General features: G+C 42.2%; 1 protein-coding gene and 5 non-coding genes across 6 annotated transcripts; all 6 read left to right on the top strand.

Annotated features, from left to right (window-relative positions):
• Positions 1 to 430: 430 nt before the first annotated feature.
• On the top strand, positions 431 to 592 carry LOC129518224 (U1 spliceosomal RNA). The gene has a single exon (XR_008666149.1). It is a non-coding gene; the product is annotated as a U1 spliceosomal RNA (small nuclear RNA).
• A 5,262-nt stretch (positions 593 to 5,854) lies between these two features.
• LOC129518093 (U1 spliceosomal RNA) lies at positions 5,855 to 6,018 on the top strand. Its single transcript, XR_008666120.1, has one exon. It is a non-coding gene; the product is annotated as a U1 spliceosomal RNA (small nuclear RNA).
• An 8,989-nt stretch (positions 6,019 to 15,007) lies between these two features.
• On the top strand, positions 15,008 to 15,222 carry LOC129518549 (small nucleolar RNA U3). Its single transcript, XR_008666214.1, has one exon. It is a non-coding gene; the product is annotated as a small nucleolar RNA U3 (small nucleolar RNA).
• An 8,013-nt stretch (positions 15,223 to 23,235) lies between these two features.
• Positions 23,236 to 23,450, top strand: LOC129518544 (small nucleolar RNA U3). Its single transcript, XR_008666213.1, has one exon. It is a non-coding gene; the product is annotated as a small nucleolar RNA U3 (small nucleolar RNA).
• Positions 23,451 to 38,116: 14,666 nt separating this feature from the next.
• Positions 38,117 to 38,330, top strand: LOC129518538 (small nucleolar RNA U3). Its single transcript, XR_008666212.1, has one exon. It is a non-coding gene; the product is annotated as a small nucleolar RNA U3 (small nucleolar RNA).
• TEX14 (testis expressed 14, intercellular bridge forming factor) lies at positions 38,273 to 100,645 on the top strand. Its single transcript, XM_055332947.1, has 31 exons — positions 38,273 to 38,300; positions 38,633 to 38,747; positions 42,992 to 43,157; positions 44,641 to 44,777; positions 49,049 to 49,130; positions 50,182 to 50,312; positions 51,465 to 51,578; positions 52,613 to 52,736; positions 54,950 to 55,128; positions 60,377 to 60,528; positions 62,028 to 62,218; positions 62,816 to 62,966; positions 64,351 to 65,255; positions 68,074 to 68,180; positions 70,444 to 70,569; positions 70,746 to 70,834; positions 71,948 to 72,229; positions 73,061 to 73,161; positions 75,328 to 75,447; positions 77,075 to 77,141; positions 79,696 to 79,777; positions 84,406 to 84,468; positions 84,974 to 85,101; positions 85,705 to 85,910; positions 86,953 to 87,046; positions 88,470 to 88,544; positions 91,790 to 91,867; positions 92,604 to 92,703; positions 98,101 to 98,210; positions 99,789 to 99,840; positions 100,287 to 100,645. The coding sequence occupies exons 1-31, from the start codon at positions 38,273 to 38,275 to the stop codon at positions 100,321 to 100,323; spliced, it is 4,392 nt and encodes a 1,463-aa protein (XP_055188922.1). The 3' UTR covers positions 100,324 to 100,645.
• Positions 100,646 to 108,484: the final 7,839 nt, after the last annotated feature.

Here is a 108,484-nt window from a genome sequence, read left to right as displayed (position 1 = left end):
AAGCTATTCGTGTCCGTTTGCCAAAGAGTACTTCAGGCAGGGAGATCTGAAAACTTTCAGCTACGCCAAAAGTTGGGAGAGGGATGGATTTCCGTCAGGAAAATTAGGTTGGGGCAAAGGGAAGGAACTGGTCTGCGAAGGCAGCCTCAAAAGAGAGAGAGCAGCTGCCGGCTCTGCCAGGGTCGAGCGCACGTGATGTAATGCCGGGAGGTGGAGTATGCAGATTTAAGACAAGGAGCCTTTGGGGCCATGTTTACTGGAAAAATGTGTATGGTTATCTGCTGTTACCAATAGTAAGATATATAGCACAAAAATCTCGTTTTTCATGTCAGTACTTGTAGATAAAGGCCAATTAGAGTCGTTTCAGGAGTGACCCCAACCTTAGAGTGGTGTGCGCAGGAGCGGGTATTGCTGTGTTCTGTTACAGTTCATACTTACCTGGCAGGGGAGATACCATGATCACGAAGGTGGTTTTCCCAGGGCGAGGCTTATCCATTGCACTCTGGATGTGCTGACCTCTGCGATTTCCCCAAATGTGGGAAACTCGACTGCATAATTTGTGGTAGTGGGGACTGCGTTCGCGCTCTCCCCTGTATGAATTGTTGAACCAGTAGAAATTTGTTAACTTTTTTTTTCTGAATAGTTAAGGCAAACTATGGTGGTAAGGTCTTGTCTTGACTTTTGGGTGCAAGAGTTTTTTTAGGTATTTTACTTCAGAGGGGAAGAAAGAAGCAAACAGCAGGATTCGTTTATTTTTTTAACTTAAAGGTTTTATTTATTTATTCATAGAGGCAGAGGGAGAAGCAGGCTCCGTGCAGGGAGACCGGCATTGGGAATTCGATCCAAGGGTCTCCAAGATCAGGCTCTGGGCTGAAGGCAGCGCTAAGCTGCTGAGCTGAGCCTGCTGAGCTGAGCCACGTGGGCTGCCGGCAAGCAGGCTCTGACTCTCCCCCCTCCCCCCAGGTTATGATTTGTTAATACTTTGGTCGTTTGGGGAGAAGTAGATTTTTTTTTTTAAGATTTTATTTATGAGAGAGACAGAGAAGCAGGCTCACCATGGGGAGCCCGATGTGGGACTCCATCCTATCCAGGGGCTCCAGGATTATGCCCTCAGTCAAAGGAAGGCGCTCAACCACTGAGCCACCCAGGCTTCCTCATATTTTACATCTTTGTAGTCATTTTTAACATTCTATACTCGAATACGACATATTCAGCCCATTCTTTTGTAAGTCATTTGAACCTACTTTCCTTCCCTCCTTCCTTCCTTCTTTCCCTCTCTCCTTCCTTCCCTTTCTTTTCTTTTTTTTTTATTGGAGTTCAATTTGCCAACCCATATAGTATAACACCCAGTGCTCATCCCGTCAAGTGCCCCCCCCTCAGTGCCCATCACCCAGTCACCCCAACCCCTTGCCCACCTCCCCTTCCACCACTCCTTGTTTGTTTCCCAGTTAGGAGTCTCTTATGTTCTGTCACCCTCACTGATGTTTTCACTCATTTTCTCTCCTTTCCCCTTTATTCCCTTCCACTATTTTTTATATTCCCCAAATGAATGAGACCACATAGTGTTTGTCCTTCTCTGATTGACTTACTTCACTCAGCATAATATCCTCCAGTTCCGTCCACGTCAAAGCAAATGGTGGGTATTTGTCATTTCTAATGGCTGAGTAATATGCCATTGTATACATAGACCACATCTTCTTGGGATAAGTAGATCTTGTTACCAAAATTTGTATCTCATTTTGTCACTTTCTAACTTTATTCGCTTTATGTTTTTTATTTTTTTAAGTTTGTTTGTTTATTTATGAGCGAGAGTGAGAGAGAGAGGCAGAGACCCAGGCAGATGGAGAATCAGGCTCCATGCAGGGAGCCCGACGTGGGACTCCATCCTGGGACTCAAGCATCACGCCCTGGGCCGAAGGCAGGCACCAAAACCGCTGAGCCACCCAGGGATCCCGTTTTTTATTTTTTAAAGATTTTATTTATTCTTGAGAGACACAGAAAGAAAGATGCAGAGACATAGGCAGAGGAAGAAGCAAGCTTCCTGCAGGGAGCCCAGTGTGGGGACTTGATCCCAGGACCCTGGGATCATGCCCTGAGCTGAATGAAGGCAGAAGTCTGCTCAACCGCTGAGCCACCCAGTCACCTCTACCCAGGCGTCCATCGCTTTGATTTTTTGGAAAGCTTCTCTTGTTCTTTTTTTTCTTTTTTTTTTTTTTAAGATTTCATTTATTTATTCATGAGAGAGACAGAGAGAGAGAGGCAGAGACACAGGCAGAGGGAGAAGCAGGCTTCATCCGGAGAGCCCGACGTGGGACTCGATCCTGGGTCTCTCGGATCACGCCCTGGGCCGAAGGCAGTGCCAAACCGCTGAGCCACCCAGGCTGCCCAGCTTCTCCTGTTCTTTTAAGCTCCTCGAAGACCTTGCTGTGTTAACGTACATAAACTCACATGCTCATTCTTATGCAATGACTGCTTTTTCTTCACCGAGTTGAAGAGTGCATACTTCAACATTTAATTTTCTTTTGTGAAGCCACCTGGTGTTGCAAACTACCAGCGAATTCAGGATTGACTTAAACATGTAGGTACTGTAGGTAGGGTGCCTAAAGCATTTTTAAAATCAAAGAAAAAGTGAATTCTTAGGTAGAAGAATATGTCACTTAGGGGGTGCTTGGCTGGCTCAAAGTATATGCAGCTTTGGGTCTTGGGTTCAAGAGTTCAGAGCCCCATGTTGGGAGCAGAGTTTGCTTTTTATTTTTATTTATTTTTAAAGATTTTTATTTATTCATGAGAGACACAGCACGCGAAAGAGGCAGAGAGACACAGGCTGAAGGAGAAGCAGGCTCCCTGCAAGGAACCTGATGTGGGACTCCCATCGTGGATCCCGGGATCACACCCTGGGCCAAAGGCAGATGCTCAACTGCTGAGCCACCCAGACGTCCTAGAGTTTGCTTTAAAAAAAAAAGGAAATGTCATATAATAATATATTCATCTTATCAGTGTAGTCACGCAGTTTTTATTATTATTTTTTAAGATTTTATTTATTCATGAGAGACACATAGAGAGGCAGAGATATAGGCAGACGGAGAAGCAGGCTCCATGCAGGGAGCCTGATGCAGGCCTTGATCCTGGAACCCTGGAATCACACCCTAAGTCAAAGGCAGGCGCTCAACCACTGAGCCAACCAGGCGTCCCAGGAATAGTTTTAATCATACTATATATTCAGGTTTGTATGCTGCTTTTATGGCATGGTACATTATACAATTTAGGCTTCCCTCTCATTCTTAACAAACTTGAAGTTGTTTTTATAATTAACCCTAACCCTAAAATTAGAGATCTAGACATTGAAAGATAAATCAGGGAAAAATTGTTTTTAAATAATTTAAAAATATGTATCATATGTCACCTCTACTCTGACCCCACTCACACATAATAACTTAAAGCACTTCTTAAGATGATTGTAAAATTATAGGGAAAAAAATACTAGAAATTACCCAAGAGGGATGCCTAGCAGACTCAGTCATTAGAGCATGCAACTCTTGATCCTCGGGGTTGTGAGCTGGAGCTCCATATTGGTGTACAGTTTACTTAAAAACATTTTTTTAGGGATGCCTGGGTGGTTCAGCGGTTGAGCATCTGCCTTCAGCTCAGGGTCTGATCCCAGGGTTCCTGGATTAAGGCCCGCATCAGGCTCCCTGCATGGAGCCTGCTTCTCCCTCTGCCTGTGTCTCTGCCTCTCTCTCTGTGTCTCTCAGTAATAAATAAATAAAATCTTTAAAAATAAAACCACGTTTTTATTTAGGGATGCCTGGGTGGCTCAGTGGTTGAGTGTCTGCCTTCCATGATGCCACAGTCAGGATAGATTCTCTCATCGGACTCCCCACTGAAAACTGCTTCTCGCTCTGCCTGTGTCTGTGTCTCTGCCTCTCTTTCTCTATGTCTCTCATGAGTAAATAAATAAAATCTTTAGAAAACAAAACAAAACCCACACATTAAAAAAAATTAAATAAATAAAAATAACCCTAAGAAATCATCAGTTACTTACAAAGATAAATCAACAAGGTTGTTCATATATATGAACAGTGGCAATAAAATAGAAGCAATATAATATTGATTATAGTTATCTGTGATCCAATGTATATACCAAAAGGAATAGAAAACATAGTGTGAGGTTTAATCCTATTAAAATATATATTCATATTGAAATTACCATGTTGAATATCAAAGTGTTAACAGTGGTAATTTTGTAGAGGATTGTGGTTTAATGTTTTAAAAATATTTTTCTGTCTTTTCCAAATTATCTGCAAGGGACATTTATCACTATTGTAATATTGTAATATACAATATTAATATTGTAATTTAAAATATCCTCAAAAATTTAAATAAAGCAAAGTTTGTTTGTTTTTTTTAATCACATGTGCTGGGTACCTGGCTGGCTCAGTTGGTAGGTAGATCATGCAACTGTGGTTTTGAGGATGTGAGTTCAAGTCCCATGTTGTGCACAGAGATGACCTAAAGAAAAAAAAATCACGTATACTAATTACTGAGGGAAATACCAATGAAGGGTAGCAGAATATGCCACCCCAAAATAGGCCACTTTGACATAAGGATTCTTTTGAGCTAAAAGCACTTGAAAAACAGCAGATATAAGGGTAGGTTCTGACCTCCCCTCTTCCTGAGATTAAGAGATAAAACTCCCATGTAGAAGATGTCCTCCTTATAACAGGGAAAAAGAAATGTTCCCAGAGAAGGGGATTCAAACCTGAGAGAATTCTGTACATACCTTGTTAAAAAGAATTTATGTCTGTGTAAAGCCCCCCCATATATGTTACTTTTCCACAATTTCCTCAAAAAACAAAAAAGAAAACACGATTGCCTCTCTTTGTTCAACCTAATACAAAAGCTTTTCATAAGTTTTGCCATTTATTTAGGTCTTCATTTCAAGAGCTTCTGTGTTAGGTAAATTTCTGTTAAAAAAATTTGTTTTAATCCTTTTAGACTGCTACACAGTCGATGCCAAATTAATTCTTAGGTCCAGCCAGAGATGCTAACAGGGCCGAGGTAAAATTTTGCCTCTACACCATCAAAGCCTTTGATACTACAGTTGCTGCACACACGGTCGTTTTGCCTAACAGCACCTGGCCAGCAAGGAGCAGAAAGGAAAATAGTGTCCTCTGGTTTTGTTGTCCAAAAAAAAGGGAGGGGCACTCGGTTTGTAATCAAATCCAGGCCATTTCCCTTTGTGCCAAAAACTGCAGACTCACACCTGTCCTGGAGCGTGGCCGGGCTGTGAGTGGAGGGGCTTGAGCCTGCATTTCACCTGCATTCTCTTATTCCGTCCTCACAGAAGCCTTGTGAGGTAGGCAAACAGTATTTTCTTTACAATTTAGGGGAATGGAGGCTGTGTAGTCGTTCTCTGCCGGCCGCAGGCCACTGCCTCCCAGACTTGTATAATCCAAACTTGCCCACGCTGGGGTAAACAAAGAATTTAAAAAAACTCCCCAGCTACACTTGTTCGGCATCATCTTTTTTTTTTTTTCTTTCCCGGCATCATCTTTTGAATCGTTGCGAGGCATAGCTAGAACGAATTTATCCCTTTCTCCAACAAAGTGACGTCAAGAATGACGACGAGACAAGGGGCGGGCATATGGAGATGAAGGGCGTGGTGACTGCGTGTTCGAATTCATTTTCCATGAGGCAGAATTTCCTCTACATATCCGCTGGTGTGCCCTGGTCAGTGTCATCTGAGTAACCTTGCAGTTTGGAACTGAAGGCCTAAAGGACTCGGAATATAATTGACCGTTACTGTATAGTGTGTTGAGGATGAGGGTGAAGTACCAGGCATGTTCCTCACCTCATACTTACCTGGCAGGGGAGATACCATGATCACGAAGGTGGTTTTCCCAGGGCGAGGCTCATCCATTGCACTCCGGATGTGCTGACCCCTGCGATTTCCCCAAATGTGGGAAACTCGACTGCATAATTTGTGGTAGTGGGGGACTGCGTTCGCGCTTTCCCCTGGTAAGTGTTGTCAAAGATAGAACAGTCTCTTGATATTTCCTGTGCTGGTTTCCACGGTTTAATACATTCTGCTACATTTATCTCTATGAACTTGGTGTTAGGGGTCTCTGGGTGGCTTTGTTTATACCTATCAACTTGGTGTTACGGGTCCCTGGGTGGCTCAGTGATTCAGCATCTGTCTTTGACCCCAGGGTCCTGGGATTGTGTTCCATATTGGGCTCTCTACATGAGCCTGCTTCTTTCTTGCCTGCCTCTTTTTCTCTGTCTTTCGTGAATACAATAATTTTTTAAAAAGTAAAAATAATTGAGTGATAATTTAGCTTTTAGTTTTTGGGGCACTAGTTTTCTACTGAGGAGCGAAGAGCTGCATATGTTAGTGAAGTGTGTTTGTATTTAGAATTTTCCAGAGAGGCTGCAAAGTCAAAGATTTTTTTAACATTTTTTTTATGAGGGAGGGAGGGAGGGAGGGAAGAAGGTCAGGTGGGGTGCAGAGAGAGAGAAGCAGGCTCCATGCAGGGATCCAGATGTGGAACTCCTGGATCATGCCCTGGGCTGAAGGCAGGCACTAAACCGCTGAGCCACCCAGGGATCCTGCTCAAGGATTGTTATAAAAATTTTTACCTAAGGGCACCTGGGTGGCTCAGTAGTGTAGACTACTTTGGCTATGATCATAATCTCCTGGTCCTGGGATCTAGCTGCAATATCCAACCCCCCACCCCACCCCACCCCCATTCCTGGCTCACTGGAGTCCACTTGTCCTCCCTCTTCCTCTCCCCCTCCCCCTCCTTGTGCGCCCTCCTGTTCTCTCCTTCCCTCTCTCAAATAAATAAAATCTTAAAAACAAAACAAAACAAAAAACTGTTTTACCCTGCTCTGCAGTGTTGATTGTGAACCCTGGATAACATTTTGAGGCCCGCTACTCCTTAAAGATTAGTTTCTTAGAATTGGGGCACTGGGTGGCTTAGTCTGTTAAGCGATTATGTGTCTGCTTTCTGTTCAAGTCATGGTCTCCGGGTAGGGATGGAGCCCTTCATTGGGCTCCCTGCTCAGCAGGGGAATCTGTTTCTCCCTCTCCCTCTCCTGCTCATGCTCTGTTTCTCAAATGAATAAATAAAATCTTAAACAAACAAAAAGAATAAGTTCTGATGATTATTGGGGAAAAAGAAGGACAGCTAGAAATACTAAGGGAGTGAATGTTAGTGTGTAAATAATGAACACAAGCTATGCTTCAATCCTCAAGAGATGTGCGTATTCTGGAGCTTTAGGAAAAAGTAATCATGTAAACACTAAGTGGGTCTCAGGGTTTTATTGGCTTTATTTGAACTTTCTTTTTTTTTTTTTTAAAGATTTCATTCATTCATTCATTCATTTATGAGAGACACACCGAGAGAAGCAGAGACATAGGCAGAGGGAGAAGCACACTCCTGGCGGGGAGCCTGATTCAGGACTTGATCCCAGGACCCCAGGATCACGACCTGAGCAGAAGGCAGATGCTCAATCACTGAGCCACCCAGGTCTCCCTGTGTAAATACAATTAAGTAAAAATAAGGAGATCAAGAATCATTAAGAAGGCTATATTACTAGGGGAAAAAATAGGGGTACCTGGGTGGTGCAGTTGGTTGAGTGTCCACTCTTGGTTTCAGCTCAGGTCATGATCTCAGGTCGCAGGATCGAGCCTTGAGATTCTCTCTCTCTCTCCCTCTACCCCTCCCACTGGTTCTCTCTCTCTCTCTCTCAAACAAATCTTAAAAACAAAAAACAGGAAATAATGAGTGTTGGTGAGGATCTGGAAAAACTGGAACTTTTGTGTACTTGTGGTGGGAATGCAAAATGGTATAGCCAGTACAGAAAACAGTATGGCAATTCCTCAAAAAATTAAACATAGAATTATCATGTGAGGGGTGCCTGGGTAGTAGCTCAGTTGGTTAAGCACCCAAACCTTGGTTTCAGCTCAGGTCATGATCTCAGGGTTGTGAGATCAAGTCCTGCATCAGGCTCCACAAAGAGAGTGGAGCCTGCTTGGGATTCTCCCTCCCTCTCTCCCTCTGCCCTTCCCTGTCAAAAACAGAAAGAACAAATAATTACCATGTGATCCAGGAATCCTGCTTCTTGGGTATATAGCCAAAAGAATTGAAAGCAGGTATTTGAAGAGACTGTACACCAAAATGTCCATAGCAGCATCATTTACAACAGTCAAAGGTAGAATCCACCCAAGTGTCCATTGATGAATAGATAAGCAAAATGTATATACCTTAAATGAAATATTACTCATCCTTAAAAAGGAAAGAAATTCTGACATAAGCTTCCTGGCTGGTGAAGACCTACTAAATGTGTTAGCCTTCTTGGCTTTTTATTTTGCTTCACCCCTTTTCACACTCTTCTCTCCATGTAACACTTAGTTATGTCCCTGATCTGTATGTTTGTTGATTCATGTGGATGGGGCTTCCCTCTCTTATCACCTGTCTGTGGAGCACTGGCATGGTACCTCTTGTCTGTCCTGCTAGACCAACCATTGTGATGGCGAGGATCCAATTTTAGGTGTCTTAAACAATACCTGTCACATTTGAGGACACATGGTAGGTATACCACAAACACTTGACTTGACTGTGATGGTCATGTATGAATGCCACACATGAAAAGTTAAAATTTCTCTGCATGGATTTGATTGTGCATACTAACAGAGCTGGCTTGGTGCTGGGCACAGTTCTAAGCACTTTACACATACTACCTCATTCAAGCCTCTCATTATTGGTTATTGTTATCTCCATTTACAGATGAAGAAATTGAGGCCTATCAAGGTTAAAAAATTTCTCCAAGGTCACAGTTACAGAGGTGATAGGGCCAGGACCAGAGTTTATTGTTATCTCCATTTACAGATGAAGAAATTGAGGCCTATCAAGGTTAAAAAATTTCTCCAAGGTCACAGTTACAGAGGTGATAGGGCCAGGACCAGAGTCTAAACTGAACCTCACCCATTATGCTATACTGTCTATATCCCCATGTAGTAACTACATTTGTGTACTAACCTTTCAAAATTAATAGGTACCTAGTTATCCTAATGATACAACTAATATGTATATTTCTAATTTTACTTCCCAGGAGCCATCACTTTTTAGTCCTGAGAATTAATGCTATTGGTTTTTCAATTTCACCAGTAATATTAAACCAAAAATTAATCTTGTAGAGTTTCAGTAATTATTCCCCTAATCCTGTTCATTAGAAATAAAAGTGGACAGGTAGAGAAAGAAATATGAAAGAATCTAAGTTGCTTCATTGCATTTCTGATTGAGTTAAAATAAGAATGTTGCTTTCTTTTGAAACAGGATGTCTCGGGCTGTTCATCTTCCAGTCCCCTGTCCTGTTCAGCTTGGTTCCTTAAGAAATGACTCCTTGGAAGCTCAGCTTCATGAATATGTCAAACAAGGGAACTATGTGAAAGTGAAGAAGATTCTCAAGAAAGGTAAATACTTAAAAATTGCAGATGTGACTTGGTTTGCATTTCTGAATAGTGTTGGAAGGAAAATCAGGTACATCATAAAGGTATGAGTTCTTGGGGAAATTAAAAGTTAATTTAGAGATAAGATGTTCCCTACCAATGCAGTCATTGCTCAATAAAGGCCTTAAATTGTTGTTTGGAGACTGTTTTGTTTTGTGCTAGGGAACCATAAGGTCTTCCAACTGTTAGGCGCCTAAAATTTCTCCTCAGGCCCCAGCCACCCACTTAATTCTGCCTGATTCCTGTTTCTCCTTTAATCTACACCATCTGCTGAGTCTTCTGAAGCCTGTGGTGGATTGAGGAGACCAGCTTTCATGGCTTTCCCCTTTGCTCCTCCCAGGGACTTGGTGCTTTTGTTTCCAGGGTTTTTTTGCTGGATGTTACAGGCAGCTCAGCCTACAAGGCAGATGGAAATAGCAAATGTAGCTTAGGCAATCTTCAAAAGAACAAACACTAAACCATACATGGACAAAACCTCTGCTGGTATTTAGCCCTTGATGTGTAGACCCAGACCTGCTTTTTTTTTTTTTTTTTTTTTTTTTTTTTTTAGAATAACTGGAAGTCCTGCTGAATTTCCCCTCTCCCTTCTTAGTATAGAGGGAGAGGTTTATGAAGCTTTTCTCAGCTGTTTGTGAAACAGTCAGGGTGACCTAATTTATCTGCAGTGTTTCTCCATTTGCTTCAGAAAGGTAATTCCAATTTTTGCAGGATCCAACTATCCCACAAAATAATTCATTCAGAAAGTTCTCAAGTGTTTCCATGTACTACTCCTAGAGTCTATAGATGAAGTAGTTGACAGTGAGTTCAATAATTTATTTGAAAGATCCTGTTGGTTTTTTTCACCCTCAAAACTTTGCATTTTATTCCATAACACATTCATATGTGTGTTAACATAAAAATGGATGTTTACAGTAGGTATACTACAACTTCTAGTGTCTGTCTATTCAAACTCTCCAGTGTGAAAAGCAGAGTATTCAAATATTTATTATATCTTAGACATCTGAATGTTCTGCATCTTCAAATTCTTTCTACTAAGCTAGAGCAGGGAAGAGCTTGACAGGTATAACTAGATCTCAAAGCAGGATTTTGTCCGTGTCTGGGAATTTCATCAAAAGCCTCAGAGTGGAGAACAAGGGGTGACAAGTTTCCCCACAGTCTAAAGCAGGACTTAGTAGGAGATGCCTAAAATGGTCCTTGGACCTTCAAGTCCATCACCCACCTCAAGCCTATCTAGGAGAAGGCAGTGGAGTAGTGGTGAGGGTGTCAGTGGAAAGATTATTTTTTTAAAGATTTATTTATTTTAAAGATTTTATTTATTTATTCATGAGAGACATACAGAGACAGAGACACAGACAGAGGGAGAAGCAGGCTCCTCGCAGGGAGCCTGATGCAGGAATCAAACCCCAGACCTGAGGTCATGCTCTGAGCCAAAGGCAGACGCTTAACCACTGAGCCACCCAGACATCCCAAAGATTTATTTATTTGAGAGAGAGAGCGCACAGAGGGAGAGGGAGAAGCAGACTCCCTCCTGAGCAGGGAGCCTGATTCGGGACTTGATCCTCGGACCCTGGGATCACAACCTGAGCTGAGGGCACACTTAACCAACTGAGCCACCCAGGAGCCCTGGAAAAGATTCTTTAAAAGACATTCATAGGACATTCCCATCTTAAAGCCAAATAAGAGGTCCTTCAGGTGAACCCACGGAGATAATTGTAGCATTTGCAGTCAGGATAGTTGGGAGCCTATGTCTCAGTCTGCCAAATAGTAGAAATGTCAGCCTACACCAGCTGCCACTAGTGTGGTGTGAAGATAACCTGGCATGTTACCTGGAATTTAGAGGTTGGAAAGAGTGCTGTCTGCCTCCTTCCTAGAGCAGCTCTTGATGACTTGATAAATGTGAGAGACCAGCAGTTGGATTAGCTACACCCCCACCAGTTAGTGGGGTAGGTAGAGTGTGTAGAAGGTAGCTGAGCCATCTAAAGGATCTCACCTATGAAGGCAGGAAGAATCCCAACAGAGAGGCTAGAGATACAGCAAGAGGTCAGGAGAGGGCACTGGCCTGCGTTAGAGTGCTGTGAAATGGAGTGGAGATACCTGAAGGACCCACTAACCTCTCCTACAGAAGAGCCGACATTAGGAAGAGGCCAAAAGCTACAAAGAGGATCAGCTAAGTTTGAAGGCCTTGCCCCTTGTTTATCTCATTGGTCCTTCCCCTCCAGCTCTGGAGTTGTCAGAAACAACCTTGAAGTCAGGGAACTGGAAGAGCAGAGAAGAGGTTTTGATTTAACAGGACTGGACAATTTATTATCTGAAATGACTGTGCTTGAGGGCTTCAAAATGACTTAAATACTATGGAATCTGCCTGAGATGCCTCTCCAGGGAGGGAAAAGGTAAGGTAACCAAAAGAGTGTACTTGAGGGCAGTAAAAAGGGAAGAAATGTTTCCTGATTGTATCTACTTGGTTCAGCCCATTCAGAAGACCAGTTATATAAATTATATGAATTCTAAAACTAAAGGTGGGTTCCTGAGTTCCAGAACCTCAACCCAGACTTTATTCATTTTTTTATTACATATATATTAATTGAGTCTTGGGGTTAGGACACCAAGAACAAATGTGTCCCTGCCTTCCAGGAGTGTAATCCAGCAGAAGCAGCAGACATGAGTTAGTAATTAAAGTACTGAGAAGGGGGCAGCCCCGTGGTGCAGCGGTTTAGCGCTGCCTGCAGCCTGGGGTGTGATCCTGGGGACCTGGGATCGAGTCCCACATCAGGCTTCCTGCATGGAGCCTGCTTCTCCCTCCGCCTGTGTCTCTGCCTCTCTCTTTGCTCTCTCTGAATGAATGAATAAATAAATCTTAAAAAAATAATAAAAGTAATGAGAAGGGTGGGAGGCAAAGAAGTACAGCAGGTACATCTCAGCCACCTTGTCTGGGGAGTAATCAAGGGAAACCTGTTAGAGGAAGGTATATTTAGGTCAGGACCTTACAAAGAAAAAGTTGAGTTGGGGGCACCTGGCTGATTTACTTGGTGGAGCATGTGACTCTTGATCTCAGGGTTGTGAGTTTGAGCCCCACATTGGGTGTAGAGATTACTTAATAAAATATTGAAAAAACAAAAACAGGATGTGCTGGAGTGATAGAATTACATGCATTTGGAGAGTCTGTCTACATGCACAATATGGCATGGATATTGAGGAGTTCCTAGAAACCTAGAAACGTTGGAGGAATGGAGAATGGAAAAGTGTTAAGAGTCCAGACCACAGCCAGGCTCTTGGGTAAAAGTGATTGGAAGGCACTTTATTATTTTTTTTAATTTTTTAAAGATTTATTTATTTATTTATTCAGAGAGAGAGAGAGAGAGAGGCAGAGACACAGGCAGAGGGAGAAGCAGGCTCCATGCAGGGAGCCCAACGTTGGGACTCGATCCCGGGTCTCCAGGCGGCGCTAAACCACTGCGCCACCGGGGCTGCCCTGGAAGGCACTTTATAACTTCAAGATATTAGGAGCTGCTCTGACACCGGGGGATGTGTCTCAGACATGGGCAGATTGCCCAAACACTGTCTTTTTCTTTCTTCCTTTTTTTTTTCCTCTTAAGATTTTATTTGACAGGGATCCCTGGGTGGCGCAGCGGTTTGGCGCCTGCCTTTGGCCCGGGGCACGATCCTGGAGACCCGGGGTTGAATCCCACGTCGGGCTCCCTGCATGGAGCCTGCTTCTCCCTCTGCCTGTGTCTCTGCCTCTCTGTCTCTCTCTGTGTGACTATCATGAATAAATAAATAAAATCTTAAAAAAAAAAAGATTTTATTTGACAGAAAACACAAGGGGAGGGGGCAGCAGGAGAGGGAGAAGCAGGCTCCTCGCTGAGCGGGCAGCCTGATGCAGGGCTGGATCCCAGTACCCTGGGTTAATGACCTGACCTGAATCCTAGGACCCTGCATTAATGACATGAGCTGAAGGCAGATGCTTAACCAACTGAGCCACCAAAGCTCCCCAAACGCTGTCCCTTTCTGATGGAATTTAAGTACAGAACATTTGACTATCTCCTAGGAGATTGCATTAGAAGTGGTTAGATGAGGGGATCCCTGGGTGGCTCAGCGGTTTAGCGCCTGCCTTTGGCCCAGGGTGTGATCCTGGAGTCCCGGGATCGGGTTCCACAACGGGCTCCCTGCATGGAGCCTGCTTCTCCCTCTGCCAGTGTCTCTGCCTCTCTCTCCCCCTATGTCTATCATGAATAAATAAATAAATAAATAAATAAATAAATAAATAAATAAATAAATAAATAAATAAATAAATAATCTTAAAAAAATAGAAGTGGTTAGATGAGATGAACCTGATGGTTGTATTAGCACTGAAAAATGTGTTTGATTCAGAAAACCACATGCATGTTTCTTTAAGAAGAAACCGGGATTAACTTTGCTACAGGTAAATAAGTAGACTGCTTCTGAGATGTACAAGCCATGAAGGTGAAACATTCAGGACTGAACTTTGAGTGATGATATATTTAGTGCTTTATTAGAGAACTTAATTTGGAGACTAGACCTCCTGACACTTTGGTTTACCAAAAAGAATTTGGACTTGGGATGTCTGGGTGGCTCAGCAGTTGAGCATCTACCTTCTACTCAGGGCGTGATCCCAGGGCCTGGGGGGATTGAGTCCCACATTGGGCTCCCTGTTGGGAGCCTGCTTCTCCCTCTGCCTGTGTCTCTGCCTCTCTCTTTGTGTGTCTCTCATAAATAAATAAAAAAAATAAATAAATAAATAAATAAATAAATAAATAAATAAACAAACTTAAAAAAAAAAAAAAGAATCTGGACTTGATTTAGTACCAGGCATACCTAGGTTCCAACAGTGGTTTCCCCAGCTGTGTGATGTTATAGCCTGCATCTGTGAGAATGAGGAAGTAATGATACCCTTCTTCAGTTGCTTAGAGGATTAAATGAAACAGTAAAATGCCTGCCATCAAGTGCATATTCAATAAATCATCACGGCTATGATGATTGTTATGTGGTATTAGAAGAATACCACTTGTTGCCTGTCTCTTCTCTGCCTCCACCTCCCCCCTCTCTTTTAAGACAAAGGAAACTTGGTCTCTTCAAGTCAGCGGACTTCTGTAGCAAGCCAGAAGCAGTCCAGCGCTGACCAGTGGCGTGAACAGCGTTTTCTTAGCCTGTAGTGGGGCGGCGCAACCCCATCGGGACCCAGGTGTTGCCTGATGCGGTGGGCGGGGCAATACAGGTCCCTTCGGGTTGGAGTCAGGCATGCAGCGTGTGATTGGCTGCTAGGAAGCCGCATGTTAATAATGCTTGTTCATAATTTATGTATCGCTGGAAGAGTTACAGGCGAAAAATGATGTTTTGAATTTTGCCATTTGACCGAATTGTTGTGAAATAGAAAATAAAATGTATATGAATAGGCAGATGAATTGACAAAAATTTCGCCATGAGTACAAAGTATATGGCTGCCCTAGACCTTTCAGAGGTACCAAGAACAAAGTTAAGACTATACTTTCAGGGATCATTTCTATAGTTTGTTACTAGAGAAGTTTCTCTGAACGTGTAGGGTACCAGAAACCACGAGGAGGAGGTGTAGTGTCCTTTCCTGAGCGTGAAACTGGCTTTGGGCGCCACTTTGGTGTTGCCCTTTGTCCTTGATGATCGTTCTTCTTTCTCCTTCAGGAGGAACTAGAGGGAAGGGATGCCGTCTGAGTGGTTTCTTGAATGATCTGAGTTAAGATTAGACGTATTATTTAGGTTCGTTCGTTTTTTTTTTCTGGGGGAGGTAGTGTTTTTCCCTTGTACCTTTGTTTTTCGGAAGTTTTTCTAGTATCTTTCATTCGGCATGAGGTACTTGGTTGAGATCTCTGGGTGGCTAAGCGGTTTAACACCTGCTTTTGGCTTAGGGTGTGGAGTACTGGGATGGGTCTGTGTCGGGCTCCCAGATGTTGTCTGTTTCTTTTGTCTTTCTCTTTCTCCTATAGTGAATGAATAAATAAATCTTAAAAAAAAAAGTGCTCGCTTTCTTTTTGAATATGGTCAGTAACCAGCCATTGGGGTGTATTTTTGGAGGTGGAGCAATTCTTTTGGTGTGGCAACTCTGGTTTTTCACAGTATATTTTCTTGTTATTTTGGGGGAGGGTGACTCCCCGGGGAGCCTCTGCTCTCTAGCTGGGTGGAGGACTAGATCCCAGGACTCTGGGGTCCTGACCTCAGCTGAAGGCGATGTTTAACCAACTGAGCCTGCGGACACTCCAGGTTTCTTTTATTTTTTATTTTTTCTTGGAGAGAGCGAGCTAGGGCATGGAGAGAGTCTCACATCGATAGGATGGCCAGAGGGCAAAAATAAAGAGCCCAGTGCTTAACCGACTGAATTTTTGTTTTTTAAGATTTTTTTATTTCTTCATAATAGACACACACACAGAGAGAGAGAGAGAGGCAGAGGGAGAAGCAGGCTCCATCCCGGGAGCCCAACGCGGGACTGGAGTCCCGGGATCGCACCCTCGGGCCAAAGGCAGGCGCTAAACCGCTGAGCCACCCAGGGATCCCTAACTGACTGAATGTTAATTGTACTTTATAAATTGTTTCTCTCCACTTATGTTGCACTATCTATAACTTTAGTCAGATAAAGGACCTCCTAAATGAATCCTTGGAATTCTCTATTTTTAAAATTTCTCACCAGTTTGTATTACTCTCTGGGCTTTTTAATTGACTTTTACTGCAAAGTTTTCTATTAAACTTTAACTTTTTGTTATGAATATTTCAGTTTTCAGGAGTATTTTTAAAGATTTGCTGTAATTAAAAAAAGATTTGCTGTTATTGACATAACATTTCTGTACATGATTCCATATTTGTATATATTGCAAAATGATAACTACACAATATCTGGTTAACATGTCACCATACATAACAAAATTTTTTCTTGTGATGAGCACAGAGCACATTTTTTTAAAGAATTTCTTAAAGGGCAGCCCCGGTGTCGCAGCGGTTTAGCGCCGCCTGCAGCCCAGGGCGTGATCCTGGAGACCTAGGATCGAGTCCCACGTCGGGCTCTCTGCATGGAGCCTGCTTCTCCCTCTGCCTGTGTCTCTGCCTCTCTCTCTCTCATGAATAAATAAAAATTTTAGAAAAAATTTTTTTTAAAGATTTTATTTATTTATTCATAGGGACACAACTAGAGAGAGAGGCAGAGACACAGGCAGAGGGACACAGAGACACAGGCAGGCTCCATGCAGGGAGCCTGATGTGGGATTCGATCCTGAGTCTCCAGGATCAGGCCGCATAGAGCACATTTAAGATAAACTACTAGCAACTTTCAAATATTCAGTGCAGTATTAAATATATATACTATGCTGTACAGTACGTCTCTGTCACTTATTCTGACTCTTTTCACCCATTTTGCCCACCCTCCATACCCTGCCTGTGGCAACTAATCTATCCTTTGTATGAGCTTTGGTTTTTGTTTTTGATTCTAATTCTATTTTTTTTTATAATTCTATTTTTTAATGGGATTTTTAAAAGGATTTTTTAATTAAAGATTTTATTTATTTATGAGAGACACAGAGAGAGACAAAGACATAGAGGGAAAAGCAGACTCCCTGTGGGGAGCCCAATGTGAGTCTTGATCCCGGGACTCTGGGATCATGCCCTTAGCCTAAGGCAGACACTCAAGCACTGAGCCACCCAGGCACCCCTTTTTAAAAGATTTTATTTATTTATTTGAGAGAGAGACAGAGAGCAAGCACATAAGCCAGGGAAGAGGCAGAGGAAAAAGGAGAAGCAGACTCCCTGCGGGGCAGGGGAACCAGATACAATGGTGGGGTTTGATTCAGGACCCTGGGATCATGACCTGAACAGAAGGCAGATGCTTAACCAACTGAGCCACACAGGTGCCCCATCTCATTTTAATTTTAAGATCTTTCTTTCTTTCTTTCTTTCTTTCTTTCTTTCTTTCTTTCTTTCTTTCTTTCTTCTTTTCTTTTTTCTTTTCTTTTCTTTTCTTTTCTTTTCTTTTCTTTTTTAAGTAATCTCTACTCCCAAGAGTATTCTCATTAGAACAAAAGATGCTTCTATCACCCAGGAAATATGTCAGGAACCCGGATCAAAGACCAAACATTAAACAAAAGACTGCCTTTATTGCTTAGGGAATTACAGAAGTATTAGTAGCTCTCTGGTCAGGGGTCAAGATGAAAACCAAAATACAGGTTTCTTATTATATTACAGTATCACAAGTTAACCAGAGAAAGGGCAAGGAAGTGCATTTCTAGAAAAGGTAACAGGTGGGGAGGTCTTCTTTGGTAGGAGCATAATGAATATTGGAGACTTCAAGAAAGTAGGTGTGTGTGGGATAGTGAGAACTGAAGATGTGAGCTAAAGCACGAGATTGGAGAAACAAGAGAAGAGAGCTAAGACATATTATTTCTTAGAAGCCATTGTGAAGTGTTTCACCTTCATCCTGAGAGCAGTGAGATGCCACTGAAGTTATTTTCAGCAGGGTAGAAGTAAGTGTCTGAGGTAACTGTCAGGATCTGAGGTTCTACCATATTTGCTAAGTTTAATAGAAAACTGACCAGTGAAAGTCAATTAAAAAGCCCAGAGAGTAATATAAACTGGTGAGAAATTTTAAAAATAGAGAATTCCAAGGATTCATTTAGGAGATCCAATATCTGACTAAAGTTATAGATAGTGCAACACAAGTGGAGAGAAACAATTTATAAAGTACAATTAACATTCAGTCAGTTAGGGATCCCTGGGTGGCTCAGCGGTTTAGCGCCTGCCTTTGGCCCGAGGGTGCGATCCCGGGACTCTGATCCTGGAGTCCCGGGATCGAGTCCCACGTTGGGCTCCTGGCATGGAGCCTGCTTCTCCCTCTGCCTGTGTCTCTGCCTCTCTCTCTCTCTCTCATAAATAAATAAATAAATCTTTTTTAAAAAAAAAGTACAATTAACATTCAGTCGGTTAAGCACAGGACTCTTGATTTTTGCTGGGGTGTGAGACCAGAGTGCCATTGCTCCAGTCCTAAGCCAACTTAGCCTCTCACAGTTTTGTGGATGCTGGCACAAGATTATAGATTCCTGGGTCAGAGATAAAGGACAGTTTATTATTCCCAGCAATAGTAGTAGCTAAAGTATTGTAATTTTTGCACTGGAGCCCTAGTTCCCAGATGGTGATGCAAAGAAAGCCGAGTGATGCCTGCATACAAGAGTGCTGCGTGACAGAAGAGGAGCTTCAAAAACCCAAGTGCAGGGAAACTGTGTCTTTTTTAATGGGCATACACCTGCCTGACATTTTACCAAGAGGGAGACATATTCTTTAATTTTTTAAGTCCTTTTTTTTTTAAAGATTTTATTTATTTATTCATGAGAATACACAGAGAGAGAGAGAGAGGCAGAGACACAGGCAGAGGGAGAAGCAGGCTCCATGCAGGGAGCCTGATGTGGGACTCGATGCCAGGTCTCCAGGATCAGGCCCTGGGCTGAAGGCCGCGCTAAACCGCTGAGCCACCCGGGCTGCCCCAGACATATTCTTTATTATATTGAATAGAAAACAAACCTGCTCTTTGCTCTGGAGGGAGACACTGTCTCTAGCTCTCAAGTCTGTTTATGATACAAACATGCTTGAAAAGATGCTCCAGGCTGATGTGCAGAAATGTGAGATCCATGGAGAATTGCCTCTCAAAAATGACATGGATTTAATTATTTAAAGTTTGAAAGGGTGGGGGGTACCTGGCTGGCTCAGTCAGAAGAGCATATGACTTACGATCTCAGGGTCATGAGTTTGAGCCCCATGTTGGGTGTGGAAATTACTTTAAAAAAAATTACCAGGAAAGAACCCTTCCTGGGACACCTGGCTGGTCAGCTGGAGGAGTAGGCAACTCTTGATTGTGAGTTTGAGCCGCATGTGAGTATAGAGATTACTTTTTTTTTTTTGAGATTACTTAAATAAAATCTAAAAAAAAAAAAAGTTTGAGAGGGAACCTGGCCACTGCTTGGGAAATGAATTGTGGAAGGGCATTGGTGAGTGAAGGCTAAGTTCTGTCCAGCTGAAAGATGATCACTTGACCAGCCAGGAAGATAGTAGAGGTGAAGGTGGAGGAATTTGAGAGGTGTGTGGGAGATAAATCATCAGACTTATGACAGGCTGGTGTGAAGGAAGGTGTCAGAGATGACCCTTGTTTTCTGGTTTGTGCTCCTGGACAGGTGGACAGTGGTACCATCACTGAGGTAGGAAACCGGGAGAAGCCTAGTTTTAGGGAGCAGGCAAGAGTAGCTTGGACATGTTGAGTTAAAGTGGTTTTGAGATATTCAATTCAAGATACCAGTCAACTAGGGGCAGCCTGGGTGGCTCAGCGGTTTAGCACCGGCCTTTGGCCCGGGGCTTGATCCTGGAGACCCAGGATCGAGTCCCATGTCGGGCTCCCTGTATGGAGCCTGTTCCTCTCTCTGCCTATGTCTCTGCCTCTCTCTCTCTCATGAATAAATAAATCTTAAAAAAAAAAGAAGATACCAGTCAACTAGATGTAAGGTAGGCATATTTGTAGCTGAGGTCTGGCATCTGTTATGTGCTGCAAGCTAGCATCAGACATTGGATTGAAACCTGGTTTGGCATTGTCTGTGATCAAAGAAGTGTAAGTTCTCTATGCCTCCATTTCTTTGTAAAACAGGAATAATAATAACCTCCTTCATAGAAGTGTTATGAATATTGAATAAGGTCATTTGAGAATATCCAAACTAGAAGGGACTTTTTTTTAAAAAAATATTTTATTTATTTATTCATGAGAGACACAGAGATTGAGAGGCAGAGACACAGGCAGAGGGAGAAGCAGGCTCCATGCCAGGACCCAGATGTGGGATTCCATCCAGGACTCCAGGATCATGCCCTGGGCTGAAGGCAGATGCTTAACCGCTGAGCCACTCAGGCATCCCTAGAAGGGACTTTCAAAGCAGATTATTTAGTCCAATTCCTTATTTCAGTATTTTATAATTAAGGATCATGTTTCTCTCCCCTCCCCCTTACCCCATTCTCTTTTTGCTGCTCAGAAGTAGGGTTTTTCTATGTGTGTGTACATCACATGGGTGTGAGATATGCAGGGCTAAGTCTCAGGTTCCTTCAGGGAGGCCTAGCTTGTCACTTAATACCCAGTTGGTGACTTGCTCCTTTAGTAATCTTGAGGACAGGAGTTTTGATTTTCTTTTTGGTCTGCTGAATGCTGTTCATTGGGCAAATACATGGCTGCTGTCTGTCAAGAAATGGCCAGAGGGCTTTCCAGTCAGGATACAGGCTATATTCTTAGCCTTTTCCTCTTCATAGCACCTCTGATTGCTACGCCGACTCAAAAAAATAAGTAGTTCATCACCAGCCATCTTTTCTCAGGAATGGCAGCCCTATGATTTGATGCCTTAGCATTTGTAAGAAATGCCTAAGTGATGTCTCTTGGCTCCTCAGTCCATACACTTCAGATTCCCTTTTCTCCCTTTGCAACTTCTGCACCACTCTCCCTACCCCCCACCAGCCGCCACCAGTACATCTACTGCCTATTTCTTTCCTTATGGGTTTACTTTAGTCAGGTCAGTTTATTAAGTTTTACCTAGTTCTAGACTTAGGCAAAACACAAAGAGCCTTTTCTGTAGGTTACATGGAAGGAGATAAGGACTTAGAAGATACAGAAAGGTGGAATGTCAGTGCTCAAGATGGCAGGACACAGCCTTGTGGCCTTGTGGCCTTGTGGAGTGAGCCACTTAACATTAAGTTTCCATTTCCTTAAACTCTTAGGGTTAGTTAGTTCCAAGATTAAATGGGATGATCTATGTAAAGGGTTTAGTAGAAGGCCTGGAACATATTAAAGTACTGGAGAAATAATAGGGATTTTGGTTTTATTTCTGTTTTTTTGTTTTGTCTCTCTTTTAATGAACAAGAGAAATCACATTTAAGTCCCGAGTATTTTGGGGGGTTAGGGAGAAGTGTGTAGCTGGTCAGACTCACCTGGCAAATTATTTTTTTAAAAAATAATAAGACTTATTTAGATTGAATTTTATTTAATACAGAGTAGCACCGAGAAGAAAACTAAAAAAATCCTGATCTTTGTCTAGATAGGCCTGATGATATTTAAAATAAAGGTGAGGGCAGCCCCGGTGGCTCAGCAGTTTAGCGCCACCTTCAGTCCAGGGTGTGATCCTGGAGACCCGGGATCGAGTCCCAGGTCGGGCTCCCTGGCATGGAGCCTGCTCCTCCCTCTGCCTGTGTCTCTGCCTTTCTCTCTCTCTCTGTGTGTGTCTCTAATGAATAAATAAATAAAATCTTTAAAAAATAAAATATAATATAAAATAAAAAATAAAATAAATAAAGGTGATGGGCAGCCCCGGTGGTGCGGCGGTTTAGTGCCACCTGCAGCCCAGGATGTGATCCTGGAGACTTGGGATCGGGTCCCACATCCGGCTCCTTGCATGGAGCCTGCTTCTCCCTCTGCCTGTGTCTCTGCCTCTCTGTGTGTGTGTGTTTCTCATGAATAAATAAATCTTTAAAAAAATAATAAAGGTGATACAATTTAAGATTTAAAAATTACAAACAATAGAAAATATACATGATTACCTATTAAAGCAGACCCCCCCAACCCTACAGTTGTTACTTTTTCCAATTAAAAAGAGTAAGTGGGGGTGCCTCAGTAGTTAAGCATCTGCCTTCAGGGGGGGTCATGATCTAAGGGTCTTGGGGCTCCCTGCTCAATGGGGAGTCTCCTTTACCTCTCCCTCTGTTCCTCCCCCTGCTTGTGTGCACGCTTCAAATAAAATCCTTTTTAAAAAATGCAGGGGAAAATCGTTTTTTCTTTTTTTTTTTTTTTTAAAATCTTACTAATTTGGGAAAGCTGAGCATGAGTGGAGGACAGAGAGAAGCAGACGCTTGGCGGAGCAGGGAGCCAGATGTGGGACTGGATCCTGGAAGTGCAGGATCATGACCTAAGCCAAACACAGACCCCTAAACAACTGAGCCACCCAGGCGCCCCAAAAATCGTTTTTCAAAATAAAACGTCCACATTTCCCCATTTAAGACTGGCCTGGATGGGATTCCTGGGTGGCTCAGAGGTTGAGCATCTGCCTTTGGCTCAGGGCCCGATTGAGGTTCTGGTATCGAGTGCGGCATCGGGCTCCCTGCGAAGAGCCTGCTTCTCCTTCTGCCTGTCTCTCTGCCTCTCTGTGTCTCTCAGGAGTAAATAAATAAAATCTAAAAAAAGAAAAAAAAAAAAAAGGACTGGCCTGGATACATTGTTTTGAAAAGCCACCCAGGTGAATCCAATATGTGTCCCTTAGGTTCCCACACAAGTGAGTAACCAGCAGCCGGTCTCAAAGTAAAAGTGTTAAATTAGCTTTCAAAATTCAGAATCTTAGAGGTTAAAAAAAAATTCCACCCTTAGACGGGACGTATAATACAAGAGATGCGGGCACTAGTTGGCGCCCCTCTGCGCACCGTTACACCGTTACACTAGTCCGGAAGTGTTAGAACGACAAGAGCTTCTGATTGGGTGTCGGTCCTTAACAGGCTAATTAAGAACTAGAAGACTTAATTTCTAAAAGAAAAAGACTCATAATGTTTTAAAAGGTGGTGTATAAAATAGCACTTTGAAAATATGTTTATGTGACATTTCTGAAAGGGGAAGAACATGGAGGGGGGGATGTCGCCACTAGCAAAAAGTGTGTGGCTGCTATAGGCCTAACGGAGGCACGAAGGCTAAGGTTAAGACTATACTTTCAGGGATCATTTCTATAGTTTGTTACTAGAGAAGTTTCTCTGAATGTGTAGGGTACCAGAAACCACGAGGAGGAGATGCAGCGTCCTTTCCTGAGCGTGAAATTGGCTTTGGGTGTCACTTTGGTGTTGCCCTTTGTCCTTGATGATCGTTCTTTTTTCCCCTTTAGGGGGAACTAGAAGGAAGGGATGCCATCTGAGTGGCTTCTATATGTCTATGTTCCTAAAGGCAGATTCCTATGGGAATTATTACCGTGTTATGGGGTTTTTATTTACTGCGCTTTCTTATTTATTTGTAGAGACTTACAGGCAGAGAAAAGACCTGGCTCCATGCAGGGAACCTGACATAGGGATTCAATCCCGGGCTTCCAGGATCACATCCTGGGCCACATCCTGGGCTGCAGGCGGCACTAAACTGCTGCACCACAGAGCCTACCCTACTACACCTTTTTAAAAGAAGTTTTGGCTGCTATTTCAGTGTTCTTATTTTGTCGGGTCTTTGACGGTGTATAAAAGCAGATCTGTATCGGCGGTCTATTCATTTGGGTTGGGGAGAAAAATTTCAGTTCAGTGTGGAAGTGATTGGTCTGTTTGGGCACCTTTCAAGTTTTGTCATTTTTTCCCCCAATACACGTAAGCCACTTTATAGATTTTCTTCTCTGTATTTAACTCAGGGAAGGGAATATAGCACACTTTACATTTAGTTTTATAGAATGTTAAATAACTGGAAGTCATAACACTCGGATAGAGAACTGGAGATAGGTGTTGTGTTTTGTTTTTGTTATTCTAAAGCTAATTACTAAAAGAATGGCTTGATTTGCTCTGTGGTGGCAATTAGATTGGGTCATGGGTTGAAGTGTCAAAGTGTGAGGCCTGGTTAGGCACCAACTGCTTTAATCTAGGTGGGAGATAGGTGGTGGTGATGATGGAGAAAGAGAAGTTGATTAGATCTGAAAGATAATATTGGCAGGACTTGGGGGATTGATTCAATACAGGTATGAGTGAGAGCAGCTATCTGAAGGCTAATTGTCAGATTTTATGACTTGAGCAAATGGTTCCCTTTGTTAAAATGGGGAGAATGGAGGAGTTACTGAATTAGGTAGGGCAATAGGGTGGGAAGTGATGGTAGAGTTCAGTTTAGGGCAGATTTAGGAAAGATTTCAGAACTTTAATGGATGAATGGCAAAAGGAGTTGCAAATCCCAAAGCAGACTGAGAAGCAGCAGCCAGACAGGTACGAGAGGAATGTGCTTGATCAAAGCCAAGGAAGGAAAGTGGGACGGAGAGATGTATAAAAAGCATATGAGAGATTAAGATGCAGATAGGTATCCACAGCATTTAGTGATGACTTTATTGGTCTTTAAAAAATTTTTATTTTATTTATTTATTTGAGAGAGAACGAGTGAGCACAAGCAGGGGGAGTTGCAGAGGGACAAGGAGAATCAGGCTCCCCACCGAGCAGGGAGCCCAATGTGGGGCCTCATCCCAGGCCCCCGGGACCCTGGGACCACAACCCGAGCCAAAGGCAAACGCCCAACCGATGCAGACACCCAGGCGGCCCCAACTTTATTGGTCTTGTGGTAGAGACAAAAACTGGTTTGGGTTGGGCTGATCAATGAAGGGATATGAGGGCTTGCCACTGGGTGGAAAGAGCTCTCAGAAGATCAAGCTGTCATGGAGAATAGAGTCAGATATGCATTTGAGGGGTTTGGGGAGGGAATGAGGGTGTGGGATGTAGATAGGGAGATGGGAGAATTAAAGATAAGAGAACAAGTCTGAATGCAGATGGAAGGACTGGGTAGAGCAGAGGAAATTGGGATTTAGGAGAGAGCAGCACCAGGGGCAGGCCTTTGAGTCTGCCAGAGTTGATGTAGAGTGCAGATGCAGACAGTTCATCCATGTAATGAGACCATAGTGAGGGTTTTTCAACTGATAGCTTCTACTTCTGTGCCAAGTGTGAGGCAAAATCATTGCTGACGGAGGCTGGTGAGAAAAGGTAGGAGAGATGAGAATAAAGAAGGAAAGAGCGGTGCCACTGTGGCTAAGTTGGTAGAGCATACGTCCGTCAATCTCAAGGTTGTGAGTCTAGAGATTATTTAAAAATAATTTTAAAAAGGGTGCCTGGCTGGCTCAGTCGGAAAAGCATGTGGCTCTTGATCTTGGGATTGTGAGTTGAATGCCCACATTGGATGTAGAGATTGCTTAAATAAATAAAAGCTAAAAGAAAATAAATTGAGAAGGAAAGAAGAAAGTCACCTCTTGAAAGTGTGCCTCTTTTCCTTTCCTGCTGTTGAAGCCTTGAGATTACTTCCTGGTCTTGGAAGTACCTCCCCAGATCACAGTTAATTTCTCTTTCTTCTACTCTAGCTACCATGTACCATGTATTTCTTCCTTGATTTTCTCCTTTTGGATCTACAGTGCCCAGGTTTTCACTTTGAGACCTAAATTAGTTTTTGGTCATCTTTAAAGGTTGGGGGCTGTGAGAGAAGTGTATGCTCTGGAGTTGACTCATTGGTTTGCTATTTACTAGCTGTGGGTTCTGGGGACATTTCTTAACTAAGTCTGTCCCTCTAACATAGGTAGATGTAGTAAGAATAGCATCAACAGCGATCCCTCGGTGGCTCAGCGGTTTAGCACCTGCCTTTGGCCCAGGGCACGATCCTGGAGTCCCGGGATCAAGTCCCACATCAGGCTCCCGGCATGGAGCCTGCTTCTCCCTCCTCCTGTTTCTGCCCCCCCCCCCATGTCTATCATAAATAATAAATAAATCTTAAAAAAAAAGAATAGCATCAACACATGGGATTATTGCAAGGGTTAAATTAGATAAAACAAGAAGAGTGGTTGAATGCTCCCTTTCCCTATTCTGAAAAAGCCCTTCCCTTAGATGTGAAATCCCTGTCTCTTCTTCAGTCTTCTGTTAGCAGCACTGTCCACCGAGTTGTTCCAGGCACAAACCAACTTAACACCTTTGAAACCTCTTTCTGTCACCCACCCTCAGCAAGTCCATCAGTGTGACCTATTGACTCGACTTCCAGAATAACCCAATTTCTCCTTCTTCCTTGCTACATATACCCAATGCAAGCCACCATAATCTCTCCCACAGACACCTGAGGCAGTGGCCTCAAAACTGGTCTCCACAGCTTTAAACCTCTCAGTGGCTTCCCTTCACACTTAAAATCCAGACTCCTTTGCCCTCATCCTTGCTTAGAAAACTCGCAGATATCTGGCCCCTGTCTGTACCTCCCTTCTTCCTCAGACCCTTATACTCTCCAGCTGTCTCCAAGTTGCCAGAACATACTACTTTGTTCCCTTCTTTAAGTATTTGCATTATTATTATTATTATTATTATTATTATTTTAGATTTTTAATTTATTCATAGAGACAGAGAGGCAGAGACACAGGCAGAGGGAGTAGCAGGTTCCAAGCAGGGAGCCGGACGTGGGACTCAATCCCGAGTCTCCAGGATCACACCCCGGGGCTGCAGGCGGCGCTAAACCACTGCACCACCGGGGCTGCCTTTGCATTAGCTTTCTCTGTGTAAAATGTAATCTCAAAAGAGAGGCCTTCTTTGACCACCCAAATCTAAAGTAGCCATCAATCTCTCTGTTTCAACATGTCCTTGGCATGCCTCATTATCTAACATCCTCTTAAGTATTTGTTGCTGTCATATTTCTTCCTCACTAGAATGTAAGCTCAGTGTGAGAGTGGGGACCTTTACTCACCTCATACCTCTGTATGCCCAGTACCTAGTACTTAGCAAAGTGGGATAATAGCAAACATAGCAAAGTGGGATAAAGCGGGATAATGGTTAAGTAACCAACCAGCTCTGCTAACAGCTTTTTTTTTTTTTAAGATTTTATTTGTTTCTTCATGAGAGACACACACAGAGAGAGGCAGAGACATAGGCAGAGGGAGAAGCAAGCTCCATGCAGGAAGCCTGATGTGGGACTCGATCCCGGGACTCTGGGATCATGCCCTGAGCCAAAGGCAGATGCCCAACCACTGAGCCACCCAGGCATCCCAATCTAACAGCTTTATGACCTTTGGCAAGTTACCTAATCTTTCTGTCTCTTAGTTTCTCCATCCATAAAACTGGGATGATTAACAATTGCACTTATCTAATTTAGAATAACATTTAGAATAACACCTGGTACCTGGCAAGCCCTCAGTAAATAGTAAATATTGTTGAGTTGGCACTCAAGTTGTAGTCAGTATGCAGGGATATGAGGGGTGCAAGAACATCTGGTTGTGAGGGGTCCCAAACAGACCCCGGTTCAGCCACTTGTCACTGACAAAACCCAAAGGCAGAGAAACAAGTGGTAGTAGAACAAGAAAGGAATTTAAGTAAGGCCAACACTGGGAAGACAGCAAACTAGTGTCTAAGACTTGTCTAAGATCTCCAAAATGCCCCCAATACTTCCAGGTTTATATAAGGAAAATGGAGGGCAAAGGTGGGTGGGTACATGCAGGTAGGCCGTGAAGGTTAAATGGATTATTGTTGTGGAATCAATCCTGGGTGGGGTCTTACTGGCTCAGGGCAATCCTTGTTGCTTGAGGGAGTAGTTTTGATTCCCAACAGGTTATGTTTCTCTGCAGGGTCTTTTGCCTGAGTTAAGAGATAAACCGAAACAAAAAACTTAATTAAAAAGTTTGAGGTCGTGGTGCCTGGGTGGCTCAGTGGTTGAGCGTCTGCCTTTGGCTCTGGTTGTGATCCTGGGGTCCTGGGATCGAGTCTCGCCATCGGGCTCCTCACAGGGAGCCTGCTTTTTTCCCTTTGCCTGTGTCTCTGCCTCTCTCTCTCTGTCTCTCATGAATAAATAAATAAAAATCTACAAAAAAAAAAAAAAAACAACTTTGAGGTCATGGTTGCGTGGCTGGCTCAGTCAGAGCATGTGATTCTTGATCTCTAGGTTGTAAGTTTGAGCCTCATATTGGGTGGAGAGATTACTTAAAATCTTTAAAATCTTAGAAAAAAAAAGTTTGAGGTCAAAATGGAGGCAGGCAAAATCCTCTTTCAAAATAATGTCAACTTCACCAAACAACTAGTTTTATTTTAAAAACTTGAAAGGTGAGGTACCTGGCTGGCTCAGTCTGTAAAGCATGCAACTCTTAATCTCAGGGTTGCAAGTTTCAAGCCCCACATTGGCCATAGAGCTTTCAAAAATACACACACACACATACATACATACCTACTCAAAAAATGTGAACAGGTATTGCAAAAGTATGGTAAGAATCCCAAAGGCTTTGTTTTCAGGCATTGGTTCTCAGCCACCCCAGATCCTCTCCCTGCCACAGTCATGATGCCCTGTCCCTACCAGCATTTGAAAGCCAAACTCTTAGGACAGCCATTTCACACAACTGCTAATGTTTATTAATCACTTGAATCAGCTTGCTTCTCACTAGCAAAGGCCAAGGCCTGTCATTTCCTTTTGCTTTCAGGGGTGAGGCTGCTTTACTAGAACTGTGGAGGGAATGCCTCCTAGACTTTAAAGATGTAGGCTATGATTGGCTGTCATTCAGTATTATGTTAATTGAGCATGACTATAAATTTTTTTTAAATCTTGAATTTCCACTTAAAACACTATAATGTGTTTTTAAGTGATAGTATTTGAAAGATTGTATTATAAAACCTCTCTTTTTCCAATAGAATCAGAAATAGGGCAACTATCTTGCCATTCATTAGTAAAGACTCTGTGGCTGCCAACGGAAGCTGCAAGTTCAAGGTAGACTATACTTTCAGGGATCATGTCTATAGTTTATTTTTTTTAAAATTTTTATTTATTTATGATAGAGAGAGAGAGAGAGAGGCAGAGACACAGGCAGAGGGAGAGGGAGAAGCAGGCTCCATGCCGGGAGCCCGATGTGGGATTCGATCCCGGGTCTCCAGGATCGCGCCCTGGGCCAAAGGCAGGCGCCAAACCGCTGTGACACCCAGGGATCCCAATGTCTATAGTTTATTACTAGAGAAGTATCTGAATGTGTTGAGTACCCAAAACCATGAGGAAGAGAAGCTAGCTGCTCATTTCCCCTTGATGATAGTTCTTTTCCTCTTTGGGGGATTAAGAGACAAGAGACACACTGTCTGAGGGGCTTGTGTTTTCCCTTGGTTTAATTGAAGGCATTTTATTAACCTTACTCTGTAAGTAGCTCTGCTTGCCTCTCTCTCTGTGTGTCTCTCATGAATAAATAAAATCTTTTTAAAAATAGTTCTTCCTGGGTAGCCCCGGTGGCGCAGTGGTTTAGCGCTGCCTGTAGCCCAGGGCGTGATCCTGGAGACCCTGGCTCTAGTCCCACATCAGGCTCTCTGTATGATGCCTGCTTCTCCGTCTGTGTCTCTACCTCTCTCTCTCTCTCTTTGTTTCTATGAATAAATAGGAAATCTTTAAAAAAAATAGTTGTTCCTTTTGGCATGTGAGGCTTTTTCTTTTCTTTTTTCTTTTCTTTTTAAGATTTCATTTATTTATTCGTGAGACACACAGATAGAGAGAGGCGGAGACACAAGCAGGCTCCCTGTGGGGAGCTGGATGCCGGACACAAGGGGATCACAACCTGAGCCAAAGGTGGATGCTCAACCACTGAGCCACCCAGGGTGTCCCTCTTCTTTTCTTCAAGGAACTCCCTGTGTCTTGTTTGGGCCTTTTTTTTTTTTTTTTAAAGATTTTATTTATTTATTGGCACAGAGAGAGGGGCAGAGACACAGGCAGAGGGAAAAGCAAGCACCATGCAGAGAGCCTGATGTGGGACTCGATCCAGGGTCTCCAGGATCACACCCCAGGCTGCAGGCAGCACCAAACCGCTGCGCCACTGGGGCTGCCCTTGTTTGGGCCTTCTTCAGTTTATCTTGAGCAATGGGATATAATCTTGAGTTGCTTTTTTTTTTTTTTTTTTTTTTAAAGGAGAGTAGGGAGAGAATCTTAAGTGGACTCCACATGAGGGGCTCTATCTCAAGACCTGAGCTGAAATCAAGAGTTGGTTTGCTTAACCAACTGAGCCTCAGGCACCCCAGAGTTTTGTTTTGTTTTTATTCATTTGAGAGAGCACAAGCCAGGGGGAGAGACAGAGGGAGATGGAGAAGCAGGCTCCCTGCTAGGCTCGATCCCAGGACCTGGAGATCATCACCTGTGCAGAAGGCAGACCCTTAACCATATAAGCCACCCAGGTGCTCCCAGCATTGTTGTTTTTCTGTTATTGAATGAATGAAAGAAGGGAGGGATGAGAATTAAAGATGTTTTCCTCCTGACAGTATTTCCATTCCTTTTCCATCTTTATTTTTACACTCACAGAATGCCCAGATGAATCTGAGTATAATCACATACCTACTTAAGTAATTTGGTTATTTCCAGGTAAAATGATTTACAACCAATCTCAGCATTATTGCACTGGACTTTGTCCACAGATCCAGGGTTCTCATGCTTACAGACCCTATGGGAAAGAGCTGAAAGCTTTGGTGCAGCACCTCCACTGTTAACAGCTATGAAAGGACCCAGGAGTACCTACTGCCTTTAGAGATGAAAAAGGTATCCACAGTCTTGAGCCCTGGGAGCTCAAAGTCTTGGGCTCAAAGTCTGAAAAATCTCTCCTTTAAGAAACAGACTTCTGACAGGAGCTGCAACTAACTTTTGTTTTAGTTTCAGACTACCTGGAGTTAAAATGGACACCTTGGGCAGCCCAGGTGGCTCAGCGGTTTAGTGCCGCCTTCAGCCCAGGGTGTGATCCTGGAGACCTGGAATCGAGTCCCACGTGGGGCTTCCTGCATGGAGCCTGCTTCTCCCTCTGCCTATGTCTCTGTCTCTCTCTCTGTGTGTGTCTCTAACGAATAAATAAATAAAATCTTAAAATAAATAAAATATCTTAAAAAAATAAAATGGACACTTTTTTAGTTTTATGTAAATCAATGAACTCTTGCCATTCTAATAATTCTTTAGAACACTTTCATTTTTTTAGTATCAAATTTATAATCTCTTGGTTTTGATATTTTATTGAAGCCATTTCTCTACTCTTCTGCTCCAAGCTGAACCTCTCTCTCCAAAACAACTTGAGCTCATGATTTTCTCTTAGCCACCATTTTAGGAATTCCCTTAGCTTGGGTTGCAACTCGTCTTTTCTAGATTCCACTCCTCTATCTTAGTCCATTCTTACATTTTACTGAAACAAAGAAAAAGGGTGCACTGAAGGTAATTACTTTGAAATATGAAAAAAAATATGAAAATCTGAAGTGTTTTCCCCCCATCCTCATACCTGCTTGGTAATTTGGAAGGCACAAAATTCTAGGTTGAAATAAATTTCCCCCAGGATTTGAAGCTATCCTATCATTGTTGTATTTTAGCTTTAATCTTGTTATTGAGAACCCTGATGCTATTAGGATTGTTGATTTTTCTATGTGAAGTGGTCTTCTCACTCTGGAGTATTTAATGTTCTTTTCTTTATCCCTGGTCTTCTGAAATGTCATGGGATTACTTCAGCATAAATCTGTTTACCTCTGTTGTGATGTGTACTAGTGGGGTCTTTGAACTTGGACACTCATGTTGGTTTTTTTTAAGATTTTATTTATCTATTCATGAGAGACATAGAGAGAGGCAGAGACATAGGCAGAGAGAGAAGCAGGCTCCCTGTGGGGACCCTGATGCAGGACTCAGTCTCATGACCTGAGCCAAAACCAGAAGATGCTCAACCACTGAGCCACCCAGGCATACCAGGACACTCATGTTTCTAAGTCCTTGAAAATTTCATAAAATTTTTTTTATTGCCAAAACTTTAGGCAGTGTATTCTATAGTTTAACTGATCATTTTATTGCTTATTGCTTTGCACCACTCTTTGTTTCATGGGAAAAAAAATTCTCATGTTACTACCTTGTAAGCTTCCTCACTTTAAGCACTGAATTAGGATATCTTTTTAAAAGTATTTATTTTAATTCTAGTTAGCATACAGTGTTATATTAGTTTCAGTAGTACAGTACTGATAAGGAGAACTCCATACACTCTTGTGCTCATCACAAGTGCACTCTTTAATCCCCATCTCCTATTTCACCCATTCCCCCCCACCCCCCACCTCCCTTCTGGTGATCATCAGTGTGTTCTCTATAGTTAAGAGTCTGTTTCTTTGTCTCTCTTTTTTCCCCTTTGTAGTTTTTTTTATTTATTCATGAAAGAGAGAGGCAGAGACATAGAGGCAGAGGGAGAAGCAGGCTCCCTGTGGGGAACCTGATGCAGGACTCAATCCCAGGACCCCTGGATCACAACCTAAACTGAAGGCAGAGGCTCAACTACTGAGCCGCCCAGGGTCCCAACTTGTTTTGTTTCCTAGGACCTGCATGTGAGTGAAATCATACGGTATTAGTATTTTTCTGACTGGCTTATTTAGCTTAACATTATACTCCAAGTTGTTGTAAATGGCAAGATTTCCTTTTTTTTTAATTAAAGATTTTATTTACTTATTTGAGAGAGAGGTCACAACCAGGTGGGAGGGACAAAGGGAAAAGCAGACTCCCCACTGAGTAGGGAGCCTGATTTGGGACTTGATCCTAGGACCCTGGGATTATGACCGGAGCCAAAGGCAGACATTTAATCGACAGCCACAGGCACCCTAGATTTCATTCTTCTTTATGAATGAATAATATTTCATATATATACATATATATACACACACATACACACGCACACACACACCCCACAACTTTATCCATTCATCAATCATTGGATACCTGGGCTGCTTCCATGTCTTGGCTATTGTGACTAATGCTGCAATAAACAAGGGTGCATGTATCCCTTTGAATTAGTGTTTTTGTATTCTTTTTTTTTTTTAAGTATTTATTTATTCATTCATGAGCCACAGAGAGAGCGACAAGACACAGGCTGAGGGAGAAGCAGGCTCCATGCAGGGAGCCTGACATGGAACTCAATCCCCTGGGCTGAAGGCGGCGCTAAATCACTGAGCCACCCGGGCTGCCCATGTTTTTGTATTCTTTAGGTAGATACCCAGTTGTGGGATTGCTGGGTTGTAGAGTAGCTCCTTTATAAACTTTTTGAGGAACTTCCGTACTATTTTCCAGAGTGGCTGCACCAGTTTGCATTAACACCAACAGTGCAGAAGGGTTCCTTCTCCACATCCTTTGCCAACACCTGTTGTTTCTTGTGTTGATTTTAGCCATTCTGACAGATGTGGCTAGTTTCATTATTAGTGTATAATGCTGCTGCTTCATTATATTCTGTACATCAGTTCTGATGCCAGCGAGTAAAACCACTGTTTTCTCCTTTCAGTTTCACTTGTCAGTAGCCCAGCTCTGTTCTTAAAATTTGCATTATAACCCTTTTTTTCTTAAGATTTTATTTATTTGAGGGACACCTGGGTGGCTCAGCGGTTGAGCGTCTGCCTTTGGCTCAGGGTGTGATCCTGAAGTTCCGGGATCGAGTCTCACATCGGGCTCCCTGCATGGAGCCTGTTTCTCCCTCTGCCTGTGTCTCTGTCTCTCTGTCTCATGAATAAATAAAATCTTTAAAAATCTATTTTATTTATTTGAGAGGGAGAGCAAGAGCACAAAACAGGGGAAGGGGCAGAGGGAAAGGGACAGATTCCCCACTGAGCAGGGAGCCCAGCATAGAGCTCCATCCCAGGATCCTGGGATCATGACCTGAGCTGAAGCAGACACTTAGCTGAGCCATCCAGGTGCCCCGGATTATCACTTTTCTAGTCTCACTGTTCTACCTGAGTTCATGGCTTTTAGAAGACACTGGAAACTCCTTTTGTCTCAGGAAATGTGTAGAACATGCTTCGAGTGACCTTTAAAATATATTTTTTCCCTTAAAATTTTTTTATTTTTTAAATGTGTTTTTTAAAAAAATATTTATTTTTAGAGAAGGGGAGGGGCGGAGAGAGAATCTTAAGTAGATTCCCTGCTGATCTCATGACCCTGAGACCACGACTTGAGCCAAAACCAAGAGTCATTGCTTAGCTGACTGCATCCCTCACTTAAAAATGTTTCATTACAAAAGTAATATGAGGTTATTTTAACCAGAGGAATCAAAGATAAATAGATGGATAGATACAACTAATCTATCTTTACAAAATCTGCTTTACTATATACATTCTTACTTTTCCCTTTTAACAGTGCATCCTATTCATCTCTAGTCCAATTCCTGATGAACAGGGAGCCCCATGCCGAGCTCGATCCCAGGAACCTGAGATCATGACCTGAGCTAGAGACAGATGCTTAACCGACTGAGCCACCCAGGTGCCCCTACATAATGGGTTTTTAATATTCAAAGTGGGGTTTCTGGGTCCAGCTTTTCATAGATACTGCCATATTGCTTTCCAAAAGCATTATAACACTTCACAGTCCTAACTGCATTTAGGAAAGTGTCTGTTTTTCCACCTCTTCTCCAGCTGAGTGTTTTCTCATTTTTTATTGTTTTTCAAGCTTCAAAGCAAGTTTATGTTTTTTCACAATTTCAACTTAGGCACTATTTTATGTTGGTTTATTGAATATTGCAGAGTAGGGTGAAATACCCATCCTTCCTAAACACACATTATTTGTTTTACCCTCTCATTCCCTTTACATCCCATCATTCCACTTCCACAGCTATCTAGGTTTCCTGCTCTCAGAAATTAATACTTTATCTCCCCTTTGTGTTTAATGCTGTGGACAGCATTATTTAATTACTAAAGCCTTCTGCAATTAGTGAGCAGCAAGACTGAGGATTTAGTATTAGAGGGAGACAGTGACAGTGTGTGGTAGTGCAGGGACTCTGGAGCCAGATTGTTGGGTGATCTCTGGCAAATTGCTTATCCTCTCTACACCTTGGTTTTTCTATCCATAAAACAGTGATAATAGTATCTTCCTCCTATTGTACTATACTGTTGTGAAGATTAAGTTAGAACAGTGCCTGGCACACGTCATTATTGATATCAGGTCTTGCTTCCTAGGAGACCTAGAGATTAGGTGATTGACTCATCTGGAGGCTCCAGGCTATAAAGGGTTATTATTAGGACTTCCACACTTGAACCCTGATCTCTTTACTTTTTTTTTTTTTTAAGATTTTATTTATTCATGAGAGACAGAGAGGCAGAGACACAGGCAGAGGGAGAAGCAGGCTCCATGCAGGGAGCCCGATGTGAGACTCAATCCTGGGATTCCAGGACCACGCTCTACGTCAAAGTCAGGTGCTAAACTGCTGAGCCACCCAGGGATCCCCTCTTTATGTTTAAGTCAGTTTTTGTACTATGTCAAAGCTGCCTTTAGTCACTTCTTGGGGGACTTATATTGATAACCTTTATATCAGTCACAACATGATTACCATGGGCTGCCCTGAAATAAGTATTTTTTGAATGACTAAATTAATGAATAAATGTTTTCTACTAGGAAATCACCAAAAGGCTGTTATGTAAATTGTGGGAACAGGGTTTCTCAACCAATTTCTCTCTGCAGCCATCTGTATCTTCTAAATTATTGCTTATTGCCCCCCTAAGTGTTTCCTTAAGCCTTGGGAGGTCCTGGTTGACTTAATTTTTTACTTTGTGAGCCCCAGGGATTAACCAGTCAACTTCCCTAAATGGTGTTCATGTCAAGAATTAATAATCTGCGACTTTACAAATTAGCTTGCTTCAGGTGTATGGAGGCAGGCAGAAGACAGGAGATTCCTGGGTGATAGTTTATTACTCAAAGCAACAGCAGTAGCCAGACTTTTAGCTTTTTGGGTGATGGTTCTTTAAGCCCGAATTCCCACAGAGCCATGCAGAAGGCTATATAACATCGTGGGTTGCTTTACAGAAGCACCCTGAGCTTGGGGAGCCCAAATCTTCTATAACGGACAGTTATGTCCTTTGCTCCAGAAGAAGCGATTATCTTTATTATACTGGGCTTATTAAGTCAGCATTCCTGCACTTTGCTCTAAAGGAAGATACTCTGTCTTCCAAAGTTTGGTATATAAACATCTTCAAAAAGATAGTCTAGAACACAGAGTAGTTAGTGCCTCACTTTCCTGACATGTAGACACAGCCAACAATGGAGAATTGTCTTCCCACATTGTTCTTTGCTGCTATTCTCTGCTCTTAGGCTTGCTTGTGTTGGTCAAGTAAGTTTACCTGGCACTGAAGAGAGATAAATTTGGCAATTTCTGCCCTGAAGGTTAGGGGAGACAGTGTGGTAGGGAAGAAGACATGCCACAAATATTTGTAACACAGACCTGAGCTGTAAGAAATGTGAACCCCACTAGATGCATTGCTTTCATCAAGAACACTGATCCTAACTAGATTTCTCCAATCTGACGCTGTTGATTCATCTTCCTTTTTGAATTCTTACCTCCCTTGTCACCGTGACCCATTTGTTCCAGGTTTTTCTCTTTCCTCTTTTGGTTCTTTCTCTCCCTACATTTTGGATTTGTCCTTTCAGCTTGCCCTTTAAGATGTTAGTGGGCCTCAGGGCTCCATCCTCAGCTGTCTCTTTAGGTAGGATGTTTTGTGACTCATTTCTCCCAGTGGCTTTACAATGGTGGATTACAATGTTAATGACCCCTATCTTGCCCAGTTGTCTGCACTGGACACCTTTGCTTGGATTCATTCATTTAGTACCAGGTGTTTGGGATATTGTGGGTATACAAGGTCATTTCATAGTCTCTGCCCTTCCGAGATTTAGTCTCATGCAAAGAGCAGGCATTAATCAAATAATCACAGAGAAGAGTATCTGGTTAAGGTCAGAGAAGGGTTCTCTGAGAGACAATGACACTTCAACAAATGTCAAAATGATGAAGTGTAAGTTAAGTTGGATAAGGGATTGGGAGAGAATTCCTGGCCAAGGGAACAGCTTGTGCAAAGGCTCTGAGACAGAAGGGAATGTGGTGAGTAAAAGGGCTGGAAGTTCAGTATGGCTGAAGTGAGAGAGAATTTGGTGCAAAAGAAGGCTGGAGAGCTATCAGGTGTGTGGGTCACATCATGGACGTACCGGTAAGCTATGGGGAGTGTTAAGTTTTTTTTCCCAAATGAACGGTGGAGAGATGATAAAAACGGCAGAGCCAGGCAGTAGGCCCGAGAGTGCTTTAATGGGGAGCGCTCCCGGGACCAGGTTACGTGACACGGAGAGGTGGCCAAGACGATGGGGGTAGTTCCCGGCTGGAAAGTCCCAGATGGAAAGTTTCGGTTTCCCATCTAGGCTTCGATTTACTGGAGATGACGTGCTGGTCATGGCTGCTTTGGCGGGAAGATCTGCCATCTTGACCCAATTTGAGACGTCCGCCATTTTGGGTGCCCCTGTCTCTCAGCCAGCCCAACAGGGAGTTTTGTCTTTATCCCAAGAGCTGAGGGCTCCTGAAGCTTCAAGCAGAATTGTGTATTCTGCTTATTTAAACATACTTATTAAATCATTCTGATTTGTTAAAAAAAAATCCGAAAGAACATTTATGTGTCTGGTATTTAGATGACGGGATTAAGTTTAAAAACCAGGAGTGCTTTGTGAATCTAAGTCTTTGGCTTTGGGTCATCGGTTTCATCATCCACTTACGTTTCTTCCGCGAAAGGATTCCTCACTTTCACCGTCGGTCTAAACTGAGGCTTGTGCTGAAGTTCCGGCGCGCTGTGTAGTCGTCAGGGTCTACGTAAACCTGAGGAGGCGGAACTGCCCGGCAACAGGGTGGGAGGGGTGAGTGGGAAAATGCCCTGCGATTGGCGGCTTATCAGGTGTATGTTAATTAAAGTGATAACTTGAAATGTCTTTTGAAACGCAGCATATTAAAAAACGCTTTGTCTAACTTTGGTAACGGAACAATTTTTTTGGAAAACACTTGCTAATTTACATTTAGGGAAGTTAGTGATGTTAGGAAAAGTCACCATTAGTATAATGTGTGTGAGTTTCCTCCACTTCGGAAAGTTGGGGAGCGTGTGGTTAAGACTATACTTTCAGGGATCATTTCTATAGTTTGTTACTAGAGAAGTTTCTCTGAACGTGTAGGGTACCCGAAACCACGAGGAGGAGTCGCAGTGTTCTCTCCTGAGCGTGAAGCCTGCTTTTGGTGTTGCTTATGCAACTGCTGATTGCAATTGATGATCGTTCTTCTCTTCCGTTGGAGGAGTAAGAGGGAGAGAACGCAGTCTGAGTGGTTTCTTCTTTTTTTCGTTTCCAAGAACAGTTTTAAGGAGCTTAGAATTTCTGGTTATCCAAGACGTTGAGGTTGTGGGCGGGATAACGTACTAGTGTTTTAATATATTAAGGTTGGTTGTTGTCTCACTTTTCTGCCAGCTTTTTTGTGCTTTTGGGGTTAATAAAGGCCTTTTTTGGTCTTTAGGAGAAGCTTGTGGTACTAGCCACGTAGGAATTTTAGTTCGTGTTCTGATATGAACTTCTCTAGTTTTATTTCAGTAAGTCTTTTGATATTCGTGGTGATTTTTGCATTTGTTTTGCAGGAATTTATGTTGATGCGGTTAATTCCCTGGGCCAGACTGCACTTTTTGTTGCAGCATTATTAGGCCTTACGAAATTAGTTGATGTTCTGGTGGATTATGGATCAGATCCAAATCAGTAAGTATAATATCGGTATCTAGAAAACTATGCTTTTAAAATGAGTTGGGTCATTTGGAAAATAATTTGAGAAGATATTAAAAGAGCCTTTATTAACTTATTTTAATGAAATACTAGTTGCATAGCTATGTTGAAACGTACTTTTAACTGCTAATAAAAGTTTTCTGAGGAGTCTTACTAGGCCCAGTGGTAATAAGTGGAGCTTAATTAATTGGTTACTTTTTAAATAGTACAGTTTGCATATTTCCACGCCAAGTTATGATTTGCATGTTCACTTAAGCAGTTTAACATACCTACCAACCAAGTTCATTAATATACTGGGCATCACTTTTTCAGGATGACTTTCTTTGGGGTCTGTGTGTGGCTCAGTCCGTTAAATTAAGCCTTTGGCTCAGATCATAATCCTGAGATTGGGGGGACGGCTCCCTCCTCAGTAGGGAGCTTGCTTCTCCCCTCCCCCTGCCACTCCCCCTGATTGTGCCCTCTCATTCTCTGTCTCACTCTCAAATAAATAAATAAAATCTTTAAAAAAAAGAAAAAAAAAGGATGACTTGGCCTTGCTCTTGTAATTGTGGTCCAAAATCTGTTTAACAGTTGGCCCAACTTTTAGTATGGAACACTGTAACACTTTTGCTTTTCCTAGGGCTTTTCCAGGCACCAGCTCACTTGATCCTCAAAAGCACCTCCTGGAGAAGGAGGGGAGAGCAGATATTTTTACAGTTCCTATTGGACAGAGCCAGAAATAGGTTTTGAACATTTACATGATTCTAGCTGATTTTCACAGGAATTCCAGAATACAATCATAAAAGTCATAAAATAGTATTCTCATCTTACATGAGGAGGCCCTGTTAATGTACTTTAAACAGAAAAGGTATTGGGGTGCCTGGGTGGCTCAGTTGGCTAAGCATCTGCCTTCACAGGATCCTGGGATCCAGGGCTTTCTGCTCAGCAGGGAACCTACTTCTCCCTTTGCCTGCCACTCTGCTTACTTCTGTACTCTCTCTCTCCCTGTCAAATAAATAAAAATTAAAAAAGAAAATTAAAAAAGAAAAAGTATTAATGTCAGAAGATTTTGGAGGTTTTTTTTTTTAAGGTTGTTTGCTTAGTGGAAGAAACATTTGAGCTTGCAAAAGTATAAAGAAAAAACACCAAATGGTATTAGAATTCTGTAACCCAGACATAAATTAATGCAGTGAACATTTTGCTGTTTTATTCTAGACTCACACTCTCCTGTCCTGTATTAATGTTTAATTTCAAGGCTCAGAAAGAAAGGGTTGTCTCACCCTTGTTTGTAGGTAACAGTGTTGTAGGAGGCCACATTGGGAATCCCTGGAATTCTCAGCAAAGATACAGTATTTTCGGGCAGCCCTGGTGGCGCAGCGGTTTAGCGCCACCTGCAGCCCAGGGTTTGATCCTGGGGACTCTGGATGAGTCCCTGCGTGGAGCCTGCTTCTCCCTCTGCCTGTGCCTCTGCCCCCCACTCCTCTCTCTCTTTCTGTGTCTCTATGAATAAATAAAATCTTAAAAAAATATACAGTATTTTCTAATCATCTGCAATTAGGTCTATTTTGTGGAGGCTTAGAGCTGGATTCTTTAAAGGTCAAATCGTTCAAACATTTAATATTCCAGGTTAGGGAGCCGAGGCCCAGAATATTTAAATGACTGGTCTATAATGGTGTGTTACTGATTAGAGCTGAGACCAGGAGCCCAGGCCTTAAGAACTCAGTTTGATTTCCCTTTTTTAGAAGTCCTAATGATGCCAGGGGGTGGTATGAAAGGATATTGTCAAAGGGAGGAAGGCAAACCCCTTGGTTTTGTATTTTGTGAAATGACCATTTTCATGTGACTTAAAAAATATCTTCTGATCAAGATGAAGGGAAATTTCTGGGGGGAGGTTGTATTACTAAGTGCTCAGAGGAGATTCTGTGACAGCAGGGACCTGTTGAACTCACAAAGTCAGATGCCTGCAGGACCGAGTGGAGTCAATGGGCACAGGCTCTAAGAAGGGTTAGGCACATTTGTCGCTCTTGGGTAGGAAAGGGAGCCAGTAAGGCTAGGTCTTCTAAATTTCCAAGAGGCTGAAAATCCCAATTTTTTTTTTTTGAAAATCCCAATTTTTAATGTGAAACCTTCCAAATGTTAAATATTATCCATTATTAATTTATTGTTTGCTCATTTATTTTTAAGTAGGCTCCACATCTAGCATGGAACCCAACACAGGGCTTGAACTCACAACCCTGAGATCAAGATCTCAGCTGAGATCAAGAGTTGGACACTTAACCTATTGAGCCATGCAGGTGCCTCATGTCCATTATTTTAAATTCCTTTTTAAAACACTGTGTAGACCAAATGAAACATGTCTCTGGTTTGCCAAAGCACTCTGCAGGCCTCTAGTTTTAACTTCTAGGAGGATATTTTGGCTCATATAGTGCAGTGTGTGATAGGAGACTGACCTAGCAATAGGACAGAGCTCACAATGAGATGTCAAGAGGGTGTAGGCCAGCCTTGTTGGCATTACCTGGAGAACTTGTAAAAAGCACGCATTCCTGGGCCTCATGCTTGCAGATTCTGATTTAGTCTGGGGTATACTCTTACAGTCTGTATTTTTGACAAATATTCCAGTGGCTCATTAGCTAAATTATGGTACATACATTTGAATACTATACAGCTGTTAAAAACAATGGCGATGGCTTATATGTTGTCTTATGGAAATTTCTCCAAGATATACTAAGTGGAAAAATGTAAACACAGAAAAATTTATATAGCATATTCTCTCTTTTTTAAAGAAGATTTTTATTTATTTATTCATGAGAGATAGGATGTTGGGGCAGAGACATAGAGGGAGAAGCAGACTCCATGCAGGGAGCCTGATGTGGGACTCGATCCTGGGACTCTAGGATCACACCCTGAGCTGAAGGCAGACGCTCAACCGCTGAGCCACCCAGCTGTCCCTATATAGCATATTCTTATTCCTACACGTATACACAGAGAACATTTCTGAAAGCGTACAAAAATATGTAACAGTAGTTACCTTTGACCAAGAGAACTGGGGGTCTGGAACTGGGAGACTTTTTTTAATTAATTAATTAATTAATTAATTAATTAGAGACAGAGAGAGGCAGAGACATAGGCAGAGGGAGACACAGGCTTCATGCGGGGAGCCCGATGTATGGGACTCAATCCCAGGACTCCAGGATCACTCCCTGAGCCAAAGGCTCAACCACCGAGCCATCCAGGCATCCGTGGGAGACCTTTCTTAAAATATTTTATTTTTTAAGTAATCTCTACATTCAACTTGGGGCTCGGCTCACAACTTGGAGATCAAGAGTCACATGCTCTATTATCTGAGCCAGCCAGGCCTCCCTGAGTTGTAGATTCTTCTTTTTTCTCTTTTAAGATTTCATTTGTTTGTTTGTTTAAGAGTGAGAGAAAGAGAGAGAGTGAGTGAGCATGCATGAGCCGAGGAAGGGGCAGAGGGAGAACCTCTCGGCGGGGAGCCTGACTCAGGGCTCCATCTCAGGACCCTGGGATCATGACCTGAGCTGAAGGCAGCTGCTTAACTCTCTGAGCCCCTGACTTGTAGATGCTGATGCCAAGGTTTTGCAGGTCTCTATTGTAGGATTTGGGAGATAAAGATATTCTCACATGAAAGAGATGGTCTCTAGTTAGGCTGTGCTTCACCACCCTGACCCCAGGACACTACAGACATGAAGAAATTATTTTAAACAGCCAGTATCAGGGGACAATGGGAAAAGGAGCAGAGATTTGGAACTAGACTCATACCTGGCTCTGAATCTCAGCTTTGCCCTTTTGTTTCCTCATCAATAAATTGAACATGATACCATCTTGAAGGGTGGGAAGTACAGGTGGAAAAAGAGGATGTGTATAAAGCTTCTGTTGGGGGACACCTGGGTGGCTCAGCAGTTGAGTGTCTGCCTTCGGCTCAGGGTGTGAACCTGCCATCCTGGGACTGAGTCCCGCGTCAGGCTCCCTGTGAAGAGCCTGCTTCTCCCTCTGCCTATGTTTCTCCCTCTCTCTATGTGTCTCTCATGAATAAGTAGATAAAATCTTAAAAAAAAAAAAAAAAGCTTCTGTTGGCACAGCCTCACAAGTGGTATTATAATCCTCCTCTCAAAGGTTGCCTTGGTAGAAAGGGAGCCTTATGTCACCCGTTGAATCCCCCCACCCCACTCTGTGGAAGGGAAGAGTGTTATGGACACTGATACTAACACCTCCCCCTCCAGCCGCTGCTTTGATGGAAGCACTCCTGTTCATGCAGCAGCATTTTCAGGCAATCAGTGGATTCTCAGCAAACTGCTGGATGCAGGGGGTGACCTTCGACTGCATGACGAGAGGGGTCGAAACCCGCAGACCTGGGCCCTGACAGCAGGGAAGGAACGCAGCACTGCGGTAAGGTGGGCCCACTCTGTAGCCACAGCCAAAGCAAGAGCACTGAGCTGAAAGTCAGGAGCCCAGGGGGTAGGGGCTGATCCTGGGCACAGCACAGGGCTTGCAGTGGCCTTGACATTGGTCCTGGACATACAGGCCTGAGTTGAAGCAAGTTAACCAGCTATTAAACTTGAGGCAAGTTTGGTGAACCTTTCTGATCATCTATAAAGTGAGGAGGGAGAACAGTTGCCACTTTGACCATTAACTAGCACCTACTATGCATCAGATGTTCTGAATTAAATTCATTAAATGTTAAGTTATGTAATCTTCACAACTCTATCACATACGTACTGTTATTGTCCTCATTTTACAGATGCAGAAACTGAGGCCCATTGACATTTCATAACTTGCTGAGGCTGCACACTGGCAGATGTGACCTGTTTGAATGAGGTCTAAATAACATAACAAATATCATGCAGGCACAATACTGGGCACATGTAGGAAAAAGGGAAGTGGGCAGAGTGTTCCGTTCCCTCCCTCTGGTTCCCCAACTCTTTAGCTGTTGGCCTTGGACAAGTAATTTTGCTCCTTCTGCCTCAATTTCCTCATCTGCTGAAGGAGAGAGTTGGAGGAAATTTTTTTTCTTTTTAAAAAAATTATTTGAATTCAATTAACATATAGTGTATTATTAGTTTCAGGGGTACAATTTAGTGATTCATCAGTTGCGTCTAATAGTGCTCATTACATCACATGCCCTCCTTAATGCCCATTACCCAGTCACCTCATCCTGCTACCCCCTCCCTTTTAGCAATCTCCATTTGTATCCTGTGGTTATCCTATTGTCTCCCTCTCTGATTTTGTCTTGTTTTATTTTTCCCTCCCTTCCCCTATGATCCTTCTCTGTTTTGTTTCTTAAATTCCACATATGAGTGAAATCTTATGATAACTCTTTCTCTGATTGACTTATTTCGCTTAGCATAATACCCTCTAGTTCCATCTACATTGTTGCAAATGGCAAGATTACATTACTTTTGATGGCTGAGTAGTATTCCAGTGTGTGTGTGTGTGTGTGTGTGTGTGTGTGTGTGTGTGTATGTGTATACTGCATTTTCTTCATCCATTCATCTGTCAATGGACATCTGGACTCTTTCCATAGCTTGGCTATTGTGACATTGCTGCTATAAACATTGGGATGGAGGTGCCCCTTTGGATCACTACCTTTATGTCTTTGGGGTAAATACCCAGTAGTGCAATAGTTGGGTCATAGCTCTATTTTCAACTTTCTGAGGAACCAGGAAGTTGGAGGAAATTATTGCCAAATCATCTCCCTAGAAACATTCCATACCTGTAAAAAATCACCTGGGCCCTACCCTTTCCAGAGATTTCCCTGTCAGGGCTTCCTGGCTCCTCAGATCATTCGTGTCAAAACTGTTGCAGTTGGGCTGGAGGCCAGCATAGCCCTTAGTTCACCCCAGCACTGAACACTTCTTACCGTGTGTTGCAGATGGTGGAGTTCATGCAACGCTGTGCCTCACACATGCAGGCCATCATACAGGGTTTCTCATATGACCTCCTGAAGAAGATTGATTCCCCTCAGCGGCTCATCTGCAGCCTACCCCGGTTTGGTGGTCTCATACAGGGGTGAGTGCTGCCTTGGGTAGAATGTAATATTTGGTGTCACTCCAGCCTTCCTTGTATGAGCCCTACAGTGTGGTCCACCAAGGTTCCCTCCATATTGGTCCTGTCCAGCATCTGGCCTACTCTAAGTTGGTGAATGCTGACAGGATGTGACTGCTCCGGAAGTGGCCAGAGGAGCACCTTTGGCCACCCTGCATACAGGAACACACAAGAGAAATAAGTTCCGGGCTCTAGTGGGAACCACCCTGTGGTTGACAAAGAATGAACTTTTCAGGTCTGAGGAGCCCAGCCGAAAAGTCCTTCTTAGCAGAACAGCTAGCTGGCTTTTTTTTTTTTTTTTCATCTCCCAAACTATGGAAAGAATCTTTTATTCCTAGGATTGCAAAAGAACACAAATGCTTAAGTTAACTTTCTCAAGCTGTTTTAACCTAGTGTGAGAGGGATCCCTGGGTGGCGCAGCGGTTTGGCGCCTGCCTTTGGCCCAGGGCGCGATCCTGGAGACCCGGGATTGAATCCCACATCGGGCTTCCGGTGCATGGAGCCTGCTTCTCCCTCTGCCTGTGTCTCTGCCTCTCTCTCTCTCTGTGACTATCATAAATAAATAAAAATTAAAAAAAAAATTTAACCTAGTGTGAGAGATCTGCTGCTGGCTAGGTGGGCAGCCCCCCCAACCCCCACCTCCCGCAACCCCATCACAGCTGTGGGAGGTGGGCCTTAGGCTTATTTTCATGCTCAACTACCTAGCTCTTAGGGCTTTATTGACTTATTAGGGTTTGTATGCAGAGAATCCTTTCTGCTGATGGTGATGGTGTCACTTTCTGTAATCAGGGTTGATAGACTTGTCACACTCTCATAGGCTTCCTCTTCCAGTCCTTCCCTGAGCAAGTCCTGGTTCTCTTCTGATAAGCTGGATACTACTAGCTTCTCAGGAAAGATGAGTTAATTCCCTTGAAGACTAGTTACTCCTAACTGCCACCCCCACTGCTGCCACTCTTGCCAGTCAGCATCTAAAGCAACCTTTTATTTATTTTTTTAAAAGATTTTATATATTTATTTGACAGAGAGAGAAAGAGAGTGCACACAAGCAGGGAGAATATTAGGCAGAGGGAGGGGAAGAAGCAGGCTCCTCGCTGAGCAGGGAGCCATAGACTCAGGGCTCCATCCCAGGACCCTGAGCTCATGACCAGAGCGGAAGGCAGATGCTTAACCAACTGAGGGCTCTTAGAACAACCTTTTAGGGCAGCCCGGGTGGCTCAGTGGTTTAGCACCACCTTCAGCCCAGGGCCTGATCCTGGAGACCTGGGATCAAGTCCCACATCAGACTCCCTGCATGGGGCCTGCTTCTGCCTGTGTTTCTGTCTCTCTGTCTCTCTCATGAATAAATAAATAAAATATTAAAAAAAAACCCAACCATTTAAAAATGGAAATCAAGTTGTGCCACTCTCTGCTAAAAACCCTTTAGGGCATTTCCCATAGCTATCAGAACAAACTTCCAAATCCCTCATCTCATGTTGGAGGCCCTGCTGGGCTCAACTCTGCCACCTCCTTGCTTCCCCCTGCAGCTCCCCTTGTGTGGAGCTCCCTCATTCAGAGTTTGGAGAGACTTGCCCCAGTTTGTAGTGATTATATTTATATGTGTTCTTGCCTGTTTCTAATAAGACCAAACACTGCCAACTGAGAAAAGGAGGCAAAATTGAACAAGAGACAAAAAAGCCTTTTTTGGGGTCTCAGAATTGCAACTCAGAGAGCACAGAATCTGGTAGCAAGCAGAAAGGTGGAGAAAGTAAGCCTTTTTTTATGAGAAAGAAGGAGGAGGTAATTCTATAACTTAGATAAAAAAGAAAAGAGGAAAAAAAACCTCTGCTAACTGGTGCTAACTGCTTGAGTTGTTTTGGTTACTCTCTATTACATTGGTGCTATCAAATGAAACTATTCTTGGTAGGCATTAGTTAACTTTTCTGTCTTAACGTTCCTACCAAGTTTTATGCTGTGAATGCCATGTGTTCTGTTGAATTTTATGGGCAACTACATGGAAAACTGTTGCTGCTTCTGGCCCAGTTCAGGAGTTTATTAGTTAGAAAGGAAGATGGAGCTTCAAAATGGAATCTCTCACATCCAGAAATTTTTTTTAAAATTTTATTTATTCATGAGAGACACACACACAGAGAGAGGCAGAGACACAGGCAGAGGAAGAAGCAGGCTCCATGCAGGGAGCCCAACGTGGGACTCAATCCGGGGTCTCCAGGATCACACCCTGGGCTGAAGGCAGCTCCAAACCGCTGAGCCACCAGGGCTGCTCATGTCCAGAAATTTTATATAATTCCACAGTGCCAAGAGGGCAGGGCCTGTGACTGTCTCACTTATTGCCAGCCCTTCACAGTTTGTTTTGCAGTAGGGCTGAGTTCAAGGTGAGGAGCTACATGGGCCAGCCTCAAGGAAAATCAAAGTGAAGTGTTGAGAAACTTTAAAAAAGTCAGTTAATAATCTAGATGTAGCATTTATTTTATAGTTAGATGAAACATTATTTTTTTATGGGTTGGGCCACAGAGTGCTTAATGGAAAGTACAGTGGAAGTACACATATCACCCTTTTTTAATAGAAAGAAACCACATGAACCCTTGAGATAAGAATTGGCTTCTCAGATCTGTGAATGGGGCCATGTTCAGATAAGATTCCTCATAGATACATATTTACACAGATCCTGGTTGGGGGAAAGAAAATAAAAGCACTGAATTGAGAAGAACAGATGGCTTTATGGTTGTGGATAGCTGGAGTCCATTTTCTTCCTTCCACCCGGCTAAGTTTACTTACATAGACATGGCCTGAGAAATTGAGGTAAAAGAGCAAGAAGTGTTGGTCTTATTGCAATTGTTGCCCAGGTCCCTGCTGGAGAACTGCTAGTTCTGCTGCTGAAACAGTTCATATCCTCTGAAGAGCCACTCACACAGCCAGAAGGCCCCAGATGGGAAGGGGGAGCCTTATCAGTGGAGTCAGTGGGGAAGCCTGCCATTGCTGCCACTTCAAAATTTGTTCCCTTACCCAGGAAACAGTTGCTGTCCCTGTTTAAAGCTTAAAGGGAGGAAGGGACGGTCTGGTATGAGTTGCCAAGGAGATAGAGCCTAAAAGTACTTCCAGAAGCAGAAGTAAAGAATTTACCTCTGTTCATGAAAAGTGAGCATACAGAGACTCACAGAGCTGACATGAGGTGAGGATGAATACATGCTGACACCTGCCACTCCTTTGCCATTTGCTAAGGAAGGGAACAGGGCTCCAGCAGTAGCAGAATGTTTTGTCCTTCAATTTGAGCCTAAACTACTCAATCAGAAAGCATTAACCGAGTACCTCCTGTATGCATGGCACTGTGTCAGCCTCTGGGACCGAAAGAAATATAAACCACTCCTTTCAAGATACCTGCTGTTAATGAGGGTCTCAGTGTGCAGGTGGTGGTTTGGGTGGGTATGTAGGGAAAGCAGTGGTGGAATGAGCAGCATCAGGGTCAGGTCCCTCCTGCTGCTCTATGACCCTAGGCCAGCAGGTTTCTCGTCTCTGGGCTTCATTTGTCCCATCTATAAAAATAAAAGTTGAATAAGATATGTTTTGATTCTTTCCAACTTTGACCCATTTGAATTCATTATTTATTGCTGTGTAATGAATCCACTCCAACCCTCACCCCCCCCCAACCTTAGCAGTTTCAAATAGCAATAAACATTTGTTTCTCACACGATTTCTATGGGTCAAGACTCAGGGAAAGGCTTAGCTGTATGGACCTGGTTCAGGGTTTCTTATGAAGGTGTAGTCAAGATGTCAGGTGGGGCTTTATCATCTGAAGGTTTGACTGGGACTGGAGGATCCAGTTCCAAGATGGCATACTCACATCTTGGAACAAGGTATTAGGCCTCTCCGTAGGGCTACTAGAGTGTCCTCACAACATGGCAGCCGGCCTCCTTCAAAGCAAGTAATCAGAGCATTATCAGAACGGAAGCCCTGGTGGATCTAGCCTTGGAATTCAACCACTCCATTGCTTCAGTGTCCAGTTGGGCTAACAAGTCTGCCCTGTGACCTGTTAGGGGTTTCACAAAGGCAGGATTATTACCAGGAGGTAGAAATCATAGGGCCCTCTCATAGGCTGCCAATTATGTCATCTGTAGCTCTATGATAAGAAGTCAAGTAGTAAAGACAAAATGAACTACGCATTCTCATAGCTTGGCTCAGCATTGTTCCTTTGGATATGGGTGGTTAATTCTTACTTTTCTCCCTTTTAAAAATATTTCTAGAAACCCTAATGGCTCTCCTAACCGACTGCTTAAAGCTGGAGTCATTTCTGCACAAAATATCTACAGCTTTGGCTTTGGGAAGGTAAGAGGTTGTTGCTGACACCATGCATTTTCAGGGCCAACTGGAGAGCCACCTGGCCCTGACTCTGGCCTCCTACTCCCAACTTTATCCAATTCTTCCTTGTCGTCTCCAGAGAAGTAGTTCTCTTCTTTTACCACTTCTGCCAGACAGAGACCCCTCAGTGCTCCTGTCCTTACTGAAAAATGGATAAAGCCCTGGAAGTTTTCCTTGAATGACCTTGGGCTACGTTTGGGGAGTTTAGAAAATGATCCTTTAATTAATTCCCCGTGAGGGTCCCAGACTTGTCTCCTTGAAGAGAAGCAGAGCTACACTGACCCCTGGAGTCGTGTGTGTGTGTGTGTGTGTGTGTGTGTGTGTGTGTGTTTGAAGTTTATTTATGTATTTATTTAAGTAGTCTCTACACCCAGGGGCTTGAATTCAGGATCCTGACATGAAGAGTCACAGGCTCCTCTGACTGAGCCTTCCAGGCCGCCCACACTTCCTTGGGTCTTACTTGCGATTGACTTGCCCTCTATAAATTTTTGTTGAAATGCCTTTAAGGAATTGAGATTTTGAACTGAGAAACATTTTGAGGTAAAATAGTATCTTTCGGGTTCTTGGTTCTGCCCATCAAAGAGAGACATTTGGGAATGTAGCTGGGTGTCTGGGTGCTGCTTGCTGATAGTTTAGACTCCAGGCCTGCAGTATGTTGGTTGTGCTGAGGCAGCCTTGTGGGGGAGGGGTGGTCAGGAATGTCAGCTCTGGCCACATGTGGGTCTGGGTTCTGTGGGTGCCAGAAGAGGCCTCTGAGCCCCAGCCTGGTACTTCAGGCAGGCATCTGACCTCTTTTCATGAGCTTGGTTCCCTCTCTAGTGGAAGGGAAAGAGTATTACAACCTTGCAGGGTTTCTAGGCAGATTAAAAATCATACAAATTAAAGAAAAATGTCCAGGGCATAGGCAAGCTCAGCAAGTTAGTATAGCTATCGTTATTTTAGCTCGCTGACAGGATTCTTGGGGCATTTTACTTTTCCTCTTTTCTCCCCTTGATTTGAAGCTGTGCTCTCCTTTCAGTTTTATCTGACAGGGGGAGCGCAGCTGGCCTATCTAGGATCTCTCCCAGTAATTGGAGAAAAGGAAGTGATTCAAGCTGATGATGAGCCTACTTTCTCTTTCTTCAGTGGCCCCTACATGGTCATGACCAAGTAAGCAGAAGCTGGCCTGTGGGAGGTCTGATGTAGTCTTGCAGGAAGGGTGGGCTTCATGTGACTCCCTTATGTGTGGAGGCTTTCTCTTCAAACATAGGGAAACGCTGAAGAACATATGTCTAAATCAGTTTCTCAGCCTGGACACCATTGTTGATTTGGGCTGGTATCCTTTGTTGTTGGGGGCTGTCCTGTGTATTGTAGGATTTTAAGAACATTTCTGGTTACTACTCACTAGATTCCAGTGGAGTCTCTGTTCCCCTCCTTCCCCCACAGTTGTGACTGTGACAACCAGAGTGTCTACAGACATTGCCAGATTCCAGCCCCTCCTCCCCCACCCCATTGAGAACAACTCCTCTAAAAGATTACTCATGATGGTGTTCTAACTTCTCTGTTTTCTGGAGAGTTTGAGGCAACTTACTGTCTGGCTTCTGAGAGAGTCCAGAGGGTATTGACTGGGGCCTCAGTGGAAACCGGAACAAGTATCAGCTACAGCTCTCAGCAGGGGTGGCAGTAACAGGATTTGGCTATGACAGAAGTCCCTGGGGTGTTCTCAGTCCCCAGGGACCTGACCCCTGCAGGGTCCTGAGAATTGTCCTGGCCATGGTCTCTTACTCTTCTTGAACCTGAATGCTTCTTCCCTGCCTAGAAACACCCTTCCAAAAAGGCCTCTACCAGCCTCCTGAGGCCTTCTGTCCCCTACAGATATACCTCCGGTTTCCTGCCTATGCCACAGATTTGTGGTCTTTGTCCAAGTCATCAGTACCTTTCACCCAGCCTGGCCTCCTATCCGACCTCCCATTCTCTGACTATATTTTCTTGACACCCCTCCCTACCATTGCCCACACTACTGATGCTGTTGCCTTTCTAAAATGCAAACCTGATCGAGTCACTCCCTCCCTTGAATCCTTCAGTGACTTCTTGCCACTTATAATAAGTTCCCTAGGGGGAAAAAAAAGTTCCCTAGTGTGCTTTAGGATATGGGGATAGAGGGAAGAAGAGGAGGAAGGAGAAGGGAGGAAGAGGAAGAGGGAGGACTCAAGGGTGCAGGGTTGGGGGCTCTTTGTAGATTCTGTGTAACATTACTTCTCTAGTCTTTGGCTGGGAGAGCTGCTCATTCCCTGCTGCTGACACTTTTTCCTGCCCTTGTAGCCTGGTGTGGAACGGGAGCAGGGTCACAGTGAAGGAGCTGAATCTCCCCACCCACCCTCACTGCAGCAGGCTTAGGCTGGCTGATTTGTTAATTGCAGAGCAGGAGCACAGCAGGTGAGAAGGAAGTCCAGTGGCCTGGTATCTTATAGTCCAGATCTCTTTATAGACCCAGGTTCAGAGCTAAACAGTGCTGTCTCTGGGGTGTGGAGACAAGCTCCCCTCAGCCTCAGCATTTCCTGACTGTTGAAGTGGGTTCATTTGACTTCCAAGGGCTACCGAGAGAGAAGGGGGAATTAATGGATAGCCTGAGTGGTGGGAATGGTGGTGGTGAGGGGCTTAATTCTGTTAGCTGATTGACTTCCCATTACTCTTTTTTCTGGTGTTCCAGCCTCCAGTCCAGCCATTTTTCTGAAGCCTCCCCCTTTTTGGCCTTTTGCCCATCAGGACAGCCATGCATAGTCCTATCTTCATGGCTGTGCATGAGATTCACACAACTGAGGAGCTGAGTCTCTGTGAGGACATGCCCATGGGTGTACCTTAATACCTTAGGTTTTCAGGGTTAGTCCTTCACGTCTTGCTGAGACAGGATCTTAGTTCAGAATTTTACTCTAGGAGTGCTGAGTGAATGGATCAGGTTTCTACTCAGGCCACTCAACCCCTGCAAGAGTTGTGTCAGAGGCCAGACTCTTCCTTCTGGGGAAGTCAGCCTAAGGGGATCCAAGGAGGCTGGAAGGATGCATATACACAATGTGGACTTTGACATGAGACTGAGAGTGTGTGACCTTGGGCAGGTTCCTGACATCTCCCAGACCTTGGTTTCCTTATCTTGAAAATGAGTATAATGATATATATCTTATAAGTGGTTGTTAGGATGTAGATGACTTATACAAAATGTCTTTATCAGTAGCTCTTGGTGACATTGTAATTGTTGTTACTAATGACTCTAAGCTCTCAGGGTCTGATCAGTGAGAGGCTGTAGATTCCCATACTCCTATCTCTCCCACCTATACTGTTTTCTTAGAAAGACATTGTGTACAAATGGTATTTGTTTAGAGTATGTTCAAGGGGCCTAGAAGGAAGGAAAGCACCCAGTTTTTCCTCACGTCTTCCTTCCTTCTTCCTCATTTGAAGCTGCTTTTGTTTTGTAGCAAGCTGCGGCACCCTCACCTGCTGCAGCTGATGGCTGTGTGCCTATCCCAGGACCTAGAGAAGACCCGTCTTGTGTATGAGCGCATCACTGTTGGTACACTGTTCAGTGTCCTCCACGAACGGGTAAATGGCTGTTTCTGTGTATTTTTTCTTGCTGCCCTCTCCACTGCCCTCTTCTCCCTACCCCAGCAGTGAAGTTCTCATCTGTGTATGTGGGGAAGATAAACCTCCTAATTCTTTATTTTCTATAACTATATATGCACCATTTAAGGCTAATAACACACCTGATTGGAACTAGTGTGATTTTATTGCTGGTTGTCCTGTTTCTTCATCAGACCTCTAAGTTCAACAGACCCAGGAAACACACAGATGCATTTCTAGCTAACTGTAATCAAACAGCCCTTGGCTTTAATTACCTGTATTTTCACTTGTGCCTTTCAGGGCCTTTGCTGTAGAAAGAGGTTTGTTTACATACAGACCTGTATCACCACTCCCTCTCACTTTGCAAATTTCCTTGTGGGAACATCTTTCAGGGCCCACAGACTCCCTAGAAAGTGTGCTTTGTGCTAAGATGTGGCTTTAGAGAGGTCCTGAAGCATTTGCTTTTCTTTCTCCATGACTTTGTTCTAAAGACCCTGGGCAGGAATGAGAAGAGACCCTCCAGGAAGGGCCCTTCCCCAAAATGGCTAGCCATTCCTCCTGCCTGAGGACTTCCTATTAGTGTTATTTCTCTTCCCCCTCCCCTTTCCTCTTCTGTCATCTGATGAAGGCATTATCTTAAAATGCCATTTCTCTGGGGAACAGGATAGAGAGCCCAGAAATAAACCCACACTTATGTGGTTAGGTAACATGCAGCAAAGGAGGCAAGAACATATAATGGGGAAAAGACAATCTCTTTATCAAATGTTTTCAGGAAAACTGGGTAGCTACAAGCAGAATGAAACTGGACCACTTTGTTACACCATACACAAAAATAAAATGGATTACAGATCTAAATGTGAGCCCTCAAACAATCAAACTGCTGAAACAAATCATAGTAATCTCTTGGAAATGGACCTTAAAGACATACTTAAGAATATGTTTCCTCAGGCAAGGGAAACAAAAGCAAGAGTAAACAATTGGAACTACACCAAAATTAAAAGCTTTTGCACACACAGCAAAACCATCAACAAAACAAAAAGGCATTCGACTAAATGGAAGATGATATCCAAAATACATAAAGAAGTTATTCAACTGACTACAACCACACACACACACACACACACACACACACAAAGCCAAATAATCCCATTAAAATGGGCAGAGGACCTAGATAAACATTTTTCCAAAGAAGACCTGCAGATGGCAAACAGACACATGAGAAGATGTTCAGCATCACTCATCATCAGGGAATTGCAAATCAAAACACCAGTCAGAATGGCTAGACTTAGAAAGACAAGAAAAAACAAGTGTTGGCGAGATTGTGGAGAAGGAACCCTTGTGCATTGTTGATGAGCATATAAATTGGTGCATCCACTGCAGAAAATAGTAGAGAGGTTTCTTTTTTCTCTTTTTTTTAAAGATTTCATTTATTTATTCATGAGGTGTCTGCCTCTCTCTCTCTCTGCTTGTGTCTCTGCCTCTCTCTCTCCCCGTGTCTCTCATGAATAAATAAATAAAATCTTAAAAAAAAGAGTTATATTAAAAAAATAATACTGTAATAGAGTGTGGTGACAGGTGATGACTACACTTACCGTGGTATTGTGTAATGTATAGAATTACTGAATTTCTGTGTTGTATATCTGACATTAATACAACATTGTATGTCAATCATACTTCAATAATAAATTTTTTTTTTTTTTTTTTAAGAATGCCATTTCTCTGAGGAGAGACTTTAGTCGGCTAGGGACATTAGTGTGAATGAATTCCTTTCCTCTTAGGATCAGTCATCTAACTGGGCCAGGGGTGGGCCTGTCCTTTAAGCATCTGGGTTCTTCCAGCAATACAGGCTTAGGTGAGGGGATGCAGGACTGGCTCTGTTGGTAGTGGTGTGGTGGTGGTGAGCCCACCCTGAATACCAGGCTTTGAGAACATTTTGGTTTTTTTGTGGTGTGAAGCAGCTCCGTTTAGGGAAAAGAGTCAATCTTTGGAGCCAGGGGGATTGGAAGGGGGTACTAGGTCAGTGGGACTTTAGGCCAGTCACCTAATTTCCCTGAGCTTTAGGTTCCCCTTTTGTAAAATGGGGACTCTAGGTAGCTGTGAAGATCAATTGAAAAAACTTTAGAAACTGCAAAGCATTCTGCAGCATCTAGAGCCCAGTCCCTCTTGTTCCTGGCCATTTTATCCATTGATTCCAGCGGTCCCAGTTTCCCGTGCTGCACATGGAGGTGATTGTGCACCTGCTGCTCCAGATCTCTGATGCCCTGAGATACTTGCACTCCCGAGGCTTCATCCACCGCTCCCTCAGCTCCTACGCCATCCACATCGTCTCCACGGGGGAAGCAAGGCTAACCAACCTGGAGTACATGATGGAAAGGTGGGTGCTGTAGAGAAAGAGCCTGATCTGGGTGGGCCTCTTCCTCGTTGGTGGGCCAAACTGTTCATCATTGGGGAAAGCGGTTTCCTAAATACATTGCCCTGTCTGCCAAGGTTAGTGGGACTTGAGGTTACTTACTTCTGTTCAGGACATTCTCATTTTAATAAACATTTAACAAACAAGGGCCCATATTAGCCAATATGTGTAAATGCTCTAACTATCCACTTCGAAATTTTCGGTGGCTTAACACAATCGAGATGTGTACATTACAGCCTAGTAAGTATGTTGAAGGGGGAGCACCCACTGTGTTCCAAGTTCCTCCCATCTGTAGTTCTGCTGTCCCCAGGCCTCAATCTCCCACTTTGTTCTCTGCATTGCTGATCAGTGAAGAGAGGGCATAGAGGAGCAAATGGTATTTAGGGGGCAGCCTGAAGTGGCTGTGTCATTGCTTTCTGCTTCGTGGTTCCTTCCTTGCTGCAGGGAGGCTGGGAAGGGTCAGAGCTGTGCATCCTGGAAGGAGAGAGAAGGTGATGGGTGCTGATGAGCATCACAGTGGGTCACATGCCCTACTCCTGGGCCAGGTGCTTGGCTAGGTGGGCACTAAGGGCATTCCCTGCCTTTGAGGGGCTCAGTGAAGTGAGGGGACAGAGACAAAAACAACCTCCTCATTCAAGGGATGGTGGCTGTGCTTTATTTCCCATTTGGCAGGAGTCAAAGTCCTTCTGAGAGTTGAGGGACATGTGCCATCTCTTGTCCCTAGGCAGAGGATCCCTGCACTTCTTGCTGCCTTCCGTAGCTCTGAGCCTTCAGCCCATTGTTGGTTCTGCTCTGCTATGAAGCTTCAGCCTTGCTCAGTCCTGCCTACCTTGGTTAAATCTTTGTCCCCACCTACTGTCCGGTTACTGAGGCTTTGTTTCAGAGTCTCTCTGGTCATTGCTTCTCACATACTCTGTAACAGGTTTTTCTCATGATGTGAAAAGCTCTGTGAGGGCAGGGATTTCTCTTTTATCCACTGCTGTATCTCAAATGCCTAGAACAGGCCTTCAAATGGTAGGTACTCAGCATATGTTTTCAAATGAATGAAACAGAAAGACTTACTTCCCAGACCATGGGTGCCCCTAGCCTTTCTTCCTGCAGAGGAGAGTCAGGGGGCTTGGCTCATTTGGCTCCAAGGGCCTTCATGAAGAGTTTGAATTATTCTTATCCTAAGAACACCAGGGTGTAATGAAGGGCTTTTCTTTCTTTCTTTCTTTCTTTCTTTCTTTCTTTCTTTCTTTGTTTCTTTCTTTTCTTTTTTAATAAGCAAAATGGTGTTGTGGATGATTGGTAGGCTAAAAAGGTCACTCTGGCTTCTACACGTGAAGAAGGGGATGAGAGGGCAGAGGAGCAGTTAGGGTGTGACCGCAGCAGTTTTCCCTGTGAGTACTGGTAGAGGCCAGGCAACTGTCTCCAGGCAAGCTGTTCAGCCTGGGATCTGGTCCATTCTCAGTTCCAGTTTGAACCTTCCAGTGTCTCCCCAGTGCCTAGAAGACTTAAGTCCAGACACCTGGCAGGTTGTGGAAGCCTTTAAGGTGGGGCCCCACCTCCAGTGCCAGCCTCATTGTTTCCTGCTCCCTACCTGGCATCTGAAGCTGCTTTCAGTCTAAGCTGTTTCTGGGTGCTGCTCCCCATACCTAGAATAGTTGGTACTCATCTGTTTCTCCTCTTAAACTCAGGTACAATCCCACCACACTCGTGAAGCCTATAATGAAGCCCTGGTCCTTGAGCACTTTGTGTATTACATTCCTCCGCAGCCTAGTGTGTCTGCCCCCCCAGATGGTGGCCTCTGAGAGGGCAGGGTCCGTGCATGTTCATTTTCAGCTCAGGACCTGCCACATAGTAAGTGCTCGATTGAATGTGAGCAGATGAGGGAACAGAGTCTAGATGTTTGAATGTCGATTAAGTGAACAGACGAGTCCAGATGATGGGAAAACTTAAAATGGTTCAGAATGGGATTGACCACTTGGGCTGTGTGCAGAAGCAGGAGAAACTAAAGAATTTGGGCATTTTTGCCTTTGGTAACAGCAGACAGGCTTTTCAAGAAAACTGTGGCAGAGTCCAAGGTATTTGCTGGGTATAGAGTGCCATCTGTTGTTGACATGGAGGCATGACCGTTTCTTCTCTCTGAGCTATCCAAGAGAAATATGAATCCTAGAGTGAAGAACTTTGGAGATGGCTCAACCAAACCTTATCTTTTACAGATGAGGAAACAGGCCCAGAGCGGGGAAGAGATGGTCTCAAGTTACCTGGCTGTGGCTAGAACCAAGTGGTAGGAGAATGTTCCCTGGCTCTGGGAGCAGAATGGATTGGAGGTTGAAGATAGGAAGCCCAGGCAGGAGGCCACAGTGTGGGGCCTGATGGTGACTAAGGAATCAGAAAAGAAGTGAAAAATGTGAGATGCACTGAGGAACTGGGATCCACAGATTGGTCAAGTGAGGGACTGGGAGGTAACTGAGTAGGAAGGTAAGGTGGTGTGTGTTTTCTTTTGTGTTTGTTGACCTCAGAATGGAACTTCAGGCAGAAATGTCAGTCAGCAAGCAATTACAGCCACAACAGCATACCTTCTTTGTGTGTGTGTGTGTGTGTGTGTGTTTTAAAGGATTTTATTTATTTATTCATGAAAGACAGAGAGAGAGAGAGAGAGGCAGAGACACAGGCAGAGGGAGAAGCAGGCTCCATGCAGGGAGCCCGATGTAGGATTCGATTCCAGGTCTCCAGGATCACGCCCTGGGACAAAGGCAGACGCTAAACCACTGAGCCACCCTGGGATCCCCTAGCATACCTTCTTTGGAAACTGATAACATGAGCTGAGATCTAAGAATCCAGACTAACTTTCAATTCCACGTTTATTTTTGGTAACACCTTATTTGAGCTAGTTTGTTTGTTGAATGTTATTGTCAAGGGTAACACTCCCATCTCGTGGTATAAAAATGATATAGCCATTTTTCTTATTCTTCAAATCCTTCTTAATGGAATCTTTAGAACTGGAATTGACTTTGCAAGTGGTATCACATAGCTGTAGCCAAATGTAATTTTAATAATGTCAGAACTGAAGCCTAGAAAAATAACTGCCCCAGAATGACAGCCAGAAAAGAAACTTCCCACAACTAGTTTTAATAGAGAAGGAAGGGGGATTGTGAAAGAAGAAGGTGAGTGGAAGTAAAAGAGAAAGGATATAAATGCTGGTTTTAGGTGACCTGTCCCTTACCAGGGCCTTAGATAAGCCTGAGAGGCCTGAGAAGGTAGGTGAGTGTTTCCCTTGAAGAATCATCCCATAAAGTGAAGAGCCAAGCATGCTAGGTCCTCAGAGTATATCGCTGATGGTAAAACACTCCATTGCTTTTCCTGTGCTACTAATATGATTTTGGTATACCTCTATGCTGTTCATACTATACCAGACCACACCTAACTATTCAGCAATACAACCACAAAATCAATACTGACTTTTCTAACTTGATGGCTTCCTGAACTCATTGCCATCTTCCCAAAACTCTACTGGAAGAGGTATTATTTAGGGAAGTTTGCTCAAAGTCTGAAAAGCCCATCCCATCCTCAAATCTATGTTTTGCCAGATCAGCAAAGAATTTCTGGTTACTTGCTTTTTAAAAACTTAGTTATTGGGATCCCTGGGTGGCGCAGCGGTTTAGCGCCTGCCTTTGGCCCAGGGCGCGATCCTGAAGACCCAGGATCGAATCCCACGTCGGGCTCTCTCGGTGCATGGAGCCTGCTTCTCCCTCTGCCTGTGTCTCTGCCTCTCTCTCTCTCTCTCTCTCACTGTGTGCCTATCATAAATAAATAAAATTTAAAAAAAAACAAATAAAAACTTAGTTATTGGTGTGCCAGGGTGGCTCAGTCGGTTAAGTGTCTGATATATGATTTCAGCTCAAGTTATGATCTCATGGTCATGAGATCGCACCCCATGTCAGGCTCCACACTTAGCAGGGAGTCTGCTTGAGATTCTCTCTTCCTTTCCCTCTGTACCCACCCTTCCCCGCCATGCATGTGCTTTCTCTCTAAAATAAATCTTTAAAAAATTAAAATTAATTATCTACTAGCATTCAGTCTTTATCAAATGTCTAACATAACATTCATATTAATAAGTTACTTGTATAGTGGGTTATAGCTCAGAGTGTTACCACACGCAAGTTTTCACTAAATGCTCATGACAGCTGTAGACAAAAGTCAGTGCTGACCTCACCCTGAGGATTCTTGTTAACTCGAGACATTTAAGATGCTTTGACTTCGTTCTCAAAGAGTCTAGTTGGGAAGTTGAGTTTTTTAAGCCAGTGAACCTTTGAAGTGCTGAACTGAGAGGACTTGTTCCCAAGAGGCCAGAGTTCAGAAGAGAAGCAATCACAAGGAGTTGGAGGAGTACCACAAGGCTTTGATAAAGCAGATGGGGTTTGAGGGGGATCTTGAAGGAGTCTTATATTCATGTATTCAAAAGTAGGCTTTGAGGCCCTTGTGTAAATTTAGATATATATGCTATAAAAAATAGGTGTCTCTTCTCATGGAGCAGACTCTAGAAGAGGGGAGAAGATAATAAGCAGTAAATAAGTGCTCTGAAGCCAGTGAAAGAGGGCTGTGGGTGGTCAGGGAAAGCCTCTCTGAGGAGGTAATTTTTGAGCTAATACCTTTGTTACAAAAAGCATCCAGTCACATTGGGATCTCTGGGTAGAGCATAGCAGGCAGAAGAAGCCAGTTTGCATTACAAGGACCTGAAGAGGTGATGTATTGGAGAAACTCAAAGAGAGCTACCCATGACTTGAGTGAATGAATAAGAGAGAACAGTCAGATGCAGTAGGAGGGTGGGCAGGGCACACTCAGGTAGATGAGAACAGCAGGCAGAGAGGGTTAGCTCTCAGGATCTAGCTGGGTTTCTAGAAACTCAAGGAGTTGCCCATCTTTAGAGGTAGATGTTTCACAAATGTACCATATGACAGTCATGATGATCTTTTATTTTTTATTTTTAATTTTTTTTAGATTTTATTTATTTATTCATGAGATACACAGAGAGAGGGAGGTAGAGGCAGAGACACAGGCAGAGGGAGAAGCAGGCTACATACAGGGAACCTGACATGGGACTCGATCCCGGGACTCCAGGATCACGCCCTGGGCCAAAGGCAGGCGCTAAACCACTGAGCCACCCAGGGATCCCCTCATGATGATCTTTTAAGACATGAACCTGACCTTGTGTTTCCTTCTGTAGCCAGGATGGACGTATACACAGGGACCTGACTCGAGTGCCCCTCCCAATCCAGCTGTACAACTGGGCTGCCCCAGAGGTGATCTTACAGAAGGCAACCACAGCGAAGTCAGACATTTACAGCTTTTCTATGATCATACAGGAGATTTTAACAGGTAGATCTAAGAGCTCATTGTGACCAGAGTCTCTAATTGGATTTCTGCTCCCCCAGGAGTTGGTTTTATGAAAATGCAGGACATAGAAAAAGAAATTTCTTCAAGGAGACTTCTTTGTGCTTATGAAATATATGAAATGATTTCCCAGAAATCTTTCTCTTTTGACCTGTTCTTTGAGACTCAGCAAAGCCCACCTATCATCCTATTAGTGGTAATGCATTTAACCTAAGCAAAGTTTTTAAACTGAATATTGCTGTCAGTGCTTAGGGGTCTCTATGAGATGCCCCTTAAGAACTTGTAAATGAGGGGTGCTTGGGTGGCTCAGTTGGTTCAGCTTTGGTCATGATCCTGGAGTCCTGGGATCAAGCCCTATATCAACAGACTCCCTGTTCAGCAGGGCATCTGCTTCTCCCTTTCCCTCTCTCGCTGCCCCACCCCCTGCTTGTGTGTGTGTGTGCGCACTCAAATAAAATCTCAAGTTTTATAAAACTCACTCTCAAAATCTTCAAAAATTAAAAAAAAAAAGAACTTGTAAATGAGGGGAAAAGGCTGGCTTTGGAGAAGTAAACTATGAAATCAAACACACCTAGGGTTCAGTGAAAGACATGGAAGCTTTTCCAAACTTGCAAGACCCTAATGTGAAAGAAGTGACCACATATCTGAAGACACAGGAATCTTTCAGGAGAGGGGAACACACATACAGTAAAACCACATTCAGTGAAGGGGTAAGAGTCCCCTCCTATTTAGCAGTGTTTACCTTCTAAGAGGCAAAACCACACCTTCCATGAGAGGAATGCATTGGGCTACCCATCCTGATGCCATGAAACATTCCCTGTGGTGTCTAGGCCTGCCAGCAGGGAGCCCACATGCACATGATTCCATCACTACTTTTTTCTGTCTCTGTAGCAGGAATTTCTCTGGTAAATGGGTAAAGCAGTGTTTTGTTTATGATTGGTAGTTTTTTCTATAAAGATAAATTAATGTTTATTTTTAAAGATTTTATTTATTTATTCATGAGAGACACACAGAGAGAAGCAGGGACATAGGCAGAGGGAGACGCAGGCTTCTTGGGGGGGAGCCTGATTGGGACTCCATCCCAGAACCTTGAGATCATGACCTGAGCCAAAGGTAGACACTCAACCAACCACTGAACCACCCAAGCACCCCAGAAATGAATGTTTAAAGGGGATGAGTGACTTGACTAACATTACCCAATTTTACCTGATTTCTTTTTTTTAAGATTTTATTTATGTGTGTGAGAGAGAGAGAGAGAGAGAGAGAGCACACAAAGTAGGCAGAATGGTAGGCAGATGGAGATGGAGAAGTAGGCTCCCCGCTGAGCAGAGCCCAATGCAGAGCTTGATCCCAGAACCCCAGGATCACGACCTGAACAGAAGCCAGACTCTTAACTAACTGAGGCACCTAGGTGCCCCTCCTCTTTTTTTTTTTTTTTTAAACATGATTTTTAAATGCTACTCCTATGGCTTTTTCGTTAACAGATAACATACCCTGGAATGGCTTAGATGGCTCAGTTATTAAAGAAGCCATAGTCTTGGGAAAATATTTAGAAGCCGATGTCAGGCTTCCAAAACCTTACTATGATATCGTTAAGTCAGGCATCCAGGTCAAGCAGAAAGACCGAACTATGAACCTTCAAGATATCCGGTACATTCTGAAGAATGACTTAAAGGTAAGCTCCGAAGCTGTTAGTTTATTTCTGCTTACTAATTGCAGCGGTGTAGGGGGTTAGAGACCAGGAAGAAGCTAGAGATCAAGTTGTAAGAAGCTTTGGATCTCATCACACCTTTTCTGGGCTCCCAAGAAAAGGAACTACTGCTGCTTCACTTGGTGAGGGCAGCAGGGAATTGATGAGGGAGGCTGGGGAAGCTCGGCACATAATGTGATTCAGTGACTGGGAACTCTTGTTATTATTTGAAAAATACTAGTAATAACAATGAATTAGCTAATTTGGATTATAGTCTGACAGGAGGTAGGGGAGTTTTTTTTTTTTTTTTTTTTGAGGGAGTTTATTTGATACCTAGATCTGTTTCAAAACCACTAGTGAAGGAGAGGGAGTTTATTTGATACCTAGATCTGTTTCAAAACCACTAGTGAAGGAACGCCTGGCTGGCTCAGTTGGAAGAGTGTGAGGTTCTTGATCTCAGGATTGTGAGTTTGAGCACCACATTGAGTATAGAGATTACTTAAAGAAATAAAACTTAAAAAAAAAACCAGTGACATTGAGATGATTATAGATGTGTCCTTGATGATATTTCTCTTGTTATAGGATTTTCTTGGAACACAAAGAACTCAGCCAACTGAGAGCCCCAAAGTGCAGAGATACGAACTCCATCCTGATGTCAATGTCTATCTAGGACTGACATCAGAACATCTGAAAGAGACCCCTCACTTGGAAATAAAAGAGCTGAAGGAAATGGGTATGGCCTTAACCCACATAAGTATTATTTGATACGAATGTATTATGAGAGTTGCTGGCTACAACTAATCAACTCCTCCAAACTGTACACTGGGAAAAGTGATGCCTTAGGGAAAAATCAAGATGCTTGAAATTACTAAGCTAAATTTTTTTGGCTTCATAAACACTTTGGCTGGATCCAGCACTAAGCAGTAACAACCAGTTTATTTCTGGCATGATTATTCTTAGGAATTTATTTAATTCACAAATAAAAATGGTTTTTAAATTCAATACTATTATCTGTTCATTACAGAAAACTTGAAATCATACAGAGAAGAAAGTTACTTACCATTGTAATTCTGCTAATTAGAAATAATTTATTAATATTTTGATATTTCCCTCCATCCTTTTCCTATATCCTTATAGCTTTTTAGAAATCTTAGAATTCAGAGCTGAAAAGGACCTTGCAATCTATCCAGCTTAGTATCCTTATATTCCAGATGAAAAAACTAAGGGCTAGAGAAGTTGTGGCTTGCTTAGGACTCCAGGGCTTGTAATAGAGCTGGAATCCAGGCCAAATGACCATTATCTCTGCCTCTCTTTGGACAGGGTTGGAAGCCTCCAGAATGACCCCCAAGCTCATTACTTTAGCTCCTTCATCCTCTTCTCTGCAAGCTGTACACCATCAACCGGGGTGATGGGTGGTCAGTTCTGGTGTTATTTTTTGAATTGATCCTTCCCATGATGCAGGGTCTTCTCGGGCAGTGTTTTGGTACTTTTATCAGATGCTCACCAAGAGCATAACTTTAACCAACATGAATATTCAGACTCCTGTGTGTATAAGAAAAAGCTATGAATTTAGTCCTTACGATTCAGGGGTCTGTAATTTGCTAGTCCTGACAGTTATGTGTATTTTTTTTTTAGTTATGTGTATTTTATTTTTTTTTTAATTTTTATTTATTTATGATAGTCACAGAGAGAGAGAGAGGCAGAGACACAGGCAGAGGGAGAAGCAGGCTCCATGCACCGGGAGCCCGACGTGGGATTCGATCCCGGGTCTCCAGGATCGCGCCCTGGGCCAAAGGCAGGCGCCAAACCGCTGCGCCACCCAGGGATCCCAGTTATGTGTATTTTAAATACACTATGATGTAAGCTTAGAACATTTTCCCCAGGGTTTGATCTCTCCCCAATTTTCTACTCAACTCACATCTAAATGGAAATTTTCATTTGTTAGAAATACCCTCTCACCCTTTGTGAGGGTATCTGATAGTCTTCCACACCTGTGAAGGGAATGGGAAAACAAAAAGCTGCTTTCTCTCTTCTCACACCATTCGAGCTGCATGGCAAGGCCACTTAGCGGCATGTGATCACTTTAATTAGTTGCTTGTTGCCATTCTTTCCAACAGGCAGTCGGCTTCAGTCACCCAGGGGTCCCTCTTCTCCCACTGGGAAAGCAGCACCAGATCCTCGGGTCCTAGGTCCAAGTATGGTGGCTAACGAGACTCAGAACCAAGACACTGCTTCTCCTGCCTGCTCTGTGGTGGAAGAGGCTAGGAGCCCCAGCCCAGGGCAGACAAGCCTCTGTAGCTTCGAAATCAATGAAATCTACTCAGGCTGCCTGGACAGGGGGAATGACAAAGAGGAGGAACCCCCAGGAGCTGGTTCATCTTTTGAGGAGGCTGGACCAAGCCAGGCAGATGAACTGAAGTCCATGGAAGAAGAGTTGGAAAAGATGGAGAGAGAGGCATGCTGCTTCTGTGATGAGGATGAGAGCTCTTCAGAAGCTGGCACAGAGCTCTCCTTTGAGGACTGGGATTGGCAAAATGATTCCCTTAGTTCACCCAGCCTGCTTGAGGCAGCCACGGGCAGTGTGGGTAATAGGCGCTTGACTGAGGAGTACATCAGTAAGTGTGTGCTGAACCTAAAGATTTCACAAACAGTAATGCATCAGAATGCCCATTTGCTCAGGAATATCCAACAGAAAATTGATAAGCTTGAGATGATACAGAAGGAGCAGGAGGAGTGCAGGTCTTTGTGGGCTTCTTCAAGAGAATTTGCAAACATCTATGACTTTCCTTCAGCTGTGGGCCCCCCAGCGTCCAGCTATGTACCTCCTGTCATGCAGCTGTCAGGAGGCCAGTGGCTGGACACCAGTGGCAATTGCCTAACACTGACAAGACCTTCTATAGTGAGAGACTTCCAAGGGGGACATTTTGGCAAAAAGTCCAGGAAAAAAAGTGACTGTGGCTGGAAACCTGTCACCCAAGTCTCTGAAGAAAGCACTGGGGATCAGTCAGAGAAGAGCCATCAGGTACAGCTAAGAAGTGGGAGATAGGGCAGCATGTTCTATTGATCAAAATATTCAAGTATTGACAATTTTACATGATTGAGTTACTAAATATGGTATCTCGGGCGGGTATTAATCCCCATTCTAAATTGTTTATTCATTCACTCAGTAAACATTTATAGAGCTAGAGGCTATACATTAGACCCTGGGATATGATGATGATTGAACCACAGGCTCTACTAGGAGTAGTTCCAGTGTGGGACAGAGGGGCCTGGTCATCAAAGAAGACAGCTCAAAGGAGCTGAGAAGACACCATGGGGACTGGCCTAGGAGATGTATCTTGAGGCTTAGTGAGGTTGCCGAGTGGCTCCTCCATGAGCTCCTTAAGGGCAGAGCCTGGGTCTTACTCATTCTGTGCCCTAGCAAGGGTACTTGGCATGTAGAAGGTACTTGATAGATGGTCATTGAGGGAATGAATAAATGAATTAATTTCAATAAGTTCACACATAGAAAGCTGTCTGCCTCTTGAATCACAATTTTATTTTATTAATTTTTGAAATATTTTATTTATCTGATACACACAGAGAGAATGGCAAGCAAGCAGAATGGCAAAGGGAGAGGGAGAAGCAGGCTCCCTGCTGAGCAGGGAGCCTGCAAGCTTGATCCTAGGACCTGAAATCATGACCTGAGCCAAAGACAGATGCTTAATCAACTGAGCCACCCAGGCACGCCTGGAATCAGAATTTTAGAGATGGGTTAGCCTTATCATTTTACAGAGTGTGAAGCTCAAGATCAGTGACTTAAACTTCATAAAGTCCAGGTGTTACAGAGATGGTGTTGGGGTAGGAGAAGTCATCCCCATTGGAAGAAGGATTTTATTACTAAAGTTTTTTATAGTTGCTGGTCTATAGAGATAAAAGGCTGGTCAGCTTTTAGTGGGTTTTATTATACTTTAAAAATTCTCCACCTATAGTGCATCCCTTTATTCCCTGCACCAGGCAAATGGCCCCCACCCCCACCCCACCCTCCTTACTGCACCACTGCCAAGGCCCACAGCAGATTAGGGGCTGGTTTCTTTACTCCTAGCCTGGTGTTCTTTCACTGTACCCTGCTGAATTTCAGTGAGACTCCAGTCCTCACTTAAAACGTTTGGAAAAGCATTGGCATTTGTTTTTTGTATAAAGAGAAGGCAGAAAGAATTTACTTAGACTCTAATACTTCTATTTCTGTTGAAAATTCAGATTTGCTAGAAAACTGTTGGAAATAACTTTTCTTGTATATTATGTTTCGGTTATCTCTTGCTGTATAGTAACAACAAAAACAAAAAACGAAACTTAGTGGCTTAAAATAACAGTGATTTATTATTTTTCAGAATTCCATGTTGGGGCTAACCCAGGTGATTCTTTTACGCCATGTAGCTTGGGCTAGGATCACTCCCTTGACTGTATTCAGCTGGAGGCTGGGCTGGGCAAGAAGGTCCAAGGCCTCATTTATATGCCTAGTGTACTGGGCTCCTCCTAGTGGCATCTCTCTGCACTTGACTTTCTCATCATTCAGTAAATAGTCTCACCCCATCTTCTCTATAGCATGGCAGCTGTCTTCCCAAGTGAAAGCTTTCCCAAGTGAAAGCAGAAGCTGCCAAACCTCTTAAAAACTAGTCCCAGCCCTGGGACAATATCACTTCTGCTTTTTTCTGTAGGTCAAAGTCACAAAGCTAACTTAGATTCAAGGGGAGGGAAATCGATTCCAGCTATTTTGTGGCAGTGTGGACAAGAAGGGAAGGAATTGATGGCAGGTGTCATTGAAAACTATCTACTAGTACATCTGATTATGTATAAAACAATTATACCACATTGAGTTTTTCTTTAAAAAGTCTGCCCTGACTTTCTACTATAATCAAGGAATATGGCATTTCCAACTAAATGGATTTTTCAGATAATTGAAATTCATTCCTTTAATTTCTCAGTTATTAAATTTTTAATCATGCCAAATGAAACATTACAAACTTCCCGTTATCCTAAATCCTATTTTGAATACATTCTTAATATTTTCTAATCTTTCTTTGGTGACTGACATTTTTTAGGACATGTGTTATTTGATGCTCCATGATAAAGTTGTTGCCTTCAGCTTCTGCTAAGGAATCTTTGCCCCCATGCAAAATCCTCTGGAGCTCATACTTCAGGGAGCTTATGACCATTTTTATGCATCCTCTCACCTTTGGACATAATGCTGCTATCCCAGTGCACCACATTTGCTACCTTAACTTGTTTCAGGTTAGAAAATATGATGAACTAAGTTTGTGAAAATTGGAATAAGCAGATCCAGAATTTTCTCTTTGGGATAAAATATACAGGCTTTAATTTACTTCTATTTCCAAAGTATTGTAGCTTTTATTTTACTGTGTCCTATTTTCATAGCATCCCCAACTGGTGAATTCAGGTTACTATTTTCTGTATTATATTGATGACAAAGCTGAAGCAGAAGACTCTCTTAGATTATTCTGAGGAAGGGTTAGACTAGAACCCAGGACCCAAAGCTCCTGCCACAAAGCTTGCTGACTTAGTAATAGTATAAGGGAAAGTTACTCGATTTTTGAAGTCTGTTTTATCTGCTCATTCTTCACTTGCTCCCAGTCTGGACTGGCTTCCTGGGGGCCAGCATTTCTGTATAAAGACCTCCAGCCAAAAGATAAGTTACTAGATATGAAACATGCAAAGGGAAATAATCTTTGTAAGTCTGGTTATTTTTGTATATTTAGCAAGAATGACTTGAAAAATAGAATGTGAGAGTGAAGAGGAATTTCTTTTATCAAAGTACTGAAACACATTTACTACTTTTTAAGCTGCCAACTTTTTGTGGACCTGGAAAAGAGAGCCCTTGTGAACAATCACAGCCCACTCAAGGAGCCAAGCACAGTTTGGAAAGAAACAGGAGCCCAAATACCAGCAGGTGGGGTAACATTTTATTCTTTGTGTTATCATGCCTTTAGACACCCATGTGGTCCCAAAACCACTTAATGATCTTCATGTGTCTTGTGACAAAGAGATTGGGTGATGAAGAATACTAACAGAAATAGATCTTGACAGGTTTTCTATTTCAAGTGGGCAGGATGAGCCATATAATGGAAACCTGTAGGAGAAAACATCCAAGGTAAAGGAACTGGCAGGCTAATCAGGCAGAAATCATCATTTGTCAAAAAGCAAAGCACCTTTCCTTTCCAAAGATTCCCAGATTATTTTTCTTATTAAAAGAAATGCCAAATATTCCAGCTGTCAGTGCCCCAGAGACCAAACTATTTGGAAACTGAGGTTGTTCAAAATAAGCATCCCTGACTCCAGAGGAGGGGTTGACCAGTATAAATGTTACCATGCAGCCTTTGATTTTCAGCCAAATCAATGAAATCAATCAGCTTCAGTACAAATTCTAGGAAGGAGAGCATATGTGTACCCTGAGTTTTTCAGAATTTAGGTAAAACAAATTTTATTTTGCATAGGGGCAATTCTTAAAGGGCCAATAAATGTGTTTCAAGAAAGTATCAATTTTAGTTTTCCTTTTTCTGTTGTTAAATGGTAACTTTAATCCATGTCTTTGAAATCAGTTCTCCTGGAAAAAAAGTAACTTTTTGTTTCTCTCCCAGTGGTAACTGAGACGAATGACAAGAGTTTTCTGTTCTGTTTACATTGGTAAATGTGCTCACTAGGGGAGAATCAAGGAAAATGCCCAGAAATTTTAGTTCAATGTACTTTACCTTTACAAAGGGAATTACTGTAGAACCAACTAACTGGCCTCAAAGGGGTTAGAGCTCACATCATTGAGAGAAGCAGGTGTGGTGACAGTATGGCCATTAGATGACAAAGCAAAGCCATAGTTGTGGCCTCCCCTACCTCCATTCACCCTGTTCCCCCAAAAGAACAAAAAACAGACAAAAGAAAGTTTGACATTTTGCTACCAATTCACCTAGTTTTTTTGTATGCTTTTAAAAGTTTAAATTGTAATTATATACAGTTACATTTATTTATTTATTCACTCATTCATTCATTTTTAAGTAAGCTCCACACCCAGTGTGGAGCCCAATGCAGGGCTTGAACCACAACCCTGATATAAAGACCTGAGCTGAGATCAAGAGTCAGATGCTTAACCAATTGGGCCACCCAGATCCCCCCATATAGGTACTTTCATATCCTGATTTTTCATCTTAACATTAGAACATTAGAACAAGAGCATTATCCCACATTATTAAAAAACATGCTGGGGGTGCCTGACTGGCTCAGTTGGAAGAGTGCAACTCTTGATCTCTCTCTTATCAACCTAAATTCTGTGAATTTGAGCCCCATGTTGGATATAGGGTTTACTTAAATAAAGTTTAAAAAAAGAAAACATCCTATAAATTCAAACTTGTTGGATTTCCCCCCCCATTGTTGAATTTTAGCGTGTTTCATGCTTTTATCCATTTTGAATAGGACTGCAGTGACTTGTAGTGCAGCTTTTTCTACACTTTGGGTTATGTCCTTGATGGATTGATGGAAGTAGAGTTACTAGGTCAAAGGATTTAAACATTTTAAAGATTCTTGATAGCTGCTGCCAAATTGCTCTTTAAAGGAGCCAGCCAGTTCAGCAGTGTCTCTGTGTCTTCCCTGATCCAGCAGGGAAGTAGGGCATTCACAATAACAAGGAATTCATACATATGCCACAGGTCACATATTTTCAAGGAGTTACTTTGGTAGGCAATGAGATGTATATGTAATCATGGATATGTAGAGGAAGGAAGATTTCCTTAATTTTCAGATGAGGAAACCTTGGTCCTGAAAGGTTAAAGTATGCCACAGGCAGGCATCTGGTGAGTGGCAGGTAGTGTCTTGAACTTAGTGAGAGTAGGCTGAAGATCTCTGAATGTTCTTTAGACTCCTTGGTGCCTTGTGGCCATTTTTGCAAATGTTAATTATTGTGCTCTCACTGATATGCAGGTGGGCTTGTTACTGGAGATTCTGATGGAAGGGTAAGGAACAGTTAATTGTATCATCACCTGTGTTCTGTGGCATTGTTAGGGGGCTCTGCTAGGGCTCAGGAGTCTGTCTGGTGAAACTGGGTTTCAATTGTGGATTTCTTTTCCCTCTGAAAATTTCTCAGGAGTGCTTTTAGAATCATGAAATCTGAACTTGGAAACTGAAAAAAGTCTTCAGAGATCTTCTAACCTAGTCCTTTCATTTCTTAGCCATGGAAGGCCTAAAGAGTCCAGTGCCCGAACCAGGCTGACTCAGTTTAATAGCGCACTTGTCACTGTGTCAAGCCACCCCAAGGGACCTCTCCTGTTGGCTAGCCCTGACCAGGGCTCTATGAGGTAAGGAGTTTTGTGATCTGAACATTGAGTCTGGCGCTCTCTGGTGGTAGTCATTCAGCTTGAGGAATGGCTCTGAGAGTAGGGGGGACTGTCCTCTGGGTGAGCTTGTGGGTTCAGGGTTGTGTCAGAAACTTGAGCAAACTGGCATATTTGTGTCCACCCTTCCCCCAATTTAGGATGAGTCTGGAATCTATATCTTCTGAAATCTGTAATGTGAGGTTAAGAAATAATGAAGATGATGGAGATGTACACTTAAAATGGAAAAGTGAGTAAAAAGTCATAGATTTTGTTGGGCCAATGAAATTTAAAGTATATTTCTAACCTGGTTTTTATCTCTAAGTACACAGCTCGTATTGCACCAGCCTCCCACATTTCTTTTCTTCTATTGGATCATTTTAGTTTAAAAGCAAGGCCTTTTTGATTATAAATTGCAGAAAGGAAGTGCTTTTTTCTTCTTCTTCCTCCTCCTCCTCCTCCTCCTCCTCCTCCTCCTTTTTTGTTTACCACCTAGTCAGGAAAAATAAGCCTTTATTAAGATGAGTTTTTTAAACATTGTTTAAATGAATACGTTTTGTGTTATTAGTCTAAAGAAAAGAGATTGTCAAGCCCACCACTATGTATACTGTTCTGTTTAGTGATTTATTTTTCTGGGAAAAACTTTTTTCATTTTTGGACTTTATAGGAAACATTTCCATTATATATGTGTTGATGCATATTATATAACAAGCGTAGCAAAACAATACACAGTATAGAAATTTAATGTGTAACATTCATTATGAAAGTAGAGAGCATGCAGTGTCACTTTTGCATATCCTGTGGGCGTTTCCTTTTGTATCAGTTTTATAAGTTTAAAAGGATATGGTATCTGTGTTTTTTAATACTAATGTTAAATAACAATAACAAAAGTTTAGAACATTTGGAATGAAGATGTGCTCATGCAGACACACATTAAAAAAATACACACACACATATACACACATACACACACACACTCCCAAAATATGAGCTCTGTGTAGTCTAGAGAGGCTAGACAAACTCAGAGAGAATCCTTTCCACTAGTCTCTACAGACTGGGGGCTACAGATGTTATTTTATTATAAAATTTTCACAGCAAGAATGTCTATCTACAAGTTTTCTGCTACTTTCCATTACCAGAATTCAGAAATGAACTGAAATTCTTTCCTTCCCTCTGTTATCAATTCTCTTCTCCCTTCAAGCCAAGCAGGGCCAAGCTAAGGTTGATGCAATTATAAAAAGGCAATTCTTTTTACAATATGAGCTATAAAATATAAAAGTATAATGCAGCTCTTTAGGAAGCAAAAGCTTTTATTTCCAGTGCTCACAGTTCTATGTTAAATGCTGCTTTCTCTTCTCTCCAGTGGAGGTGAAAGAAATGGCAGAGAGAGCAGCTACTGGGCAGCTGATGGTACCACCGTGGCATCCTCAGAGTAGTATGACTCTAGAGGGTGAGGCTAAAAATGAGCCTGATTCCCTGCTACAGCTCCTGATGAGGGACCCTGAGAAATTGGGCTGGCAGTGCACTGTAGAGTATCCCAGGAAAAATGATGAGCCAGGAGGAAATTGCAAATGTGACAAAATGGACAACGGTGACTGTGACAGTGATCAGCATGGCAGAAAGCCTGGACCTCAAAGCTTCATCAGTAAGTTCAGTTGGAGGCATTGGGATAGGTGAACTCTATCAAGTTGTTAGTAAACCTCCTGGCATATTTCCTTTGCTTGGTCTTTTCTCCTTTTCTCTGGGAACCCTGAATTACCTGGGAAAGCAGCATACCCTTTTGATTCTACTGTCCTTCCGGAAGGTAAAGAAATCCAAAGATTTGTGAGTTTTTCTGTTACTGGAGCAGATCTGTATGCTCCAAGGAAGCGGAATAATCTCTATACAATGATCCTGTCCCTGGATCTAACCTGGCAGGGAAATGAATCTTTCTTACTTGAGTGCAGTGGTAGATAGATGGCCATTCCCTACTGCCCATTTCTTTGCATTGCATTTTAAGCCAGAAAAACTCCACTGGCTCCCAGAGATTCTATGCCAGAAGAACCTAGAGACAAATGGCATTGACTGTCATCACTTTATAGAATTTATAGGTTTAAACTGAAGGCCATGTGGTTCCACCTGTTTATTTGTTTGAAAGTAGGGCATGGAATATTATTTCATACTTGTTTACCAGTCAAAGAAAGATGCATCTAAAATTATCACTTAGGTAGACAATCTAGTGGCTTGGGCTCTTTTAGTATTTAGAATCTGTTCCTTATTAAGCATTGCTTTTGAATGTGTGGGCAAAAGGATTGATGATACAAGACTATGTATTGGGGCCAGGCCAAATCACTTTCTGGACTGAACTTGACAGATGGGACATGGCCACCCTTGGCAGAATATTCACACATCTCTTCTCTCACACCACTCTTCTCTCCTTTCATGACATCTAAATATCACTGAATGACTATGGCCCTGGTTGTGTTGAAATCATTAGGTAACAGGCACCTGTCTCTCAGAAAAAATGAGCAGCCAGAGCATAGTGAAGTCTTTCAAGCAAGTTCTGATGCGTCTGTGGTCATTGAGAAATCTTACAGCGTAAGTAATATGGCTTGCAGAGCCAGGTTGAATCTGACAAAGTAGAACTGAGTTGTTATATACTACGACAGTGAAATATTGTCTATAGTAGTTCTTTTTTGTTGGGAGTATGTGTTCTCACGTGTCTGACACAAATGAGGAAGTTTTTCTTCCCCGCCTAAATACTTTTTGAGTCAATTCAACTTAGAGCATTGTGTATCTTGGAGCTTGTGCAGAACACAGACAAGTGTCAGATTCAGGAAGCCCTTGAGCTTCCTGTCTGGTTGGATAGATGAGACCAACTCTGGAAGCCCAGTGTGAGGTCAAGTATCAAAGCTTATAGCCCAACAGTTGACTGAGGTCTGATTGGAGTAGGAAGAACAAGGCCAGGGTTGTGATGAGAGTGCCTTTGCCTAGAATGTCCTCTAAGACCCAAATTCAGCTCTCAGCAGAAAGAATGTGTTCATGCCTGATGACTGCACCTCAGCAGGATCAGTGTATTGAGGTTCTAACCCTGTTTTAGTTTTTTTTTTTTTTAAGATTTTATTTATTTATTCATGAGAGACACACAGAGAGAGGCAGAGACACAGGCAGAGAGAGAAGAAGGCTCCATGCAGGGAGCTCGACTCAGGACTCTATCCTGGGTCCCCAGGATCACACCCTGGGCCGAAGGCAGCGCTAAACCACTGGGCCACCGGGGCTGCCCTGTTTTAGGGTTTTTTTTCTTTCTTTCTTTTTTTAATTAATTTTATTTTTTATTTATTTATGATAGTCACAGAGAGAGAGAGAGAGAGAGGCAGAGACACAGGCAGAGGGAGAAGCAGGCTCCATGCACCGGGAGCCCGACGTGGGACTCGATCCCGGGTCTCCAGGATCGCGCACTGGGCCAAAGGCAGGCACCAAACCGCTGCGCCACCCAGGGATCCCTGTTTTAGGGGTTTAACACATCCTTAAAGCATGCAGTTGGGCTACAGTCCAGCCAGGCTGAGGGACCAGAATTTTTCAATATTATGATATGAGGACACAGTCACTTAAAGAATATAAACAGCAACTGAAAATGAAATAATATAAAAATACAATTGTAGTAACATTTTTCTTTTTCTCACACGAGACCTGGAAGGATAGGCCATGTTAAGTATACTGGCTTGACTGGAGAAGCAAGTCTGTCAGGAAAGTGGGGAGAGTATGTGAGGCCAGGCTTACCTGAGAAGTTTCAATTTGATATGAGAGGTAAAAGGGAGCAGCTGCCAAGTGCATAGGAAGAGGAGGCTTGTTGCAAAAGGAACATCCAAGGAAATAAATCACGAAACCAATATTTATCCAAGGAAATAAATCACGAAACCTCTGCAAAGAGATGACTGAAGGTGTAAAGAGGAGTTAGTTTCCTGCCCATGTGGTAATCAGTGCCTGCATGTGGAAAAATCAGCAGAAAAGGAAGAGGTGGAACAGAGATGTTGAAGAAATAATTGATATTTTGAATTTTCAAATTTTATTTTTATTATTGAGATTGCATTGTTATTTTTATTTTAAAGGTTTTTTTAAATTTACTTGAGAGAGAGGGAGAGAGAGAGTGCAGACATGAGCTGGGGGAGAGAAAGAGGGAGAAGGAGAGAGAGAATCCTTTAGCAGATACCCACACTGAGCTCAGATCCTGAAGAAGCAAGCTCCATCTCAGGGACTTGGGATCCTAACCCAAGCTGAAGGCAGATACCTAACTGACTGAGCCACCCAGGCGCCTTATGTTGCTATTTTTAACATCATGTTCCTTCGCTTGCTTTTAAACTGTAGCACCCAGGGGACTCTTCAGTTGCTAGAGATCTCAGCTTCCTCATCTGGAGGACAAAGCATCTGTGGGTGTTCAAGCTCCATCCCAGCTTGAGTTGTCTAGGGCCTTTCTTAGTATTTCAGAACAGAAATGTCACCCAGCTCCCTCCCCCTCCATTGTGCAGATGAAGATGATGAGTCCCAGGACTGTCATTTGCCTCACTTGCTGCAGAGGGTTCATAGCTCACTGGGGAAGGAAGTCAGAGGCAAATGTTTGAGCAGGCAAGAAGGGCCAGCTCAGAGAGTATCACTCTTACTACTGGGTAATTTTAGATAACCCCATTATTAACACTGTATCCAACTATAAAGGGATTTGTTTACAATGAACACCAACCTAAAAGTGACTTCCTGCATTGTTAATAGGATCAGTCCATGCGATCAACTTGTTCACCAGAGTCTTCTGAGGACATAACAGATGAATTTTTAACTCCAGAGCATGAATATTTTTATTCCTCGACTGCTCAAGAAAACTTAGCTCTAGAGGTAAAAACCACAGTTTAGGGTAAAGTATTTTTCAGCTTTCTCTATTGCCTTACTCCTTTTAAAATAGCTTAAGTGTATAATATTGACTTAGCAGTGTTTTCATGTGTTTTGAAAAGACATCTGAAAAATAAAGAGTTTTGAAAATGGAAGGTCATACGCAGTTTCTCCCAACACTGCGGTTCCTGCATTTGTACAGGACTTTGTACTGTTTTTCAAAACACTTTTCTTCATGCTACCTAATTCACATATCGTTCCTTTGGAGAAGAGAAGAAGGCCTGCTGTTATTCCTCTGTGTGAAGAAGTGGTAGGGAATTAGCCCTGGCCTGCCAAGCGTCAATAGCAGGAGAGCCAGGATCAGAGGCCAGGGCTCAGCATGATTGTGAGGTTGAGCAGTTCATGGGGCTTTCTCAGGAACCGGCCTAGCTTTGACAATCACCTATTTGTACAGAGTATTTTCAGTTATAAAATGAAGCTGCTTGGATTTCCTTATTTATAGAATTTCTACCTCACCTTCCTGCTAACCTGCCACCTTTTTTGGACCTTTTACCAATACGGAAGATGGGATGGAGGAAAGAGGAGGGTTGTATGTCTCAAACACAACATTTGACTGACAAGAATTCAGTGATACAGCAGAAGCATCATTTCCACTATTCTGCACTTCTGATAACTCAGAGCAGTTTTTCATTATTAATCTTTCAACTATTCTTGATTTTACTGTGAGCAGACTGGGATGTTAAGAAAATCTTTAATAAAAAGATAAAAGTATATATATATATATATATATATACACATACACACACATACTATGTACATATGTATATGTATATATACACATATATAAAGTGTAACATAGAGAAAAGTACACAGCTCTTAAGTGTGCAGCTCATGGACTTGCACAGATTGAACATGTTCATGCAACTAGCACCAAGATCAAGAAGCAGAATGTCATCTGTCCTCCAGAAGACCTCCTGGGCCTCCTCCTCCCAGTCACTGCACCCTCTCAAATGAACCAGTATTTTGAATTCTCACCCCAGAAAGTAACTTTGCAGTCTGGGCCATTTTTCCAAACTTCTTTGGCTTTTCTTTTTCTTTTTTTCCCCTTATTTTATTTATTTATTTAATGATTTTATTCATTTATTTGAGTGAGAGGAAGGGAGAGCACAGAGGGGGAGGGGCAAAGGGAGAGGGAGAAGCAGACTCACCGCTGAGTAGGGAGCTCCATGTGGGGCTGGATTCTAGGACACTGAGACCATGACCTGAGCTGAAGGCAGATGTAAACAACTGAGCCATCAAAGTGCCCCCCAACCTTTTTTTGCTTTTCTGATGAAGGTCCTAGGAATCAAAACATCTTTGTTGGAAGGTTGGAGAGGAGGGGATAATGAAATAAAGAAGGGAAAAGTCACATAGTTCCTCCTCACAGTGGGAGGCAGGAAGCCATGTTGAGGAGGAACATAAAGTACAAATGAGTACTTAGTGTCTTCGAAACAGGTTTATTCTTTTTCTATAAAAGATGCAAGAACCTTACAAGGATTTTCAAGGTTTAAGAACATCAAGAGATTCTCCTTCTACCTTATTATATGTCAGCCTCCAGTGACCCTGCTTTCTTTGCTCTTTTATTCTTATGTAGACCTCCAGTCCCATAGAAGAGGACTTTGAAGGAATACAAGATGTATTTGCCCAACCTCCAGGCTCTGGTAATAAGCTCTTTTTTTTTTTTTAAAGATAATTCAAGCTTTTTTCTTTTATTTATTCGTGAGAGACACAGAAAGAGAGGGGCAGAGACACAGGCAGAGGGAGAAGCAGGCTCCATGCACCGGGAGCCCGACGTGGGATTCGATCCCGGATCTCCAGGATCGCGCCCTGGGCCAAAGGCAGGCGCCAAACCGCTGCGCCACCCAGGGATCCTGGCAGATTCCTTTTTACTTGCCTTCACTTTCTATTGGATGACAGATCTTTAGAGCTGGAACAGTCCTTAGAGATAACCTCCTCCAGGGTTTTGATTTTTACAGATTAGGGCTTAGGGATTTCCCCTCATTAGAATGAATCTCCTGCCCCTCACCAGCCCCCTGACATCCGCATATCATGTTATCTGTACTTGCCTTGCATTCTTTTTTTTTTTTTTAAGATTTTATTTATTTATTCATGAGACACACACACACACACAGAGGCAGAGACACAGGCAGAGGGAGAAGCAGGCTCCTTGCAGGGAGCCCGATATGGGACTTGATCCCAGGTCTCCAGGATCAGGCCCTGGGCTGAAGGTGGTGCTGAACCTCTGAGCCACCCAGGCTGCCCTTCCCTCTAGTCTTTCATTAGATTTCTCACCCCTTTGTGGCACATAGCAGATGCTTGGTTATCTTCACTGAGCTGAATTGAAGGATTTGCTCAGGCCATACGACTGGTTATTGGCACAACAAAAACTGGAACTTGCTCTTCATGTCCTTTTCTACTCCAAAAGGCACTTTGCTTGCTTAGCATCTTGGCAAAGAGTTAATAACAGCCGATAGAGCATAGTCAACATAACATCCTTCCCTTGGGAGGCCTTGGGTTCTATATAACACAGCAGCTGCTTTCTGCTACATGAGAAATTAACTTTGGATCAACAGCCCGGGTGTGGCATAAGATAAGATAGAAGTGAACCACTGGTTCTGATATAGACATTTTAAAAATTGTACACTTTTACTCTTTTAAGGTATACAACCATCTATTTTAAAGCCAGAGTTACCCACTTATTGAGCCATGTAGCTGTCTGTTTTCATGTCTCAGCATTCTGAACCCAGGCATAGTGGGCTTGAGTTCTGAACTTTATTCCCTTCCTCCTGCTGGATGCTGTCTTCCACCTCTAACTTGATTCATGCCCCTGTCACAGTCAAGAGCATGTTAAGAAGCAATAAGCTTTTAGATGAACAGTTAAATTCTCAGGACAACATGTATTAAAAGTCCCCAGACCTGGGTCTTAGGTTATCCACTTCTTTCTGTGGAACCTCTGCCCATGATCATTTTCTGTGTGAACCTGGCCTATGTATAGCCATTTCACTTCTGTTTGGAAGAGGGTAGAGTAGGATAGAGAAGTTATGGGGCAGATAGGTAAAAAACCTAGGGCTAAGTTTGATACAGATATCCGAAATACATGAAGAAGCCTCTGATTTACTCACTTCCTGCTCTGAGCCTTTTTCTTTCCCACTTTTCCATTAGGACTCTAACATATACTCCTTCAATACCAGGTGTTGCCACAGGTACCAATTGGACCCATGCTGGGTTCAAACCCAGTTCTGCCACTGATTTCCCGCCCCTCCCTTGCATTACCTTGGGCAAGTCATTTCACCCCAGAGCCCTACTCTTCCTTTGTATAAAATAAAGGAGAGAGACTAAAATCTCTAAGTTTTCCTCCAGCTCTAATTGTGCTTATTAGGAATTCCTTTATGCTTTCTAGATATTTGAAAGAAAGTCATGAAAAGAAGAACCCCAATTTTTCTCTACTGTTGGGGTTTCAGATGTTCTTGGTACCTGCTAAAGATGACATTGCTTTGGTGGGCCTCCCCTTTGCCCACCAGACTATGTGTTCCTAAGGAATGGCAGAGGGATCATGTGCATTTGCCAAGAAGCCAGACTGCTCTATCTGTCCCCTTCTCTATAAACCAGAGCAGTATAGTGGTGGGAAGGAAAATGGATAGTGGCCCTTTCTGCCCGAAGATCTGCAAAGTATCTTACTGAGAACTGGTGGGGAGTATCTTCAGACACTTGATGTCAGGGGAAACAGAGCATAGTTGAAATAGCCACCCCCCCCCCCCCCCCGCCCTCCTTAAGTGGAGTCTGTTAGCCAAGAGGCACAGTTAACATCCTGGGAATGCCCAGCTAATGGTCTTTTCTATTTGGATCTTTAGTGAACAAACAGTTCTTGGTTTCAACGCCCCCTGGTGTCTGTTGACAGGAACCAGGTCAGTTTGCCTTCCTGAAAAGACAAAACAACATTTGTCTCTAGAAATAACCGAGTGGTTATGACTGAAAAGCCAGTAAATGGCTTGATTGTATTCTGAGAGTCAGAATATAGTTACCCCTTCTGAGCAAGGAAAATAAACTTTCAGAGCAATCTCCTTCAGCACTCAATCCAAACCTAATTAGGAAGTACTTTGTTTATCTAGATTATTTCTTATTCTGGACCAGACCAAGGGAAATTCTAGGAAATGAAAGTAATAATCTGGGTTGGCAAAAATTCAGTTAAAAAATGTATTTACTTTATTGTTTAAGGTGAAGAAAATTTCCAAATGAGAAAAAGCCTTGAAAGGAATGCTGAGATTTTGACTAGGTCTCAATTCCAACCTATACAAAGGTATGTGCTAGTATTTTATTTGTAGTTTCAGCCTCACAGAAGTAATGTTAAATGATGATAATATCCCATATTTATATATTGCTTGTCCTCAAATGTCTTAGCTACCATGTCATAAAAATGAGCTTTGGACAGCTTAGCTTTCTTAGGATTTGTTCAGCAAGATTGTGAAGGATTGTGAAAAGGAGTCATTATCTGTATTCAGATCCTGACTCTGCCTTTCCATCCCTGTAACCTTGGTCAGGTTTCTCAACCCCTCTCTTCTGTTTCTCCATTTGTAAGATTCCAGGAACAAGAATACTTACAGAGAGTGCTGACATAGAAATTGAAAGTAATAACATAACTCCTGGCATTTAATGCAGAGAAATGTTCATATAAACACACATATATAGGGGCACCTGGGTGGTGCAGTTGATTGAGCATCCGACTCTTGCTTTCTACTCGGGTTGTGAGGATCTTGAGATCGAGCCCCTGGTCAGGCTCCATGCTCACCTTGGAGTCTGCTGGGAATTCTCTCTCCCTGTCCCTTTGCCTCTCCTGCTTGTGCTCAAGCTTTCTCTCACTCTCTCTCAAATAAATAAATAAATAAATCTTTTAAAAAAAACCCAAATACATGAGTGTTTATAGCAACTTTATTTATTTATTTTAGTTTTGCAACTTTATTTGTAATAACCAGAAATTGGAAACCCAAATGTCATCAAACGAGTCAATAATTTAACAGACTGGTACATCCATACTGTGCAATACTCCTCAGCAATGAAAAAGAATGCACTATTATTGATACATGCAACAACCTGGATAAATCTCCAGAGAATTGTGCTGGGTGGAAAGAGCAATCCCCCAGTTATTTACTATATGATTTCATTTATATAACTTTCTTGAAATTATGAAATTATAGAAATTAAGAACAAATGAGTGATTTCCAGGGGATAAGGAAGAGGTACGCAGTAGGAGAGAAGTAGATATGCCTATAAAAGGGCAGCATGAGGGATCCCTGTGGTGGTGGAAATGTTTTGTATCTTGACTGTATCAATGTTGATATCTTGGTTGTGATATTGTTCTATAGATTTGCAAGATGAGGGACGCCTGGGTGATTTAGTGGTTGAGTGCCTGCCTTCAGCCCAGGGCGTGATCCTAGAGTCCCGGGATCGAGTCCCACATCAGGCTCCCCGCATGGAGCCTGCTTCTTTCTCTGCCTGTGTCTCTGCCTCTCTCTCTATCTCTCATGAATAAATAAATAAAATCTTTAAAAAAAAAGATTTGTAAGATGTTACCATTTAGAGAAACATGGGTAAAGTATGTTTCTTTAAACTTGATGTGAATATGCAGTGACTTCAAAATAAAAAGTCTGATTTAAAAAAACTAGTAGTAGGGGTGCCTGGGTGGCTCAGTTGGTTAAGAGTCTGCCTTCGGGTCAGGTCATGATCACAGGGTCCTGGAATTGAGCCCTGCTTCTTTGGGCCCCAAGGTCAGAGGGCAGTGTTTCTCCTTTTCCCTCTTCCTCTGTGTACTCGCTTGCACACTCTCTCCCTTTCTCTCAAATCAATCAATCAATCTTAAAAAAAAACCCTATAATAGATGTAAAGTGCCTGGTACAATAACATTCAATTTACTTTCCCTCTTTCTAGGCCTCAGCTTCTTTATCTATAATAATTATAGCTACTATTTCCTGAACAGCTACCATATACCAGGTACTCAGTTTTCTGAGATTTAATTCACGTAACAGTCCTCCGAGGTATATACTGTTATCTCCATCTTGTGAATAAGGCAAGTGAAGTTCAGACAGTTTAAGCATTTTTTTTAATAAATTTATTTTTTTATTGGTGTTCAATTTACCAACATACAGAATAACACCCAGTGCTCATCCCGTCAAGTGCCCCCCTCAGTACCCGTCACCCATTCACCCCCACCCCCCACCCTCCTCCCCTTCTACCACCCCTAGTTCATTTCCCAGAGTTAGGAGTCTTTATGTTCTGTCTCCCTTTCTGATATTTCCCACACATTCTTCTCCCTTCCCTTATATTCTCTTTCACTATTATTTATATTCCCCAAATGAATGAGAACATATAATGTTTGTCCTTCTCCGATTGACTTACTTCACTCAGCGTAATACCCTCTAGTTCCATCCACGTTGAAGCAAATGGTGGGTATTTGTCGTTTCTAATGGCTGAGTAATATTCCATTGTATACATAAACCACATCTTCTTTATCCATTCATCTTTCGATGGACACCGAGGCTCCTTCCACAGTTTGGCTATTGTGGACATTGCTGCTATAAACATTGGGGTGCAGTGTCCTGGCGTTTCATTGCCTCTGTATCTTTGGGGTAAATCCCCAACAGTGCATTTGCTGGGTTGTAGGGCAGGTCTATTTTTAACTCTTTGAAGAACCTCCACACAGTTTTCCAGAGTGGCTGCACCAGTTCACATTCCCACCAACAGTGTAAGAGGGTTCCCTTTTCTCTGCATCCTCTCCAACATTTGTGGTTTCCTGCCTTGTTAATTTTCCCCATTCTCACTGGTATGAGGTGGTATCTCATTGTGGTTTTGATTTGTATTTCTCTGATGGCAAGTGGTACAGAGCATTTTCTCATGTGCATGTTGGCCATGTCTAGGTCTTCCTCTGTGAGATTTCTCTTCATGTCTTTTGCCCATTTCATGATTGGATTGTTTGTTTCTTTGGTGTTGAGTTTAATAAGTTCTTTATAGATCTTGGAAACTAGCCCTTTATCTGATATGTTATTTGCAAATATCTTCTCCCATTCTGTAGGTTGTCTTTTAGTTTTGTTGACTGTATCCTTTGCTGTGCAAAAGCTTCTTATCTTGATGAAGTCCCAATAGTTCATTTTTGCTTTTGTTTCTTTTGCTTTCGTGGATGTATCTTGCAAGAAGTTACTGTGGCCGAGTTCAAAAAGGGTGTTGCCTGTGTTCTCCTCTAGGATTTTGATGGAATCTTGTCTCACATTTAGATCTTTCATCCATTTTGGTTTATCTTTGTGTATGGTGAAAGAGAATGGTCTAGTTTCATTCTTCTGCATGTGGATGTCCAATTTTCCCAGCACCATTTATTGAAGAGACTGTCTTTCTTCCAGGGGATAGTCTTTACTCCTTTATCGAATATTAGTTGACCACAAAGTTCAGGGTCCACTTCTGGGTTCTCTATTCTGTTCCATTGATCTATGTGTCTGTTTTTGTTAAGCACTTTTTTCTAAGGCTGCAGTTAGTAAGTGGCTGTGTCAGTCAGGATAGCCTAGGCTATGCTGTATAACAACTTCCAGATTTTAGTGGCTTAAAACAGCAAAAGTTAATTTTTTTTTGCTCAGACTCCATGTCCATCGTTGGTTCGCTAGAAGTGTTCTGTGCTATATTACCTTCTGTCCAAGAGCCAGGCTGAGGGAGACTCCATTCTTGTACTTGATTGCTGAGGCAGGAAAAAGGGAGCATGAATTGTGCACTGTCCTTAAGGTTTCTCCCCAAAAGTGACTCACATCACTTTCATTTATATTTCACTAGTTAAAACAAGTCATGCAACCATTTATATAAACCAGGAGAGCCAAAAAAAAAAAAAATGCTCTCCTACTGTATGCTTAGAAGAGAAACAAATACTCTAGTGAACAGAATTAATAAAGTCACAACTCCATCCAAAATCCATGCTCTTCCTTTTGTACTGTTGGTCTCATAGGATTGTTGCAAAGCTTAAAAACATGAAAACATATGAAGAATTTAGCATAGGATCTGGCTTGTAGTTTGTATTTAACAGATATTGAAATTGAATCCTAGATAGTGGTTAGAATATAAACAGGTCAAGTTTGTTTTCAGTATTCTTTTCTGCTCATTTTTTGGCATAAGTCTCTCTTGGCCTTGCCTGATGATCCATGCAGGAAGCTGTCTCACAGGTAGTAAAGCCCCATGGCTCTGCCCTTTGCCCCAGCCTCCATCTCCGGCAGATTTCCTGTGCTCTGTTGATTTCCTCAGGAACTTGCTCACTGTCATATAGTATCACCGGCTGATTTCCGATGGGCTGACCCTTAGAGGGTATTTATTCAATCTCTGGAAAAGAATCTGAGGCCCAGAGCCAGGCCCAGACATGCCTGAGAATATGTGGCTAGTCATTAGCAGAGCCAGGACCAGAACCTACTCTCCATTTTTTAAAAAAATTATTCATGAGAGGGCAGCCCTGGTGGCCTAGCGGTTTAGCGCTGCCTTCAGCCCAGGGCATGATCCTGGAGACCTGGGATCGAGTCCCACATCGGGCTCCCTGCATGGAGCCTGCTTCTCCCTCTGCCTGTGTCTCTGCCTCGCTCTCTGTGTCTCTCATGAATAAATAAAAATCTTAAAAAAATAAATTATTCATGAGAGACACAGAGAGCAAGGTAGAGACAGGCAGAGGGAGAAGCAGGCTCTCCGCAGGGAGCCCGATGTAGGACTGGATCCCAGGGATCATGATCTGAGCCAAAGGCAGATGCTTAACCACTGAGCCACCCAGGCATCCCCTTACTTTACATTTCTGAGCTTCAGGAAGTACCCTTCCTGCTGCCTCTCACACTGGGCTGATTACCTGGTTTCTTGTACTAGATTAGTGCACTATGCTAACAGGGGATTCATGTAATTTTCTCACTTTCTCTCTTACAGTACTGAAGGTGAACAAGAGGAGACATTAAAGGAATCACCAAAGGAGCTGAAAGACAAAGACATGTAGGGCCACCAAAGGGTTGCCTAAGGATGTTGTGTAAAGTCTTGGTTTTAGGGGAATAGTATTTCCTTATTTGTAAGAGAATACTTTCTTCCCATTTTTATGTATACATTTAAAGTGAGCCTGTTTCTTCTTTCACCAAAAAGCTGTTATGATGATGTGATCTAAATTAATAGCATCTTGTAATCAAGGAAATATAGTGGTAATGATGATGATATTAGTAAGTGTAAACTTGAGGTAGATGAGATCTGTTTTCCACATAAATATACTTTCATCCATGGAAATAGTTATTTTTAGCTGCTGTGTTTCAAGTTAGTATCTCTTTTTTTAGGATATTCTCTAATATTCTCTTTAAGATACATAAAATATTCTAAGATAGTCTTTAATTCTGGCCTACCTGCCAAATAAAGATCGTTGTCAAGAACATCCTTTAAAAGCACCCATCAGGAATATATTGTTTGATTTTTCTAGACATCTCCTAATTACTTTGTGTTTTTAATTTCTTAGATCACTGACAGACATTCAAGACCTGTCTAGTATCTCCTGTGAACAAGATAGTTCTTTTAAGAAAGTCTCATGTAAAACACCCAAAGTAAACCATGCACCTACCAGTGTCAGCACTCCGCTCAGCCCAGGTAATCACTACAGGGAGGATTGTTTGGAGAGAACAGTTCCTCTCCCATTGACTTTTGGGAAACCAGACCGTGAGAACAGACTGGCAGGTGTTTCCTCATAGTACAGAGTTGTCTCTTTAGCACCAGAGCTGATGAAGATAATCCCATGAGGGGCCAAGTAGGGGTTGTTGTTGGTGGTGGTTATTAAGCAGCTATAGGTAGATTTTTTAGTTTGGTGGTAGAGACACACAAATACAAACTACTTTGTACTCTAGCACTACTGAATTTAGCGCAAATATGTTGGATTTTCTAGTTTGTAACTTAAAACCTATTGTGCTTAAGGATACATAGTTTTCAGTCCTGCAACCCCAACAGCCAGCATCAAATAGCCTCTCTCTGGTGTCCTTAGTTCTAGTATATTTGTGGTTCAAATAATTTCCTTTTATTTTGATGGCCAAGTTTAGAGAATATCATTTTTTTATACTTTGAGGAGCTATGTCTCATATCAGCGGTTATTTTGGTTATTAACAATTTGGAGAATTCTTGGTATAGGCAGAGTTTTGTGTTTTTGTTTTTAAATAATGTAAAGAATTTGGACACTAATTGCCCTCTTTTCTGCAACAGGGTCAAGTTCTTCACCTGCCAGTGGGTATAAAGACTGCCTTGAAAATATCACATTTCAGATTAAAACAGGGTCTACCTCATGCTGGAACAGTCAGGAATCTGTTCAAACTTCGTCTGATAGATTTACAACTGTTCGAGAGAAAGCAAAGAGCCTAGACTCCTTTCTTACTTCCTCTGAAACTATCCCTTCAAAATTGACCAGTCTTGTAAGTATATCGACCCTGCTTTCCATACTGTTGGAGTCAGCCCCAAAGCCTTGGGGATCCCAAGTGCCAAGATTTCTCCAAATCCGTTTTATAAAGAAAGCAAAAAATAAGTTAGATCTTCCCTAGGCCTCCCTGGTGTGTCTCTATGAGTCTGTATATTGTAGGATAGATCTTGGGTTTTTATGCCTGCTCCCCCCACCCCCCACAATGTCTGGCAGTTTCTTTAAAGAGCCAAACTACCACAGCTTATAATGCTACCTTTGCCTGCACTATACTTTTAGTCTACCATAATCTGCTTATTTGAGGAGGCTTGAGTTCTGCTTCCTTTTTGATGCCTCCTCTGCTTCAATCCGTGAGAGTTTTGATGGATCTCCACCTTCTCTGAACTCCTGAACTAATAGTCTACAATAAAAACATATATTTGTATATTACCTTCTCCTCTCCTCTTTTTTCTCCCCCTGCTGTCCTCCTTTTTTTCTCTCCTCTCTCCCTCATATCTCATATGTATAGTCTCTTCAAGAAAACTACAAAGTGCTTACTTGACGCTCCTCATTAAAAATCTGTTGACCATTTTATAGGCAAATTGATTACTTGCTTTGGCCCTCACTTAAAAATCAACTGTCATCTTCCTTGGGCATATGACTTATAGAAGGTCTACTTGAAGTAGGGAGATAAAGAACTCTATGCTTTATTCAACCATCTGTTAATTGGGCAGCTTCTAAGTGCCAGGTAGCCTGCTAGGCCCTCTTCCAGGCATCCAAATAGGAATAACATAGACCTAGACCCTGCCCCAGAGGATCTACCCATCTAGTGAGAGAGGCTGGTGTGATCCAGCACAGAAGTAAGTACTGGGGACTGCAGAGGCAGAGGAGTGAGAAGGGATTGCAGAGGAGGGGACATTTGAATGAGTTTACCTCAATCAACAAAACAAATGGCCTCTTCCATAAGTGAAATACAGGCTTACTCTTGGAAATGATTGAACTGCATGGGCTTTTTGAGCTCAAAACATGTGTTAATTACCATGTTTATGTATTACTTGTAGAAAAGATTGTCTGCATTTACTGGGGCCAGTTCCTCCAGCGTTGCTAAGTTACCTGACTCATCATCCCATGCCACCCAGAGGAGCTTGCCCAAAGGTACTCTGTGTCTAATATCAAAATACAACCAAAATACAAAATAATAGTAAGCTGGAGTGCCTGGGTGGCTCAGTCGGTTAAGTGTCTGCCTTTGGCTCAGGTCATGATCTTGGTGGAGTCCGGGGTGGAGTTCTGCATAGAGTTTCCTGCTCAGCAGGTAATCTGGTTCTCTCTGTCTCTTCCTTTGCCCACCGCCCCCCCCACTCATTCTCTCAAGTAAATAAATAAAATCTTTAAAAAAAAAATAGCCAAGTTTGATGCTACATTAGATTCAAACAAAAATGCTGTTTTCCCTCTAATTATAAAAGTGAAACATACTCATTAAACTTGGAGAATTAAAAAGAGCTTTTAAAAAAACTACCCTTTAATTCCACCACCAGTTTTTAACTTCTTGTACTATTTTGGTATGTATCTTTTTCATTTTTTTAAAGTAAACTCTCCCCAATGTGGAGCTCAGACTCATGACCCTGAGATTAAGAGTTGCATGCTCTACTGACTAAACCAGCCAGGCACCCCTCTCTTTCATATTTCTAGAAATATACAAAAATGTATATATTTTTAACATAGTTGAGATCATAACTGTGTCAGCTCTGGCCTTTTTTTTTTCTTTGATGCTATATTTTGAGGATTTCTTCTTAGTGGAAGTTATTGTAAATAGATGTAATGGCTTCATAATACTCCATTCTACATATGTTGCTTAGGTTGAAAATTTATATTGTTTTCTAATTTTTGCTCTTGGTATAAGAATTTTTTTTTTTTTTTGGTATAAGAATCTTTATCTGTAGCTCTGATCCCTTTCTTAGGATAGATTCTTAGAGATGGTTTTCAAATCAAAGGGTGTGAGAATATTAACAGCTCTTGAGGCATATTGCCTTTGCTATATTAATCTTAATGCCTTATGTTTTGGTGCAGTACTTAGATTTTATGAATTATGCTGAGGGGTTTTAGTTGGTGTTATAACTGAGCACTTAGGGGAAGGTCCAAAGAATGGTTGCTTCTGGATTCCCCTGGCCTGAGAATCTATATAGAGAAAGACTTTCCACCTTATGGTTTGTTTGTTTGTTTTCATTTTGACTGATTCGGAGCTTCTGTATCCCTCCAGGAGCCCGGGTCCAGATTGGGCTCCCAGCCTCTTAGTAAGAATTTGTACCTCACCTACCCCAATCTTCTTGGGGAGGGAGGGACATGGATCAAGCAGCACTGGGGTAAGGGGCAAAGTAGCAAAGGGTTCAGAGTAAAAGGGGGTGTAAAACCATTCACATGTTAGGACGTCTCAACTAGGACTGCTAATGTGAGAAGCTGTCTCCTGCCTTAGTTTGTTTTATTGTTGAGAAGTCCCAAGTCAAATCCCATGTGGAAGCTGCAAAAATCCATTTCAGGGCCAGTAAGGTGTTAAGTCATTTCCCCCTTTATCTTTTTTAAGCACTAGTAGAAGCCATTTCACAGCGTCACATTGATGAGCTACCACCACCATCTCAGGAGCTGCTTGACGAGATTGGTAAGGGATTTTCAACACTGAATGCACTCCATGGCCTTGATAGTTATGGTTACTGACCACAGTATGGTTCTTTGTCTCAGGTGTAAGTGCTAGTACAGAAGGCCCTCAGAAGGTCTGATTGAATGTACATAATCAGGAAGGAGCAGCTTTCTAATAAAATGGGCCTCATGCTATTACTGAAACCTGGCCAGGATAATAAGCTTATGTCTGTTGTCCTTTTTTTTTTTTTTTTTAAGAATTTATTTATTTATGAGAGACACAGAGAGAGAGGCAGAGACACAGGCAGAGGGAGAAGCAGGCTCCATGCAGGGAGCCCGATGCGGGACTCAGTCCCGGGTCTCCAGGATCAGGCCCTGGGCTGAAGGCAGACACTCAACCGCTGAGCCACCCAGGCTGCCCTGTTGTCGTTTTGTTACTTAAAGGGTCTATGGTAATGATTCTAAGAGAAATAACATTTGAGTGGTTTATTATGATGAAATTTTTTTATTAAAGGAAAATTTCACTTTCTTTTTGAACCAAACCAGCCACACCTTGGGGGCCTGAAGTCTGGCTTCTGAGGTCAAGATATCCTGTACTTTCACTTTAGCCATTAGCAGGACGTATTAAAGGTGTTGGCGTCATGGATGAATCACTTTCCCAGAGGCAGAGATGTCAGTGGCACATGACCTAATGAGACCAGAATTTTCCATTTCAGGCAGAGACCCAGCTATACCAGCTCAGTTTTAGTTGTAGCTGCATTGGCTGGCCCTGCCCAGCTGAGCCAATGCTGGAAGTAAATGGAAGCATTGGGCCAGGTAGTTTCCCTTACCCAGGAAAGACCTGATTGTACTTCTTGTTCTCTTCTTCTCTGGCTGACCAGCCCCTTAACCTGAGAGGACGCATCTTATCAGATCATTCCATCAGTTCTTGGTATGGGCCTCTATTTCCTGAGACGCACCAACTGGTTTTCAGGGTCTCTGACGTTTTATGTCTCCTCAGGAAGAGGGAGGTAAATGAAGATTTATGTGATCTGACTCAATGGAGCTTTTACAACCCTGAGCCCCTGTCTGTTGGTCTGAAGGACTAGGGTGGAGCCAGTCAGAGCTGCCAGAACCTTCCGTAGTTTCTTTTTCTTTACTCATAGGTCCTTTTTACCTCATCACACCTCTCCCCCAATGCCACAGGGTTGTTGGTTTAAACTCTTAGGGCTCCCATCCTGAAACTGGCTCTCCTTCTCTAAAACTCCCCAGGGAGTCTTTACAAATTCCTCCTCTCCAGTTGCACTTCTTAGTATCAGCAAGAGAACTGCTGCTTATGAGAGTAGAGGTCACCCACACATATCCAGCTCAGGTAAATTCTTAAGGTCATTTGTTCCTTGGTCATGATGTAAGGCAGTATTTGTAGGCTCCTTTGAAGTTTGACCTTAGTGATACATTTCCTCCAGATCCTGCTGTCTTGTCTCTTTGTCACCATATGGATCCCCCATTTGTTAGCAGTCTTCCTCCTGGGCTCCAGCCTCCTGGCACAGCTGTACCCCAGCACACTGCAGAAATTGTCCCTCATTTTACTTATGGGAATTATCTGGACCAAGTTTCTAGGTGATGTCTGTACTTTGACATGGGTCAGTAGTTTCCTAGAAAGACAAAAGTGAAATGTCATTTGGGTAGTTTCTCCTAATAATGGGCACTGCCACATAATTCCTGTATGTTGTCATTCTGTTGTTCTACCTCAAGAGAGTTTTAGGAAGTGACCTGGTGCTGACACCTACTGTTTTGGAGGGCCCACATCCAAAGCTCTAGGCTTCTGAAAAGGGCCTAAAGGGAAAGATTCTTTAGAACTTTGAGATCAACAAGGGACTACTTTTTTTTTTTTTTTTTTTTTTTTTTTTTTTTTTTATGATAGTCAGAGAGAGAGAGAGAGAGAGAGAGGCAGAGACACAGGCAGAGGGAGAAGCAGGCTCCATGCACCGGAAGCCTGACATGGGATTCGATCCCGGGTCTCCAGGACCGCGCCCTGGGCCAAAGGCAGGCGCCAAACCACTGCGCCACCCAGGGATCCCAGGACTACTTTTAACAAGGATAAAAATGGATTTTTAAATTTCAAATTATTTGAAATATATAGGGCCTCATGATGCCCAGGAGCTACTAGGAAGGGCTTACTTCCTGGCCTGCAGGAGGAGGGAGCCCTGTGCCTGTGCACAGCAGGACTGCACCAAGGAACCCTGAGTCCCTGTGTGCGCTGCCTTCCAGCTATCTCCCTGCTATGCTGTGGGGAGCACTTGAAGCATACTGTGCAGCTAACAAATGCAAAGCAGTATGCGGGTTTTAGCAGATGCTTGTCTTAGTCTCTTGGTCAATTCTTTAAGACCTGGAAATTATAGATATTCTTTGGCTTCTGCCTTTTTATAAACTAGGTAAAAAAATACGACATGTGGACCACAGAGATGGGGAAAATTGGAGGTTGTTTTTTTTTAATTTTTTTTTAATATTTATTTATGATAGTCACAGAGAGAGAAAGAGAGAGAGGCAGAGACAAAGGCAGAGGGAGAAGCAGGCTCCATGCACCGGGAGCCCGATGTGGGATTCGATCCCGGGTCTCCAGGATCGCGCCCTGGGCCAAAGGCAGGCACCAAACCGCTGCGCCACCCAGGGATCCCTGGAGGTTGTTTTGATGTTATTCCACACTTTTTGAGAGAGTATAAAATAAAGAGGAAGAGCATAGATCTTAGAGCTGGACCACCCCGAGTTCAAATCCCAGTTCTGCATCTGACTCTGTGGGATTCCAGGCTAGGTCCTCAACCTTTCTTTACCTTCATTTCTTCATCTGCTAAACAGGAAAGGCAATCATATGATCAATCTTGTAAGGTTGTTGTGAAGATTGCAAACATGAATCTTGGATGAATGTGTGTAAGTTAAAAACAGTACCTGCCACTTAGGGCTCTGCAAATGTGACCTATCATTGTTATCATTTTTATTTTTATTTTTAGAGTTGGAGGGGATTGAATGCCATAGGACCAAGGGTTCTCAAACTTTAAGAGCTGTCAGAGTCACCTGGAGAGCTTGTAAAATATGAGTGCTGGGCCCTCCCCCCAGAGTTTCTGACTCACTAAGTCTGGGATGAGGCCTGAGAATTTGCATATCTGAGTATAACTGAGTATACTGAGGTTGCTGATCCAAGGGCTACTCTTTGAGAACCACTGCCCTAGAGAATGGTGTGACATGTAAAGGAAGAGTAAGTTGCCTTTTGCTTTTGTATTATTGTGACAGAGCACTTGAAGCAGCAGCAGGCCACATCCACAATGTTGGGGGAGAACACAGCAAGTCATCTGGGCATCACTGCAAATGGTAAGCCAACTACCCAGATCTTTTTCATCAGGTCCTTGCTGTAACACTGTCCTTGGCAGCACATTGGTATATTTAGGGGACTACGGACCTTAAAGTCAGGCCCAATTCCACCTCAGTTGCCACTTTTGTATTGTTTAATGTCTCTAAGCCTCAGTCATACTCATCTGTAAAATGGGGATAATTCCTAACTCCTGATGTATGCAGTAGCTCTGTGTACAGTGCCTGGTACATTGTAAGATATTGAATAGACCTTCCCTTCATAGGACTGCTGGCAGGATGAAATGAGATAGCATTATGAAATGCCTGGTATACATTAAAGGGTACTACCCTTCCCCACCCAAATTTCTTCCTTGGGGCTCCAACCTAGAAATATCTAACAAGTGAGAACAGGGTAATCCCCCAAAGTAAACCTGTACAATTTGTTTCCAGGGTCTCCTGCTTTCTCTTTTATGTGCCCTTTCTTTCCTTTGCTTCCTCTGTCTCTCTTGAGTCTTGGCACAGGTCAGGTTTCCTATCACCTGGCACCAGAGAGCTCCCAAGACCCCACAAGCACCTGCTGTGAATGCAAGAACCCTGAGACTGCCACCTGATCCCTGGCTCTCCTGGGAAGAAATAGTACAATGCATACTTCAGGGACTACTGATTAGTGTTAATTTTTTGCACTCCATTTTAAGGCAGGCTTTCTCAATTGTTTTGATGTTGTTCTAATAAAGTTAAGGCTTTCAACTGTTTTTAGATGAAAGGCATTTAGAAGACCAAGAAGCTAACAGTAAAAAAGAAGATAGTAGTATGCTTTGGACCAGAGAAACTCAGGATCTAGGAGAGGACACAGAAAGGTAACATAAAAAGCTAGACTTCTGGGATCCCTGGGTGGCGCAGCGGTTTGGCGCCTGCCTTTGGCCCAGGGCACGATCCTGGAGACCCGGGATCGAATCCCACGTCGGGCTCCCGGTGCATGGAGCCTGCTTCTCCCTCTGCCTGTGTCTCTGCCTCTCTCTCTCATTCTGTGTGACTATCATAAATAAATAAAAATTAAAAAAAAAAGCTAGACTTCTAAAAGTATTTAATATACTGTATTAGTTTGTATTAGTTTCTCTTCTGATGTTGACAAAATAGATGGAAAAAGGTCTCTCTTCATACTATCCTAACAGCCCCTATTCCTAAAAGATTTTTTTATTGTAATTGTGATAAGATACATAATGACATAAAATTTTCCAGTGTACAGTTCCGTAGTGTTAAGTATATTTCAATTATTGTACAACCAATCTCCTGACTTTTTCATCTTACAAAACTGAAGTTCTATACTCATTAAAAACCAACTGCCCATGGGCAGCCCAGGTGGCTCAGCGGTTTAGCGCCGCCTTCAGCCCAGGGCCTGATCCTGGAGACCCGAGATAAGAGTCCCACGTCGGGCTCCCTGCATGGAGCCTGCTTCTCCCTCTGCCACGCTCTCTCTCTCTCATTAATAAATAAATAAAATCTTTTAAAAAAATTAGAAAAACCCCAACTGCCCATTCCCCCCTTTCCTCAGTTCCTAGCAACCACTATTCTACTTTCTGTTTCTATGAGTTTGACTCCTCTTGTTACCTCATGTAAGTGAAGTCATACGGTATTTGTCTTTTTGTAATTGGTTTATTTCACTTAGCATAATATCCTCGAGGTTCATCCATGGAACATGTCAGAATTTCCTTCTTTTTTAAGACTGAATTCCAGCTCATGCCTGTGTGTGTGAAATTTTGTTTATCAATTCATTCATTTTTTGGTAGACACTAAGTTGACTCCACCTTTTTCCTATTGTGAATAATGCTTCTATAAACATGGGTGTACAAATATCTCTTCTGGACATCTTGCTTTCAATTATTTTGGATATGTACCCTGAAGTGGTATTGCTGGATCACATGGTAAATCTATTTTTAATTTTTTGAGGAAATACCATACTGTTTTCCACAGCAGCTGCACCATTTTACATTCCTACCAACAGTGCACACGGGCTCCAGTTTCTTCATATCCTTGCCAATACTTGGTATTTTCTGTTTTTTTTTTTATAGTAGCCACTCTAAAAGAATGAATATGAGGTAATATCTCATTGAGGTTTTAACTTGCATTTCCCCAGTGATAAGTGATGTTGAGCACCTTTTCATATGCTTGTATATTTTCTTTAGAGAAATAACTATTCAAGTCCTTTGCCATTTTTAACAGGATATTTTTCCTAAGTTTTTTGTTTTTGTTTGTTTTTACTTCATTTTGTGAGGCAAACATAGGTTTCAGCTTCTTTTAAAAATGTTTCCATTAAAGGCCTTGGAAGAGAATTTTTAGATATTTGTAGCCAAATTTAAAAAAATGGGGGCAATCATCCAGACAGTTGAGTCTAAAAATGCAAGTTTGCCTCAAGAAACCCAATTCTCTTCCTGACTCAGAGCTCTCCTTTGACTCGTGCTATAAGATAAACCACTTCAGCTCACCTCCTGTATCTTCTGACTTCTCTTGCCTTGTCCTAACTGTCATTCGGGGCCAGGACTGGTATGAGGTGAATGAGATGCACACACTCCTTGGGCACAAAATTGAAGGAGGCACCAAAAAACACAGGAGTCAAGATAAATTTTTTTGGTAAAGATTTTATTTATTTATTCATGAGAGAGACAGAGAGGCAGAGACATAGGCAGAGGGAGAGGCAGGCTTCATGCAGGAAGCCCGATGCAGGACTCGATCCCGGGACTCCGGGATCACACCCTAAGCCAAAGGCAGATGCTCAACCGCTGAGCCACTCAGGCATCCTAAGATAAATTATTTTAATGCAATATTTTAAAAAATGAAAATTGATGCCAAAAATCCACAATGAACAAAATCTCTAAATTTTGAGGAAAAAGAGGACCTGCATCTGCCCCTTGTACCACTTACTTTATCCTAATCCCAGTCCTGTGGATCCTTAGGGTAGCCTGCAGAATTCTTTCAGCTGCATAATGATAGAAAACTCCCCTATTGTACTTAGATGAATTTGTCTCACACATCAAGAGGCAGTCCCACTGGTTGGCAGGGCATGCCTGGTGTAGCAACTCAGTGATGCAACCAGGGACTTAGACTCTTTGGATATTCCTACTTTGCCACCTTAGTTAATATGTTGGCCTTTATTTTCAGAATTATCAGCTCCTGGTTGCAAGATGGCTTGCTATCCACACACCAGGCAGAAATAAAAGGGTGGGACAAAGGAGTATTCGGACTCTGCCCCTTTTTATCTGGAAAGCAGAAACTTTCCCAGAAATTTCCCCACCAATTCCCACTTATATCTCACTGGCCAAATGTGATGCATGACCACCCTCAGTTGCAAGGGAGACCAGAAGTTGAATTTGTAGGTTTTTAGCTGCTGTAGAAGAGGAGGGCAAGGGAGAAGAGTGCTATGCATAACTTTTAGGTAGTGAATCCACTTTCTGTCACACTCTTCAAGTGCTAAATTATTCTCTATGAAGAAGGAAAAGAAAGAGACCTGGAAAGGAAGGTTTGGGAAGGGGATGAGGAGACTGGGGCCCTGGGACCTGCAAGGAAGGTCCTGGGGAGACAGAAAAGACAAAGAGGCAAAGGGAGAGGAAGATAAATACTTTTTAAAGTTTTAGAAATCTTTTTTCTATAATGTATGATGTAACTCCAGCCCTTTCATTTCCCCAAAACACCTTCAGGAAAAATGTACACCATTATTCAAGCAAAAGAAGCTTAGCTCAAGGAGGCCAAGTTGAATTTGGTTGTATAAAGTACTTTGTTTGTGATCAAAAGTGAGCTATTATTACTGTTTTCCAAAAGGGCTGGCTGTGAGGGGCACAGATAGATGCCCACAATGAGACTTTTCAGGCTTTCTAAAAACATTCTCTGCATCCCTTAGCCTCAGAGGCAGTTCTTCATCCAAAAAAGTTGAAGGAATGAGTGTATAGTTCTAGCCTGAGTTGGAAATTGCCTTAATGACCTAGAATTGAGACGGAGTCTAGCATTGAATTTTGGGAGGTAGCTATTCTCATGGGTGCTGAGGCTTCTTGTTAAGGAACTAAAGAAAAGTTTTGATGTGCATTTAAATCAGATCTAGGTGACCTCTGCTACTCTAGATATGATCTCACCGAGCTCTCATTTTCTCATGTGTATAGTGAAAGCACGAGTTTGAAGGGCCTTTCTGACTCCAAATACTGTGCCTCCTTGTCATGGGACAAAAATTGTCTCAATTCTCTTTGCTTGCCCTTGGACAGAGCTCACTCTACTCTCGATGAGGACCTAGAAAGATGGCTACAGCCACCTGAGGACAGCAAGGAGCTACAAGATCTCCCCACAGGCTCTACAAGGTTATTGTTCTCCCATCGGGGGATCATTTTCTTCTCTTTCAGGAAGGAGGGCTAGATTTCAGATTTAAAAAAAAAAATTACCTCAACTCCTTGAAGAATAAGTGTCTGGTGATGTCATTTCATTGCTGTTGTTAAGCCAGCCTTAACTTCTGTCTGCCTCTCTTTTCCAACCACCAACAGTGGTCAAGATATTGATTAGCAGATTGATAACAGTAAACAGAGAGGCCTCTAAGATTGCTTGCTGTACCTTGGCCCTGTCACCTTCAACATTTTCATTAGCCATTAGAATTAAATCAGGAAAGGCATGCTTATAAAATTTTTAGATAACACAAATCTAAGAATGAATGCTAATGTGATAGGTGATAGACTGTGGGTTCAAATGGTCTTGACAGGTAGAAATGTTAGATTCCTCTAAAAGATGAAAGTAAACATTTAGATGTGTAGAATGGGAGGGATCTGACCTAATGGAGAATTTTTTATTGGAAGCTCCTCCTTACTGTAGTTTTGTTGAAGGGAGGAAGTATGTGTTATTCTTAGATGCTTAGCATTTAGTATGCATTTTGAGGCATGCTAAGAATTTAAGAAATTTTTCTTGAAGAGGGCATAAATAGCAACTCCATGAGGTCTCAGTCTGATGCAGTTGCTAATAAAAAGGTCAATGCAGCATTAATGCTGAACAGACAGAGACGTATTGTTCAGGGCAAGGTGAGTCTCACACTAGAGAGAGGACTCCTAAGACAGTGTGAGGTGTCTTAATGGGTGCCATATTTTTAAAGAGGTGTTGACAAATAGAAGAGGGTGGCCATAGAACAATCAGAGGTCTGGAAACCCTGTCTTATGAGAACAGCTGAAGGAGCTGGAGAGGCTCAGCCCAAAAAGCACAGATGGAGTGGAGAATTTGATAGCTGCATTCAAATACCTGATATGTTGTAAAGTGAAGAGAGTCTGCTTACTTTCTTCTGCCCCAAAGAACAAAGCGGGTAACTAGAAACCATAGAGCTAGGTATTTTTATTCTGTAAAGCACATGTTTTCTAAGAGCCATAGCTATCTGATAGAGAAAATATCTGTCTTTACGCTTACTTGACTAATAATTCCTCCCACTCAAGCACAGGCTAGACATCACTGGGCCTGGGCATTTGGTTGGAGGTGGAAGAGACCCTGAAGGCTTCCTTTAATTCTAGAGCCTATGATTCTATTAGTGATGAGAGGTTATGAGGAAAAAAGTTGTTTTTGCTCTAGCTGGCTTTATTTTCTCTCTCATTTTACATATTTTGTTTTGAATATTTAGCAAATGAAAACAAGAAAAATCTCTAAATAGTGTCAAATTGGTTGAGCCAGAATCTGTTGAGCGCTGACCATGAGCCAAGTGCTATGCTGGAAAAACAAGGGATAGGATGTTTCTGCCCTTCAGGAGCTTACAGTTTAGTGGGGGAGATGCTTTCTGCTTACCAGTTTGGCAAACATGGTCTTAAATCATTAGATACTTCAATTAGAGGTACTTCAGAGAGAGTTTCAGGAAATGAAGTAAGGTAATAAAATAAGTGGTGGTTATAAAAAGGACACCAATTAGAACATAAGTGAAATGCTTTGTTGGCAAGGGTGGATAATATAGCCTGAAGGTTGAGAGCAGAGTCTGAGACAGACTGCTTGGGTCAGATCCCAATTCTAGGACTTACAAGGCCTATAACTTAACCTCTCTGTGCTTCAGTTTCTTTACCACTTGCTGGGGATGGTAATGGTAAAGGTAACTATCTCATATGGTTGTAATAAGGATTAAATGAGTTAATGCATATTGTAGCACACAAGCCAATGCCTGGCTGTTAGTGCTACCTATTATGATTCTTTTGGAGCAGTCCTGTTCTCCTGACCATTGCGCATATGGTTTGATTTGCTCAAAATCATTTTCATTGAAGGGAGGCAAATATCAAGGATCAAGAAGCTGGTGAAAAGAAGAGAAAAGGGGAAGAAAAGATCAAATCAGAGAGAAGGAAGTCAGACAGCTTTTTAGGAACTTCTGAAGAAGGTATGAATGAAAGATGGTTTATAATGTAGCCTGGAGTCCTTAGACTGTGATGAGCATCAGAGTTATTTAGAATTATTTCCCAAATACTATACATAATCCTTCTATGCTTTTCTCCTGTACCTCAGTCCAGGTTTTCTGTTAATTGCCAATCATGTCTTCATCACAAAACTGTAAAAAGGGCAGCCTGGGTGGCTCAGCGGTTTAGCCCCTGCCTTTGGCCCAGGGCCTGATCCTGGAGACCTGGGATCGAGTCCCACGTCGGGCTCCCTGCATGGAGCCTGCTTCTCCCTCTGCCTGTGTCTCTGCTTCTCTCTCTCTCTCTCTCTCTTTCTCTCATGAATAAATAAATAAAATCTTTAAAAAAAAAAAAAAAAAGGGACGCCTGAGTGGCTCAGCGGTTTAGCGCTGCTTTCAGCCCGGGGCCTGATCCTGGAGACCCAGGATCGAGTCCCACGTTGGGCTCCCTACATGGAGCCTGCTTCTCCCTCTGCCTCTCTCTCTCTGTCTCTCCTGAATAAATAAAATCTTAAAAAAAAAACTGTAAAAACATCCAGTTCTATTTGCAAAGCAAGCCTTTGGCCAGCTTCATCATCTTGCACACTGTCTGGAAAGATATTTTGCTTCTAATTGTCTAGCGTCTTCAAAAGAGTTCCAAATTTAGCTCACACAGAGGCTGTAGAATCTGATAAGAAATCATAAACTTTGGAATTTAAGTAGAGTCTACAAGTAATGTGAAAGGTGTAATCTTATTTCAAAACTATTTCGACAGAGCTTTAGGCATCATTCACAAAAGATACCCCCCTATATTTAAATTCCCCCTACTTAGAAAGTTAGAAATATTAGCTCTTTCAGAATATCTGGTATCCCCTGCATTTCTTCCCTGGTTCATTCTCATTCTGCTGTTTTCTTTGCCCTGTATTATGCTTTGTGGACTGTATCTCTGGGGCTTCCTGGCCGGCAGTCTTTCCATTTGTCAGTGAAAAGAAGGCAGAAGAGTAGTTGGAGTAATATTTCCCCTGCCTGCATGCTTCAACGCCTCATCTCTGCATAGTAGTGGTATACCTCCAGAAGCACAGCTCTTACTGGGTTCCAGTAACTGTTCTACGCTACTGCCACCCCAGTCCCTTTAGACTTAGGAGTGATAATGGCTTCCCACTGCTGCTAGTCACTTGATGCCTTGCCATCCTTTGTTGGCTTCCTTAACTCCCTTAACTATACCTATGTAAGTAGCCACTTTGTTAAAGGGAAGTGCATTTGATTTCCTCTGGGACCCTGATTGGCACAGGGCCCAGAATGTGTGAACATTTAGCTAGTGTTGAATTCACTGAGAACATAATGCAGGGACTTTGTGAATTAGCATCATTAGTGTCCATTGCTGTGACTGGGAGCTGTAGAATGTTAGGAGGGGAAGCCTATTAAATGTGATTTTAGAAAGAGTCTCTCTTTGTATAAGAAAACTGTTGGTAAAACAGTCTATCCTAAACTAGAGAGATATCACTAATGTGACTTCTAAATACTGGTACCCTTTTACCCAGAAAGTAATCCAGTTGTGTTTTCTTCTTTCTATATTTCATCAAGAGGAACTAAAACCCTGTTTTTGGAAGCGACTGGGTTGGTCTGAACCATCCAGGTAATGAGTTGGCGTATGCTTGTAGGTCAGAGTTCACTGTCAGTAGACCACATGAACAGGCTTTAAACATTTACCAGCATCTAAGCAAACAGTAATGATAAAGTTATTGATAAAGTTATTGAAATGATGACTCAATTTTTATGTTAATGTTTAAAGTTATTTAAAATATAAGGTGAAATTCATTCTAATTTTGATGAAGTAGTCAGTAGAGTTAGCACAAGAGCAGTTTTAGACAGAGGGAGGACAAGATGCTCCTATCAATTTTTTTTGCAGTCACTGTGCGTTCCTATGATACACTATTGATTATCTCCTTTGACTATAAAGATCAAAATCCCTTTCCCTTGAATTCAGTTGAATATAAAGAAACTGCTGTTTGTATCTTTAAAAAACATGTACACCAACTTGAAACTCCTTTTTTTGTTGTTCTTTAAAAATACACACAACAGGATAATCGTGCTGGATCAGAATGACTTGTCAGATTGATGGGAATTGGATCACAGGTGGACTCCTGGCCAGAGTTTGAGCATCCTGCTTGTGAGCTCCGGTCTCTCCTCATCTACTTCAGTCACCATCAGGGCAGTGATTCTGTAGCTCATGCTTTGTTCAGCTGCCACAATAGACAGAACCACTGGTCCTGTTTGTAGCACATTTAACAATTTGTTTTTAGTTCAGATTTCTGAAAAGTGAAAGGTAGCTTTTGTTGTAAACTTTCTCAATGTTTCCAGAATGGCTTTTGGTTTTGTTGATTCAGATTTTTGAAAACTTTAACTCTTGTTATATAATAAAATGTTTACTTTTAATACCATTTAGGTTTTAGCTGTGTAAGAGATATTTCTGTGTTTCAGTTATTGGGAAAGGAACTGCCACCTGTAGGGGCTTCAATTTCTGTTTAAAGTTTGACAGATAAGCAGCTGCTGCTACCACCTCTAATATAAACCGGCACCATTCATTTATATTTTACAACAGAAATACTGACCTCCTCTGGACTAGGATTGCTATATTCCCATTCCAGCGAGAATTAACTTACATAATGATAATATAGGCAGGAATAAAAGCCCAAGATATTTTAAACTCTTTAGGGTGAACATCATTTCTGTATATTTCACGTTGTATATCTCACATCATTAGTGCCTTAGAGGAATGAAATTGTGGTAAGATGAAGATCACAACCTTTTTTTCTAATTTAGCCTCTAGTGACTACTGGCCAGATGCATACACCAGGTTCGATGCATAGAACCGGGTGTCTAGCCTGGTTTTTAGAGGATTGATATACCTTCATCTCTCTCAAGTTTGAGCCTTCACATATGAATAAAAACCTATTCTTGGAAGCTGTGTGCTCTTGTGCAGTACGAGCCAGTTAACATTTTATTCTTAGCAAGTAAATAATAGGTCTTTTGTTTGTGAAAACTGAATCATTCCTGTTGAGGATGGTCATATTCATACTATTCTTATTAGCACCACAGAATTTTACCCCATACAAATAAAGTAGGAAGATACAAATCTATTTGACCATTTTGAAGCAAAAAACAGTTGCTTGTCACTGTAACCAGAGGAAAACCAAATTACTTTATAAATAAAACTATAAGAAACTTGGAGAATACAGAGACTTATGATATATTTAGTCCCTCCTCTCAAAAACCTTTAATTGGTGAGACAAAGCCAATATACATAAAAATATAAGGACTGATAGCAGACATATCATGATAAATAGTGAGTTGTGATATTACAGCATTATCTGTTAGTATTCATAAAGGCTACAACCCTACATAAACTCCCACTGATATGATTTGTAATATTTTGTCTACAATGCTAGTAGAATAGACTCTAATAGCTGGCCAGTGACTGTAATACTGGCCAACATTAACAATAATAATGTTGGTAGATAATGTTTACAACTAGCAACGGTTAGGTGCCAGGGTTCCATGACCTACCCAAGATCATATTGGAGCAAACATATTTGTATACTTACACTAAAACATAGCTTTCCCTGAGATTGTAGTTCAAGAGTGCCCTGAGCAAAGTATAAGGATTGTGGAGGTGAGCCAAGAGCTAACTTTATTTTTTAGATTTTTAAAAATTTACTTATTCATGAGAGACAAAGAGAGGCAGAAACACAGGCAGAGGGAGAAGCAGGCTTCCTGTGGGGAGCCTGATGTGGGACTGGATCCAAGGACCCCACGATCATGCCTCAAGCCAAAGGCAGATGCTCAACCACCGAGCCACCCAGGTGTCCCACCAAGAGCTAACTTTTGGTTAAAAATGATGGTCATATATCCTTTATGAACTTAGTCCCCTTCCTCATATCTGTTCTTTGGGTTTGGTGCTGAGTTTTTGGAGTATACTGAGTCCTTTACTTTTCCTCAGTATGCAGAAGCAGAGAATAAATATGTAAACAGTTCCAGACACATAGTAGATGGTTAATGTTGGTTCACTATTGAGTGAAATGTTACCTTGGAAAATTGGATTATTAGAAATTTCTAGATCATATTTCAGTTTTTTTTCAAGTACACTACCTTTGGCATTTTTATGAATGCTAATTGTACTGTTGTATGTGTTGCTATTAGAAGTGGGTTTCAGTGGCACCAGGCTGGATCAGTCAGAAGAGAACACAACTCTTGAACTCAGGGTCCTGAGTTTGAGCCCCACGTTGGGTGCTGAGATTACTTACATAAATAAACTTTATTTTTTATTTTTTTTAATTTTTATTTATTTATGATAGTCACACACACAGAGAGAGAGGCAGAGACACAGGCAGAGGGAGAAGCAGGCTCCATGCACCGGGAGCCCGACGTGAGATTCGATCCCGGGTCTCCAGGATCGCGCCCTGGGCCAAAGGCAGGCACTAAACCACTGCGCCACCCAGGGATCCCCATAAATAAACTTTAAAAGAAGAAGTGGGGGATGCTTGGGTGGTTCAGCGGTTTAGTGCCTGCCTTTGGCCCAGGGTGTGATCCTAGAGTCCCGGGATTGTGTCCCGCTTCGGGCTCCCTGCATGGAGCCTGTTTCTCCCTCTGCCTATGTCTCTGCCTCTCTGTGTCTCTCATGAATAAATTAATAAAATCTTTAAAAAAAATAAAAATAAATAAGAGAAGTGGATTAGTGAGGTGTCTCCCATGAGCTTAGAAATACGTTGGTCTTCTGGTAGTTATATAAGTAAAATTCACTCTCCTACTGAATATGATTAATTATATAGTGGAGTAAAATTAAAGGACCTTCTAAAAATGTGTGACCTAACAGATATGTGGAAATAACCTGAAAAAGTACAGTAAGGAGGAGGGTGTATCCTACCAGATACAAAGGCATAGTATAAAGCTGCAATAATTAACAGAATATGGTATTCACATCAAAATGGAAATCTGTTCCTTTATAGCTCCGTCCTCATCCCTTTTTGTTGCCAATATTATGAAATTGCATTGTTATAAAAATGTGACCCAAAACATAAACTAACAATTTTTAAAATGCATTAGTCTCTTAAATTATGTAAAAAAAACACCAAAATTTGGAGTTACAAACCAAAGTTACAGTAACACTAGCTTTTATACTAATAACTATTTGCTTTCTTTAAATGTATTCATCTCTTAAATCATATAGAAAACAAAAAGTATAGTTAAAAACCATTTTAACTGTTGTAACCAAAATTGTCCATGTACCAAAATCTCTTTATTAAGATCTTTATTTTTCCATATAGCTTTGAGTTATTGTCTGGTGTCCTTTTATTTCAACTTGCAAGACTCCCTTGAGCATTTCTTTCAGAGTAGATCCTAGGGGTCACAAACTCCTTCAGCTTTTGTTTATCTGGGACCCTCTTAACTTATTCCTCCCATTTGAAGGACAGCTTTGCTGGATATAGGATTCTTGGTTGATGAAGTTTTTCTCTTTTAGCACTTTGAATATATTGGCCCACTGTCTTCTGGCCTTCAAAGTTTCTGATGTTAAAGAATTATTATGTTTGTGGTGGGATGCCTGGGTGGCTCAGCAGTTGAGCGTCTGCCGTCGGCTCAGGGCATGATCCCGGATTTCCGGTATCGAGTCCCGCATCGGGCTCCCTGCATGGAGCCTGCTTCTCCCTCTGCCTGTGTCTCTGCCCTTCTCCCTGTGTGTGTCTCTCATGAATAAATAAATAAAATCTTTAAAAAAACTATTAGTTTATGTTTTGGAGCACACTATGTTTATGAATGTAACTTTGTCACAGCAACAACTAAGAGGGTTGGAGTGAAGCTATAAAGGAGAGTTTTTGATTGTTATTGAAGTTAGGCTGGTATAAATTCAAATTAGAGTATTATAAATTTAGGATGCAAAATGTAATCCCCATGGTTACCACAAAGAAAATAACCATGGAAAAATACACAAAAGAAAATTAGAAAGTAATTTCAACATTTCACTACAGAAAATCAACTAAACACAAAAGAGACAGTAATGTGGGAAATGTAGGGCAAAAAAAAAAAAGCTATAAAAGCATATAAAGGGACGCCTGGGTGGCTCAGCTTTGAGCATCTGCCTTTGGCTCAGGGTGTGATCCTGGAGTTCTGGGATTGAGTCCCACATCAGGCTCTCTGCATGGAGCCTGCTTCTCCCTCTGCCTGTGTTTCTGCCTTCTCTCTGTGTCTCTCATGAATAAATAAATAAAATCTTTAAAAAATAAAACATAAAAAACAAATAGCATAATGAAAGAAGGTAAGGCCTCCTTATCAGTAATTAGTTTAAGCATAAATGAATCAAACTCTCCAATCCAAAGACAGAGATTGGCAGAATGGATAAAAAGACATAATATAATTATATGCTGTCTATGAGAGATTCACTTGAGATCCAAAGGCACAGATTCAAAGTGAAAGGATGGACAAAGATATTCCATGCAAATAGTATCTAAAAGGGAGCAAGAGTGGCTATACTAGTATCAAAGTAGACTTTAAATCAAAAAAGGTTATAAGAGGTAAGGATTATATATTAATAAAAGGTTCAATAAAGAAAGAATATATAACAATTATATGTATGTACTTAATGACAGACCACTAAAATATAGGAAGCAAAAATGGGCAAATTTGAAGGGAGAAATAGGCAATTTTGTAATAACAATTGGAGACTTCAAAAATCCACTTAAAATAATTGGTAGAACAACCAGACAGAAGAGAATTAAGGAAATAAAGGAGTTAACACAAACCAACTAGATCTTACAGACATGCACAAACTCTGTACTCAACAGCAACAGAATACATATTCTTCTCAAGGTATACATGGGATATTTTTGAGGATAGACTGTATCTTAGGCCATTTGAGTCTCAATAGATTTCAAAAAATAGATATCATAATAGGGTATCTTCTTTGACCACAACAGGATGCAGTTAGAAATTAACAATAAATGGAAAACTAGAAAAATTGTAAAATTATGGAAATTAACACACACACAAAAAGATTATCTTAGAGAGCGATGGAGTCAGTGAGTGCAGGAGGGGAAGAGCAGAAGAAGGGGGAAGAGCAGAAGAAGAGGGACAAGCAGACTCCATGCTAAGCACAGAGCTCAATATGAGGCTGGATCCCACCACCCTGAGATCATGACCTGAGTGAAAATCAAGAGTCAGATGCTTCATCTGAACCAACTGAACCACCCAGGCACTCCCATGCTTTTTAAAAAATATATTTATTTATTCATGAGAGAGAGAGAGGCAGAGACACAGGCAAAGGGAGAAGCAGGCTCTATGCAGGGAGCCTGATGTGGGACTCTATCCAGGGTCTCCAGGATCAGGCCCTGGGGTGAAGGCGGTGCTAAACTGCTGAGCCACCCAAGCTGCCCCCTTTTTTTTTTTAAAGGAAGATAATCATTTTACTCCAGGGTGCTTTAAAGATTTATCTATTTATTTGAGAGAGAGCGAGAGAGAAAACGTTAGTAGGGGGAAGGTCAGAGGGAGAAAATCTTTAAGCACATTCCCTGCTGAATGTGGAGCCAGATGTGGGGCTCAATCCCAAGACCCATGGATCATGACCTGAACCAAAACCAAGAGTTGAACACTTAAGCAACTGAGCCATGCATGTGCCCCTAAATGACAGACACACTTTTAAAACAACCAAGGGCTAAGAAAAATCACAAGAAAATTATAAAATACTTAGAGATGAATGAAGACAAAAACACAATATACCAAAACTTAGGGATGCAGTTAAAGCTGTGCTAAGAGGGAAATTTATAAGTATAAACACATTAAAAAATAAAAAAGATCTCAAATAACTTAACTTTACACCTTAGGGAACTAAAAAAACAAACAAACAAAGCCCAAAGCTAGTAGAGGAAGGAAATAATAAAGATTAGAGCAGAGTTAAATGAAATAGAGTTTATAAAAATAGAGAAAATCAATGAAACAAAAAATTAATTCTTCAGAAAGATCATCAAAACTGACAAACCAGTAGCTAGATGGGCTAAAGAAAAAGGGAATACTCAAATTACTAAAATCGGAAAATAAAGTAGAGGGGGATGCCTGGGTGGCATAGTTGGTTAAGTGTCTAACTCTTGGTTTTAGCTCAGGTGTGATGATCTCAGGGTTGTGAGATTGAGCCCCACATTGGCTCCACGCTTAGCACAGAGTCTGCTTGAGATTCTCCTTTTTCTGGCCCTCCCCACTGCACACCTTCTCTCTCAAATCTTAAAAAAAAAAAAAAGAAAATGGAGATATTAATACTGATTCTGGGATGCCTGGGTGGCTCAGTGGTTGAACATCTGCCTTTGGCTCAGGTCGTGATCCCAGGGTCCTGGGATCGAGTCCCATATCAGGCTCCACAGGGAGCCTACTTCTGCCTCTGCCTGTGTGTGTGTTTGCCTATCTGTCTCTGATGAATAAATAAAATCTTAAAAAAATTAAAAAGTATACTGATTCTATAGAAAAAGGATTATAAGGGAGTGCTCTAAACAATTGTATGCTAATATATTGGATAACTTGGATGAAATGTACAAATTCCTAGAAACACAAAACCTGCAAGACTTAATCATGAAGAAAAAATCTGAATAGACCTTTAATTAGTAAGGAAATTGAATCAGTAATAAAAAAATCTCTCAAGAAAGAAAAGCCTGGGCCTGATGGCTTCACTGCTGAGTTCTACCAAACATCTCAAGAGGAACTAATACCAATCCTTCTGAAAATTTTCCAAAAAATTGAAAAAGAAACACCTAAAATATTTAATTTGACAGAGAGAGAGAGAGAGAGTAAAAGCAGGGTGAGTGGGAGAGGGAGAAGCAGGCTCCCACTGAGCAGGGAGCCCAATGCAGGGCTTGATCCCAGGACCATGGGATCATGACCTGAGCCAAAGACAGACATTTAACTGACTGAGCCACCAAGGTGCCCCAAAGAAACACTTTTTTTTTAAGATTTTATTTATTCATAGAGACCCAGAGAGAGAGAGAGAGAGAGAGAGGCAGAGGCACAGGCAGAGGGAGAAGCAGGCTCCATGCAGGGAGCCCCACGTGGGACTTGATCCAGGGTCCCCAGGATCAAACCCCGGGCTGCGGGTGGCACTAAACCGCTGCACCACCGGGGCTGCCCGAAGTAACACTTTCTAACTCATTCTGAGACTGGCATTACTCTGATACCAGACAAAGACAATCACAAGAAAACTACAGATCATTTTCCCTTAGGAACATTGATACAAAGATTCTCAACAAAATGCTAGCAAACAGAATTCAGCAGCATAGTGAAAAGAATATACATCATATCCAAGTGGGATTTTTGTTTTCTGGAATGGAAGGATGGCTCAAAGTATGAAAATCCTAATATGTCCTGTTTTGATATGCTACAATGTAATATGTGATATGCCACATCAATAGAATGAAGAGGGAGGAAAGTATCATCATTTTAATTTGATGCAGAAAAAACATGACAAAATCACCCTTTTGTGACAAAAACACTCTACAAACTAGGAAAAAAAAAAGGAAACAATCTCATTATGATTAAAGCCACGTGTAAAAAAACCTATGGCAAATATACTCAGTGGTATTAAAAGCCTGAAAGTTTTTCCTCCAAAATCAGAAACTAGAGAGGATGCCTGCTTTCACCACTTCTACTTAACATAGTACTGGGAAGTTCTAGCCAGAGCATTTAGGCAAGAAAAAGAAATAAAAAGTATCCCAATTGTAAAGAAAAAAGTAAATACAGTATGATGCAAATGCAGATGATATGAATTTTTTTTGATATGAATTTATTAGGTAGAAAACCTTAAAGATTTCACCAAAAAACTGTTAGAATAAATGAATTCAGCAAAGTGGCAGGATACCAAGGCAACGTACAAGATTCCATTGCATTTCCATACACGAACAAGGAAAAATCTGAAAGGGAAATACAAAAACATTTAATTTACAGTAGCATCAAAAACAGTAAAATACTTAGGAATTATTATTTTTTTTAATACTTAGGAATTAACCAGGAGGTGAAACACTTGTACTATGAAAACTATAAAACATTGTTGGAAGAAATGAAAGAAGACATAAATAGAAACACACCCCATGTTCATGTCATGGAAGACTTTATATTGTTAAGATGTCAAAAATACCAAAAGCAATCTATAGATCCAGTGCAATCTCTTTTCAAAATCCCAATGACTTATTTTTTGCAGAAATAGGAAAATCCATCCTGAAATTCATATGAAATCTCAGTGGACCCTAAATAGC

Source organism: Nyctereutes procyonoides, unplaced genomic scaffold, assembly GCF_905146905.1.
Source record: "Nyctereutes procyonoides isolate TBG_1078 unplaced genomic scaffold, NYPRO_anot_genome, whole genome shotgun sequence".
NCBI lineage: Eukaryota > Metazoa > Chordata > Mammalia > Carnivora > Canidae > Nyctereutes > Nyctereutes procyonoides.
The sequence above is the reverse complement of the archived record's forward strand: the minus strand, read 5'-3'. Positions and strand labels throughout refer to the sequence as shown.

Coding starts and splice junctions, on each gene's coding strand:
- TEX14 (XM_055332947.1), top strand. CDS start 38,273: ATGATCGTTCTTCTCTTCCGTTGGAGGA. Junction 50,313..51,464: donor CCCTACATGGTCATGACCAA/GTAAGCAGAAGC, acceptor CTGCCCTTGTAG/CCTGGTGTGGAACGGGAGCA. Junction 65,256..68,073: donor AGTCAGAGAAGAGCCATCAG/GTACAGCTAAGA, acceptor CTACTTTTTAAG/CTGCCAACTTTTTGTGGACC.